Raw genomic sequence first — 144179 nt, forward strand, 5'->3', positions numbered from 1 at the left:
TGATCTCCACACGTGATAGCTCGTTTCTGAGAACACTTTTTTAAAATAATTGTCGTATCACAAGTTTATTATTTTTCTTGGAAACTTGGTCACATATGATGACATAATGCGAAGGTTTTCCATTTTTTTTGAATTTTTTATGCCCGTTTTAAAATGCGGTCAAAACGGCGGGAATGACCGTTCCTAGCTAGTGGTTGAATCTTGGAATTTTTTTTGGTGTTTCTCTGATAAAATAGATACTTATGTACCTAGAAATGATTTTGGAAAAAATAAAGAGCAAACTAGAAGGCAGCTACAGTTCAAATTTGACCCGCTTCCAGCTGAACCGACGAAAATTTGTCTTTTTCACGAGAGGTGGATCAAAACTTTTTACACCCAACCATTTGGTCAATTGTGCATGAAATATGGCCTAGTATTTTAGAAAAATGATTCGGTCCAATTTTGCAACAAATATATTATAGGTTCTTCACAAAAAAACCTCCTTTTGGGCACTCGAAAAACGGAAAATGGTTTTTTCGTCCAAAGAAAATGAAAACTCCCTTTGTCAATATTGTTTGCCATTCCAAGATGCAAACTTGTGCGAAATATGGAATCATTTGAACAAATATTTGATAGGACTTTCACAAAAATACTCATTTTGAGCACTGAAAAATGGAATGAATTTTTTTATCTTGAATCGATCACGACCAATTTATATTGGTCATAAGGTCATCAAATGGTTTGCTGCGTTCTGATTGGACCATGAGCATATCACGCGGATCACGCATCAACCACCGTCGGATGCTTCCGGATCCAACGGCCCAAACCCACCCGAGCCGAAACCCTAGGTCTGTCCTCATGGACATTTTCCACCCACCCCCCCGCCTCCATTCTTTCTTTCTTTCTCTCCCTCCTCCCTCAGATCCTCTCCCCTCTCCCCCGTGCAGCGAACCCTAGCCCCTCTCTCCCCCGCACACCACTCCTCCTCCCTTCCAGATCACAGCCGCCACCTCCTCCTTTCTAGATCGCCACCGCCACCGTCCTTCCCTCTCCGCCTCGCCTCTGTCTCCCACCGTCTCCCCTCTCCCTCCCTCAGATCCGCCGCCGTCCGCCTCCGCGTGGCCTCCACCTCCACCTCCAGCCCCACCGCACACCACTCCTCTCTCTCCCCCGATTCCTTTCCAATCCCGCTGGCTGGAGATCCACTCGAGCTCCCCTGTGATTCATCTCCAATCCTGCCGTCGTCCCCGGCTCCTCACCACAAGCTCCAGCAAGCCCACCCTTCCCGCGCCCCTCAGCAGCGGGCGCTGCGCCCTGCGGCTCACGAGGCGACGAGCTCCGCAGCGCCTCCGACGACCGCCATGAGCCGCCACGCCCTCCTCCACTCGCTCTCCTCCATGAGCCGTCGCCCCCATCGATTCCGTCCAACACCGCCGTCCCCCTCCACTCGCTCTCCTCCATGAGCCGGATCCCCACCTCCTCCGGCTCCCCTTCCACTCACTCTCCCGGATTCCGCACACCCACAGCCGCCGCCCTTTCCCTCCCTTAGATCTCGATCTGATCCAGATCGATGCCACCACAGCTTCCCGTCGCCAGCCACGCCCGGATGGGGACTGGCGCTGCTGGCCGTGGCGGCGGCGCTCGTGGCGGCGCTCCTCTACACCGCGCCCTTCTCCAAGGTGAGCGGTGCCTCACGCCCCTCGAATCTGCATGCGGCGGTATGGTGGCGGAGGCTGACGGGTGTTCGTTGTTTTTGCGCGCGTGCAGGGCCTCGGCGGGGAAGGGTGCAGATCCGCCGCGTTGCTTCCGGATCTGCGCCCTCGTCACGTGCGCTCGACACCATGGAACTCGTCAACAAGGTCTTCTATCGCCCTCCTCTCTTCTCCTTTTGATTCGATCTGGATGTTGCTCACACATGCCCGATTTGTTTTTCTTCCTCACGCAGGTCGTCGTCAAGCCCTCGATCTGGCTGCGACCTCCAGCGCACTCGCGCGGCTGATGGGCATAGGTCCATGCACGCTGGTGATGGCGGCTCACCAAGGTTGCTGTTGTCACCTGGACGCACGAGGCACCCGACGACCTCCTCCATCGCCAACCACCAGCACCCGTCTGGAGGATTTGCGTTCTATCCCCTCCCCCACATGAACGACCTCCTGCCTACAACCATCGCACGCACGGGAGAGCTCAGCTCGCCTTCATGGGCGCCCTCTTGCTGGCCACCGATAAGTTGATCTGTTGCCTTCTGTTTAAGACTTTGCATTTCGGTAATTTGGTTTGGTCGCTGGGAATGGTAGTATGCTGTGGTGAATCAGATGGGGTTCCTGGCGATACTCTTGCTAGTTGACTAGTTAGTACTGATAGCTAGGTGTTCTAGTTAATCATGTATTTATTTGTCTCTTAGAGGTGTCTGTACCCTGCCCGATAGCTTATTCTCAATAACTGGAACCAAATCTATGTGTTTTCGCTAACCGGCTTCGGTTATTGCCTTCACATATTGTTTTGAATTTCAAAATGAATACACTCAAAGTGTTGCGACTGGTGCCTCTGTTGAAGATTTGAATCCTGTTTTGTGATAGGATTACTCAACCTGCACCTGTTTTGTCAAAGAATTACTTAATCTTGCACAGGACAGTGCCAATTTTTTTCATTTCCACCATTTGCAATAAATGTTGCACCTCCTGGCACTGCCATGTGCCATCATCTCGCTGTTCGTTTGTCCACTCTAGTTGAAGGGAGATGCATATCTGCTTAGCAGACAAGGTGACATACTGACATGGCATTGATCTTACCCTCCCATCAGATCAATGAACTAAGAACCTGGACTCTTGGGAGCCACTGTTTGAACATGATAGGCTATAGCGGAATAAATTGCAATATTATGTATTCTTGCATTTCATACTTATTATGAACTGTTATGATAGGGCATGAAGATAGCATGTGCTGTTAGTATGATAGACTCTCAGTCTGATAGCATGGATCTGTTGCTCTATTTTATTGTGCTGAACTTTGTTGTTACCTGGATGTTGCAGTCCTTGACTGTTCTCATGATGTTGTACAGGAGGCCCTTGTGGTCACCGCTCGAGGGGCTGGAGCTTGGCGGCAGCCTGGCGGATGACGGGGGCCTGGACAGTGGCTATTTCTGCAGCAGGATGATAGCTTAAATTTTGTGATAATTTTGGAATAGCTTCAGCACCTACAGTTAATTTTGCACATAAAGCTTGAGTAATTTTGCACATGAAGCTTCAGTATTTTAGCACATGAAGCTTCTGCTACTGTTATTCTTGTCATGAATCTTCCACCATTTTTCAGTAGCTTAAATTTGACTTGGTGTAGTAATCTTGGTGCTTAGTGCTGCTTGTATCTCATGCTAATTGTTGCATGAGTAGTTTCAGTAGTTTTATAACAGCAGCAGTAGCACAAATTTAACTGGACTGTGATTATAACAGCAACAGTAGTTTCAGTAGCTTATTTATTTAGTGACTGCAGACTGTGATTATACAGTAGAAGTAGTTAGTATCGCTGTAGACTGCATATTATACAGTAGAAGTAGTTAGCCAACTTCTAGGGGCTGTCTGTTCACCTGTTAGTATCTCTGTAGACTATACATGCTTCAAATGGGGATGGCTTTTATGCTCCCTTGAATGCATTTTGATCTTAGTAGTACTTACCACACAGTAACAAAATAAGCAACAGCCTGAGCTTTCAGGTTCAGGGTTTCTCTTGACACATACTAGCAAGCATGAACATGAAGCTACGATCTTGACACAGTACCCTATGTAGAACTGGATCTTAAACTGTTTGTTGAACCAGAAATATCATTAATCAATAAAACTCTTTATTATAGTATAAAAATTTTTGAACCTCCATACAGTTTACTGAATTCCTAGTGGTAGTTCCAGAATCTGATCTGAAACTGATCTAAAACATTTTGAACTGGATCTCAAACTGTCAGTTTACTGAATTCCTAGTGGTAGTTCCAGAATCTGATCTGAAATTGTTAGTGTTGTTGACCAGAACTATGCGTTTACAATAAAACTTTTTTGAACATCATAATATATTTATATAATATGTCTGTTCATAATATATTGGCTCTAGTGTTTTAATTCTTCTCTTCTGATTCATGTAACAGGGCGACGACCGAAGGCATGATGATAGTTCTATTGCTGTTCTAGTGTAGCGAAGGTGGCCCAGTTGACTATGGTTGCCTAGTGAGTCGTGCATAGGATTTCATCTGACTAACCTTGATGTAAACTGCTCCTATTGTGGAGCTTGTTATCTGATTGTAAACTTGATGCTGATCACATTTGTATGTGTGTTATATGATGTAGCACTTTGATGGTTGATAATATTTGAAGTATTTCGTGTGTTTTCTGTGTGCCAAATTAAATACCAGGTATTTATTTGCGTGAAATAAAAAAAATGAAGAATATTTCCCTGATGGCTAGGACCCAGTACTAGAACCTGACAATGGGGACCCACCTGACTAGTGAACCCAATTTATAAAACAAGAAAAAAATGAAACTGTTGAGACAAAAAGGGCATGGGCCAAAAATAAAAAGGCTGCAATGTTGGGCTTGGTCCATGAAGCTGACAAAAAAATCACATGAAAAAAATATAGAAAGGCCGAATTCTTGGGCTAGGCCCATGTAGAAAACCGAATTGGACCGGGTTGAATCTTGTGCCACATCAGCTTGCCACGCTGGATGCCTACGTGGCCTGGGGAGGTTGCTAGTGACCAAAACGCCACAGTGGACTTATTTTGGTCATAAACGTTTGCGACCATTCTAGAAGAAAGGTCGCTATAGTTAGTTTACGACGCCCAGCTTTTGACCTTATGTTTTTGGTCACAAAAAGGTCATAAATGGAAATTTGTGACCATTCAGTGACCAATAGTGGTGGTCATAAGTTGACATATTTCTTGTAGTGGCCGCCGTCCTTGGCTGCGGCTCTGACTTGGCCGACACTAGCCTCAAGCGGCGGCGAGGGATCGAAGACGTATGAGGCCCGACGGCGGCGCTCGCGTTCGCCCTCGAGTCACCGGTGCAGGGCAACGCGAGGGTACCGCTTCGTGTTCCAAAAAAATAAAAAAAATGAAGTGCTGGCAGGAGAGGTCTTCAGAGCAACACTGGGGTGGAGAGCGAACCATAGGATTACGACCGACAGAAGATCTCTTGGCGCTTGATGTCCCGAAAACAATTTTTTTGGTGCTTCTAGTTTAACCGAAAACCGTGGTTCTCGAGACTTTTTTTGAAACTATGATGATTTTTATAGCAAATTCGGAAACTATACACCCTAATGCAGAAAAATCAAAAGTATCACCCTGTCGGCCTCATGTTGGCCGAAGAGAGACTTTTCGGCCAACCGTTGGCCAAAAAGGACTTTTCGGCCAACAGTTGGCCAAAGAGTCCCTCTTCGGCCAACACCTGCTATACTGTTTTAGAAGATTCATATCAATTAGGATTTCTAGTATTTTAATTTGATTCTTTTTGCATTAGATTAGAAATTTTATGAAGTTTCTGTAGATATCAAGTTTGACTAGATTTGAAAGTTTGAATTTGAATTTTCATGAATTTGCTCAAATCACTAGATTGGCTATAATTTGAGCTAGGAGTATTTTTTCAAATGATTCTTTTTGCTATTGGTTCTTTGTGACTTTGTTTATCAGTAGTAATTAATTGGCGAATTTTATAATTATTTAAAATTAGGTTTTTATGAAAACAGTTCTGTTTTAGTGTTTTATAGGTTTTATGCCATTTCTTTTAATTTTAATTGCTTTAAATTGTTTTCTTTAGTTTTTTTGACATATTCTTTTTGTTTCTATTTAGTTATCAGTAGCTATTTTATTTGTACTATTTTTTGTATTTTATTTCTTTTATCCTACTAGAAAACTTGTTTTGAGCTTCATCGGAGTTTATATTTAAAAGTTCCTTATAAATCCTGTACAACCATTGCCGTTTTATACATGAAAAAAAAACTTTTCCGCAATCTTTTTCCCTCCATTTTCTTTCCCGCCATCTTCTTTGCCACCATTTTCTCCCGCCATTTTCTTTCCCGCCATTCTCTCCCGCCACACTAAGGAGTGCTGCATCGACGGAGGATGACTATGATGCCTTCATGTGGAGTGTGAAACACTGTGTGAGAGAAGTCATAAGTGTGAAACACTCTCCAATGATGATGACGAAGCTGCAAACACTTATGACTTCTTTCAGACAGTGTTTCACACTCTACCAGCAGCACCGACGCAGGAGACACAGACCGTGTTAGACGATGTTATCTACGGTCATGGACAACATGAGGCTCGTTTTATAAGTTTAGAAGTGAAGATGGCGAGAAAGAAGATGGCGGGAGAGAATGGCGGGAAAGAAAATAGTGGGAAAGAAAATGGCGGGAGAGAATGGCAGGAAATAAAATGGCGGGAGAAAATAGAGGGAGAGAATGGCGGCAAATAAAATGATGAAAAAGAAAATGGCAGGAGAAAATGGAGGCAAAGAATGGCGGCAAAGAATGGCGGGAGAAAATGACAGCAAAGAAAATAGCGGGAGAAAATGGAGGGAAAGAACGACGAGAAAGAAAATGGAGGATAAAAGAAATAAAATATAAAAATACTACAAATAAAATATCTACTAATAACTTAACAGAAACTAAAATAATATGTCACAAAAATAAATAAAACAATTTAAAGCAATTAAAATTAAATGAATAGCACAAAACCTATAAAACACTAAAACAGAACTGTTTTCATGAAAAACTAATTTTAAATAATCCTAAAATTCACCAATTAATTACTACTGATAAAAAAAGTCACAAAGAACCAGTAGCAAAAAGAACCATCTAAAAAGAATACTCCTAGCTTAAATTATAGGCAATCTAGTGATTTGAGCAAATTCATAAAAATTCAAATTCAAACTTTCAAATCTAGTCAAACTTGATATCTACAAAAAACTTCATAAAATTTCTAATCTAATGCAAAAAGAATCAAATTAAAATACCAAAAATCCTAATTGATATGAATTTTCTAAAACTGTAGAGCCGGTGTTGGCCGAAGAGGGACTCTTTGGCCAACTGTTGGCCGAAAAGTTCTTTTTGGCCAACGGTTGGCCGAAAAGTCCCTCTTCGGCCAACAGGAGGCCGACAGGGTGATGCTTTTTGATTTTTCTGTATTAGGGTATATAGTTTCCGAATTTGCTATAAAAATCATCATAGTCTCAAAAAAAATCAGTTCTTGATGGCTGGTGCTTTTGGAGACCTTGGTTTGTGGGAGTCCTAGGGGATATGTGTTGCATTTTAGACTCTCTTTCGCTAAGGGGTGGCTGGCATTAGGCTAGCTTGCCTTATCTCGCGGCCTGATGGGGGCAAATGAGCTTAACTCATTCTGCAATCCATCTATCCGTGCATCATGCTTGCTTTGGCTGCCGCCAAGCAGCCTGCTTTAGTCGCAGTTCATTTTATATTTGTAAGAAGACACGAGGTTTTTGATAATGGAAATCGAATTGAGTGCTCTCTTTTTCAAAAAAACGTTTCGTAGAGTATTACCAGTCAACCAAATTGCCCACAAAATTTGCACCAGCACCTTGACCCAGCCGTTCATGCGGCGTATGTACTCTTCAAAGCTTTTCTCCTGTTTCCCATTCCCTCTCTGATGAGCTTTTATAGGCGATGAGTCGGAGAGTATCGTACAAGTATGCAAAGACGGCTGTTGAGATGATGATCACGGCGATGTCCCACTTCCGAAGCGAAGTGCTCTTGTGGTTGGATGGATAATATAATGAAAATCTTTTTTCCAAGCAAGTTGTGGTGGGTTTTTGATGAGGTGGGAAACTGGGCATGTGTGCATATTGGGATAAATACAATTACGTATCCTCGGCAACCCCTAGACCGGTACCTGCTTCCTTCTTTATTTTCCTTGCTTCCAGAAATACCTACCTTCAAAAGCAAAACCTACTTCCTTTACCAACACGGGCACGGCTTCCGAAACCCCCTCACCTCGGCCCGGGATAGCGATAGACGTACGAATTCAATCAATGGCGATAATGTCATCCCCTTTCCTTAGATATAAAAGAATCATTCTGAGTGAGTCCATAAGAAGTGACCCGCTTTTTCATCGGTTCCGGGGGAAGACCAAAGATCTTGCGCGACCGGTCCGCCAGAAAAACTAAAAAGAGAATGAGAGGTATGCACTGTGAAGGAAGTGAGATCAACTAATAACAACAGAAAACTTTTCTCTATGCATCTTGAGGTGGGCCTTTGATGATGTGATATATGCGGTGAGGTGACATGTGTGCATGTTAAGATGAATAAAAGTAGCAGGGGTCAACAGTTTTTTGGATAGAAACCAACAACTTAGTTATATAGGATTAGGAGGGGGGGCATTGGCCCCCTTACCCTCATGAACTATTTCCTCTGTTCCCCTGTTTTCCAGGGCGGGGCCCCATGGTTCTCAATCAATTCATGCCACATCATCTCGTGAATTGCATTACGTGGCCGTTGGGAGGACGTCGGTCACCATCCGCTGAGCACTCCGATCCGATGTATCACCTTCTACACCTCCGTAAAAATTGTGCTTGTACTCTTCGTTGTCGCCCCTGTTCAGATGAAAAGGCCGTCGTCCCGTTCGGGATGAAGGTCGTGTGCTTCACACAACAATATACAATCGTGTGGCTACAATCAGTACTATTCTAAATAAGTATCACCATTTGAGGAAGGAATTTTCAATCACGCTCATTCTCTGGATGGATGGTTATTGAATTATGACATTCACAGCAGTCCCATGTAAGTTTTGAAACCATGGTGCCTGGCTTTGCAAGCATATCGGTGTATATATACTTTAAATTCAATAAGATTTTCTTTTGATCCTCTGTCGGCCCGTTGAAGGTGGTCAGGTGTGCAAACAAACAACATAAGCGATTTTGGAAAAACAGGAAAGAAAACCCAATAATTCAAAACGCAAGTCATTCGTGGTTGTTTCATTGGAGCGAAAATTCAAATATCCATCTATTATAAAAGAACAGTAAGCAGTGAAGAAGAAACATGCATGCGGTCTTCTTGAAACCACTTGTAGGTGGATTCATGCTCCAGATGTTGTCGCTTCTCCGTGAATCACATGTCCACCATTCTCCGTGAACAGAAATATTAAACTAACATGGTTATTATAAAGTAACAAAGATTAGTGCGGTCTTTGCTTCACAGACTATCACGGGCATGCAAACGCCATCTACTTACATCCGTAAGTTCAACCAACCTAAAAGTGCCGCAATGCGATTGAAAGGCCCTACAAAACAGTGGCGTACCTAACGGGTGTGCCATGGCACACCCAGAATTTTGGGACTATTCTTTTTACCATATAATGATTAGATGATTTTTAAGGCCAAGCCAAGCCAATTGAATATACCTTATTTTTTAAAAAAGTGTGCACACCCTCCATTTTATTTTTACGTCTTGCCACTACTACAAAAGGACCATCCCCACAACAACATCTGAGATGCAACGAGTGGATCATCTGATCATCACATAAGTGGCAGTGGATCTTTACAGCAGTAAAAGTAGACGCCTTTGGCCAGAATTAAGTGAAACTTTTTTTCCAAGTGAAGAACAATAATCTGTGAAAAGTAAAATGAGTGAGCTGTAACTTCAGTTTGGACAGACACGAGGCCAAGATGGAAAAAGTAGAAATCAAATGTGTGGAAGACTAATTAAGTTTTTTTTTTGAAGGGTGGAAGACTAATTAAGTTGGATGCACAATAAGCTTCATCAGGTGGAAGAAATCAAAAACCAGCATGCCACTTTGGAAACTTTTCTTTTTATAAGAGTATAATTGAGGCTTTCAGTCTGGCCCAGTGGACTGGTACTTACCCATTTGGAACAGCTCAAAGCCCAGGCCCAGGATGTCTTCTTCCTCCTCCTGGCAACGATGAGCTCGCTCAACTGAAAAAAAGGCAACGATGAGCTCGCAACTGGTAATGGCGGCTCCTCGCCATGTGTTCGAGAGCAGGAAGGGCAGGGCAGGGTACTTGAGGCCGAAGCACGGGGGTGACCATGGCCTTCGCTGGCCCTCCCTTGGCTCCGCCACTGAGCCGCATACCTCCTCCTCCGGCCAGCAGCTGCTCCCCGCGCGCGCCCCTCGCTCTCTACACACGGTAACCTCCTCACCACCGTCTCCTCGGCGGCTCGCCTTCCTTGCACCGCAGTGATTTTGTTTTGGTGCCTTTTCCATGGGCTCTTTGGAAGCAGCGGCGCCCTTTCGGCGCATGCCCACAACCTGTTCGCGGAATTGCTCGTGCCAGTCCATGCGCTGGTGTGCGCTCCTTAACTGTGCACTGTATATGAGCTGAAGATGACTCTCGTTAAAAAGAAATCGTGCCAAATCTATGTGCTAGACTTCCTTAGATGGCTGTACCGAAGATGATTTCTACTTTAGTCATGATTAGAACATCAAACATCGTCGAGCGCTGACATGCAAATTGAAGCGTTTGTTCATCTCTACTTCTATTCTATGTGCCAACTCCAATGCTTGCTTAGTACAGTATTATATATAGCAGGAATCACCCAGGCGACATGTCATATATAGCACAGTGCGCCTCTTCTCGGAGCAAGCCAAGAACATCAGAAGGTGAAGCTACAGTTGCTGCACCTTCAGCAGCTGTCCAGGGTTGTTCTGCTCCTCTGGTTCAGGCACTGGTGGGATCAACTGCAGCTCAAGGCGTTTCCTGCTTTCACTTCCCTGGACACAACCGAGGGAAAGCTGCTCTCCGTCCTCCTTGTCGAAACCTTATTGGCAAATCCCACGAGAGAGGTCTCCAAAGGTGTGACCCTGTCTGCTCTGCTAGAGTGTTAATCAGGCATAGCTCCTCAGCGCGCTAAACACATACTGTATTAAAACAACAAATTCAATACATTACATTACGCAAACAAAAAATATATTAGGAAAACCATATAGAAGCCGCAGGCATTAAGATAACTCTACTAATCAAACAATATGATCACCAAAAGGATGCATTCCATTCAGGACAGCAACAAGATTATCTATCGACCAAAGTTCAAAAATAAAATCTATAGACCAGATTTGCACAGATGTCCCTTCATTTATCCATCCACGCACGTGCTAGATTGGTGCCAGAATGTAATTTTTGTGCATTCTGCAAGAAGAAAAGATATGTACAGAGAAAAACATGGGAAGGAGCTCATAGCATCATTCAGAGAAAGCATCACAACCGACCAGGCACCTATCGATAAAGCTACAAGGAATCGGCAGCCCAGGTCGGCTTCAGCTTCACCAAACCCGTAGGAGCTGAAGTGCTTCACCCTGAACTTCCACTCGCCCTTGGCGCCGTCAAACTCCACTCTCTGCTCTTCAGCCTTCTTCACCGGCATCTCCTTGAACTTGTCCAACCTCGGACCCTGCGTGTACTGGTCGCCCCTCTTCCTATTCATGCACTTAGCTTTGTTCAGGCCCTCCATCAAGCGTCCTATTCGACAAATCAGCATACAAAATTATTAGGTAGCTCATACCATCGCACCCAGCTGCCAACAGGGGGTCGCCGCATTTCTCCGATGAAACATATACTCCATTGCACGACTCACTGATTCAACCAACCCATCGACTCGACGAGGAGGATTTCTCACCTGTACTTCAGAATCCGTCTCACTTCTTAGTTCAGAAGTTCCATCCCCGCGCGCACTGTACTCTGTTGGAAATTTCTCGCTCACTCACTTCAAGCACTGTATATAGCACTCCTAAGTTCAATCCTTCATACAGATCCTTGCACTGAGTTGCCGGCTTGCAGCATCGCTATCTATGTGGAATCTAGTAAGAAATATGGCTAGAATCAACAAATGTACCAATCAGAAAGAGACCCCAAAGCATGTGGTTCTGATTACTTCCTCCTGATCAATTCCTTCCACTTGATCAATGAGAGGTGCGGCACAAAGAAGATGTTTAATTTCCACGGGTTTCATGCTCTTACTGGGTGTTTTCTCAGTCTCAACCTGGACGGCGGTGATCCATAGCTGATTCTTGGGGGGTCTATATTGAATGGCACGCCTGTATATACAAGAACATTAGAGGTGATGACATCTTTCATAAACTGATCACCATGCATAATTGAGAGAGAGAGGGAGAGAGATTCACCTTGCACCACCCAAAACAATATGGTACCAGAGTCGACCTCTTTGCCAGCATAATCCAAACACATTCTTTCGCTCTCCCACTGTTTACTCTCCCATGAGAATGGCAAAAAGATTGGGTCTTTGAGGTACACAATATGATTTTCAGAGAGTAGTTCATAAGCAGCAAGCCCACGATTTGAGCATGTGTAGATAAAACCATCCACAAATACACATGCGCCGTTTAAAAGGCGGTTTCTAAGCATAGCCCTTGGCAGGTATTCTCCCCATATAGTCCAAGGCATGACAACATGCCACTTCTTGGCACCGACGTCAAACCGAAGACAAGAACATGTGATAGTATCACAGACTATAAAGGAATCATCACCCAGTACAACATATCCCGAGAGCTTGACCTTCCTGTCAAGAACATTAGACTGGTCTGTGTGGCAGCGCACCCATGAGGTGGATCCAGGAGGAGAAACATGGTGGGCCTTAGAGTAAACTTGGAGAGTCTCAGTAAGAGCAAAAGTCGCTCGACCAACTTGGATAACCATAACAAAAGGATCGTCAACAGAAACAGGCCGGCGTGCAAGGATATCCATAGCGTGACATGTGGTGTCAAGATTAATCACATCCATGCCATCTTTTAGGAATGAGACAGCACATAGTTTTGAGCTACTCCGAAAAAATGCCTGTGCCCATGATCATCTCCATGTACAATGTAATGTGGTTTGAGAGGAGGTGCGCTTTCGAATTCTAACCCTGGAATCTCATCCAGACTGGTTTTATAGATAAATGATTGTGAACCACCTTGGCAGATAATAAACAAGTGATCCTTGTCAATATGGATACGTGGTGGCTTCACGTACCTAGGAGGACTTGGTGGGAGAAAATGCCTGGATGAAAGAAGCAAAATATGTCATGCACTAATTAAGAAGCTTGGAAGGCACAAAGAAACTTGGAACCAAAGTAATGTCTAGACCTGCAAGGATCATCAAGCACTTGCTCTTCATGGAGTTGAGGCAGCAGCACCTTGTCATCCATATACTCTCTAAGTGGTTGATTAGTAGATAAATTAAAAGATTAATTTGTAAGCAAGATGACCAAAATGAACACATGGATTAGTGGAGAGAAAAACTTACTGCACAAAGCATAATTGAAATTCATGGATGTGTTTCATGGGCAACATGTCGAGCTGGCGGAAGGTGGAGTGCAGGACCTTGACATCCCAGGGCAGGGGAGCAATGTGGAAGGTGGTGACAAAGGCATGTAGGTGGTCACACCCGCATGAGAGATCGAGGCTGATCCAGACAGAGCACATGAGCCCCGAGCCCAGATGGGCGAGGAAGCCATCTCCTTGCATTACAATGAAAGGACAAACGGAGTCAATCCTCGCAGGCAGATGCAGCTTGAGCCTTCGCTCTTCATCTGCCGGTGCGAGCTTGTATTCGTAGACCACGTTGTTCCACAGCATGTAGATGGCATTGCTTTCTTGCGTACAGGCCGCGGCCATTGATAGGGAGGTAGCACTCGTCTGAGGTGCGGATTACCTTGGTCCACAGCCGGAGTCTGGGGCCGAGCAATCGAAGGTGAAGAAGAGGCTATTCTGGAGGGAGATGAGAATCATGGTGCCCCCATCCCGGCCGTGGCCGGGGAGCACCGCGTAGCCCTGGAGGAAGCTGCCACCCCAGATGGGGAAGGAGAGGTCGAATTTGCAATGGTGGATGAAGGGGCTGCCGACCTGCTCCCAGCGTCCTCCGGCTACGCCCTCTTCCTCCTCGTGGATGACGAGGCGTTGCACCACCAGGTGGAAACTGGAGACGGAGCAGCGGCCCGCGGACACGGCCCATATGTGGCCGTCCGCGGAGACGGCATGCAGCGGCCATGCGTGCTCCAGGCCAGCGGAGGGAGGGGCGCTTCGGCCCGCAGCTCCTCCTCGTCGGCTTCCAGCTGCAGCTGCAGGGCGTGGGTTGGCTCGTTCTCCTCCTGCTGCACGACGCAGAGGGAGCGGCCGTCTGGAGCCAGGGCGGCGTCGGCCCTCAAGCTGCTGCACCCGTGCGAGCTTTTGAGGTCGTGAAAGATCTCCAGCACCTCGTTGCTCCGGCCGGAGATCCGCCCCGATCTCGCCACGCGGAGACGGTGGAAGCGTAGGGCGCCCCTCATGACGCCGACGAGCAGCGACCAGGCGGGGCCCTCGTCGGCATTCAAGGGAATGTCGACGAAATCCTTGCCGGGGAAGACCTGAGGGAGCGGGGCCGCCCTCTTCGGGTTAGGGTTAGCCTCCGCTGCCGCCATCTTCGGGTTAGGGTTAGGGGTTTGGGGACAAGTCTGGGTGACTAATTAAATTGGCGGGATGCTTGTTTTTTTGTTGTTGAGGACTTGATGCTTCGTGCTGGGCTGGCCCAACTTTATCTATTTGATTTTCTTATTAAATAAATATTTAAAAGTGTTCATCTAAAAAATATATTTAAAAGTGTTCAGATGTTGTAATAAATCTGTTTACATAATTTTATAAAAGTGTTAAACTATTTAAGTTTTTACCGATCCTAAAGAAAAAAAAGGTTTTCTATACAATTCTAAAAAACCATGAAACTTAAAAAATGTTCAATTAATTAATTTTGTAAGGTGTTCACGCTTTAAAAAAAGTGTTTGTGCATTTTTTAAAAGCATACATTTTTCTCATGACAATAAAACATGTCACATATTTCACAAAAAAATGTTTGAATAATTCGAAAAAAATAAGTTCCTGACATTAAATTTTCAAAATATTGTTCGTGGAATCAAAAGATTATTCACGTATTTTTTTAAAAAACATCAAACTTAGAAATTAGGGTCAAAATTTAAGTGATCAAAAGATGATTGGAGCATAAAGCTAATAGTCTTGTAAACTTAGAAATTAGGGTCAACATTTAAGAGATCAAAAGATGATTGGAGCGTAAAGCTAATAGTCTTATAAACTTAGAAATTAGGGTCAAGATTTAAGTGCTCAAAAGACCTGAAGGATCGGGGTCGAGCAGCCCCCCTCCTCTTTGCTCTTCTTGGGCGCCGACATCTTTGGGTTACGGTTAGCCTTCGCGGCCGCCATCTCCCACTCCGACTCGCTCTCCGCCGTCGTCACCTTTGGGTTAGGGATTTGCGGGTAACTAAATCGGCAGGGTGTTTATTTTACCTGCGATTGCAATTATAAGTAAGCTACTTAGCCTGCCTTGTCTTAATTTTCGGATCCACCTGATATGAACTTGGTTTGTAGTATTCTACATATACATAGCAGTAGTATTTTATAGATGATGAAAATGGTTTTTTCAATCCTACTCCAATATACTCCCTTTGTAAATAAATAGAAGACGTTTTAGGTCACTAAAGTAGTGTGAGAGTCTAGCTTAATAGGAATGATAGGCTACTCATATCAACAAGGAATTCCTTCTTTTGCGGGAGCCCATTTGAAAAACTTCAATGTTAAGCGTGCTTGGCTTGGAGCAATTCTAGGATGGCTGACCGACCGAAAAAATTTGTCCCGGGTGCACACGAGTGAGGACAAAGTGTGTAGGAAAGACTAGTGTTGGTCTGTGGGGCCAGTCTAGATCCCTCAAGGCGTTACTGCCGGGAACCGGTGGGAAGGTTCCTGTGGGCCGACAAGCACATCGATTCCTTTGAGTGGGCGTGTATGTGAGAGCCTAGCTTAATAGGAACGACAGCCTACTCATATCAACAAAGAATTCCTTTTTTCCCGGGAGCCCGTTTAAAAAGAACTTCAAAATTAAGTGTGTTTAGGTTAGAGCAATTCTAGTATGAGTGACCAAACAAAAAGCTGGTCCCAGATGCACACAACTGAAGAGAAAGTATGTAGGAAAGACTAGTGTTGATCTATGGGGTCAGTCTAGATCCCTACAGACGTAATGACCAGGAACCGGTGGCTGTGGCCGGGGCGTTACAAGTAGTGACATAATAAAACATCTTACATTATTTGTTTACAGAGGTAGTAGCTCGCTAAACTGTAAATTTTACTCCTATTACTTAGTACTAATTATTTGTTTGAAAGTATGGATTAAATTTGCAGTTCTAATTTTAAAATTTGAGGGGAAAGATGAATCCCAAATGTTTTGGAAATATCAAGTGGAAATGAATGCATGACATGACTGGCTGGTTGAGTAGCAAAATTGCAGGAGTAGTAGTATCTGTCCCTCTCTGCCACTGCAAGCTTAATGCCCACAGTAATTCTGATAGTACAATTTAGTTATTACTAGTGGAGGAACAGCAGCAGCCAAGGCAAAGGATCACCCTACACTGGCAAGAATGCATGACTCACTCTTTGTGCAGTACTCCCTCCATTCACTATTATTATAAGATGTTTTTACTCATTTCAGTCCGCGTGTAGTTTATATTAAAATATCTAAAACATTTTAGTGAACGGAGGGAGTACAAGAGTAGGAGTTGTAGTAGTATATGTCTCTGCTAGCTTAATAATTCTGTTGGGACAGAGCTCTATTACTCCACTTGATTAGAGGAGGAATAGCAGCAGGGGAAGAAGCGGAGCCAAGGCAGAGGATCCGGCGGTGACTCGCCTGGTTTGGGCGGCGGAGGCGTTGCAGGAGAGGGTGTCCGGGTCGCTGAAGCAGCCGTGTGTCTGCGCGATACCCCTGCCGGCGTCCTCCAGCAGGAAGCTGGAGTTGGGGCTGCCGCTGGTGAGGAGGAGGCACCAGAATCCTCCGTCCACGCCGGCGCCCACCAGCGTGGCAGCGTCTGGTCCTTGCCGCGGAACACCGTGGCGTTGGTTATCTCGAAGTCGTAAACGCCCGCGTGCAAGCCGCATCCGAGGATGCGGCCTGAGATGGCGCCGACGGTGGGGAGCTCGACCCCGCAGTTGGCGGCGTAGACCTCGGTGATGTCGGTCTCCGGCGGACGGCAGGGCGGGGCGAGCGTGCCGCCGTCAGCGCACCCGCTCTTGTCGCTGCATCGGGAGATGTACTGCAGCGCCATGCAGCCGAGGCCCTTGCTGTGGCGGAGGGTGGGCAGCTTGGCCGATGCCCGGTCGCCGTTCACCATCGCCACCAGGTCGTTCGCCGGGTTCCCTCCTCGTCGTCCTCCTCCTTGTGTACGTAAGAAGAAGAAGAAAACGAGAACATAAAAAATAATTGAGATGTATGTACGCATACAGATACAGGAATCTACAGTAAGTCGGAAGAAGAAGAAGATGCAGAACATGATAGAATAAATTACCGTGGTGGATGGTGGGTGCAGCCAGAGGCAGCATCCCAATCGTGCAAACGCAAACCATGGCGAGGTTGAAGATCCCCCACCACATATTCACTGACTCAATCAGTTGGATTTGTACAAGAAAGAAGAAGAAGAAGAAGAAGAAGAAGAAGAAGAAGAAGAAGAAGAAGAAGAAGAAGAAGGAGGAGGAGTCGATAGATAGATCACAAGAAAGAAAAAAGATGAAAAGCGAGCGAGGAGAGGACGGACACGGAAACAAGAAAGGGAAGAATGGATGGGGAAAGTGGAGGCCCAGCTGCTGGTCTTTTGTTCCAGCTGAGCGAGAACGCAACGCACCCGCAACGCAGTAGGCTGTGCACTCCTCCTACCTCCTTTTCTCACTCACATTGCTAATCAAATGCATTTTTTTACGGGTTGCTAATCAAGTGCATTATCTTGTTTTTTTTAGTAATTTGATTTTTGGGCATTCATGTCATTTGCTATTCATTTTTATTGTAACTGTTTGTGTATCATAGAAATTCATATTATATCAAATGAAATAATTGTTGTTTAGTTGTTATTTTTATGTGCGGAAAAATTAATGAGAAGTAGTATGGGTGCACCCGCTAAAATATCTCATTGATAATTGTTGAGTTGGCCGAGGCAAAACCCCGTACAAGTTTTTCTAGGCAATGAGGTGTGGTGGGCCGTGATGATGACATATTTCAGAATGATGTAGGGGGGCGCTCTCAAAAGGAGGGTAGCATCGGAGGGTAGCCGTTCTTCATGGTATAGTTTTTCTTTTCTTTGAACGGTCACCGGGGCGAGAGGATATGTACGTACCTAAATATATTACTCAAAAAGCTGCCAAAGCTAAGAGTCATCTTTTAAGCTTTGGCTGATCCAGTTTATAAAGGAAACCCGATCAAAAATCTAAACAAATTGATCCCGTTTATGAGAAAAACCGGGCCAAAAATCGTACAGGTAACAAGGTTACAGGAGATGATTCATGGTACAGTTTAGTTATTACTTGTGGAGGAACAACAACGGGAGGAGCAGCAGCCAAGGCAAAGGATCACACTACACTCGCAAGAATGCATGACTCACTAGTTGTTGGGTGGGCGGAGCTGGTGAAAGAGAGGGCGTCGTCTGGTTTGGTGGCAACTTTGATGGAATCACAAATGCTTGAGAAAATGATCACACTACACCGGCAAGAATTACAAGAATAGGAGTCCTAGTCGAAACTATCATTGTCAGTTTACAAGCACAGACTGTCAGTTTACCCCGCACATTTTGCTTATCTTTTCAGTTAGTTTACTTGCCTTGTTTATTACTTGTATATTTTGCCAAATTGTAGTGATAGTCAGGTATGCGTAACTTTGGTAAGTCTTACTTACCAAAGTACATGAACCTATTTGCTTCGGTTTTGGTCTAGGGACTATGAAAGCCTTACTTTCAACATAAGGTCATCTGTGCAAGTTTTATACATTTTTTTGAACTTCAAGTTATATATTTCTGAAGATTCCTAGGTTAGTTTGATTATTCATCACCAATTGTACTGGTGCTTAAGCAGCAGTGATAGTAAGTTATGCTTATAAGTTGGTACCATTTTGTGTTGTTTCATTAGCTTATGGACAAGAATGCCACTTTTTTTTGTCGTTTTTGAATTACTGGTACATATGAATCGATGTAACATTTGATTTGGTATGCAAAACCATATTTATGCTGTGGACCCTGAATCGCTCCCGGAAGGAGTACAACTAACACACATCAACCTAAATGACCAGAGCTGTGCTGGTCTCCCCAAGATGAAGCTTATGTCTCTCCAGTACCATCCGGAGTCCTCCCCCAGGCCCCATGACTCAGACTTCGGTATGTATAACTTCTTGGCTACTGCATGCACGCAAAACAGTTTTTCGGAAGAAAATTATTAGTTCCATTATTAATCCGGTTGTGGATATGACTTCACTGTTTTAACTCTTTTGGCGTTGCAGCGTTTGGTGAATTTGTGGAGCTGATGAAGAACAATAGATTGTGAGCGGAAGGAAGGTTGGGATGCTTGGTGAGCATCATGAGTTGCAAAACTTGTACTCGGTTGGGTTTGTTGTTGGACCGACGCATCGAGCTCCAAGGAGTTTGTATTTTTCTTGTTGATTTCTCTTATCAGCTGATCAAAACCTGTAAAGTAACTAGTGGTATTGTACTATTTATTGGAGTTTAAAGAATAAAATCCTTTGAGCTGTTGTATTCTGTTGCCCTAGCCTGCAAGCTCTCAGATGTCTTGACGTCCGTATGAAATCCGCCTCATTTGCTTTGCAGTATATAGAAAAAAAGAAAAAACCAGGACTCATTTCCAATTTAGCTCCTGAGTTGACAATACATACATTTCTCTTAGTCTCAAGTCTAGTCAGAAAGGGGTGCTGTTGCGAAACCGAAGAAATATAGGAGGTGATGTGGCGAGAGTATTCATTTTACAGGTTCAACGCCAACACGACATGTGAATATCGATCGGATTTTTAACTCGGCGCATTTTACTGACTTTTGGAACAAATTATCCAACTCCTTAACTAAGAATTTAACTTTGATGTCCCGAAGACATTGAGGCTAAGGAGGTGTTTGTTTCGGAAAAATAATAATCCTCATAACCTGTTTACAGTGTAAACCCAAAATGTTACGCGTGTTTGGTGTGTGTAGGCCGTAATGGGCTGCTTTCGTGAAGGTGTGTGTAGGCCGTAATGGGCTGCCTCCGTGAACGGTTCCAGCCCAGCTTTCGATCGATACCATCCACACACACACACCTCCCTGGGTAAAGGTTGTGTTACCGCATGCACCTCCTTCTCCCAGATCTCCTACTCCTCTACCAGTGTTGGCGCCACCTCAATCCCCTTCAAGCCCTCTGAGCCACCTCTCTGACCCCCTCCGAGCCACCTCCTCCCATCTCTGATGGTCGACCAGTAACCGAACCCGTGCCTTCTCCTAGTCGAGACCCCTTTCACGCCGCCCTAGCTCGCCCTCATCGCCGGCTGGACCGTTCGCTGCAAGGTTGAGGCTCCCTCCCTCATCCATCCTCCTTCTTCTGTCATTAGTCCTCCGTCCTCCTCCCTTGTCTACTCTCCTTCCCGTCCTTTGTGTGCTCTCCTTCCTTTGCAGCCACCGTCCGCGACGACCTTGGAGCAGACACCGTAACTCTGATTACTTTACGGGCATCAACCAAACATAACAGAGATTTATCTATTATGTTTCGTTACCAGCGTGATCTAATTCCCTCACTGTTTACATTACTACCCTCTAATCGAAACACTTCCTGAATAGCTTGCCAAGAATGAGATTTCCAAGAAGAATGAGGTTCGATTGAGTATGTGCACGAAGACTTCAATGTTGGCTTTCAATTGTATCCCCTTAGTAGTACGGTTTGCCACGTGACCAAATGGGTCTGTTAAACAAAAGTCTACACCACGGCTTCATATTCCTCAACAGGTATTCTGGATTCTTTAATTATTTCACACAAATTTTAGGGGTAATAATTCTTCGGTTAAACCAGAGGGACTTCCACCTGTGTATACTCACAAACACATAAGCCATTTTAACTGTTTTTATATTAATCGTCCAAAACATCAAAGGGGCAGTAGATACACTTCCACCTGTGTACACTCACAAACACATTAGCCCTTTAACTCTTTTTATTATTGATCGTCCAAAACATTAAAGGGGCACTAGATACACTTACATAACCCTTGACAAATGAACAATAACATATTCCCTTCGTTTCAAAATATCTGAAGTTCTAGGTTTGACCTAAGTCGAACTTCTTTAAGTTCGATTAGGTTTATAGAAAAGTGTATTAAAATCTATTACACCAAATTAGTTTTATTAGATTCGTCGCAAACTCACAATGTATATATATACTTGATGATGTGGGTATTAGTAAAACTTTCTATAAACTTATTAAACTTGTTGAAGTTTGACTTTGAACAAACTTTGAACTTCAAATGTTTTGAAAAGAAAGAAGTGCCCTACATAATAAGGGAATAAGGATTTTTTTCTTTCAAAAATTAGAATAACCCCATGCCTTTGCATCGATCGATACAACCAATTGCGGTACTCCAGGTAATTGACTCGGATAATTCTTACGTTGGAGAAACAACGGTAGCAGTTCTTTGTCGGAAGGCAACGATTGCACACACGGTCATGAATTCTTACGAGATTTTTAATTAATAAGATCAATAGAATATTCAGTATTCTGGGGTCTACAATATGTGCCGATCGGGTGGTGCCACAATATGCTACTCCCACCGTCTCATAATGTAAGACGCTTTCTAAAAACGTCTTATATTCTGGGACGGAGGGAGTTCAGTTGATATAAAACCAGCTATAGCTGACAGTACATCACATTTGCATGGTTCTATTAGCTGACAACATGCTTCATTTGAACAACCAAATGTTGATGCCAGGGTGGAGCTTGAATCAGATAATTCACTAAGTTCCAAGGAAACACATTTAATAGGGTGTGAGTGGGACAATGATTACATGAGCACAAAATGTTCCCCTATGGAACCAGTTACCGGTGGCATCTATCCCTTGTGGATCATGAGAAATGAGGCGCCGATTCAAGTGGTTTACTAGAAGTAACAAATGACAGTAAGACCAGAGTAAGATAGTGCCATCGATGTTTGTTTTTCATGCTCGCTATATAATGGTTAAATTCTCTTTAAGAAAAAGATGATACATTACTATATATTAAGGGGGGAAATTATATTTTTCAATCCTTGACTTTTTCAAAATATACAAATGGTCCCTTAACTTCAAAACAAGCAAATCTTAGTCCCTAATTGAAACCAGACAAGTTTAGTCCCTCCTGCTTCTTCGGGTGGTTTCCTACCGACATGGAGTCATATGCTCAAATGTTTTAGGTGCTTGTAAATTTTCGTCGAAAAATATCATCCAACGAGCTCTACACGTGAGAAACAAAAATCAATGCTCAATACTTTGAGCAGTGAAATCTTTTTATTGTGTATAGCTCCTCCTCAAACATTTTTTCAGCATGAAATTTGGCAAGCACCTACAAAGTTTGAGCATATTTGATGTCACAAAATTTCAGATTTAGTTTTCTATTTTTTTGAATTTAGGGTTCATTCAGGGAGAACTGGGAATCGAACTCACAACGACCACGTGATTGAACACTAGCTAACCACTGCACCACCGCCAGTTACTTGTTAGCTTTAGTAAAACAGCACCTCTTTGACCTTTCCTTCAGTATAAACATTAAACATATACTATTATATACCCACTATAAATTATACTATTTGAATAAAGAAAACATAAACGTGAAAACGCATTCACATAAACCATGAATTCAAAACAAAAGCTCGCAATACAAAAAGATTGTGAATTTGAAAAAACTTCATCGAATTTTAAAAAAAGTTCATCAAATTTAAAAAAAAGTTCATCAAATTTCAAAAAAACTTCATCGAATATGAAAAACAAGTTCACCGTATTTGAAAAAAAGTGAATTTGAATTTTTTTTCACCGAAATTGAATATAGTCATCAAAATTGAGAAAAGTTCATCGAATTTGAGAAAAGTTCACTGTATTTGAAAAAAGTTCACCGAAATGGAAAAAAGTGCATCGAAATTGAGAAAAGTTCATCGAATTTCAGAAAAAGTTCATCCAATTTGAAAAAAACTTCACGAATTTATAAAAAACTTCGTAAATTTAGAAAAAGGTTCACGAAATTTATAAAATGGTGCATTAAAGAAAACAAAAAAGAATGATAAAAAAGAAAAAAGTATAAACCGAACAGAAAAGGGAATATAAGAAGAGAAACGAACTTTTAGTGCAGCAGTGTGGTGATGGCGAGGTGGTTAGTGCGTAGCGGTTGGATCAGAGAGGTTGAGGGGCCGAACCCTGCTGCGCGAGCACTTTTTGGCGTTTTCGAAAAAAAGAGGAAAATACTCGAATGGGCGGGCCCAGTGCGGGGCGCTGTAGGCGCCAGTTTGCAAAATACACGTTAATGGGCGCCTGCAGGGCCAAATAGGGTTTGCCGGTTTAGGGACACCCGAGAGCAGACATGGCCACCTGGGCAATACCTAACGTTTCGGCCCATTAGCTCACGTACCCGACACATCATGGGCCCGCCGACACATCGTTAAACAGGGCATACCTCACGCGGCACGCTCGAGGCCGTGTCAGGGCCGTATGGTCAGGCCCGCGTGCCGGCACAACGCGACACATTTCTTTCTAGAATTATTTTTTTATATTTTTTGAGAAGAACACTAGAATTAATTTTATATAGGCCAAGACAGCCGAAATGGGCCCCAAATCGTGTGCTCCATAAAGGATAAATGGGCCATAGGCCCACCGCCTTTAACTAATGTGCTGGGCCTGGACCAGGACGAAATCACTAATTGAGAAGTACTCCTGGAAAAGATGACTCCCAACTTCCTAGCTGTGAGTTTTTTCTTTTTTCGTAGATCCGTTTATACAAAATGTTTTATCTCTTAAACCGTGCGTCAAAATCTCGAACCATTTTTATCGTTGGATTTCTCGCGTCGAGATCTTCGAAACTAGATCTCAGGTTGATAGATTTTGATGAAAAAAATTAATGAAAAGAACGAACGAAAAACCAAAACGGGAGCATGTTTTTCCCCCTTTCCGGAAGTCATTTTCGTGAGGCACGTCGAAACTAAAACCGTGCCTTTCACGGAAGGAAAATCTCATGAAAGGAAAAAAAGAGAAAATATGTTTTTTTTCTAGTTTTCGGGAGGCACAACCATGTCTCTCGCAGAAGCAAAATCACGCCTCTCACAAAAAAATACGTTTTTTTTTGTTTTGAAGAGGCACAACCGTGCATCTCGCGAAAGCAAAACCGTGCCTCTGACAAAGAAAAAAAAATAAAAAACATATTTTTTCGTTTCCGAGAGACACAGCCATGCCTCTCGCGGAAGCAAAACCGTGCCTCTAACAAAAAAAGAGAGAAAACATGTTTTTTCGTTTTCGAGATAGACGACCGTGCCTCTCACGAAAGCAAAATCGTACCTCTCTCGAAAGCAAAACCATGCCATCACGAAAAAAAGCGTTTTTCACGCATTTTTTCAATAAAAAGTTAAGAAAGACTGGTGAAAAACAAAAAGTCGAAAACCCTGAAAAACAAAACATTTAAAAAACCAAAAACGCGTGCGAACAAATAAATAAATAAATAAAATCCGAAGAAAAACGCCCAGAACGCGATATACGACGACGGTTGAGAGCGCGAGTGGTCTGAGGCTGCATGCGTGTCGGAGGACCTGGAGCTGCTGCATGCGTGTCGGCACGGCACGGCCCGTCCCGTTTATAAACGGGCTGCCGTGGGCCATGGCAGGCACGCTTAATAGGGGCCTCGCTGTGCCGGCCCATTTGGTCAACTCTCTCTCCAAGCCCTAAGGCTCCACGCTCCCTCTCCCCGCCGCCTCCGCACCGTGCCTTCGCAGCCGCCGCCGCAGCTATGGGTGAGCCCCTCCGTCTACCAGCTCCTCTTCCTCCCGCAACCTGGTCCGTTTGCCTTGTCGCACGTATTATTGCGCGCTCGTTTTGATGGATTCGTGGTGGCAGGCGCGTACAAGTTGGTGTCGGAGCTATGCAGGAGGAAGCAGTCGGACGTGATGAGGTTCGTGCAGCGCAGGGCTCTCGGCTCCCAGGCCAAGCAGGTTCGCTTTCCCTCTTACTCCAGATCCGATCCTCTCTTGTGTTCCTTGTGCGATGCCATGGCTGGGTGCATCTATGTCTGTGATTGCTGGCCTAGGCCGACTAGTTTTCTTTGTCTGTATTTCTGGTTGTTCCTTGTGCGGGGAAAATGCGTCTTTTCTGCCCCGTCGATGCTAGGTTTAGTTTTAGTTGATGCAAGTTAATTTCTATGCCATTTTTCTGCAATAAACTACAGTTGGTCTTTTGGAACAGATCTGAGCTTACGCCAGTCATGATGCCACGAACAAATGTTTATAAAATACACGCGCGAGGAGACACTATCTGGGTGTCTCTTGGGTTATCTACCAATTTTACAAGCTTTAACCGCTTGTGTTCATTGCCCCGTTGTTTCTGACTAGTAATTTGGACCATCCCATTCAGTTTATACTATCTGAAACTTATGTACTGTGGACATAGTTAATTGCATCATTCATGTCTAAATTCTTGCCTTGTTTCATTCTTGAATGCCTGTTTCTGTTTCTATGCGAGCCTTGCACACTGAAGCATTTTCATTGGACATATACACAGCTAGTTCCTTGGGTTCATACATTAGATTGAGGGTTCGATTGGTAGTATTAGATGCTACCATTTGGTAAAATGTTATTGTCCATTAAGCATTGGTGCATAGCTGGCGCCAGAGGTGGGTCACCGCAGTGCCAGGGACGAAGGGAAGGGCTGGCGCCGGAGGGGACTGCAGCCGCAGTCATTAGAGGTCAGATTGGATCTGACCGCGGTGAGCATGACCGGAGACAACGGAAGGGGAGCCGGAGAAGAGGAAGTATCAACATCGGAGGAAAAACGGAACGGGAGGGTCTTGGCCTGCAGGGCTCCGCCATCTTCGTTTTGCCTTGGCGCCGCCGTCCTCTTTCTCATGGTGGAGGGACGATGGGACGAAAGAGAGGCTGGAAATGATTAATGAATTAAACAGAGAGACCCAAAAGGATTCAATGAAACCAATAGGGTATTAATTTCATAGTTCAGGAAGTATTGTTAGAAGCTAAATCAAGCAGAGTAGACCCGTTTTCTTCTAGATCAAATTTGACATTAGCAAATGAACGAATAAATTCATTTAGATTGACTGCCATTGCTCTGCCCCAAACAAAACAAAACAATGTAGGTCGCGATCAGATCTCTAGCAAAGCAAACCTCTCGGAGAATTAGGGCAATTCTAATGAGGGAGCCTAGCCTAGGTGTTGAACTGGTTTCCATTGTAAGCTAGCCCTACTCATATGGAAATCAGAATGGCGATGAATCCAATCTAATACGTACTGCAGTTCAGTTCTTCAGTGTAGCATCTGATTCGAGATGGCTAATAGCGGAGTAGTATCTTGATGCGGAATTAAAGAGTTAATTCGAGGTAAAAGCACGTACCGTGGAGTTGGTGTTGTTGGATCCAGGCCGGCTGCCGTTGCTGAAAAGTGAGAGGCCGCCGCTGTCGCAGCAACCGTAGGAGGTGCTGGCCGTCGGAGGAGCGGGAGGCCAGCGGCGGGGTTGCCGCATCCAACACTGTCCAAGAAGCGCGAGACCGCTGCATCAGGTGGAGACGCCGATTGTCGGAGTGCGAGGCTGGCGGCGTACCGGAGCATAGCCATCGCCAAAGATCAGCTCTCCTGAACCCTACAGTCACTTGGATGGAGAGAGATCGGCCGATTCGGGCTTGGGTGTGCTACATGTTTTGTGCTTCTTAGTGGTGGGCTTATTGACTTGCTCCTGTTAGGTCTTTGCCACAGAGTAGAAAAAGCCTGAGACGGTGAAGGATGGGTCTGGGACGACGACGGCGACGATGTGGTCGTGTCGGAGACAAACTGCGAGGAACTCAATAGGGTCCGCCGAAGAGAGAACACGGTCACCGTGCTTTGAAGTGGAATGTGTGCTCTCTCCGGTGTGCTCTCTCTGGCGGACCCTATCGAGTTCCTCGTGGTCTGTCTCCGTCACGACCACATCGTCGCCGTCGTCGTCCCAGACCCATCCTTTATCGTCCCATGCCTCTTCTACTCTGTGGCAAAGGCCTAACATGAGCAAGTCAATAAGCCCACCACTAAGAAGCTCAAAACATGTAGCACACCCAAGCTTGAATCGGCCGATCTCTCTTCATCCAAAGAAAGTGATAGTACGGTTCGGGAGAGCTGCTCTTTAGCGATGGCGATGCTCCGGTACGCCGCCGGCCTGGCGCTCCGCCGGTCGTCGTCTCCACCTGATGCCGCGGTCTCGCGCTTCTTGGACAGTGCTGGATGCGGCAACCCCGTCGCTGGCCTCCCGCTCCTCCGACGGCCAGCACCTCCTGCTGCTGCGACAACGGCGGTCTCACTTTTTTAGCAACAGCAGCCGGCCCGGATCCAACAACACCAACTCCACGGTACGTGTTTTTACCTCGAATGGACTCTTTAATTCCGGATATTACTCAGCTAATAGCCAAACTCGAATCAGATGTTGCACGGAAGAACTGAACTGCAGTACGTATTAGATTGGATTCATCGCCATTCGGATTTCCATATGAGTAGGGCTAGCTTACAAGGAAAACCAGTTCAGAACCTAGGCTAGGCTCCCTCATTAGAATTGCCCTAATTCTCATGGAGGTTTGCTTTGCTAGATATCTGATCGTGACCTAAATTGTTTTGTTTGGGGCAGAGCAATGGCAGTCAATGTAAAGGAATTTATTCGTTTCTTTGCTAATGTCAATTTTGATCTAGAAGAAAACGGCTCTACTCTGCTTGATTTAGCTCTAATCTACTTTGCTAATGTCAATTTCCTCACCTATGAAATTAATACCCTATTGGTTTCTATTGAATCCTTTTGGTTCTCTCTGTTTAATTCGTTAATCATTTCCAGTCTCTCTTTCGTCCCTCCACCACGAGAAAGAGGACGGCGGCACCTAGGCAGACGGCGGAGCCCCGCAGGTCGAGACCCTCCCGTTCCATTTTTCCTCCGCCGCTGATCCTTCCTCTTCTCCGGCGTCCCTTCCCGTTGTCTCCGGCCATGCTCGCCGCGGTTAGATCCAATCTGACCTCTAAGGGCTGCGGTCCCCTCCGGCGCCAGCCCTTCCCTTCGTCCCTGGCACTGCGGTGACCCACCACCATAGCCCGTCTCCTCCCTCGGGCCACGGCTCCCCTTCTTCTTGGTCCTCCTCGGCTCCCGTTCTTCCTGCATTAACACGACTCCCTTCTTCCTCCACCATTCTAGAATATTTGATTGATTTTTTTGTTTCTATATAATCATCCAATTGTAATCACACATCATACAACTTTTGTTTTGATGGATATACTAATGTTGCTCTGCAATTCCATAGTTTGACATCCATATTGAAACCTCGGTATAATTTCGTGAGCCAATTCAGTTAACATCCAACCAACTGAATTTGTATTCATGTTCATTATGGTTCCCTAGCTGAAATGGAATTGAAACTAATACAATACAGAGGTCCCCAATACAGACATCCAAACACAAAGTTAGGGTAATATGATGGAGATGTTCTGTACTATGTGATAGGCCTATAGTGCAATCTTCATGCAATCCACTAATTAGCTCGGTCCGGAATTTCTCTTTTTTATTACTCCTACATTGATTGTATGTAAACTTTCTCTGCAACAAAATGTTGTATCTTGTATGTTAAAACGAGTTCTGAAAAATAGGTAAAGCAATACTAGAAATGTGTGTACAAAATTTTCCAGATTTTTTCATGACTTTTGTTAGTTCACTGCACGTCTATTCATATATCTTGTCGAAGGAGATGATATTAGAAGAAGGCTACAGATCTAGACATTTGCTACCCCTTTTGTTGCAATTTATAATGTCAAGTTTGTTAATTGTTGTAGCTTGGCAAGCCTATTAAGGAGACCAAGGAAGATGTGTACCCGAGGACCCACAAGTCACCTGCCAAGATACGCATAATTATGAAATCTTTCAATAACCAGAAGAACAATCTGAAGGAGCTTGCGCCGTACATGCATAAGGTTGGGTTGCCTGAATCGCGGTCCTTATACACCGTGCTGCGATCACCTCATATTGATAAGAAATCCAGGGAGCAATTCTCAACGCATGTGAAGAAAGTGTTTGTGGAGAAAACAGCGGAGACACATGAACTGGCCAAGAAGTTCTTCTGGTTGAAACGGCTTCGTATATTGGGGGCTCAGTATGAAGTCGTTATTAATTTCAAGACACGCTTGGGTAAAAAGTTTGGCTGCAGCAAAGGTGGTGGCCTGCTTTGACATCCAAAACAGGGTTCAGGCATAGAATAAAAAGGAGGTAATAACAATATAACAACAAAATGCTTCTTTTGGGCAACTGAATTCTCCCCTTATTTAAAAATAAACCATACTGGGTTGGTCGCTGATGGATTAATTGGTGTTTGCTTCCTGGCTGCTTTCTTGTCTTGTAGGTACTACTTTCTTGTCTTGTACTAGAGCTGCATCAGGCCACACACAAGCTATCCATCCAACTTGTGTGGATCTTAATTTCTGGCATTGGTTTGATCTAGCATATAAGTACTATATATTCTATGTAACTAAGGATGCATGTGACCTATCTGAGGCTGTTGCTTTTTTGGTAACCATCCATGTATTTCGAAAGAAGATGGTGATAATAGACGATGTCTGTCTGTCTTCTTTTTTTGCGATATACTAGTGCCATCTATCTGCCGGAGCCTGAATATATGGCAGCCAGCATGAATATTTGATGTGCAAGTAACCGAATCTGATTATGTTATGTGGGTGACAATCGATTCACTTACTATTGAGATTATGGTGTGATGTGCTTCATTATAACCGATATAAAACTATCTATAGAGTATCTAATGTACCTCGTCAGCTGGTGATTATGCTTATACCTGATTAGGGGCCGATTAACACACGTACTGAGAGCTGTAGAGCTGGAGTCAGGGTCGTGCGCTCGTACAGAACAAATGTTCCTGGGCAGTGGCAGAAATATTGTACAAGAAACTACAACTTGTTGCGAACAATAAGTGTAGCTCGAAATCCACACTCCATCGCGACAATTACAAACACGGCAAAACAAAACAAAAAAGAAGTTTCTGGACAGGGTGACTCGCTTTTCTTTCTTGATCAACAAGCATTCTTTTTTTTAAAGTACGCCTAGGCGTACCATATTTTTATAAAAGGCAAAAATATTGTACAAGAAACTACAACTTGTTGCGAACAACAAGTGTAGCTCGAAATCCAAACTCCATCGCGACAATTACAAACACGGCAAAACAAAACAAAACAAAAAGTTTCTGGACAGTGTGACTCGCGTTTCTTTCTTGATCAACAAGCATTCTTCTTTTTTTTTAAGAGTATGCCTAGGCGTACCATATTTTTATAAAAGGCAGAAATATTGTACAAGAAACTACAACTTGTTGCGAACAACAAGTGTAGCTCGAAATCCACACTCCATCGCGACAATTACAAACACAACACAAAATGCCTGTCCTAGACCAATCATCTAGCCGCGTCACAACAAATGCCGGCCTCCTCGAAGCAACAACTCTAACCGGAAACTCCTTGCCAACGCACTACCCACCCTTGATGCCTAAGAGGAGACGGCGAGTGGATAGCAGGACTCGGTCGGACCCGTGAAAGCCATCGTCTTGGATACGCCGGCGGCTGCGTGATAGCTCCCATGAAGACCAGCTCGAACAGCGGCAAGCATCGGAGAACCACAAACAACACCCAAGCCAAGTCTTTACCTGTGATGCTCTCAACAGAGGAACAACGCCACACCGCCGCCATCGCCGGTCCTGCAACGACGATCCCGTGCAGGTTTAATCTTCAGGCTGAGCTTAGGAGGGATAAAAATGGCATACTTATACATACCACAACACAAGATCTCTCTGAACCAACATGTGACGCTAGATAATAAATCTCTTCGCCGCAGTCCAAGACTTCTTCCACAGACTCCTGCCATTATCAAGAAAGGGAAATCTGGTGTTCAACACTTTTTATGTTTTGTAGATATCAGTCGTATTCTAGTTTGCAGTGACCTATTAAAAAGTACCCTCCACAAGTCATTATCTTCTTCTATTGGCCAAGGCAATAATTATACTTTAGCAGTGAAGCAACAAGGATAGCACCCAAAACATCAAAACAAATTAATAACTACCCAAGTGCGCTCTACTGAGGGAACATGAAAGATACTCCCTCCGTCCCATAATATAAGAACGTTTCTGACACTAGTGTAGTGCCAAAAACGTTCTTATATTATGGGACAGAGGGAGTATATATTACAAGGCAACCAACCATAACTATTCTGCCATGCCCATTTTCTTCTTAATATTTGGTGCCCGTATCCTATTGATGTAAACTGCTCTCATTTAAACATAGTCAGAGAGCTGATGACATACAAATAAAGATTACAGAGTTAATGCAAAACTACCATATCAACAGAAGTCATGCTTATAAGGAACAGTAATGTCAAAGCATGTTGCTTTCTAGCTTGCCACTCGGACCGTGGTTGCATCAACTCCAAGAGGAAATGAGTAAAATTTGGAAACTGCCTGAAGACAAATCAATCATGCCCTTCTCCCCGGATTGGCTTTTGCAAAGCTTGAGTATTTTCCATGGTGACATGAGGGAAAAACTTATGCTAGTTCTTTAGAGGGCTTGGCACCTGAGAGATGAAGCTACTATACGAGATTCTGTGATTTTCTTGAGGAATTATTGGGAGTGCCTATCCAGCCCAAATCCGGTTGTCAACGATGTGAAGGGGAAGCAAAAGTTGCATGGAGGTAATTTGCAGTCTTCTAGCCTGCCTCCCCATGCTGAGGTGCTTGGCTGGACTAAGCCGCCCGCAGATCACATAAAGATCAATGTCGACGCTTCTTTCATTGCTGACACGGGTTTGGCTGCACTGGGAGCGGTTGGCAGGGACTGTTTTGGTGACATTGTCTTCTCAGCTGGTTGCCGTTTTCATGGGTGCTCGGATGCAGAGGAAGCCGAAGTCCAGGCCCTTTCTTTCGGCCTTAACCAGGCTCGTAAACTGAATTTGAACAAAGTGCAGATGGAGACGGATTGCAACGCTGTTGTGACCGCTGTGAATGATAGTAATGTTAGCAGGGCCAGCTGGTGGGCTTGTTATGAGAATTCTAAGGATATGATCAAGGAGTTTGGAGCGTGTTCTGTTTCCAAAGTCCATAGGGAGAGCAATGTGGCCGCGCATGAGCTTGCTGCCTATGCTAGAGTGAATGGGGATTTCTTTCTATTAGCTGATGTGCCACAAGCTTCGAAAGATGTAATTGCTTCTGATTGTATTCCAGACTTATTGATATGAATGAAGCTCTCCCTTTCCTCAAAAAAAAAAAAAACTCCATGAGCTTCCTTTTGCTTTCCGTGTAATATTGGGAAATTAAAAGGTAAGGATGATTGGATTAACAAATGTAAGATGCTGCTATAGATACTATTCAGAAAAAAACATCTTGTGTTTAACCTTGTCAAGTTGTAGACTGCACGGACAGAAGGCTCGGTTCATTTCGTCCAGGCTCTTTTAACTCCTTGTGGCCGACTGCCCTTGCCTATTTCAATTGAAACACCATCACCACATTTTACAACAACAACGACATTGTCGTCCAAGGGTCCATATCTTCATCCTGTCCTTCCATATTGATGATCTCATCATAAGCGACCTATGAGGTGTTGACGGCCCTAGATGTAGTGGCGGCTTGCGAATGTATTGTAAAAGTAAAGGAACATTTTCCTTGAAGAGAAAAGAGCCAAGACACATTTGAGTTGAATATTCAAGAGAAAATAGTACTACCTCTGTTCCTAAATATAAGACGTAGTATATTATACCCAAACAACTCTTAAGCAACGCTATACAAATGTATTCTAAAAGTTGTATCCATTAATCTTGTACTTGATCAGGCCTACGAGTTGTCACTTCACAACTAAAATAGATGTGTCGTTGTAGAGTTGATCCATTCAAATATCTGTAGAATTAGATGTACGGCCAAAAGGGAATCCATACATTAGACAATTCTAATTCAGAACACTCACAAGCACCATGTACAATGCCCCATCCAAGATGACTTTGCTGAACTCGGTAAACAAATTATTAAAATTATAAACAAGTTAACAAATTAGATAACCAAAAGGTCTGGAAGAGGTTTGCCTCATTTCCCCTCCCTCCCTACTGACTACATCCAATTTCACTCATCACAAAGTTGTCATCCTTACATTTTGGCAAGCCAATGAGTTGTGGTGTAATTCAAGTCTCCTATGTTGATATGGAATAGAAGAACTTGAATCAAAGAGCAGTATAACAATGTAGTTCTTTCACCATTGTACAAGAAAAGTATAGTTGTTTCACAAATCCAAGCATATTGTCTTTTTATGTGCAAGGAAGTTAAACAATTTACAGTCGGTAAGCGAATCTGCGGATCAAATGGGTAAATGGTTTGGGATCTTGCAAGAAGAAAAAACTACAATAGTAAAACTTACAGACACAACTGCGGATCTTCTCTTACTATTCTCCTTATATACAACAATAATTCATAACAAAACACACTCTCGAATATTTTAGAGATCTCCTAAAGATAAACATATGTTCTTCAGTGCTAAAGCCACTTTTGCTTAGCCTAATACATAGTACAGTGACATTCTAAGAACCATAAAACCAAGCAACAACAGGAAATGCACTGTATGACTTTGTTGCCACACTTGTGTGTTTCAACAACAGACCATACTTTGTCCAGTACAACCATTAGCAAATAACAAGAAATGGGCATTATGAGTAGCGTGCAGAATGGCATGAAAAGGTAAGGAGGATAAAGAAAACCAGACAACAAAGTGGAAGATTCATCATAATTTAGTAGGCAAAGACAATAGCAGGTGACGCACCTGATTAGGACATAGGTAGAAAAATAACAATACTTGGTTGATAGCAAAATCATTGTAGTTTTTAGCTCTTGGATTGCTCCTGCGGATTATATCAAATTCAAGAGCAGTATCGTGGAAGAACATACCCAACATCTGGTAATTTCAGGCAACTGAGAAGGGAAAATGATTCATGAGAAGTAGAGCATCAGTTGCATCCAAGAAAGGAAGGGCAATTTCACATGAATGTGAGCAAGTACAAAGAGGAACATCTTGATCGAAGGTTGAACCATAAAGAGTGACCTGATTTGAAGTTGGAACTGCTCAATCATCTCAATTGATGTACACCTTCCTAACGTGCTTCGATTCTTGGAAGAACGTGCATACTATTCTGACCCTGAATATGACAGTCATACAAACTTCTGCAGCCTCTTTGAGGCCATTAACACTGCTCTGACCATCAACCTTGAAAGTCTCAGTTATTAAGAGATATTTTCTCCTGTAAAGACAAGCAGCATCAATCAGTACCGGCAAACAAAATGGCACAAAGCAGCAAGGAATTGGGGCGCTCTCCTCTATCATTTTTTTCATCCCCAAAAATCTGCACATATTATCAATCTAAGGAGCATTGCCACATGTAAGTACCTGTAAAGAGCAAGTCAAGGGACCATTTACAATGTAAAAATCATCAAATCTATCATGTACATGCCCAGCTGATTAGTAATGTCAGGATTTTTCTTGAAAATCCAAGAAAAGGTTACAACTAATCCTATATACTGTCAGAACCTTTCTGCATTGACAATTTACATAGCCTCATTATCTTTCAATGAAGCCATGAAGAGCATGCCGACAATTAGTGCTGAGCTTATCTTTAAGACAATATGAACTTAAAATACATAGTGAATCTCAATCCAAAAAGCATGGCAACCTATACATGGTGGATTTTTTATGTTGTACGTACATCTAGATAAACAACACTACCATTTTTTTATCTATATATAGCAAGAAACATTCCTCCCTCGAGACTAAAAACTAAATGAATGGAAACATTCCTCCCTATGCAGGTTATTTACCGTTGTACGTACTGGCTTTGTATGTGGTCTACGCTACAGCGAACGGAGTATCAATCGTTGTTCAAGACGGTGTGTATGCGGTTGGAGCGGGTGGTCAGGGACATTTTTACCCAACATGGGTGGCAACATAATCTCTGAATCGGTCCACCTCCTCCATTGACATTGGCATAGTTTTGGACTCATGGCTTTACTGTTGCCAACTTGTCATTCTTTTTATATATACACTTTGCTAGACTCTTCGTTAAGTCTGTGTGCATCTTAGCTATACAGAGACAGGGTGTCATTCCTTATGCTTTGTATCCACTTGATGCTACATTATGAGTTAATAAAAATGCCCTTTATCGAAAATGAATGGGAAGAGACTAACTCATGACTACTCCCTCCGTCCCAAAATTCTTGTCTTAGATTTATCTAGATACGGACATCCGTATCTAGATAAATCTAAGACAAGAATTTTGAACTGAAGGTGTAATCAGCAAATCTATCATGTACTTGTCCAGCTTTGCACTTATAGGAATAACAATACATTTAGTACACAGAGCACTGCCCGGGCCTATAGAACCTTCATTCTAGTCTCTCATACTATTTACTCCCTCCGTTCTAAATTATTTGACCTATATTTATCTAGACACGGATCTATCTAGACACTAAACAAATATAGATACATCCGTATTTAGACAAATTCAAGTCAACTAATTTGGAACGGAGGGAGTACTAATCAAAACAGCCACTTCCCGAGTTGATTGTTTGCATCATTTAACCTGTTAAGTGCAAAGATCTAAAGTAGCAGATAATGGGTCAGAGTTGGAAGAAAGAAAAGAAAATGACAGCAGAAGATCACATGGTACACATAGAAACACATCATCTCCTACCATGTGTGTGGTTCCTGACATATGAGATGTTCTTCTTGAACTGGTCGTAGCATACACGTTGGGGTTGGTCTCCAACAGAGCACGTGGACTGACAAAGTTGATCCTAACTGAACAAAGGGCATATAGAATCTATTTTAAATTATCTCTAGGTCTACTCTTTCCATTGACTTGTCAGTGGAATTTACAATAGTACATGCAGCTATATGAACAAAATCCAGGTTCAGATCTCAAGAGATAACATTAGGAATTTGGAAATAGACAAACTTAACTTAATTTCTGGTTCATAAATCAACACACGAATTCGAAGAGGAACAGGGAGATGGTGAAGCCGGCGTACGTCAGAGGAGACGACATGGACCTTGACGATGAATCTCGTGACGGCGACGGCCATGGGAAGCCGAAGGAAGGTCATGTTGATCTTCCAGATGGGCACCCATCGCAGGGTCCTGTACTCCACCATCTGCGGTTGTCGCAAGAACTGGCAGCGCGCCCCGCCGCGAGCGATCGTGCGCCCACACCAGCTAGCCCCGCAACATGCCGACCACCTTCACCGTCCCTACGACTCGTCCCACGATGATGCGTCAGATCAGAGGAGGCCGCCGGCGAGGGACGGGACGGCGGCGGCGGCGGCGGCGGCTGCATGTGTGCGTGTGTTTTTTGCCCTAGCAACCGATCCCCCCTTCCGATTTTTCTGCCCCAACCAGCCTACTGGAGCACATGAACCGGAAAAGCCAGTCCACCCTCCCGTTCCTCTTCCCCTCTCCTACGCCCCCTGCACACGCACAACCTGCTAGGGCAAAAAACACACGCACACATGCAGCCACAGACGCTGTTCTACCGGTGGCTAGAGCTTGGAACTGAATCTACAGGCATATGCACCGGCCAGCAGAGAGAAGACATGTACTGCATGAAAACATGGACAAAGATTCACACAAATGGAGATGCCATATCGACACCATCGATCGACGTACAAAACCATCACCGCAACTAGCAGTCACAACCCCCACTCATGGCACATAGTACAAATCAGGTCCCAATTATTTCGCCACCAGCAGTACGAACTCATCTAATAGTACATCTCCGTGCCGCGGCGCGGCGCACGCTGGTCACGGGGCTTAACGAACCATAACACACGAAGGAAGATCGTTTTGATGAAAAACAATAAGACACGTATCAAGACGCCGGCGTACTCGGTCATACACCGACGCGGCGTCATCGGCGGGGCAGCGGTCGACGACGGCCTCGAGCTTGTAGGGCGCGGCGTCGGTGGCGAGCCACTGCTCGACGGTGAAGAGCTGCTGGGCGCGGCCGCGGTGCGGGCCGGTGACGGTGACGGTGACCTCGACGTAGTTGCAGTACCAGCCGTGGTGCGGGCCGGTGCCGTCGGAGGACACCCTCATGCGGCAGGGCGCGCTGGCCATGCACGGCCCGCGCCCGCTGAAAATGTCGAGGTTGCCGCGCTCGAAGTAGGAGTGGCCCTGCCACATGAGCCCGCCCCACGACGGCAGGTCCGAGATGGCCACGCCGTCGGCGTTGCCTGCGGTGTAGAGCTCCAGGGTGATGTTGGCGTCCGTCCCGGCCTTCCAGATCGACCCCGTCCGCACGTACACCGTGTACACGCACTCCTGCCTGTCGCCGCCAACCACGCCGCCGCCATTTGTCAGCTGCGGATCGGTCGAAGCCGGCAAGGTAAACGCGATGAGTACACGAGAAGAGCAATAATCATGTCATGTGGAGAGGAGAGGGAGGGTGGTCAGTCACCTTGATCTGGGTCGGGAGGTCGCGGCCATGCGCCAGCGCGGTGGTGGAGACGGCGACGGCGAAGGCGAGGAGGAGGGCGGCCAGCCGAGCGATGGTTGACGGGCGGATCGGAGTTTGATCGTTCGTGTGGGGATGTGTGAGATTGCTGGGGATGTGTGGGAATTTGAAAAATGTATGCTAATTTGAAAAAATGCTTATAATTTCTGAAGATTTTGTTTGAGATTCACGGAAAATGTTTGAAAATTTAAAAAATGGTCCCATTTTCAAATTTTGTTCATAAATTTAAAAAATTCTTTTTTTAAAAATAATTTAAACAATGTTCGCATTTAGAGTATTTGTTCCCTTTCTCACAAATTGTTCATAGATCTAAAAAAATTATCACGTTTTCCCTTTCTCAAAAATTGTTTGCCTCTTACAAATTTTGTTCATTTTTACAATTTTTTTCCCTTTTTCAACATTTTTTTTATAAATTGTTATAAAGTAATTTTAAAATTTGTTCGCTTTGTTTTAGAAAATGTTTGGTAAATCAAAAAAATGTTCGCGTCGTTTCAGAAAATGCCTGATAAATCAAGAAATGTTCTCCTTTCTAAATTTTGTTACAAACTAAAAATATTTGTTTTCAAAAGAGTTCCCATTTTCAAACATTTGTTCACAAATTCCAAAAAAATGTTTACATATTTAATTTTTTTTCACAAATAAAAAATGTTTGGGAATTTCATAAAAAAATGTTCCTGTTTCCAAATTTTGTTCACAAATTCAAAAATGTTCTGGAATTTCAAAAATAATTCCCATTTTGAAAATTTGTTCGCAAATTCAAAAACATATTTTCGTTTTCAAAATTTGTTCACATGTTACAAAAATGTTCATTTTTCAAAATTTGTTGATAAATTCAAATGTGTTCGCACATTTAATTTTTATTCGCAAATTTTAAATATTTGGAATTTAAAAAAATGTTCTTGTTTTCCAAATTTGTTCACATATACTAAAAGAGCTACAGTTTTAAATATTTAGTCACAAATTTAAAAAATGTTTATGTTTTAGAAATTAGTTCACAAATTCAAATTATGCTCGAGTTTTTTGAAAATAGTTTAGTTTTGAAAAAATGTATCACCTTTTTGAAAATATGCTCATGTTTTGGAAAAGATGTTTTGCGTTTACGAAAAGTACTTCATAATTTAGAAAATATTCTCGTATTCAATTTTTTGTTCCTACTTGGTTTTAGTTTCTATTCAGTTCCGAAATAATGTTTTCTTTTCAAAAAGTTTTTCCTTTTTACTTTTGAAATTTTAATAGAAGTTTTAATATGTAATTGTATGCAATAAACTTCAGTTACTACAGTGGCTATGGACTCGTACAGGTTCTTCAATGCTGGCGCTGCGGATTTGTTAGAGTAGTTCGCGTGTCGCTATGGCGAGCGTGCGGAGCGCATCTGGAGCAGTTTGCGTGTTCGATTCCTGGTTAGTGCTCTTTTTATTTTTGCAATTTTTCATTCTCCGGAGGAGAGCTAGTGGGCCGGCCCAGGTGAGTCGTCTCCCATGTGGAACTCCGACTCCTTGCCGCAATAAGCGCTGCATAGGAGGTTCCTCTCAAACCCGCCTCATACGTCAAGGTGGACTGCCTGGTCACGTTTTTTTAACCCAGACAAATGCTTCAAACGGGCCTCAAATTATTGGGGAACGTAGTAATTTCAAAAAAAATTCTACGCACACGCAAGATCATGGTGATGCATAGCAACGAGAGGGGAGAGTGTTGTCTACGTACCCTCGTAGACCGAAGCGGAAGCGTTGACGCAATGTAGAGGAAGTAGTCGTACGTCTTCCTGGTCCAACCGATTTAAGCACCGTTACTCCGGCACCTCCGAGTTCTTGACACACGTACAGCTCGGTGACGCTCCCCGGACTCCGATCCAGCAAAGCTTCGGGGAGGAGTTTCGTCAGCACGACGGCGTGGTGACGATCTTGATGTTTAACCGTCGCAGGGCTTCGCCTAAGCACTGCTAAAATATGATCGAGGTGTAATATCGTGGAGGGGGGCACCGTACACGGCTAAGGAACAATCACGAAGATCAACTTGTCTGTCTTAGGGTGCCTCCTTGCCCCCGTATATAAAGGAGCCAAGGGGAGGGGGCGGCCGGCCAAAGAGGGGCGCGCCAGGGGGAGTCCTACTCCCACCGGGAGTAGGACTCCCTTCTTTCCTAGTTGGAGAAGGAGAAGGGGGGAAAGAGGAGGAAGAGAGGAAGGAAGGGGGGGGGGGGGGGCGCCGCCCCCTTCCCTTGTCCTATTCGGACTAGGAAGGGGAGGGGCGCGCGGCCACCTCCTGCCTCCTTCTCTCTTCTCCCTTAAGGCCCATGTAGGCCCAATAACCCCCGGGGGGTTCCGGTAACCCCCCGGTACTCCGGTAAAATGCCGATTTCACCCGGAACGATTCCGATGTCCAAATATAGGCTTCCAATATATCGATCTTTATGTCTCGACCATTTCGAGACTCTTCGTCATGTCCGTGATCACATCCGGGACTCCGAACAACCTTCGGTACATCAAAATACATAAACTCATAATGAAACTTTCATCATAACTTTAAGCGTGCGGACCCTATGGTTCGAGAACAATGTAGACATGACCGAGACACGTCTCCGGTCAATAACCAATAGCGGGACCTGGATGCCCATATTGGCTCCTACATATTCTACGAAGATCTTTATTGGTCAAACCGCATAACTACATACGTTGTTCCCTTTGTCATCGGTATGTTACTTGCCCGAGATTCGACCGTCGGTATCCAATACCTAGTTCAATCTCGTTACCGGCAAGTCTCTCTACTCGTTCCGTAATACATCATCTCACAACTAACACATTAGTTGCAATGCTTGCAAGGCTTATGTGATGTGTATTACCGAGAGGGCCCAGAGATACCTCTCCGTCAAACGGAGTGACAAATCCTAATCTCGAAATACGCCAACCCAACATGTACCTTTGGAGACACCTATAGAGCTCCTTTATAATTATCCAGTTACGTTGTGACGTTTGGTAGCACACAAAATGTTCCTCCTGTAAACAGGAGTTGCATAATCTCATAGTCATAGGAACATGTATAAGTCATGAAGAAAGCAATAGCAACATACTAAACGATCGGGTGCTAAGCTAATGGAATGGGTCATGTCAATCAGATCATTCAACTAATGATGTGATCCCGTTAATCAAATAACAACTCTTTGTCTATGGTTAGGAAACACAACCATCTTTGATTAACGAGCTAGTCAAGTAGAGGCATACTAGTGACATTTTGTTTGTCTATGTATTCACACATGTATTATGTTTCCGGTTAATACAATTCTAGCATGAATAATAAACATTTATCATGATATAAGGAAATAAATAATAACTTTATTATTGCCTCTAGGGCATATTTCCTTCAGTCTCCCACTTGCACTAGAGTCAACAATCTAGATTACACAGTAATGATTCTAACACCCATGGAGGCTTGGTGCTGATCATGTTTTGCTCGTGGAAGAGGCTTAGTCAACGGGTCTGCTACATTCAGCTCCGTATGTATCTTGCAAATCTCTATGTCTCCCACCTGGACTAGATCCCGGATAGAATTGAAGCGTCTCTTGATGTGTTTGGTTCTCTTGTGAAATCTGGATTCCTTTGCCAAGGCAATTGCACCAGTATTATCACAAAAGATTTTCATTGGACCCGATGCACTAGGTATGACACCTAGATCGGATATGAACTCCTTCATCCAGACTCCTTCGTTTGCTGCTTCCGAAGCAGCTATGTACTCCGCTTCACATGTAGATCCCGCCACGACGCTTTGTTTAGAACTGCACCAACTAACAGCTCCACCGTTTAATGAAAACACGTATCTGGTTTGCGATTTAGAATCGTCCGGATCAGTGTCAAAGCTTGCATCAACGTAATCGTTTACGATGAGCTCTTTGTCACCTCCATATACGAGAAACATATCCTTAGTCCTTGTCAGGTACTTTAGGATGTTCTTGACCGTTGTCCAGTGATCCACTCCTGGATTACTTTGGTACCTCCCTGCTAAACTTATAGCAAGGCACACATCAGGTCTGGTACACAGCATTGCATACATGATAGAGCCTATGGCTGAAGCATAGGGAACATCTTTCATTTTCTCTCTATCTTCTGTAGTGGTCGGGCATTGAGTCTGACTCAATTTCACACCTTGTAACACAGGCAAGAACCCTTTCTTTGCTTGATCTATTTTGAACTTCTTCAAAATCTTGTCAAGGTATGTGCTTTGTGAAAGTCCAATTAAGCGTCTTGATCTATCTCTATAGATCTTTATGCCTAATATGTAAGCAGCTTCACCGAGGTCTTTCATTGAAAAACTCTTATTCAAGTATCCTTTTATGCTATCCAGAAATTCTATATCATTTCCAATCAGTAATATATCATCCACATATAATATCAGAAATGTTACAGAGCTCCCACTCACTTTCTTGTAAATACAGGCTTCTCCGAAAGTCTGTATAAAACCAAATGCTTTGATCACACTATCAAAGCGTTTATTCCAACTCCGAGAGGCTTGCACCAGTCCATAAATGGATCGCTGGAGCTTGTGTTGGAAATATGCCCTAGAGGCAATAATAAATTGATTAGTATTATATTTCCTTGTTCATGATAATCGTTTATTATCCATGCTAGAATTGTATTGATAGGAAACTTAGATACATGTGTGGATACATAGACAACACTATGTCCCTAGTAAGCCTCTAGTTGACTAGCTCGTTGATCAATAGATGATTACGGTTTCCTGACCATTGACATTGGATGTCGTTGATAACGGGATCACATCATTAGGAGAATGATGTGATGGACAAGACCCAATCCTAAGCCTAGCACAAGATCCTGTAGTTCGTATGCTAAAGCTTTTCTAATGTCAAGTATCATTTCCTTAGACCATGAGATTGTGCAACTCCCGGATACCGTAGGAGTGCTTTGCGTGTGCCAAACGTCACAACGTAACTGGGTGGCTATAAAGGTACACTACAGGTATCTCCGAAAGTGTCTGTTGGGTTGGCACAAATCGAGACTGGGATTTGTCACTCCGTGTAAACGGAGAGGTATCTCTGGGCCCACTCGGTAGGACATCATCATAATGTGCACAATGTGATCAAGGAGTTGATCACGGGATGATGTGTTACGGAACGAGTAAAGAGACTTGCCGGTAACGAGATTGAACAAGGTATCGGGATACCGACGATCGAATCTCGGGCAACTATCGTACCGATAGACAAAGGGAATTGTATACGGGATTGATTAAGTCCTTGACATCGTGGTTCATCCGATGAGATCATCGTGGAGCATGTGGGAGCCAACATGGATATCCAGATCCCGCTGTTGGTTATTGACCGGAGAATGTCTCGGTCATGTCTGCATGGTTCCCGAACCTGTAGGGTCTACACACTTAAGGTTCGATGACGCTAGGGTTATAAAGGAAGTTTGTATGTGGTTACCGAATGTTGTTCGGAGTCTCGGATGAGATCCCGGACGTCACGAGGAGTTCCGGAATGGTCCGGAGGTAAAGATTTATATATGGGAAGTCCTGTTTTGGTTGCCGGAAAAGTTTTGGGGTTTATCGGTAACGTACCGGGACCACTGGGAGGGTCCCGGGGGTCCACCAAGTGGGGCCACAAGCCCCGGAGGGCTGCATGGGCCAAGTGTGGGAGGGGACCAGCCCCAGGTGGGCTGGTGCGCCCCCCCCACAAGGGCCCAAGGCACAAGGGAGAGGAGAAGGGGGCAAACCCTAGGGCAGATGGGCCCTAAGGCCCACCCTGGTGCGCCTTCCCCTCTCCCCTCCCCTTGGCCGCCCCTAGATGGGATCTAGGGGGCTGCCGCCACCCCTAGGGAGGGAACCCTAGGTGGGGGCGCAGCCCCTCCCCTTCCCCTATATATACTTGAGGTTTGGGTTGCCCAACACACATGAGTTCCTCTCCTTCTTGGCGCAGCCCTACCCCTCTCCCTCCTCGTCTCTTGCGGTGTTTGGCGAAGCCCTGCTGGAGTACCACGCTCCTCCACCACCACCACGCCGTTGTGCTGCTGCTGGATGGAGCCTTCCTCAACCTTTCCCTCTCTCCTTGCTGGATCAAGGCATGGGAGACGTCACCGGGCTGTATGTGTGTTGAACACGGAGGTGCCGTCCGTTCGGCACTAGGATCTCCAGTGATTTGGATCACGACGAGTACGACTCCTTCAACCCCGTTCTCTTGAACGCTTCCGCTTAGCGATCTACAAGGGTATGTAGATGCACTCTCCTTCCCCTCGTTGCTAGTTTCTCCATAGATAGATCTTGGTGACACGTAGGAAAATTTTGAATTTCTGCTACGTTCCCCAACAGCTTGCACACTTTGTTAGCTCCCTTTGGATCGACAAAACCTTCCGGTTGCATCATATACAACTCTTCTTCCAGAAATCCATTCAGGAATGCAGTTTTGACATCCATCTGCCAAATTTCATAATCATAAAATGCGGCAATTGCTAAGATGATTCGGACAGACTTAAGCATCGCTACGGGTGAGAAGGTCTCATCGTAGTCAACCCCTTGAACTTGTCAAAAACCTTTTGCAACAAGTCGAGCTTTGTAGACAGTAATATTACCGTCAGCGTCAGTCTTCTTCTTGAAGATCCATTTATTCTCAATTGCTTGCCGATCATCGGGCAAGTCAACCAAAGTCCATACTTTGTTCTCATACATGGATCCCATCTCAGATTTCATGGTTTCAAGCCATTTTGCGAAATCTGGGCTCACCATCGCTTCTTCATAGTTCGTAGGTTCATCATGATCTAGCAGCATGATTTCCAGAACAGGATTACCGTATCACTCTGGCGCGGTTCTCACTCTGGTTGATCTACGAGGTTCAGTAGTATCTTGTCCAGAAGTTTCATGACCATTATCATTAGCTTCCTCACTAATTGGTGTAGGTGTCACAGAAACAGTTTTCTGTGATGTACTACTTTCCAATAAGGGAGCAGGTACAGTTACCTCATCAAGTTCTACTTTCCTCCCACTCACATCTTTCGAGAGAAACTCCTTCTCCAGAAAGTTTCTGAATTTAGCAACAAAAGTCTTGCCTCCGGATCTGTGATAGAAGGTGTATCCAATAGTTTCCTTTGGATATCCTATGAAGACACATTTCTCTGATTTGGGTTCGGGCTTATCAGGTTGAAGCTTTTTCACATAAGCATCGCAACCCCAAACTTTCAGAAACGACAACTTTGGTTTCTTGCCAAACCATAGTTCATAAGGCGTCGTCTCAACGGATTTCGATCGTGCCCTATTCAACGTGAATGCGGCCGTCTCTAAAGCATAACCCCAAAACGATAGCGATAAATCAGTAAGAGGCATCATAGATCGCACCATATCTAGTAAAGTATGATTACGATGTTCGGACACACCATTACGCTGTGGTGTTCCGGGTGGTGTGAGTTGCGAAACTATTCCGCATTGCTTCAAATATACACCAAACTCGTAACTCAAATATTCTCCTCCACGATCAGATCGTAGAAACTTTATTTTCTTGTTACGATGATTTTCAACTTCACTCTGAAATTCTTTGAACTTTTCAAATATTTCAGACTTATGTTTCATTAAGTAGATATACCCATATCTGCTTAAGTCATCTGTGAAGGTGAGAAAATAACGATATCCGCCACGAGCCTCAATATTCATCGGACCACATACATCTGTATGTATGATTTCCAACAAATCTGTTGCTCTCTCCATAGTACCGGAGAACGGTGTTTTAGTCATCTTGCCCATGAGGCACGGTTCGCAAGTACCAAGTGATTCATAATCAAGTGGTTCCAAAAGTCCATCAGTATGGAGTTTCTTCATGCGCTTTACACCGATATGACCTAAACGGCAGTGCCACAAATAAGTTGCACCATCATTATCAACTCTGCATCTTTTGGCTTCAACATTATGAATATGTGTATCACTACTATCGAGATTCAATAAGAATAGACCACTCTTCAAGGGTGCATGACCATAAAAGATATTACTCATATAAATAGAACAACCATTATTCTCTTATTTAAATGAATAACTGTCTCGCATTAAACAAGATCCAGATATAATGTTCATGCTCAACGCTGGCGCCAAATAACAATTATTTAGGTCTAATACTAATCCCGAGGGTAGATGTAGAGGTAGCGTGCCGACCGATATCACATCGACTTTGGAACCGTTTCCCACGCGCATCGTCACCTCGTCCTTAGCCAATCTTCGCTTAATCCGTAGTCCTTGTTTCGAGTTGCAAATATTAGAAACAGAACCAGTATCAAATACCCAGGTGCTACTGCGAGCATTAGTAAGATACACATCAATAACATGTATATCACATATACCTTTGTTCACCTTGCCATTCTTCTTATCCGCCAAATACTTGGGGCAGTTCCGCTTTCAGTGACCAGTCTGCTTGCAGTAGAAGCACTCAGTTTCAGGCTTAGGTCCAGACTTGGGTTTCTTCTCTTGAGCAGCAACTTGCTTGCCGTTCTTCTTGAAGTTCCCCTTCTTCTTCCCTTTGCCCTTTTTCTTGAAACTAGTGGTCTTATTGACCATCAACACTTGATGCTCCTTTTTGATTTCTACCTCCGCAGCTTTCAGCATTGCGAAGAGCTCGGGAATAGTCTTATTCATCCCTTGCATATTATAGTTCATCACAAAGCTCTTGTAGCTTGGTGGCAGTGATTGCAGAATTCTGTCAATGACGCAATCATCTGGAAGATTAACTCCCATCTGAATCAAGTGATTATTATACCCAGACATTTTGAGTATATGCTCACTGACAGAACTGTTCTCCTCCATCTTGCAGCTATAGAACTTATTAGAGACTTCATATCTCTCAATCCGGGCATTTGCTTGAAATATTAACTTCAACTCCTGGAACATCTCATATGCTCCATGACGTTCAAGACGTCGTTGAAGTCCCGATTCTAAGCCGTAAAGCATGGCACACAGAACTATCGAGTAGTCATCAGCTTTGCTTTGCCAGACGTTCATAACATCTGGTGTTGCTCCAGCAGCAGGCCTGGCACCCAGCGGTGCTTCCAGGACGTAATTCTTCTGTGCAGCAATGAGGATAATCCTCAAGTTACGGACCCAGTCCGTGTAATTGCTACCATCATCTTTCAACTTTGCTTTCTCAAGGAACGCATTAAAATTCAACGGAACAAACAGCACGGGCCATCTATCTACAATCAAACATACATAAGCAAGATACTATCAGGTACTAAGTTCATGATAAATTTAAATTCAATTAATCAAATTACTTAAAGAACTCCCACTTAGATAGACATCCCTCTAATCCTCTAAGTGATCACGTGATCCAAATCAACTTAAACCATGTCCGATCATCACGTGAGATGGAGTAGTTTCATTGGTGAACATCACCATGTTGATCATATCTACTATATGATTCACGCTCGACCTTTCGGTCTCCGTGTTCCGAGGCCATATCTGCATATGCTTGGCTTGTCAAGTATAACCTGAGTATTCCGCGTGTGCAACTGTTTTGCACCCGTTGTATTTGAACGTAGAGCCTATCACACCCGATCATCACGTGGTGTCTCAGCATGAAGAACTTTCGCAACGGTGCATACTCAGGGAGAACACTTCTTGATAATTTTAGTGAGAGATCATCTTATAATGCTACCGTCAATCAAAGCAAGATAAGATGCATAAAAGATAAACATCACATGCAATCAATATAAGTGATATGATATGGCCATCATCATCTTGTGTCTGTGATCTCCATCTCCGAAGCACCGTCATGATCACCATCGTCACCGGCGCGACACCTTGATCTCCATTGTAGCATCGTTGTCGTCTCGCCAATCTTATGCTTCCACGACTATCGCTACCGCTTAGTGATAAAGTAAAGCATTACAGCGCGATTGCATTGCATACAATAAAGCGACAACCATATGGCTCCTGCCAGTTGCCGATAACTTGGTTACAAAACATGATCATCTCATACAATAAAATTCAGCATCATGTCTTGACCATATCACATCACAACATGCCCTGCAAAAACAAGTTAGACGTCCTCTACTTTGTTGTTGCAAGTTTTACGTGGCTGCTACGGGCTTAAGCAAGAACCAATCTTACCTACGCATCAAAAACCACAACGATAGTTTGTCAAGTTGGTGCTATTTTAACCTTCGCAAGGACCGGGCGTAGCCACACTCAGTTCAACTAAAGTTGGAGAAACTGTCACCTGCAAGCCACCTATGTGCAAAGCACGTCGGGAGAACCGGTCTCGCGTAAGCGTACGCGTAATGTCGGTCCGGGCCGCTTCGTCCAACAATACCGCCGAACCAAAGTATGACATGCTGGTAAGCAGTATGACTTATATCGCCCACAACTCACTTGTGTTCTACTCGTGCATATAACATCAACACATAAAACCTAGGCTCGGATGCCACTGTTGGGGAACGTAGTAATTTCAAAAAATTTCCTACGCACACGCAAGATCATGGTGGTGCATAGCAACGAGTGGGGAGAGTGTTCTCTACGTACCCTCGTAGACCGAAGCGGAAGCGTTGACGCAACATAGAGGAAGTAGTCGTACATCTTCCTGGTCCAACCGATCCAAGCACCGTTACTCCGGCACCTCCGAGTTCTTGACACACGTACAGCTCGATGACGCTCCCCGGACTCCGATCCAGCAAAGCTTCAGGGAGGAGTTTCGTTGGCACGACGGCGTGGTGACGATCTTGATGTTTAACCGTCGTAGGGCTTCGCCTAAGCACCGCTACAATATGATCAAGGTGTAATATCATGGAGGGGGGCACCGTACACGGCTAAGGAACGATCACGAAGATCAACTTGTCTGTCTTAGGGTGCCCCCTTGCCCCCGTATATAAAGGAGCCAAGGGGAGGGGGTGGCCGGCCAAGGAGGGGCGCGCCAGGGGGAGTCCTACTCCCACCGGGAGTAGGACTCCCTTCTTTCCTAGTTGGAGAAGGAGAAGGGGGGAAAGAGGAGGAAGAGAGGAAGGAAAGGGGGGGGGTGGCGCCGCCCCCTTCCCTTGTACTATTCGGACTAGGAAGGGGAGGGGCGCGCGGCCACCTCCTGCCTCCTTCTCTTTTCTCCCTCAAGGCCCATGTAGGCCCAATAACCCCCCGGGGGGTTCCGGTAACCCCCCGGTACTCCGGTAAAATGCCGATTTCACCCGGAACGATTCCGATGTCCAAATATAGGCTTCCAATATATCGATCTTTATGTCTCGACCATTTCGAGACTCCTCGTCATGTCCGTGATCACATCCGGGACTCCGAACAACCTTCGGTACATCAAAATACATAAACTCATAATGAAACTGTCATCGTAACTTTAAGCATGCGGACCCTACGGTTCGAGAACAATGTAGACATGACCGAGACACGTCTCCGGTCAATAACCAATAGCGGGACCTGGATGCCCATATTGGCTCCTACATATTCTATGAAGATCTTTATCGGTCAGACCGCATAACTACATACGTTGTTCCCTTTGTCATCGGTATGTTACTTGCCCGAGATTCGATCGTCGGTATCCAATACCTAGTTCAATCTCGTTACCGGCAAGTCCCTTTACTCGTTCCGTAATACATCATCGCACAACTAACACATTAGTTGCAATGCTTGCAAGGCTTATGTGATGTGTATTACCGAGAGGGCCCAGAGATACCTCTCCGTCAAACGGAGTGACAAATCCTAATCTCGAAATACGCCAACCCAACATGTACCTTTGGAGACACCTGTAGAGCTCCTTTATAATCACCCAGTTATGTTGTGATGTTTGGTAGCACACAAAGTGTTCCTCCGGTAAACGGGAGTTGCATAATCTCAAAGTCATAGGAACATGTATAAGTCATGAAGAAAGCAATAGCAACATACTAAACGATCGGGTGCTAAGCTAATGGAATGGGTCATGTCAATCAGATCATTCAACTAATGATGTGATCCCGTTAATCAAATAACAACTCTTTGTCTATGGTTAGGAAACACAACCATCTTTGATTAACGAGCTAGTCAAGTAGAGACATACTAGTGGGATTTTGTTTGTCTATGTATTCACACATGTATTAGGTTTCCGGTTAATACAATTCTAGCATGAATAATAAACATTTATCATGATATAAGGAAATAAATAATAACTTTATTATTGCCTCTAGGGCATATTTCCTTCACAAATATCCGGACTGACCGGTATCCCTCATATCCAGCCCAAATATGGGGGTGGCCAGGGCGCATCTGCCTGATAATCTCGGCCCACCATGAACCCCACGGATGTCCCACAAAAAACCCCATCGGCCTCGTCGGTCTGAAACCTTAGCTCACTCACTCTCCTCTCTCGCTTCGTTCTTTCCTCTCCCCTCACCGATTCTAATCGAATCCGACGCAATATCGAGCTCCAACAGCTGCTCCGACGACGAGGTGGATTCGGAGTATGAGCTTGCCCTCCGCATCACCTTGGAGCGGTCCAAGGTGGAGACGGGGGTAGCTCTGGATCTGCAGCCTTGCCGCAGTTGCAGCTTCCCCGTCGGCGCTATCTCGGACGCCGGCGCTGTCCCCCCGGGTCCATGGGCAGCTCCGCCAGGCGGCCAGCGCAATCCGCGCCTTCCCTACACCGTCCCCTCGCCCCGCCGGCTACTGCTCCCCCTCGTGGGCAGTGGTGGGTGCTTATGCCTGCCCCGCCGGCTCGGACGCGCACGCCGGAGTCGAAGGCGCGCGCCGCCCGCCGCAAGAGGCAGCGGACAAGGGAGGGGCAGACTGTGGAGAGCTTTGTCCGCCGCCGACGTGGGTTACCAACGGACCCCAACGAGGACGAGCGGCTCCTCGCGTGGGTCTAATGCTGGTTGCTTACGACGGCGGAGACGGACGCTCGGCGGCTCCGCCGGAAGAACGCGAAGGCTCTTCGGCTTGCCATCAAGCATTCCGAGCGGGAGCCGTTGGAGAAGGCGAGGGAGGCGGCTCGGCTGGCCAAGCTCAGGCGCCAGCAGGACCGGGCCGTCCAGCGCCTCAAGGGCCTCATCATCGTTGATTTCCCCTCCATTGTGGCAACCCGGCTCAGAGCGACCGGTTTACCTTGCATTGCCAACCCATAGATCAAGTCTTCTGGCAACACACAACAACTTGGTACAGAAATATGCCGCTTTATTGAGACATAGGTTCGATAGTACATCAGATAGCGAGGCCAAGCGACACACACGATGCTGCTGCACATATGTACATTATTTAGTGAACATAAACGAAGGCCTCAGCATCACGACAAAGCTACACGGCATCGGAAAGACGATGTAGAAGGACTCCATCTCACAGGGACATTGATGTGGACACGGCCTAGACTGCGATGCAACGATGCAACTCCAACTCCGGTACGGCTTCTCCTGAAACTGGCATGACAAGCTAGGTGAGTACTTTGAATGTACTCGCAAACTCACACAAATAAAGCAACAATGGCAAACAATAACATAATATTTAAGCAGGTTAAATGCAAGAACTTAGCATGCTACTCATGAAGTGGCAATGCTCACAACAGGGTCTCTCAGATCCGCTTACCATCTCAGTTACTTCGTAACCACAATCATCATCTTACCACGGTGATCACTTCCGGATCACAAAAGAAACCGTCTTAACGGTCTCAACAACTTTTCTCATATCACGTGCCACAAGTATAGCTTTATTGTGCAGGTTTAATATTTCTGTTGATCCACGGTGTGACCTAATATGAACTGTGTCCATGACCGAGGACGCGGCTATCGATAGATTTAAACACGCTCTGCAGAGATTAGCATACTGTACCCACACCACAGAACCCATGGCCTTGAACTTTCATTCGGGTGGACTAATGGTGTTCCAACAGAACCAATCTATTGCCATAACACTCTCCCGGTCACTCCGACCAACTCCCCTTTGAGCTAAGTCATGGGTGGCCCCGATGCCATTCCGGACATCCAACGGCCATCGTCGTGGCAAAACAAACAGTCCCAAACAAGGACATGGTACCAAAACAACTATGGGCATACAAGGCTATGCCTGCCTACCGGGCCAAGGTAGCGCAAGCGCGTAACCTTCCCTAGTATGAAGAAAAATAAGGAGATGCGCACAGGCATCTAGTAGGTCGGAAGAAGAAGATGCACATGATGGAATTAAGTACCGTGGTGGATGGTGGGTGCAGCGAGAGGCAGCACAGCATACATATCGTGCAGACGCAAACCATGGCGATCCCCCGCCACATTCTCACTTGCTCAGCTGGATCTGAACAAGAAGAAAGGAAGTCGATAGATAGATCACAGGAAAGAATAAAGGATGAAAAGCGAGCGAGCAGAGGACGGACACGGAAACAAGAAGAAGAAGAAGAAATTAAGAGAGAGATTCCGTGGATGGGTAAAGTGAAGGCGAAGCGAAGCTGCTGCTCTTTTTCGATGGAAAGAAATAAAGTCACAGGGCAACGCAGAGCAGTAGGGGCTGTGCACGGAAAGGCAAATGAATTACTCCTCGACACGCGAGCTACTACCACTACTGTAGGGAAAGTGAAAACCAACACAACACGTGCTGTCACTCACGCTTACACTCGCAGTGCTACCTCCTTTTCCCTGCAGTATTTAGAGCATATACCGCTGGGCTTAACAAATTCGACCCCTCAAATACCATGGACTCGCCTGGTCGCATCCGGAGACAGTGATCGATCACCTCTCAAAAAAGTATTTCACATCCGGATATCTCAAATCCGTATTATTACATGTAACGTGAAACCTAATCTAAGCGGAGCTCGTCCGGTTCTACTCACCACTCGCCCGGCTCCGCCCTGGCCATGTCCAGCGGCCGCCTGCGCTCTTCAGAGTGTTGGTCCGACCGTCGGCAAGGTAGGGTAGGGCATGAGACACGAGCTAGCTCACGGGACTCAAGGCCCCACCGTCTCCCATGCCCTATTATTTCTCGTCGGAGACCAGAGCCCGAACGGTGCCGGTGGACGCCAGATCAATGACAGATCCGTCCGGGGACGAGCCGTCGACGTCCACCATGATGCGGTTGCGGCGCCCGGACTGATGCGCCATACGGGGCGCCGAATGTGACTCCGCTTCGCAGACGTCCGCCACCGCGAGGGCTGTCGCCACCTCCCGCAGCCGGTGCCTTGCATGGCGGGCACGCCGTGCCATGGCCTCGTGGGACGATGGTGCATCCCCAATATGGGCGCGCCACCGAAAGGGTTGCGCGTCCACCAGTGCGTTCGGACGCCAGACGGACCGCGAGGCCTCCGGCGAGGTAGCTACGGCCGGCCTAGCGCCGGATCCATGCGCCATTTGGGTGGACACAATGGATTCCCAACGGATGGATCCAAGCGCAGCTGTGCACGGGGCTCCTCCCGGGCACAGAGAGCAAGCTTTGTAGTTCAAACTCCTCCTATCCGTGCTCATCCCACGCACGTACACATTTTTCATTCCGCAATTGTAAGAGTTCTTGAACTAGTGGCCTTAGATATGCATCAATGTCGTTGCCGGGTTACTTAGGGCCTTGGATGAGCACTGGCATCGTAATGAACTTTCGCCTCATGCACAACCAAGGAGGAAGGTTATACATATATAGAGTCATAGGCCAGGTGCTATGATTGCTGCTCTGTTCCCCAAAAGGATTAATGCCATCTACGCTTAGACCAAACCATATGTTCCTTGCGTCATCTGCAAAGTCCCACCACTTTCTCTTAATTTTTCTCCACTGCGACCCGTCAGTGGGTACTCTCAACTTCCCGTCTTTTTTACGGTCTTCTCTGTGCCATCGCATCAACTCGACATGCTCTTTGTTTTGAAACAAATGTTTTAAACATGGTATTATAGGAGCATACCACATCACCTTGGCAAGAATCTTCTTCCTGGGGCGTTCGCCCTCAACATCACCTGGGTCATCGCGGCTGATCTTATAGCGCAATGCACCGCATACCGGGCATGCATTCAAATCCTCGTACTCACCGTGGTAGAGGATGCAGTCATTAGGGTATGCATGTATCTTCTGCACCTCTAATCCTAGAAGGCAGACAGTCTTCTTTGCTTCGTACGTACTATCGGGTAATTCATTGTCCTTTGGAAGAATCTTCTTTAACATTATCAGTAACTTTTCAAATTTCTTGTCAGATACATTATTCTCTGTCTTTCATTGCAGCAATTCCAGTGTGGTGTCCAGCTTTTTCTTATCATCTTCGCAATTTGGGTACAACAATTTCTTGTGATCCTCTAACATGCGCTGCAACTTCAGCCTCTCCTTTTCATTTGTGCAGTTTCTCTTTGCATCGTCAATGGCTCGACCAAGATCATCAGCGGGCTCATGTGATACCTCTTCTTCAGCTTCTTCTCGCATTGCCGGCTCGGCTTCTTCCCCCATTCTTGTACCATCGTATTCAGAGAACCCATGGCCAGGATAGTTGTCGTCATCCTATTCTTCTTCATTCTCTTCCATTAGGACCCCTCTTTCTCCGTGCTTGGTCAAACAGTTATAGCCGGACATGAAACCGAACTCAAACATGTGGACGTGAATGGTTCTTGAGTTAGAGTAATTTCGATCATTCTTACAGTCAGCACATGGACAACACATAAAACCATCCGCCTGCTTGTTTGCCTCAGCCGCAAGCAGAAAAATATGCACGCCCTTAATGAACTGGGGAGAGCATCGATCATCGTACATCCATTTCCGGCTCATCTTCATTACACAACACCAAAAAGACCAAATTAATATAAGTTCATACATAAAGTTCATGCACACTTATTTTCATAAAACAACATACAAACTCTCTAGCTAAAGCATTTAAATGCAACAACAAATGCGATCAAGATTGCAACTAAGGTAGCAATTGATCCAACAACATAACGATACCTGTTGGGGAACGTAGTAATTTCAAAAAATTTCCTACGTACATGCAAGATCATGGTGATGCATAGCAACGAGAGGGAAGAGTGTTGTCTACATACCCTCGTAGACCGTTCGCGGAAGCGTTATATCAACGCGGTTGATGTAGTCATACGTCTTCACGTCCGACCGATCCAAGTACCGAAAGCACGGCACCTCCGAGTTCTGCACACGTTCGGCTCGGTGACGTCCTCGCCTTCTCGATCTAGCAAGAGGGGCGAAGTAGTAGATGAGTTCCGGCAGCACGACGGCGTGATGACGGTGTTGGTGAAGAACAATCTCCGCAGGGCTTCACCTAAGCACTACGAAAACTATGACAGAGGATAAACTAGAGGAGACAGGGTTGCCGGCACACGGCTTGGTGTTTCTTGATGTGTCTTTGGTGCTAGCCCTGCCCCTCTATTTATATCTTGAGCCCCGGGGTCGAAACTTGGAGTAAAAGCCTCCACAAAGTCGGTTTCACCCGAAAGGCAAGAGTCCTTCTCGGACTCCACGGCCAGACGCCAGGGATCCCGGCGTCTGGACCCAGACGCCAGGGACCCTGGCGTCTGGCCCCTGGACTCCGCAAAACTTCCTTTTGCGCTTTCCAAAAACCTTGTGGGCTTTCCCTTTTGGCCCAAATAAAGTGTTCTCGTACCCAAACATTTCGGGAAACATCCGGAACCCCTTCCGGTGATTTCCGGAACCCTTCCGGTGACCAAACACTATTATCATATATATCAAACTTTATCTCCGGACCATTCCGGATTTCCTCGTCATGTCCGTGATCTCATCTCGGACTCCGAACAACATTCGGTCACCAACATACATAACTCACATAGTACTATATCGTCAACGAACGTTAAGCGTGCGGACCCTACGGGTTCGAGAACTATGTAGACATGACCGACACACCTCTCTGGTCAATAACCAATAGCGGGACCTGGATGCCCATATTGGCTCCTACATATTCTACGAAGATCTTTATCGGTCAGACCGCATAACAACATACGTTGTTCCCTTTGTCATCGGTATGTTACTTGCCCGAGATTCGATCGTCGGTATCCAATACCTAGTTCAATCTCGTTACTGGCAAGTCTCTTTACTCGTTCCGTAATACATCATCTCGCAACTAACTCATTAGTTGTAATGCTTGCAAGGCTTATGTGATGTGCATTACCGAGAGGGCCCAGAGATACCTCTCCGACAATCGGAGTGACAAATCCTAATCTTGAAATACGCCGACCCAACATCTACCTTTGGAGACACCTGTAATGCTCCTTTATAATCACCCAGTTACGTTGTGATGTTTGGTAGCACCCAAAGTGTTCCTCCGGCAAACGGGAGTTGCATAATCTCATAGTCATAGGAACATGTATAAGTCATGAAGAAAGCAATAGCAACATACTAAACGATCGGGTGCTAAGCTAATGGAATGGGTCATGTCAATTAGATCATTCAACTAATGATGTGATCCCGTTAATCAAATAACAACTCTTTGTCCATGGTTAGGAAACATAACCATCTTTGATTAACGAGCTAGTCAAGTAGAGGCATACTAGTGACACTCTGTTTGTTTATGTATTCACACATGTATTATGTTTTCGGTTAATACAATTCTAGCATGAATAATAAACATTTATCATGATATAAGGAAATAAAGAATAACTTTATTATTGCCTCTAGGGCATATTTCCTTCAATACCAAGTCTCACTATCAATGACATATTTTCTTATCTTCAAGTGCATTGCATCCATCTTGACCTTGTGACCATCGACGACATCGGCAACATACAACTTCAGTTTCAACTTCTCTTCTTCAATTCTTTCCAACTTTTCTTTTAAATACTCGTTTTCTTGTTCAACTAAATTTAACCTCTCGACACGAGGGTCGGCTGGAATTTCCGGTTCACATACCTCCTAGATAAAAACATCTATGTCACGTTGGTCGGCATAATTGTCATAAACACGAAATGCAACAAATAGTTATAAAAGAGAATATATACCACATCTGAATCATAAACCGGGCGAGGGCCGACGGGGTACGGATATCAAAACCATGCCACTATGTATAACAAACAACGTACGTGTAAGAAAATTATACAAGTAACTATATATCTAAATCACACAAACATGATTTTTTTATTTAAAAAAAGAACAAGAGGCTCACCAAGGTGGTGCCGGCGACGGGATGATGCGGGCGATCGACGGTGGTTAGAACGGGGACGGGAAGACACTAAGTAAACCACACCTACATATGCAAACTAAGAGTTAATTTGAGCTCAAATTACATATAAATCAAATAAACTACCACATATAATTACTCCCAAAGTAAAGCCCACAAATCACTATAATTATAGAGCATTGCAAGAGCTAATCTAGCAATGTGAGATAATAGGACAAAGTTGCTAACCTTTGTGATCACTTGGATGGATGAGGGGCCTTAAAATCTTGATAAATTTTGGGCAAAATAAAGGATGAGCTCGAGCTTTGGGGAAGAACAGAGAGGAGAGGAAAGGGGAAGAACAGAGAGCTTGATCGCTGGGTGAACGAATGGTTTATATAGGAAAATATTTAGTACCGATTCATGCCACGAATTGGGACTAAAAGGACTGGTGGGCCCCAGCCTGACACCAGCCTGCCACCACCTCTTTAGTCCCAGTTCGTGACACGAACCGGTACTACAGGTTCAACACGAACCGGGACTAATGATGCCTGCCCGCCTAACCGTTGGAACCGGCACTAATGGTCACATTAGTGCCGGTCCGTTTATAAATCGGGACTAATGTATCTTAAGTAAAGTAGTCCCGAGATTCCTAACGATTGGAGAAGAAGGAAGGGTATTCCGCCCGCAAGAGATCTTCATGCTCCCAAGTGGATTCCTTCTGGGTGTGGTGGCCCCACTCTACTTTGAAGAACTTCAAAGAGCGACGATGAGTTTTTCTTTCAGCTTCATCAAGGATGCAGACTGGATGTTCTCGATATGACATTTCAAGCTAGACCGATCGATTGGACGTTGCATAACAATTATCTGTTGGCGTATGGCAATCTTCATAGACGGACCGAGATCAGGTGACTTGCCTCTTGCAAGTCACGCTATAACTGGTGCCCCTATATCAGCCACCCATGATATCCAACGGACATGATTGAGCAAACGAAATATATCTCCTGGACTTAAGAGTTGGTTACGCAGTGGTGGCTGGTTCTCACTTGCAATCCTGGAACATGGATGGGTCAACGTTGTACAGGGACTTGTTGCTGCCACAGCCGGCCGCACCGGCGGCAAAAAAGGATTCCGCACCGTTGTCGCGGCCGCCACGGGGAGCACGATGGCCGTCACTATGGGCACAAGCGCCGACCTCGCCGCTCTGTAGCTGCTACTCCAAGCAAGGATCCACGATAAAACTCACGCCTCATTGTGCAAATCCGCAAAGTTCTCTTATTTTCTGATAAACAAAGTCGTAAACTTCTCGTTTTGTGTCGTGTGCTTGAAAACGGCTATGTCCCAGACTGTTTGTTTGGTTTTAACTCAATCCTGTCCATTGGATCTCATTTGAATGGCTGATATGAGGATGCCAGTTACAGTGTGACTTGCAAGAGGCAAGTCACGTGATCTCGGTCCTCCATAGACGTGCATACAAGTATAGTATAGCAAGCAAACGCACATGTATGCATGACCTAAGGCCTAAGTGCACGTTCCATTTTTTTTCTCTCTCGGTATATATTCAGAAGGGTTCATGTTAATAAAGCACTCCTTGATTTTTAGATAAGAATTATGTAAATGAGCATCCATCATTAGTCCATCCATCATTAGTGCTTCTATGCAACACTTCTTCGCGTTGTCATGTCTCATATCAAGATGTTTTCTTATGTATAGCATGCATGTACCGGAAATTCACTTTGGCATATGGGATCTTGTAATTTTGTTTTCTCCAATGAGATTAATGAAATACTCGTTTCCCATATCCTTTTCTTTGTGTACTACGGTACACTGGCACGTCCGCATTTTTCTTTTCTTCTTTTCACAGCATATGAGAGAAATACACTCCCCTTTCTTTCTCCCGGTGGCTTAGGTATTTTTTCGTGTCAAACAATTGGGTGACGTGTTGCTGAGATGGTTGTCGATGCAAGGTTTGCCCCACCTTAATTTTTTTTCATCCTCTGTCATTGTTTTGGGCCTTAGCGTTCTTATGCCTTGCTCAGAGGTCCTTGAGGTTTGAGTGCGTATGTGTTCGTCTAAACCTGCTGAGATGGTTGTCAATGCAAGGTTTGCCCCACCTTAATTTTTTTTCATCCCCTGTCATTGTTTTTGGGCCTTAGCGTTCTTATGCCTTGCTCAGAGGTCCTTGAGGTTTGAGTGCGTATGTGTTCGTCTAAACCTTACCCAAATTCTAGTTTCCTTTCTTTGTCTTTTTTCTTTATGTAATTTGGTTTCGCCCGATTTTCTTTAATTAATTCGGCGGTTCTCCTCTCTTTGTATGAAATGGCAGAGCTCATGCCTGCCTCAGCAAGTTGCTCAAGAAAGGAAAAAAAACATATGTGCTGTGGCATAGCTGGCCAAACGGGCCGGCCTGGCCCGGCCCGGCCCGCTAAGGCTTGATTATTATACGAGCCGTACCGTGCTGGCCCACGTGCTGCAGCCTGCAACCCAGGCACGACCTAACTTCTAATTGGGCCGGCCCACCGGCACGCCAGGCCCACTAGTTTGCCTGCTATTTGGCGCACTGGGCGTTTTTAGCCTATTTTTATCTATTGGGCCATATAGAGTTATATATATAACTACTATATAGTGTACCAATATCAAAGCATACGAGCCGTTTGATAATTCCAATCGGACGGCTTGCATTCAACGGGTTGAAATCTTCCACATCATGGCAGTTTATTTACCATTGGATTCGCGGTGGGAGTTAGTGATGCACTGTCCCGCTGTGTCAGGTGGCAGGCTTTGAGAAGAAAAATATTTGTAAGAAACTACTCAGAGAATCGGGAGCCTTCTACAGGGAGAGCCTCGATAAGAAATTGCCGTGCTTCCTTTGAGTGAAAGAGAAATGTTGTATCTACAAAGAAATAATGCACGTAGGCATGAAAGAAAGTGTACCACCAATTTAACAAGTCTGGATGCATGTTCTATAAAAGGAGAAAACAATCTTGATGCATAGGTCGTTCCAAGCTTAAAATACGAGATAATGAAATATCGTGCATGCAGGAAATGAATAAGAACCTTTCAAAAAAGGAAAATAAAGAAGAAACTATATTTTGAACAAATTTCTATTCTCTACAATTCCAGAACTTCTTATTTCTTAATGAGCCCACTTACACACACAATGAGGCCCTAAAAAGGTACACATCTACCTAATTTTGCATATATTGGATCTATCTGATATCTAGATTTTGTTACTACCCCCAGATGTCACATCTATTTTTGATGGCATAGTTTTACGTTATAAGTTAAATTGAAATTATGAAAATATTCACTACTAGGTTTTTTAATGCAATCTTGTCCATCCAAGTTGGTACTACATGTGAAGCATGTGTCATTTGCTAGTATATATATAAAAAGATAATCGGTCGTGCCATGTCGGCCCGCGTGCTCAGCCTAGCAGCCCAAGCATGGCCCAGGGCGTGCCGGGCCAGGCCCATTTAGCCCGTGCCATGCTTGGCCCATTGGCTGATCGTGCCTGGCGTGCTCGCGGGCCGGCCTAGTTGGCCCGAGCCATTTGGCCAGGTTGTGGAGTGGAGTCTGTGATATAGGTGGCCAAACGGGCCGGGATAGCTGGGCCGGCCCGGTAGCACGACCGGCACGACACGGGCCTGGCACGGCATGACACGTGCTAAACGGGCCAGGCCCGGCACGCGGCACGCCAAGGGCCGTGCCTGGGCCTGAAGGCCGAGCACGCGGGCCGGCACGGCACGGCCTGATTATCTTTTTTGTATTTTTGTATGTATCTTAATGTGACCCGATAGGTAAAAAAAGGCTAAAAAACGCTCAGTGCGTAAAATAGAAGGCAGATTAGCGGGTCTAACATGCCGGTGGGCTGGACCGATTAACATATGGACCGTGTCTGGGTTGCAGGCTGCAGCACGCGGGCCAGCACGGCACGGCCCGTATAATAATCGTGCCTCGGTGGGCCAGGCCGTGCCAGGCACAATTAGGATGGGCCGTGCCGTGCCGGGCCGGGCTGGCCCGTTTGGTCAGCTATAGTCTGTGAGCCGGTATTGTGGCCGAGTGGGGACCATCTGTAAGGGCAGAAAACCCTGAATTCATGTGTCAGTTTCTCTTTTGGCTCTGCACTTTCTTCTACCTCTCCCCTCTCCCCTCCCCTACAAGCTCTCCTCTCCTCTCCCCTCCCCCAGATCCCTCTCCGTCTCTCTCTTTGGATTGGATAGAAGAGAGATTGGGTCGTGACACTCCACCTCCATCGATCCCTCGAGACCATGGATCCCAACTGGCGGCCCACCCAAGGGTCTGGCCCCGCCGCTGCCGCCGCTGACCCGCCCCCCGCCGGAGGCGACTGGCGCGCCCAGCTCCAGCCCGAGGCGCGCGGCAGGATCGTCGATAAGATGTACGTGTGTATGCAGGGACTCACTCTAATTCATTGATTGATTTGATCTGATTTCCCCTTCCTCTGCTCTTTCGGTTTCCCGCAAAGAAAAAAAGAGGACTCTTTTTCATCGATCCATCTGACGAGAGCCGCTTTGATCTAAACTTCCAGTTTCGTGTGTACTGATTCGTAGCGGCACCAGCAGATTCGTCCGTCGTCGATCTAGCTCCCAGTTTCTGTTTGATTCCTATACATATGGTCAAAATACTGCTTAATCGCTCCATTAACTATGAGCAGTTTTAACTTTTAACACAATTTTTCCATGGCACCGCGTTTGATCACCTAGGGTAAACCATTCTATTCGTACTATTTATTCACATTTTGCATTGTGCGTGTAGACTGGAGACTCTGAAGAATCGTCTGCCAGTATCTGTGTCTGTGGCGCCAGAGGCACTGAACGAACTTCAAAAAATCGCTGCGTGGTTCGAACAAAAGGTCTATACCGAAGCAACCAGTCAGGTAATTTAACATATCCTCGACCGTGCGAAACTGCTAATCACACAAGAACTGTTGGTTGTGAGCCACTATCAGTAATTTGGTATAGAACTTCACATCGTTTTCTTTTTGCATTACTCAGTATGATTATTTACGGAAGATTTCTCTGAAGTTGCTCTCCATGGAGACGCAGAGACAGCAGGCTGCTGGAAATGCTCAGCTGATTCCAAATCAAAACAACCCTGGTAACATACCATATACACTAAACTGTGCTGCACAATTTATCATCTTCGCTTGGATGTCAATATATTTTATTGCATCAGGTGCTCAGATTATGTGCTTTATTGCATCAAGTGCTGAGATTATGTGCTTTATTGCATTAAATCACCATCCACAGCTTTTTCATCTAGCTTGTGTCATGTGTACGTAGTTATTGAACTTGGAACGACACAGTAAGTGCCTCAGTTCAACCTATTGGCTCAATAAAATATTATAGCATGTTTTTTCTGTTAGTATGGTAGAAACAATGTTAAGTACGAAAATAACAAATGAACAGACTAGTTAGTTATTCAACTGGGTAATCCGCCTTCCTACCTTAAAATGGTCCGATTCCTCACACATACAGAATATTTTGTTGACCCCTGGTACAGCGCCGGATTGGGTTGTTCAACTGGGTTTTCACCGGTTCACAGCAGCGATCTTCAGCTCTTTGTAGAATTATGTTTATTCCCGCCCTGCTACCTTTATAAGGTAGATCAGTTGGTTAGCTGTCAGCTGTATTTACGTTGACTCTCATATTAATAAAAGGATATGCAAACACTTGTTTGCATGCTCTCTAAAACAAATCAGGTTGCCAGTCCTTTAATTGCTCTGGTACATTTATTTTTCTCATTGAAAATGCAGAAAGCCTTCATTTGATCTGTAATATGCTGCTTTCAACACTTTGTGTGCCTGTTACAGTTCCACAGGAAGTATTTGTTCACAAGATACTTTATTAACACACATATGGTACCTTTTCTGCAACAGCCCCTGGACTCCATCCACAAGGCAGTAATGAAGCACAAACATCAGCAGTTCCCTTGATGTCTCAGCAACAGGCCCGGCAGCCAAATGCTTCTACATCTGTACAAGCTTATTCACTCACTAATATCAGACAGAACTTGCCAGGTGTTAATCAAACATCAACGATGCAGACTGCGTCTGTCATTCCACAAAACACAATGAATAATGGCTTGGCGCAAGGCACTTCACAAGATGTTTATGATGCACAAAGGCAAATGGCAGGCAGGCAGCAACAGCAACAATCTCAGCAATTAATTTATCACCAGCATCAACAGCCTTCTCTGCAGAGTCAGCAGCCCAATATTCCTTTACAACAGCAGCAACAACAGTTGATGGGACAACAGCCAAATTTACAACAAAATCAGCTAATGGGTCAACAGAATGGTGCTGTGATGATGCAGCAGCAACAGAGGCTAGCAGTTCAGTCAAATAATCTTTTGAATGTGCAGCAAACACATCAGATGTTGAGCCAGCAGTATTTGCCTTTGTATCAGCCACAACAATTGGGCTCTCAGGCAAACATGTCGAGTCTACAGCAGCATCAACAAAATCAACAGCAGCAGCAACTTTTTGGAACTGTGCCTAATGTGTCAAACATGCAGTGGATGCATATGCAACAAACAAAAGCTCAGCAACCACAGCAACAACATGCTCAGCAGCCATCAATGGGTTTGATGCAACCTCAGTTTCAACACAATCAACTTCAACAATTGCAACATCTTATGCCACAGTTCCAGTCTCAGCCTAACCAACTACAAGAGCAATTAAGGATGCAGCAGCAATCCTCCATGCAGCAAAGACTTCAAACTTCAGGAGCCATGCTCTTGCAACAAAATAACATGGATCAGCAAAACCAGTTTATTCAGGCACAGAGGGGCCTTCAAGAAGTTTCCTCTAGTAGTAAGTTTTCACTTTTCACATATACTTTTTTTGTAGATCCATCATATGCTCTTATGGTTCTCATCTTCTTTTTCTCCATGTTCTTATATCAATCTTCCTGTTGTCACCTTACATTCCTTGTGCGGTTTAAACTAGCTTAACAATCTGGCCTCTCATTATTTTTGCCTTACTTACATAGAAAAGTTAAGTGAAAAATGTGTGTTGTTCATCAGGACCCCCACACCCTTACTTATCGTGCTAACAATTACGTTGGACTATAATACAAGGTTCGTATGAGACTACAACTGGAATTTTTGGATCCCAACTCTTATTGAACCCTTAGGGCACTCCCGGTGCATTGTATCTTGTGTTGTATCATATGCATTAAATATGTGTAGATATAACTCTTCCAATGGCTTATATCTTAGTGTTATATCTAATGGAGCTGCCATTTAATATGTTTTGTGGGAGGAAAAAAATATTATTGGTTACCTGATAAGAGTTGTATTTTCATAAGATACAACAATATCTCTCTTTTTCCTCACTAACTAGGCTACTTCAACAGTATTTGGACTTCCGCACAGATGGCATGTTTTAGATACAACCGGCATTATTGCACTGGGTTTGCCCTAAGTACGACTCAAAACAGTTTATGAAATTAATGTGATGCTACATGAACTAGCTTGAATGTTCTTTGAAACTTCTTTGAAGATGATAACCAGATTCATAATTCAGATGCAATTATATGATTTTTGACAAGTGAAATGCGCCACAGGTCCTAGAACTATCGAGTGGTGTGAAGTTAGTCCTAAAGCTTCAAAACTGCATTTCAATCTTTTTTTGCCTGAACTACGGTGGATAGATGGACAGCTTGAAGACGGGATTATATTGCGATGTTTAGTGATCCAGTACTCTGTAATCATATGTTGACTAAACTGACCCTATTGATCTTCAGTGACTTCTGTTCAGCACATTGGTTTTTCTTATTTGTTGGAATTTTTCTGGAAAAATGCTACTGTGCGATAATCATATTGACTAAGCTGACCATATTGATCTTCTGTGATTGTTTGATTTGGTTCACAAGTTCTCCAATTGCCCCTGCATTCCATCCTACGATGTTTTTTTTCTTTTTCTTTTTGAAAAGGAGGTTAAACCCCCAGCCTCTGCATCAATGCCTACAATGTACTTGTAGCTTGTTATTTGTTGGCTTTGTTCATTTTATCCTGATACTCTTTGCCAATCTTGCTTTTTATGCAGCATCTGCGGACTCTACTGCTCAAACAGGCTATGCAAGTACAGGTGATTGGCAAGAGGAGATACATCAAATGGTAAGACATGATACTGATATCATCCTTTTTGGCACTCCCTTTCTTGGTACTTCCTAAAATTCGTAGACAGTGGCCCCTAGAACAAAGATGTTGAGATTGCCCTGATCTTGATTGTTAGAAGATGAAACTACACACCATGTTGGATGTTGGGGCCTTTTACTTTTGCACTTCATGTTGTCTATCTCTTTTTCTTTTGGTCCGTGTTCCAAGAAATTCCTCTTTTGGAATTTCATACAGCAAGTGTGTAGATGCACTACATTCTGGCATTCCACTTGTAAGATATATATTATATGTATACGGAATTCTGTTTGAATGTGGAGTATGGAGCATACAACCATACAGTGTATCTAGATGTAGTAAAGTCTCAAGGCAGATAGCAATCTTTATTAAAGCTATTTTATTTATTGGGCATCATAGTTTCTTATTTTCTTCTAGATTTATGTGCTGCTAAAAGCTACTTGAAATATCTTGCCAATGCCATATTTTCTGACTTAATGACAAACCATGGTCTATTAGCTGTTCTGTTTTCATCTCTATATTGCTTCTGCACCAAATTAATGTGTATGTGGTCTTTGTTGTCGACAGATTAAGAGGTTAAAGGACCAATACTTTGCAGAACTCAGTGAATTATTCAATAAGATGTGTGTGAAACTACAGCATGTTGACAGCATTATTCCACCTCAAATATCATCTGAGCAGTATGATAGAATGAAGAGCTTTAAAACAATGTTGGAGCGCATATTACAAATGCTGCAAATTGGTAAAAGTAGTGTCCAACCTGCTGTGAGGGACAAAGTTCCTCGATATGAGAAACATATTATCAGTATCTTGAACTCACAAAGGAAGCCAGTGCAGCCACAAATACAACAACAATTCCAGCCACCTCCAGGTCAAGCTCCTAATTCTAGCATTTCACAGCAGCTACAACCTTCCCAAAATTTGCAGTAGCATGATAGTCATACTAATACTCAAAGTTTGTTAAGTATGAGCACCAGATTACAGTTCTCTAGTGTAGCTGGTATCCAGCATGTACCTGTGCCTTGAACAATCCTTCTGTAGTTTAAACTAGCTTATCACACTACTGCAGCAATGCCTACCAGTGGTGGTTGCAATAAGGCTACCAGTGGTGGGTAGGGCACCTCGCCACGGTATCCTGACACTGGTAATATGTTACCTGTGGCAGGCGTCATTTCACCCATGGTTGGCAACCTATTACCAGTGAGGGCTGGCCTATTCACCCTTGTATGTGGCACATTAGTGGCGGCACGTTCTCCCACCCGCCACCGGTAACCTCCCCCTAGGTGAAAAATGAACGCTGCCACGGCAACGTAAATCACTACCATGTCAGATTTTTTTGCTGTCGTGGCAGCGTTTTTGCACACATTACATTATATATGCATCGCATTACATAGATAAATTGATTTATCACATTATACATGCATCCAACTACCTAGGAACTATACTAGAACTAATTAGAAGTAGGAACTAGGAACTACATCTTGTAACTATATTGGGAGCTATATACTAGAACTAATCAGAATTGCATAACTAAGAACTATATCTTTTAACTATACTAGAACTAATTAATGAGTTGAATTTAAGATTTGCGTCATGAGAATCAAATCCCTAGGCCTCAAGATTGAATTTCTGATCAACAGGGAGAAGAGGGAGAGAGCTTACTGTGGTGGCTGAGGCTGAGGCACCCGATGACCGAGTTGGGCAGGACCGGGCGGCAGTGAGGGTGGTCCGGGCACGCGTGACTGGCGAGGGTGGCAACCGTGCAAGCAAGGCGAGGGCGATGGGCAGCTAGGGATTTGGGCAAAGGAAGAAGGGGAATTTGGCCAGGTCCCTGTGTGGCCTAGGGTTAAATGGAATGAACTTACCGGAGGTGTTGTGGGGGTTGATTTAATCATAAAGTAATTAAGTGGAATGAACTTACCGGTGGTTGACGGGTCTAACAGTTTGGGTAATAGTAGTTCGGGTAATAGTAGACAGGACCAGCCAATGGTTGTTTTCTAAGGCCCACAACGGATATTGTTTTTGCAATTTCCCATACAATATCATAAAACCATAAAACGCTAAAACCCAAAATACCCTAAACCTCTAAAAATGACAATAAATACCTAAAAATGTACCAGTGGTGGGTGGCAAGAGAGCCTGCAATTGATTTGTAAAGTATCAGTGGCGGTCGTCATATTTTAACCGCCACAGGTAGTTTGAGCTCAGATATTAGCCCATGGCTAATTTGGGCCAATCTGGGTGGGTCGGTAGCATAGACTGCCACTCGTAACTCAATTACTAGTGGTGGGCGGGCCAACACACTCTCGACTGGTAAGTTTGTCCCACGGCTAATCTGGGACCATAATACCAGTGGCGGGTGCGAAGTGATGCAATTAAGCAGTATTGTCGATCTGGCCTCTCATTATTTTGGACATGGCTAGCCAGCGCCCATGTGTTCATTGGGGCTGACGAGCAGTTGCCCATATACGGAAAGTCGGTCTGTCACTTTCCCAAAAAAGCAAAACTAGTGTCCCCCACCACGTGATTCCAAAGCTAGCCGAATCCAGAAGGGAAAGTACTCTACGTCTTCACCTTACAAGGAAATCAACTACGATCCTATCCCACATGTATTTATTTGGGTTTCAAAAATTTTAAAAATCTATAATTTTTGATTCACACGTCGGAACTCAGATCTGTTTTCACCGCTGGGTTTCTTGCGACGAGTTCTTCAAAACTAGATCCCATATGGGTAGGTTTGGACAAACTTTTTTCGTGGGTAACTTTGGGTGGTATTGAGGCAACTTTAGTGCTATAGGAAGCAACTTCTTTTTTCCCAGTATGATTGCCTAACAACAAAAAATCCTATGGAGGCAACTTTAATGCTATAGAAAAGTAATTTCTTCTTAGTTTGTCTAGCATGACTGCCTACAATAGAAAGTCCTTATATTGTTAGCTACCATTACTATCAAGTGAACTAGATTCACCATCAAGCTGCCTACCATAACTAGCAATAGAAGACAACAGAGCATCAACTGTAGACGACTTCGGAATATTATAGGCAATTTAGAAACAACGACATATGAGCAAGAACCGCAGGCAACTTAAAAGCACTAGTGAGCGAGTTAGGTGAATGTCGGGCAAAATTAACTAGAACACAAAATTTGGTGAAGTTGGCTATTTTTAGCACTAAAGTTGCCTCTAGTAGAACAAAAAATGGTCAGGAAGGTTATGTGATGTTATCTACCTCTCGAAGTTGTTCACTATTAGTAGTGAGTGGTCTATTGTTGCCGATCATAACTAGCAATGGCAGACAATAGAGCATCGACGACAGGCGACTTCATTGTATTATAGGCAATTTAGAAATAACGACATATGAGCATGAATGGTAGGCAACTTAGAAGTAGCGGTGAGCAAGTTAGGAGAATGTTACACAAAATTAACTAGGAGATCAAATGTAGTGAAGTTGCCTACTTTGGTGAACTAACTAAAGTTGCCTCTAGTAGAAGGAAAGTTGCTTATGAAGGTGATGTGGTGTTACCTACCTCTTTTTTGAAAGTTGTTCGTTATTACTAGCTAGTCGCTTATAGTTACTAATTAGTTGCTTTAATAGAGTGGTTTCTTCTGTTTAGCACTACAATTGCCTCATCTAACATCAAAGTTGCTTTTGAAAAAAAAATCGAAACATATCCGTATGGGTTCACGTTTTGAAGAGCTAGTCGTGACCTGGCTAGCCAGTGCCCACACTCTTAGTAGCGTTGGCGGGCACACAATCCCCCACAAGGCTCTCATACAATCCGTCCCCACTTAGTTTCCAAATTTAGAATCATTATAGGCAACTTAGATCCCACATTTTTTTCTGATGTTGTAGCCAACTTATATCCCTTGATGGACAACTTCCATAGTATTGTAGGAAATTGAGGATCACCCCTAGGGAACTTCGTAGCGACGTAGGCAACTAGGTTTTTGAGGTCGACAACTTAGGAGCAATCTTAGGCAACTTTCCACTCTATGGTAAGCAACTTCCATAGTATGGTAGGCAACCAAACTATCAACAACTTAGTTTTTGATATATGCAATGTAGCAACCATGTTAACCACTTATAACACTACTGCACACAACTAATTAGAAGGCTACTAGGTGAATTCACTAATACACACAGTGCAATTAAGTTGCTTCTTTGTAGCGCCAAAGTTGCCCAATGTAGCATCAAAGTTGCTCTAAAAAAAGTTCGTCAAAATATACCCATATGGGATCTAGTTTTGAAAAACTCGTCGCGAGAAACCCAACGGTGAATATGAATCTGAATACCGATACTCTAATCAAAAGCTATGACTTATTAAATTTTATAAAACCCAAATAAATGCACGTACTTTTCCTTTCTTGATTGATGTGTGCAAAATAGGGAGCGTTAGAAGGGATGAGGACCAGATACTTTCCCTTTTTGTAGTGTAATGATGACATGGGATGCCAATTACCCTTTATAGCAGGTCTGCTCGGATGCACCCCGTGCCGTGTGAGTTTTTTGTCGTGTACTGCGTGCGCTCAGGAAGCCCAATTAATGCAGCTGCACTAAGAAGCATTTGGGCATTATTTTTACCTTACACAGAAAAGTTTAGGGGAAAATGTGTGTTGTCCATTAGGACCCCAACGCCCTTACTTATCGTGCTAACAGTTACGTTGGACTATAATACAAGGTCCTTATTAGACTACAACCTGGAATTTTGGATCCCAACTCTTATTAAACCCTTAGGGCACTCCGGGAGCATTGTATCTTGTGTTTTATCATATGCACTAAATACGTGTTTAGATACAACTCTTCCAGTGGCTAATATCTTATTGTTGTATCGAAATGAGCTGCCATTTAATATGTTCTGTAAGGGAAAAAGACTAATTATCTTGGGTTACCTGATAATGGTTGTATCTTGGTAATATACATTCTCTCTCCTTTTCCTCACTAACTAGGCTTCAGCAATGGTATTTGGACTTTTGCTTAGGTGGGATGTTTTAGATACAACTGGCATCATTACACTGGGTTTTCCCTAAGTACGACTCAAATAGTTTACATGAACTAGCTTGAAAATATTTGAAACTTTTTTGGAGATGACAACCAGATTCATTTCAGATGCAATTATATGTTTTCTGACAAGTGAAATGCACCATAGGTCCTAGAACTATCGAGGGGGTGGCAAGTTAGTCCTAAAGCATTAAAACTGCATTTCACACTTTTTTTTACCTGAATTACGATGGATAGAGAACAGCTCGAAGATTGAATTATATATTGTGATGTTTAGTGATCAAGTACTGTGTAATAATCATTTTGACTAAACTGACCCTATTGATCTCTGACTTTTGTTCACCACAATGGGTTTTCTTATTTGTTGGAATTTTTTCTGGAAAAATGCTACTGTGCAATAATCATGATGACTAAGCTGTCCATATTCATCTTCTGTCATTGTTTTATTTGGTTCACAAGTTTTCCAATTGCCCCTGCTTGTAGCTTGTTATTTGTTGGTTGTTCATTGTATCCTGATACTCTGTTATGGCCGGCCGGCTTAGGCCCGCAAGTTATCTTAGTTTTTATTTTCAGATTAGGCAAGTTATCTTAGGCAAGTTATCTTAGGTTGATTCTTCTACAAGTTATCTAGGATATAAATATAGGTTGTAAGACTCTTTTTGAAGGCAAGCAATAAGAAGAATATTATCTCCTATTGCCCGGCTCCCTGAGGAGCCGGAACCCTAGCCGCCAACAGCCCTAGCCGCCGCCCTTCTCCTAGCCGCGACGGCGCCCTGCCGCCGGCGCGCCCGATCCTCGCCACGTCTCCCTCCATCCTTCCCTTACCACCTACGCCCTAGACCTGGTAGAGTACTTGATCCTACCAATTTGGTATCAGGTAACCGGGTTTCGACCATGTCTCCGCCAATTCCACCGCCACCACCACCGCTGCCCGCCAACTCCTCCACCACCGCCGCCTCTGCACCGGGCGTCACGGCCTCGCTCTCGGCGGGCATCACTGCGTCGCTCTCAGCGCCGGTCCTAACGGCACCCGGCACCACGCCGGGCCAAGGGCAGCCACAGGCCCCCGTCCAACACTCGCCGCCGCCATCACCTCCCCCGCAGCCGCAACAGTTCACGCCGGAGGCCATGGCGGGCGTCCTCAACGACCTCGTCACCGCGGTTCAAGGGATCCGCCTCTACCTGGCAGGTCCGTACGGGCCGCCCCCACCACTCCATCCAGCCATGGCCGCGGGTCAGCAGGCGCTTCAGTGGTACTCGTCACCGGGGGCCATCACCGGACTCCATCCAGCCATGGCTGCGGGTCAGCAGGCGCTTCCGTGGTACTCGGCACCGGGGGCCGTCACCGGAGGCTACCCGGCGCTCCCCGCCCCAGTGGCCGCACCGCCGCCTTGGGCGCAGTGGCCGCCGCAGATCGCGCCGGCAGCCCTGCCACTTCTCGCCACCACGGGGCCGCAGTGGCCCACCTGGACCGCGCCGGCCGCGCCGTCCTCCGTCGCGCCCTACCTTCCAGCGGCCTCGGAGCAGGGTCCTCCACCGGCCCCGCCCAGCCCTAACCTGGGCACCGGCGCCTCGGAGCAGGGCCAGACCCAGCAGCTTCTTCCGGCGTCACCGCCGGCCCCCACGCCGCAGGCGCCGGTGCAGCTCCACCAGGCGCCGCCGCCATCGACAGTACCACCACCCGCGCCTAGGGCTACGGGTCGGCCCCTGCACCAGGTGCAGTTTCCACCGTCACCATCGCCGATCCCCGCTTGGGCGACCGGCTCGTCTTCGGGGCCGGTCTACTCCACGGCGCCGGAACACCGGACGCCCTCCCTGCGGTTTGATCACCCCTCCAGCTCGGCGAACTACGCCCCGGCGCTTCCCGACCCAGCATACGCGCCGGCGGCAACTACGGCCGCCCCCGGGCACGGCGGGCCGACACCCCCTCGCTTCGCCAAACTGGACTTCGCCACCTACGAGGGCACGGAGGACCCCCTCAACTGGCTCAACCAGTGCGAGCAGTTCTTTCGAGGGCAGCGGACGCTCGCTTCGGATCGCACCTGGCTCGCGTCCTATCATCTTCGAGGCGCATCGTAGACCTGGTACTACCCCTCGAGCAGGACGAGGGCGGCATGCCACCATGGGAGCGCTTCCGGGAGCTCTGTCTCCTCCGGTTCGGGCCTCCTATCTGCGGGAGCCGACTAGCGGCCCTCGGCCGCTTACCTTTCACATCCACGGTGCAGGACTACGCCGACCGCTTCCAGGCCCTGGCGTGCCACGCGCCGGGCGTCTCCGCCACTCAGCGCGCCGAGTTATTTGTGGGCGGTCTACCGGACCATATCCGCATGGACGTGGAGCTTCGGGGACCCCAGGATCTCCAGTCGGCCATGTATTACGCCCGCGCGTTCGAGTGCCGCGCGGTGGCCATCCAGCAGGAATCACCGTCCCAGACTACTGGGTCGCTACCCGGACCGGATTCCGCGCAGGGTCGGCCTGTGCAGGCTTCTGCGGCACCCCTCGCCGCGACCGCGGGGCGCCCGTTCCGCCGGCTCACCCCAGCTGAGATACTCGAGCGTCGCCGCCAAGGGTTGTGCTTGAACTGCGACAAACCCTACAAGCCCGGCCACGCCTGCCCGCGACTCTTCTACCTGGAGGTGGCAGACTACATTCCGGAGGACGTCGTCGCCGCTGACCTGGCCGCCCCAGATGTCGAGAAGGTGTTTGACGCTGGTTGATTACCTCGAAGAGTTCAAGCAAGCGCTTCCCCACCTTGCAGCTCGAGGACGAGCTGTTTGTGCAGGCGGGGAGAAGTGTTATGGCCGGCCGGCTTAGGCCCGCAAGTTATCTTAGTCTTTATTTTCAGATTAGGCAAGTTATCTTAGGCAAGTTATCTTAGGTTGATTCTTCTACAAGTTATCTAGGATATAAATATAGGTTGTAAGACTCTTTTTGAAGGCAAGCAATAAGAAGAATATTATCTCCTATTGCCCGGCTCCCTGAGGAGCCGGAACCCTAGCCGCCAACAGCCCTAGCCGCCGCCCTTCTCCTAGCCGCGACGGTGCCCTGCCGCCGGCGCGCCCGATCCTCGCCACGTCTCCCTCCATCCTTCCCTTACCGCCTACGCCCTAGACCTGGTAGAGTACTTGATCCTACCATACTCATTGACAACCTTCTTCTCCATGCGACATCTGTGGATTCTACTGCTCAAACAGGCCATGCAGGTGCAGGTGATTGGCAAGAGGAGATCTATCAAATGGTAAGACATGATACTGATGTCATCCTTTTTGACACTACCTTCCTTGGAACTTCCTAAAATTCGTAGACGGTGGCCCCTAGAACTAAGAGGTTGAGATTGCCCTGATCTAGATTGTTAGAATATGAAACAAGACACCATGTTGGATGTTGGGGCCTTTTACTTTTGCACTTCATGTTGCCCATCTCTTTTTCTTTTGGTATGTGTTCTAGAAATTCCTCTTTTGGAATTTCATACAGCAAGTGTGTAGATAGATGCACTACATTCTGGCAGTCTTTATAAGATATATATTACATGTATGCGGAATTCTGTATGAATGTGGAGTATGGAGCATACAACCATACAATGTATCTGGATGTTGTAAAGTCTCAAGGCAGTTAGCAATCTTTATTAAAGATTTTTTTTATGGGCATCATAGTTTCTTATTTTCTTCTAGATTTATATGCTGCTAAAAGCTACCCCCTCTGTAAACTAATATAAGAGCATTTATATCACTAAAATAGTGAGATCTAAATGAAACGCTCTTATATTAGTTTACAGAGGGAGTACTTGAAATATCTTGCGAATGCCATATTTTCTGACTTAATGACAAACCATGGTCTATTAGCTGTTCTGTTTTCATCTCTATATTGCTTCTGCACCAAATTAATGTGTATGTGGTCTTTGTTGTCGACAGATTAAGAGGTTAAAGGACCAATACTTTGCAGAACTCAGTGAATTATTCAATAAGATGTGTGTGAAACTACAGCATGTTGACAGCATTATTCCACCTCAAATATCATCTGAGCAGTATGATAAAATGAAGAGCTTTAAAATAATGTTGGAGCGCATATTACAAATGCTGCAAATTGGCAAAAGTAGTGTCCAACCTTCTATGAGGGACAACGTTCCTCGATATGAGAAACAGATTATCAGTATCTTGAATTCACAAAGGAAGCCAGTGCAGCCACAAATACAACAACAGTTCCAACCACCTGCAGGTCAAGCTCCTAATTCTAGCATTTCGCAGCAGCTACAACCTTCCCTAAATTTGCAGAAGCATGATAATCGTACTAATGCTCAAGCAAGTTTGTTAAGTATGAGCACCGGATGACAGTCCTCTAGTGCAGCTGGTATCCAACATGTACCTGTGCCTCGAACAATCCTTGTGTGTAGTTTAAACTAGCTTATCGCACTACTGCAGGAATGCCTACCAGTGGCGGCTGCAATAAGGCTACTAGTGATGGGCAGGGCACCCTGCCACGGTAACCTGACACTTGGTAATATGTTACTAGTGATGGGTGCCATTTCTCACCCGTGGCTGGTAACCTATTATCAGGGGCGGGCTGGCCTACTCACCCGCAATTGTTACGCGGCACCATACCTGGCCATGGGATACCCGGCCCGGCCAGCCCAACCTGACCCGGCCACAAAAGCCCGACCCAGTCTGGTCTTGCCCATGGGCCAGGCCTGTGCCTGAAATCTAAGCCAATGGCCGGGCCGGGCTTGGGATTGGCATATTTGCATTTTAGGGAAGAGGCTCGACCTGAGGCCTGACGGGCTTTTCCTCGGATGGGCCGGGCTTGGGCCTGAAATCTAGGCCCGATGGCCGGGCCAGGCCTGGGCCAAGGTTTTCTGCTTCGGGTTTTGTTAGGCCCGCCCTGGCCCGACGGATGGCCAGGTATACGCGGCACACTACTGATATCATCCTTTTTGCACTCCCTTTGTTGGAACTTCCTAAAATTTGTAAACAGTGCCCCTAGAACAAAGATGTTGAGATTGCCCTGATCTAGATTGTTAGAAGATGAAACAACATGCCATGTTGGATGTTGGGTCTTTTACTTTTGCACTTGATGTTGCCCATCTCTTTCTTTTTGGTATGTGTTCCAACAAATTCCTCTTCTGGAATGTAGATGCACTACATTCTGGCATTCTTCTTATAAGATATATATTATATGTATACGGAATTCTGTATGAATGCGGAGTATGTAGCATACAACCATACAGAGTATCTAGATGTAGTATAAAGCCTCAAGGCAGTTTAGCAATATTTATTAAAGCGATTTTATTTTAAGGATATTATAGTTTCTTATTTTGTTTTATATTTGTATGATTCTAAAAGCTACTTCAAATATCTTGCGGGTGCCATATTTGATTCTACTAGCTGTTGTATTTTCATCTCTATCTAGCTATGCACCAAATTTATGTGCATGTGGTCTCTTGTTGTTTCACAGATTAAGAGCCTGAAGGATCAATACTTTGCAGAACTCAGTGAACTGTTCAATAAATTATCTGTGAAGCTACAGCATGTTGACAACATAATACCACCTCAAAATCCTTCTGAAAAGTATGACAGAATGAAGAGCTTTAAAATAATGTTGGACTGTATATTACAAATGCTGCTAATTAGAAAGAGTACTATCCAACCTGCTATGTGGGACAAAGTTCCTCAATACGAGAAACAAATTATCAGCATCTTGAGTTCACAAAGGAAGTAGTGCAGAAAAAAAAGGAAGCTAGTGCAGTCACAAATACAGCAACAGTTCCAGCCACCTTCAGGACAAGCTCCTAATTCTAGCATTTTGCAGCAACAACAGCCTTCCCAAAATTTGCAGCAGCATGATACTCATACTAATACTCAAGCAAGTTTGTCAAGTATGAGCACCCAATTACAGTCCTCTAGTGCAGATGGCATCCAGCATGTACCTGCGCCTCCAACAAGTAACTTCGGTGGCCCCATGCAGCCAAACGATGCAAACATATAGCATCAGGTTGGTTCTAATTTGTAGGCAATTTCAATTCTTTGCAGCATGGTTCGTTGAGTGGTGCATTACGATAGGGAAGCACTGGGTCGATGCAGGGAACAATGAATACATAACTGCAGACAAGTAGTGGCATGTTATATCACAACCCAATGGGTACGCCAACCTAGTGGTAACTCCGTGTAAGCAAATGCAAGTTCATTACAGCAGCTGAAGCAGCAACAGCAGGATCATCATATGATGCAGTGTCAGCAAATAAAGCGTCAGATGTTTCAACAGTATCAGCAAAAGCAACAAATGCTTCAACAGCAGCTCCCAATACAGCAACAATTATAGAAACAACAAGTACAGATGCAGCTTCCACAGTTTCATGCTGGAGATGATGTTAATGAGTTAAAGGTTAGGCAAGGAACTGCAATGAAACCTGGAGTTTATCAACAACACTTTGGCCAATGCAGTAATTATTATCATCATCAGAGTTGAAACAGAGTGGTGTTTTCCCAATTTTGTCACCACAAAACTTCCAAGCATCATCCCCACAAATTTCGCAGCATTCTCCTCATGTAGATCAGCACAATCCGTTGCCATCTCAAGTAAAGACTGGGACACCATTGCATTCAGCTAACTCACCATTTCTTCCATCGCCATCCCAATCTGTCGCCCTCTCTCCCATGCAAGTGGATTCAGACAAACCACACTCCAATATACCATCACTTACTAATACTGGGCATGCTGGACATCAGAAAACATCGCTAGCGCCCCAGACACAAAACCCCATTAAGGTATTAAGATACTCTGTACATGCTTACCAACCTGTTAGTAATATACATTAGATTAGTGTGTTATTCCATCTCGGTATAACATTACTTGTAAATTAGCTTCGACAACTTTTTGATTTTTCAGTCTGAACAAAAGTTTGGTACCCAACCCAGGACAGTGTGCTTTAATACTTTTTGATTTTTCAGTCCAAGCATGTGCAATTTGAATTGCAAAACCCATGGAGGTTTTAAGATACATGACTGCGAACCTAACTAATATTTACACTAGCTTAAATATGTTATTCCATCTTGGCATAACTAAACATGTAAATTGCCTTTGAGAAGTTTTTCATTTTAATCGTCTAAATGGGTTTTTTGTGCTTTTTAATGTGGTGAGTCAATATTAAATTAGGATGCTACCTCCCCCAAGGATTTACTTGTTGTATGAGTGCCTACACGTGAATCTTGCAGGACTAGTGATGGGTCTGCAAGTGCCTCACTCTTATTGTCCTTTTCCCCTATTCTTGTTAGATGTGGTGCTGTTAGTAGAGTTGATACCAAATTATATACGACCTTACTTGTTTTTTCAGATCAACCTCCTTGGAAGCAAAAGTTGTGGTTGATTCAGGCAGACTTCTGCCACTGCAACAACCATGCACAAATGGTTCTGCCGGTGGATGCACTTTCGGCTGTTCCAAGTGCTACTACTATACGATGCAAAAACAATTCTTTAACTGCATGGCGCACGCACACTCATGAGTATCCTTGGATCCTGATGTAACTATCAAGTCCCTCGCCTTGTGATATCCTTCTGGTCGCTCCTTGAACCAAAATCGCTGCAATGAGAAACCAACCAGGCCAATCCTTTTCTGCCTTAACATATATGGTATGCGCTGTACTCTAGTGTTTTTTGTTCAGTTTGTATCATACCCTGGCAGAACGATTGGAAGTGCTTAGTTACAAGTTTCTTCTGTTGGTCCCTTTGGCAGAAATTATTGAGTGTTTGCTTTGCAAAGATAAAGATGCTGCTCGTCCGGCTTGCTTGAATTCTTTTTTGCTTGCTGTTGGAGCATGGGCACAGTTGGAACAGGGTGGAGGCAACTCGGCACCAGATCATGGATGTGGAGGGAGGCGGTGATTGACAGTTGCAAAAGGTGGGGAGGGTGGACGCTGGCGGCGCGGATGGAGGATCAAGGCTATCACCAGGAACTACCAATTACAGACTGGTGCCAGGCCTTGAAGCACACAGCATGCTTTCTAAAGGGGGCACCCTAGGAATCAGACTCCTACCAAACCGGTCGCTAGCGATTTGGTGCATTCTAGTCGTCTGATCTTTTGGCTAGATTCCTTTGTTAAATACCTGATTTGTTGATAACTTGCGTCCGTGAAATCTGCTGCTTCCTGATCGTTGTCTCCACAATCTGCGATCTGTTTCCTAAAACTGCTTCCTAGAATGGCTTCAAATTCCATTCTATGATCCTGAAAAATATGGTTATTTCTCACAAGTAAATCCTGTTATTAATTACGAAATTGATAAGATATGTTTCCTTACTCATGGTATAACATGGTTTTAATAAACTTTTAATACCACAGAAGCATTCTTCCGCACTATCGGAAGCATCTTTTTCTTGTGATTTATACTTGCTTCTGTCTACCAATGAATTGGCTTCCATGATGAAATAAACTTGCTATAATTGCATATGAATCTGTACTTAAGTGGTGATTTGTTTTACTAAAAAAACATTGAAATTGTGTTTCTGTCAACTGGAAAATTGCTTCTAAACAAATAAGACGTTCCACAGGAAGAATCATTATAATGAGTACAATTGCTTCAAACACATCAGCGATGTATGTGTTTCCAGGAAATAAAAGTGTGCTCAGTTTGTTTCCATGGATGAAAGATTTTGCTTCCATAGTTTCATGAGAAACAAGCATCCATGACAAACAATTTACACCCAATCATTTCTTACAAACTGGATGTTGCTTCTACTAGTTTCCCTACTTGCTTATGTATGGGATGTGACAATGTGGCCCTCAAGCTGGCTGTTGGCGTAGTAACTCAAGGCAGGCATTATCTTGGCGCCGATGTGACACACTAGGAGCTGCATATTAGTTTTCTTCCGCCGGCTTGAAGAAATAACTAGTCAATGCGGTGGTGATTCAAACAGTGCTTACAACAATGTCCAAATCACCTGAAGCAAAACGTCATTCCAACTGAAGCAACAAAAGGTTTGAATGGAAGCATATAAGCAAGGTATGTTTGGTGAACTAGTGTGGAAAAACATATGTATAATCGAACCACATAATTTAGCATTTCAAATCAATAATAAGTAAGATGGAAGCATACATATACAATTATGTACTCCAGCAAATGGATTGGCAAACGTGTCATTGTAATTGTCTTAAGCATTAAAGCATAGGGTTACAACCGAGGATAGAGAGACCGCCTGAGAAGATATATGCAATGAAATATAAATAGATATGGATTAACTATAGAATATATATGCATTATCACTAGAAAGAAAAAGCTAATTACAACCTGAAGTGGCAATGCAAGGAAATGCAATTATACAAGTGATGAGAAATATAATGAAGCATGTCTGTTTAATAAAAATAAAATAAAAATCTACAAACAATGGAAACACATATACTAAATCAAGAAGCATGATTGCAGTTCTATCTATACATAAAAAAACATGAATGCTCCGAAGCAATGGACTTTACATCTGTACATCTACGAAACATGGCAAGAGAGTGAAGCTCCATTGCATGGAAGAAGTATCTGTATGTAAGACACCTAGGAAGTATAGATGTAATGAAAAAATAATATGTACAGCGAGCAAGCATGGCAATAGATTGAAATCCAATCGTACATGCCAAGGATGGTAGATACAGCAGTACATAGGAAGCTACCTAGAAGCATGGAAGTAGATTGAAATTCTGCTGTACGTAGGAAGCATGAATGCATGAAGCAAAAAAGATTGCTATCACTATATAAACAAGGCGTACTGGAAGCACAAAAACATGAAGATGCAAAATAGCTTGCCACTGATATCGAGTGCAGAATTTATATTCTACAAACGTATCTCATCTAATCTAATTGGAGGTTTTGTGAGCTTACACCAACTAGAATTCTTCAAATACATGAATGATAACAGATTCACACAGATCCCACCGCTGGTGAATCTCCCAGCCACATCCTTTACGAAGACCTACACGGATGCCTAGATCGGCGACGACGCTGCAGCTAGGTAGGGATGTGATCAAATACATACTGTATCAGCTAGAAAATCCTTATTTTCGGGGTGGCAAAGTTGGGCAGTGATCCTGGAAATCTCCTCTGGAACTAAAAGGGATGTGATCAAATACATATCAGCTAGAACATCCTTATTTTCCGGGTGGCAAAGTTGGGCAGTGATCCTGGCAATCTCCTCTGGAACTGAAACAAGGAGCTCCCTGCGCATTGAGGCAGCAAAAGCAGTGATGGGCATTTGGTTCACCTTTGGTGTTACAATCCCTTGCGACACACCATTTTATGGTAAGTTTGCTCTCATCTAATGACGAGGCCACCATAGTCGCGTTGTCATGGCCATCTTCGTAGGTGCTCTTGGGGTCGGAGCGACCTGTTGCATATGACATTATATGGTTGTCAGTGCACAGTAGGCAAGTATCTTATGTACATACAGAAACAATAGTTTTGAAAGATAGTGGGCAGGCTGCAAGGATATAAGCAATATGATAGTGAAGATGTGCTTACATTGCCCAACCATGACAAGGCACCCGACAAAACAGCAACCACATAGACTACGCTGCTCCTCTTCATATTTTCAATGAACTGTATACGAGATATGAGATAGTTAGAAGCAATCAGAGGCAATAACCACAATCCCCTCTCACCTCGGTATATATAGAGGGTAGGGCTGAAGTCGAGCCGAGTTCAGTCCGAGCCACGCTCTGGCTCGCTCTGTATGGGTGTCTTTGCTCGGTCCAGCCCAACCACCAGAAAACAATGCATCCCTTTACAGTGAGTAAACAGTAGCTTTTTTTGTGTGTCTTTTGTTGTTTTGATTGCAAATTAAGACTATATATTGAATATTTAGCAGTATATTAATTGCTAAAGAAATAGCAGATCAAGCACCATATATTGCTAATAATGATCAAAGTGTTGAAAACTAAGCATATACATCTTGATGTTGTCAAGTACTCCCTCCGTTCCAAAATATAAAGTTAGTAAAAAGTTGGGTCATCTATTTTGGAACGGAGGGAGTACATGATTTGGTGCTCTTCACCTCTGTGTTACAACCAATTAAAAATTGACAAGTCTATACTTCGGACTTCTGCAGACGCAAAAACATGTTGCAGTCACTGCAGTCTAGAGGCTAGAGACTAGCACAGTTTAGCATTTCATTCTTGAGCAGATAAAGCTAGCAGCAAGAACGAAACTACCAGATGCCAGGTGATGTATCATCAACCCAGTCAAGTTACAACCAGGCTTCCTATGTTAAAATGAGAAGCAAATATTCTCAAGCACATGTACAGAAGTACTCCCTCCGTCCCATAATGTAAGACATTTTTTAAAACTACACTAATGTCAAAAAAACGTCTTACATTATGAGACAAAGGGAGTAAGAATCAAAAGCTTCACTACTTGACACCATGTACATCTCCTACCCAAGCTGCACAAGCCTCTGCTCTGTGGCGGCTCTACTCTTGATCCGAGAAAAAAAGTGGGGGCACAGACGAACCTGAGGGGGCCGTTGGCGTCGTTATCGTGGGAGGGAAGGAAACTTCTTGAGTAGCTGTCGCTCGAATCAGCGAGGGGTTCGGGGCGCTTCCGCTTCCCTGAGATGTAGGGAAGTGGGCACTCGTTCTCGGGGAGCTGCTGGGACGTCTTCTCCCCTAATTGACCAGCGATTCCATAAGTTGAAAGGAGCATTGTTACATTCCATATATGTACAACAAAGAACGGCAGAACAACTATGCAATTTGAGATCGCAAAATTATAACTTTGTACTAAACAAAAGTCACTTATTTTGGGATGGAGGGAGTATGCATTATGTGAGGGAGGCAACTAGATGGCGCGCGGGCGCCATCCCAATTTCCTGGCTCGTGGCAAAAACATACCCAAAATGGAAAGGGGTCGGTCCATCATGTGATTCCCACCCCTGCACGTGTCCATACCCACACCATGCCCCCAGCTGATCCCCATCACGCACAGGCAAAAGCAAAACAGGGGACAAAATGCCACCACACAAGAAAGGGTGGAACAAACAGGAAAAAGAGGCGGCCATGGCGTCCTGAAGGTTAAGAGAAACAAAAACATAGAAGTCTTCACAACAAGTTATGCAAGCACAGGCGCAAACACAGAAATCTAGGTGTGTTTATTTTGTCACAACCCTGATCTGTAGCAACACTCGTAGTATTCTGATCTGTTTGGCAGAAGACACAGGAATCTCAAAAAATATCCTCCTACCTCTCCCCTTGATTTGATTCTTCAAAGATTCTGGGTACAAGGTCTTTAGAAACTTGAAGCCAGAATTGTCGATTCGTTTTGCCTGTGAGCGATCCTGACCTGCATATATGCATAGGAAATGTTAGGTTGGCTTGTGCACAACTGAATTGTAATAAGTTGCTTCACATATAGTTGGTTTATAAGTAAAAATATTGTTGGTTGCTTGCCTTTCACGACAAAATGACCTATATGTTCCCCAGATAGTACTATGCCAGTTTGTTTGTGTGAGAACTTTTTAGAATGCACCATTTTTGTGTGGAAAAAGCAACTTTACTCTAAAATCCAGATTTATAAATGGATCATCTTAACATGAAATGCAAATTAACATGCTTGTGGCCTAGGCAATGTACTATACCATCTAGGCAAGCTAAATTAGATTGTTCCAGCTACTACATTACTGGAAAGAAAACTGATATGCCCCAGTAGTAAAAATTACCAATTCAGACAAGGATCCTCTTTGTGCTATTGTGGAACATGGAAAACTTGCTACAAAAATCTGGTGCAAGACACAGCTACTGCATCTTAAATAAGACAATGGATAAGCTACATTATTGCTGGACTGTGGAGAAGAAACTTTACTATGCTAAGTAAGGAACAAAGAAAAGCAGAAAATATCAACGAAATGACTTGAGGAGTTGAGTAAAAATGCCATATCTATCTATCTATCCATCTGCGTAGCAACAATCACAGATGAAAAGTAAGAGCGTTCTCTCAGAAAAATGCCTCATGTTGTCCCAAAGGTTTAATGGAATGTATTGTATCAGGCATCTGATCAGTGTTTTGTTTTTGCGGGTTAGGCATCTGATCAGTGTTGACCAACAAAGACCCAAAAACACAAAGTGAGCAACGACGCAGGCTCTTGCACGGACATACAGAGGATAAACGAAACCCTTGCTTCATTAACACTAAAAAGGTGGGAGAACTAGATGTATCAAATGGCCTGGAAAATCTACTGAGCACAAGTAGATTGCTTCTCTCTATCTGTTATATCTCTATCTCTTCTACCTCCATCTCTATCTACCTATCTACTTGCTTCATTGGCACACACAAAAATACAACAATGGCAGATCGCCATGAAGAGATAGACATAAGAAACTTGCTTCGCTGGCACAAACAAAGTGAGAGAGGACTTGCTTTATCAATTTGCCTGAGGAAAGCTACTTATATACCACAAGTAAATTGCATGTTTCGATGAAAACAAAATGCTACAACCAGTCTCACTAGAAAGCACAAAAAACATGCCCCCTCGCGCTAAGAGAGCAGTTTTTTGTAGGTCGAGCTACATGGCACCCACTACCTTAACCATTCAAATGTTTGCTCAGGTGCATCTGGATATGTGCACAGATTCACAAATAAGCTGCTGCACCAGGCGGTCACCGCTTAATAGTCTGACGCCTACCAGGGTACAGTACACGCCATGATATACCATGTGCTGCTGCATGCATTTGTCCACAAGCAACGCACAGCATCCCAAGCTTTTGTCTTGCAGCATCTGTCTTGTGCTACAGTGAAAGAGAGGGACAGGGATGACATGCATTTAAATATTTGCCAATAGTGATGAGTGATAATCTGACGTTTTATCTAGAGCTTGTTTTTTTATTGACGTTTTAACATATTTTGTGTGTGTGAAATATCTGACATTTTATCCAACAATGATTCAGTCATGTACTTAAAATACAACGAAGATAATCTTGCTTCGTCCTATGATCGCTGTACTATACGTGGATGCTTTGTTTTATCGCAGATGGATGTGGGGGCGGCTGATAAGACGCAACAGAGATAAATGTGACAGGCGTCAGCGGTGGGAGGACCCACAAGGACTAGCATACAGGGCTATTCCTTCTTTGGATTACTGTTACCTAGACAGGACAGCGCCTGCAAAGGATGTTGCATGAAACAGCTACGCGCACATGTTGCTCTTTTCCTGCACCAATCACGAAGCAAGCCAACGGTCCAGATAAGAGGGACCGTGTAGCTTGCGCTAGGAAGGAACTTTGCGCTCGCGCTAATCCTCACCTGTCTTCTGGAGGTGTTTGTGAGCATGCCCCTTGACGGTAAAAACATTGGCTAAAAAAACATTCCCCAAAAATCTACGTACTGTAATTCGTAAGAATGAACAAGGGGTGCTCCACTCCCTCCTCAGCAAGAATCGTAAGAAAACGAGCGCTTCTAATCGATGAACGGGTGCTCTGCTCACGGCCACCCTTCTAAATCGGCCAAGAGAGTGGCTCTGGTCCTTGCGCAGCTACTGAATGGGGGTAAACTGCCGAATCAACGCGAGAAAATCGTCTGGCCCCTTTCGAATCTGGCCCCGTGGAGCGCGCGCATACCTGAGGTTTGGTCATCGGCGGCAGGCAGGCTGGGTCGATGCTGCGCTCCTCCTTTCGCCGGCGCCCCCCGTTCCGCGGGCTCCATCCAATCCAGTTGCCCCTCCCCTCAAACGTCTAGCGCCGCCGCGACCGCCCTGCTTCGCTTCTCTCCCCTCTCCATCTTCCCCTGCCTTGAGTGACCCAAGCAGCGCCACCGAGGCCACGCCCGCCTTCTGATTTATGTGCTCGTCTTCCTTTCTCTGCCTCCACACGAGCTCCGCTGGAAAACCCTAGCAATGGGGAATTTCGTGCTCACTTATTAGAGCATCTCCAATCTTCAATACATGATGTACTAGTATTCATTAAGGATGGTGATTTTTTTAAAGATCCGCCGCCTCAACCGTTAGATCCAGCAGAATCCAACGATACCCATTCATCGCAATAAAGACGATGTTTCAAAACCTTTTGCAAGAAAGCTCATATTGCACAGGTTTCGGCCCCAAACGCATAAAAATTTAAAGTTTATTTTCCCGCTACCAAAAAACACCACAGTTCGGCGACCATCATGCCACAGGTCGGCGATCATTATAGCCAAAATCCTGCAATCAAAATGGTAGGAACTATAGACATGAAGCTCATCAAACAGCAGGCTCCTCTGCCACAGGGCTGGCCGAGGTCGGCATCGACGAGGGCACAACTTCAACAGTGCTCGGGCTCGGGGTCGGCATGGACGTAACTTCAGTGCTCGGGCTCGGAATCGGCGTGGGCACAACTTCAATGCTTGGGGTCAGCGTGGGCGTAGGAGAGGTGGTCGTCGCCGGTCCCTACATCTGGTTCAAGATGAGGCCTCACTCCGCTAGGTACCACGCCTTCACCTGCTCGTCCATCGTCGACGTGTCTCCCCCCATCAAGAACGCCAGGTTGGTGTTCCTCTTCTTCGCGGCGACGTTGGTCCTGAGAAGGTTGAGCTTGGCGTCCTGTTTTGTCATCAACGCCGACCACCTCACATCGGATTTCTCCTTCCTCTTGGCGGCGTTGTTCTTGCCATCGGCGATGCATTGCTCGATCGACGATTGCAGTCGTTCAGCACCGGGTGCCGCGTCCCTCGCTACCTTGGCTCCTTTGTTGCCATCAGGGCGCCCTTCTGCCATCGCTGAGGCAGGCGCGTCCGGGTTGTAGGCGTCCTTCGCCTTGGCGAGAGCGAGACGGACCTTCGTCCATTTCTCGCACGACTCGATCCTGGTGAACACATGAAGGAACTTGAACTCTTGGTTGTTGTTGTCCTAGCGAAACATGTTGAACATCCGAACCATCTGCACAACCGAGGAAAAAGTGTCAGTGAAGTACACATCAACGGGCTGGGCCGGTGAACGATGGCCATACCTGACCCTCGACTTTGGTGCCGCTTTCCGGGCGAGCCGCGGGCTCCTCTTGAATCACATGCCACTGGTTGCAGGCCGTCTGGATGGTCGCCCAGTGATTCGGCATGGCCTTCGCGCCGCTGTCCATGTGGATGTTGGCGAAGTCGGGGTCGACCAACTTGCGGTTGTCGAACGCCATCTTAATCTTTCTCCAGTACGTGTCGGCATTCTGATTGGAGCCAGTGATCGGGTCGATGCTGAGGGTCTTCCATGCTTCGGCGAGGGACTCCCTTCCTTGGACTTCCACTTGACGCGAGGCTCGCCTGGCCTGGTGGTGGCCGCCTGCATTTTCTTTCTCCCTTTGGGCGCCGGCTCCACCTTCGTCGGTTCTTCCTCCTCCACCTCCTCCTCGGCATCGTCGAGCTCGTCTTCCATGTCGACAGCAGCGTCCAGAGTTTCATCTTGCATGCAGAAACCAAGGCATGAAGGGGCAGCGATGGAGCCGCTCGTGATGATCTCGTCCATGTCGGCGTCGGTGCCGCTGAACGGTGTCACCGAGATATGTGTGAAGGGTAGGGCGCCACGACGCAGAGGCAGCGCAGGCGAACCTGAGTAGGTCGGCGGCGAGTAGTTGTACTGGGTGTTCAGGCCGGCGGCGAACGCGGGGGAGGGAGTGTTGGGGAACGTAGTAATTTCAAAAAATTTCCTACGCACACGCAAGATCATGGTGATGCATAGCAACGAGAGGGGAGAGTGTTGTCTACGTATCCTCGTAGACCGAAGCGGAAGCGTTGACGCAACGTAGAGGAAGTAGTCGTACGTCTTCCCGGTCCAACCGATCCAAGCACCGTTACTCCGGCACCTCCGAGTTCTTGGCACACGTTCAGCTAGATGACGCTCCCCAGGCTCCGATCCAGCAAAGCTTCGGGGAGGAGTTCCGTCAGCATGACGGCGTGGTGAAAATCTTGATGTTCAACCGTCGCAGGGCTTCGCCTAAGCACCACTACAATATGATCGAGGTGAAATATGGTGAAGGGGGGCACCACACACGGCTAGGGAACGATCACGAAGTTCAACTTGTGTGTTCTAGGGTGCCCCCTGCCCCCGTATATAAAGGAGCCAAGAGGAGGGGGCGGCCGGCCAAGGAGGGCGTGCCAAGGGGGAGTCCTACTCCCACCGGCAGTAGGACTCCCTTCTTTCCTAGTTGGAGAAGGAGAAGTGGGAAAGAGGAGGAAGAGGGAAAGGAAAGGAGGGGCGCCCCCCTCTCCTTGTCCTATTCGGACTAGGGAGGGGAGGGGCGCGCGAACACCTCTTGCCTCCTTTCCTCTTCTCCCTTAGGGCCCATGTAGGCCCAATAACCCCCCGGGGGGGGGGGGGGGGTTTCGGTAACCCCCCGATACTCCGGTAAAATCCCGATTTCACCCGGAACGATTCCGATATCCAAATATAGGCTTCCAATATATCGATCTTTATGTCTCGACCATTTCGAGACTCCTCGTCATGTCCATGATCACATCCGGGACTCCGAACAACCTTCGGTACATCAAAATACATAAACTCATAATGAAACTGTCATCGTAACGTTAAGCGTGCGGACCCTACAGTTCGAGAACAATGTAGACATGACCGAGACACGTCTCCGATCAATAACCAATAGTGGAACCTGGATGCTCATATTGTTTCCTACATATTCTACGAAGATCTTTATCGGTCAGACCGCATAACAACATATGTTGTTCCCTTTGTCATCGGTATGTTACTTGCCCGAGATTCGATCGTCGGTATCTCAATACCTAGTTCAATCTCGTTACCGGCAAGTCTCTTTACTCGTTCCGTAATACATCATCTCACAACTAACTCATTAGTTGCAATGCTTGCAAGGTTTATGTGATGTGCATTACCGAGAGGGCCCAGAGATACCTCTCCGACAATCGGAGTGACAAATCCTAATCTCGAAATACGCCAACCCAACATGTACCTTTGGAGACACCTGTAGAGCACCTTTATAATCACCCAGTTACGTTGTGACGTTTGGTAGCACACAAAGTGTTCCTCCGGCAAACGGGAGTTGCATAATCTCATAGTCATAGGAACATGTATAAGTCATGAAGAAAGCAATAGCAACATACTAAACGATCGGGTGCTAAGCTAATGGAATGGGTCATGTCAATCAAATCATTCACCTAATGATGTGATCCCGTTAATCAAATAACAACTCTTTGTCCATGGTTAGGAAACATAACCATCTTTGATTAACGAGCTAGTCAAGTAGAGGCATACTAGTGACACTCTGTTTGTCCATGTATTCACACATGTATTATGTTTCCGGTTAATATAATTCTAGCATGAATAATAAACATTTATCATGATATAAGGAAATAAACAATAACTTTATTATTGCCTCTAGGGCATATTTCCTTCAGTCTCCCACTTGCACTAGAGTCAATAATCTAGATTACACAGTAATGATTCTAACACCCATGGAGCCTTGGTGCTGATCATGTTTTGCTCGTGGAAGAGGTTTAGTCAACGGGTCTGCTACATTCAGATCCATATGTATCTTGCAAATCTCCATGTCTCCCACCTGTACTAGATCCCGGATGGAATTGAAGCGTCTCTTGATGTGCTTGGTTCTCTTGTGAAATCTAGATTCCTTTGCCAAGGCAATTGCACCAGTATTGTCACAAAAGATTTTCATTGGACCCGATGCACTAGGTATGACACCTAGATCGGATATGAACTCCTTCATCCAGACTCCTTCATTTGCTGCTTCCGAAGCAGCTATGTATTCCGCTTCACACGTAGATCCCGCCACGACGCTTTGTTTAGAACTGCACCAACCGACATCTCCACCGTTTAATGTAAACACGTATCTGGTTTGCGATTTAGAATCGTCCGGATCAGTGTCAAAGCTTGCATCAATGTAACCATTTACGATGAGCTCTTTGTCACCTCCATAAACGAGAAACATATCCTTAGTCCTTTTCAGGTATTTCAGGATGTTCTTGACCGCTGTCCAGTGATCCACTCTTGGATTACTTTGGTACCTCCCTGCTAGACTTATAGCAAGGCACACATCAGGTCTGATACACAGCATTGCATACATGATAGAGCCTATGGCTGAAGCATAGGGAACATCTTTCATTTTCTCTCTATCTTCTGTAGTGGTCAGGCATTGAGTCTTACTCAACTTCACACCTTGTAACACAGGCAAGAACCCTTTCTTTGCTTGATCCATTTTGAACTTCTTCAAAACTTTGTCAAGGTATGTGCTTTGTGAAAGTCCAATTAAGCGTCTTGATCTATCTCTATAGATCTTAATGCCTAATATGTAAGCAACTTCACCGAGGTCTTTCATTGAAAAACTCTTATTCAAGTATCCCTTTATGCTATCCAGAAATTCTATATCATTTCCAATTAGTAATATGTCATCCACATATAATATCAGAAATGCTACAGAGCTCCCACTCACTTTCTTGTAAGTACAGGCTTCTCCAAAAGTCTGTATAAAACCAAATGCTTTGATCACACTATCAAAGCGTTTATTCCAACTCCGAGAGGCTTGCACCAGTCCATAAATGGATCGCTGGAGCTTGCACACTTTGTTAGCTCCCTTTGGATCGACAAAACCTTCTGGTTGCATCATATACAACTCTTCTTCCAGAAATCCATTCAGGAATGCAGTTTTGACATCCATTTGCCAAATTTCATAATCATAAAATGCGGCAATTGCTAACATGATTCGGACAGACTTAAGCATTGCTACGGGTGAGAAGGTCTCATCGTAGTCAATCCCTTGAACTTGTCAAAAACCTTTTGCAACAAGTCGAGCTTTGTAGACGGTAACATTACCGTCAGCGTCAGTCTTCTTCTTGAAGATCCATTTATTCTCAATTGCTTGCCGATCATCGGGCAAGTCAACCAAAGTCCACACTTTGTTCTCATACATGGATCCCATCTCAGATTTCATGGCTAAAAGCCATTTCGCGGAATCTGGACTCACCATCGCTTATTCATAGTTCATAGGTTCATCATGATCTAGTAGCATGACTTCCAGAACAGGATTATCGTACCACTCTGGTGTGGATCTTACTCTGTTTTATCTACGAGGTTCAGTAGCAACTTGATCTGAAGTTCTATGATCATCATCATTAACTTCCTCACTAATTGGTTTAGGTGTCACATAAACCGGTTTCTGTGATGTACTACTTTCCAGTAAGGGAGCAGATACAGTTGCCTCATCGAGTTCTACTTTCCTCCCACTCACTTCTTTCGAGAGAAAATCCTTTTCTAGAAAGGATCCATTTTTAGCAACGAATGGCTTGCCTTCGGATCTGTGATAGAAGGTGTACCCAACAGTCTCCTTTGGGTATCCTATGAAGACACATTTTTTTGATTTGGGTTCGAGCTTATCAGGTTGAAGCTTTTTCACATAAGCATCACAGCCCCAAACTTTAAGAAACGACAACTTTGGTTTCTTGCCAAACCATAGTTCATAAGGCGTCGTCTCAACGGATTTTGATGGTGCCCTATTTAACGTGAATGCGGTCGTCTCTAAAGCATAACCCCAAAAATGATAGCGGTAAATCTGTAAGAGACATCATAGATCGCACCATATCAAGTAAAGTATGATTACGACGTTCAGACACACCATTACGTTGTGGTGTTCCGGGTGGCGTGAGCTGCGAAACTATTCTGCATTGTTTCAAATGTAGAGCAAACTCGTAACTCAAATATTCTCCTCCATGATCAGATCGTAGAAACTTTATTTTCTTGTTACGATGATTTTCAACTTCACTCTGAAATTCTTTGAACTTTTCAAATGTTTTAGACTTATGCTTCATTAAGTAGATATACCCATATCTGCTTAAATCATCTGTGAAGGTGAGAAAATAACGATATCCGCCACGAGCCTCAACATTCATCGGACCACATACATCTGTATGTATGATTTCCAACAAATCTGTTGCTCTCTCCATAGTACCGGAGAACGGCGTTTTAGTCATCTTGCCCATGAGGTACGGTTCGCAAGTACCAAGTGATTCATAATCAAGTGGTTCCAAAAGTCCATCAGTATGGAGTTTCTTCATGCGCTTTACACCGATATGACCTAAACTGCAGTGCCACAAATAAGTTGCACTATCATTATCAACTCTGCATCTTTTGGCTTCAACATTATGAATATGTGTATCACTACTATCGAGATTCATCAAAAATAGACCACTCTTCAAGGGTGCATGACCATAAAAGATATTACTCATATAAATAGAACAACCATTATTCTCTGATTTAAATGAATAACCGTCTCGCATCAAACAAGATCCAGATATAATGTTCATGCTCAATGCTGGCACCAAATAACAATTATTTAGGTCTAATACTAATCCCGAAGGTAGATGTAGAGGTAGCGTGCCGACCGCGATCACATCGACTTTGGAACCATTTCCCACGCGCATCGTCACCTTGTCCTTTGCCAGTGTTCGCTTAATCCGTAGTCCCTGTTTCGAGTTGCAAATATTAGCAACAGAACCAGTATCAAATACCCAGGTGCTACTGCGAGCTCTAGTAAGGTACACATCAATAACATGTATATCACATATACCTTTGTTCACCTTGTCATCCTTCTTATCCGCCAAATACTTGGGGTAGTTCCGCTTCTAGTGACCAGTCTGCTTGCGGTAGAAGCATTCAGTTTCAGGCTTAGGTCCAGACTTGGGTTTCTTCACCTGAGCAGCAACTTGCTTGCTGTTCTTCTTGAAGTTCCCCTTCTTTTTCCCTTTGCCCTTTTTCTTGAAACTAGTGGTCTTGTTGACCATCAACACTTAATGCTCCTTCTTGATTTCTACCTCCGCAGCCTTTAGCATTGCGAAGAGCTCGGGAATTGTCTTAAACACCCCTTGCATTGAAGGAAATATGCCCTAGAGGCAATAATAAAGTTATTATTTATTTCCTTATAATCATGATAAAGGTTTATTATTCGTGCTAGAATTGTATTAACCGGAAACATAATACATGTGTGAATACATAGACAAACAAAGTGTCACTAGTATGCCTCTACTTGACTAGCTCGTTAATCAAAGATGGTTATGTTTCCTAACCATGAACAATGAGTTGTTATTTGATTAACGGGATCACATCATTAAGAGAATGATCTGATTGATATGACCCATTCCATTAGCTTAGCACCCGATCATTTAGTATGTTGCTATTGCTTTCTTCATGACTTATACATGTTCCTATAACTATGAGATTATGCAACTCCCGTTTGCCGGAGGAACACTTTGGGTGCTACCAAACGTCACAACGTAACTGAGTGATTATAAAGGAGCATTACAGGTGTCTCCAAAGGTAGATGTTGGGTTGGCGTATTTCGAGATTAGGATTTGTCACTCCGATTGTCGGAGAGGTATCTCTGGGCCCTCTCGGTGATGCACATCACATAAGCCTTGCAAGCATTGCAACTAATGAGTTAGTTGCGAGATGATGTATTACGGAACGAGTAAAGAGACTTGCCGGCAATGAGATTGAACTAGGTATGGGATACCGATGATCGAATCTCGGGCAAGTAACATACCGATGACAAAGGGAACAACGTATGTTGTTATGCGGTCTGACCGATAAAGATCTTCGTAGAATATGTAGGAGCCAATATGGGCATCCAGGTCCCGCTATTGGTTATTGACCGGAGATGTGTCTCGGTCATGTCTACATTGTTCTCGAACCCGTAGGGTCCGCACGCTTAAGGTTACGATGACAGTTATATTATGAGTTTATGCATTTTGATGTACCGAAGGTTGTTCGGAGTCCCGGATGTGATCACCGACATGACGAGGAGTCTCGAAATGGTCGAGACATAAAGATTGATATATTGGAAGCCTTGGACATCGGAAGTGTTCCGGGTGAAATCGGGATTTTACCGGTGTACCGGGAGGTTACCGGAACCCCCCCCCCCCCCCCCCCGGGAGCTATATGGGCCATAGTGGGCCTTAGTGGAAAAGAGAAGGGGCTGCCCAAGATGGGCTGCGCGCCCCCCACCCTCCCCTAGTCCTATTAGGACTAGGATAGGTGGCCGGCCCCCCCTCTCTCGTTTCCCCCTCCGCGAATCCTATTCCAACTAGGATTGGGGGGGGGAATCCTACTCCTAGAGGGAGTAGGACTCTCCTGGCGTGCCAAGCTTGGCCGGCCAGCCTCCCCCTCTAGTCATTTATATACTGAGGCAGAGGCACCCCAGAAAGACACAAGTTGATCCACGTGATCTATTCCTTAGCCGTGTGCGGTGCCCCCAGCCACCATAGTCCTCGATAATACTGTACCGTAGTTTAGGCGAAGCCCTGCTGCTGTAGTACATCAAGATTGTCACCACGCCGTCGTGCTGACGGAACTCTTCCCCGACACTTTGCTGGATCGGAGTTCGGGGATCGTCATCGAGCTGAACGTGTGCTCGAACTCGGAGGTGCCGTAGTTTCGGTGCTTGATCGGTTGGATCGGGAAGACGTACAACTACTTCCTCTATGTTGCGTCATCGCTTCCGCAGTCGGTCTGCGTGGGTACGTAGACAACACTCTCCCCTCTCGTTGCTATGCATCACATGATCTTGCGTGTGCGTAGGAATTTTTTTGAAATTACTACGAAACCCAACAGTGGCATCCGAGCCTAGGTTTTATATGTTGATGTTATATGCACGAGTAGAACACAAGTGAGTTGTGGGCGATATAAGTCATACTGCCTACCAGCATGTCATACTTTGGTTCGGCGGCATTGTTGGACGAGACGACCCGGACCAACATTACGCGTACGCTTACGCGAGACCGGTTCCCCCGACGTGCTTTGCACATAGGTGGCTTGCGGGCAACTGTCTCTCCAACTTTAGTTGAACCAAGTCGGGCTACGCCCGGTCCTTGCGAAGGTTAAAACGGAGTCTATTTGACAAACTATCGTTGTGGTTTTGATGCGTAGGTGAGATTGGTTCTTGCTTAAGCCCGTAGCAGCCACGTAAAACTTGCAACAACAAAGTAGAAGACGTCTAACTTGTTTTTGCAGGGCATGTTGTGATGTGATATGGTCAAGACATGATGCTGAATTTTATTGTATGAGATGATCATGTTTTGTAACCGAGTTATCGGCAACTGGCAGGAGCCTTATGGTTGTCGTTTTATTGTATGCAATGAAATCATGATGTAATGCTTTACTAAGCGGTAGTGATAGTCGTGGAAGCATAAGCTTGGCGAGACGACAACGATGCTACGATGGAGATCAAGGTGTCACGCCGGTGACGATGGTGATCACGACGATGCTTCGGAGATGGAGATCACAAGCACGAGATGATGATGGCCATATCATATCACTTATATTGATTGCATGTGATGTTTATCCTTTTATGCATCTTATCTTGCTTTGATTGACGGTAGCATTATAAGATGGTCTCTCACTAAATTATCAAAAAGTGTTCTCCCTGAGTATGCACCGTTGCGAAAGTTCTTCGTGCTGAGACACCACGTGATGATCGGGTGTGATAGGTTCTACGTTCAAATACAACGGGTGCAAAACAGTTGCACACGCGGAATACTCAGGTTATACTTGACGAGCCAAGCATATACAGATATGGCCTCGGAACACGGAGACCGAAAGGTCGAGCGTGAATCATATAGTAGATATGATCAACATAACGATGTTCACCATTGAAAACTACTCCATCTCACGTGATGATCGGTTATGGTTTAGTTGATTTGGATCACGTAATCACTAAGAAGATTAGAGGGATGTCTATCTAAGTGGGAGTTCTTTAATTAACTTGATTAACTGAACTTAAATTTATCATGAAACTTAGTACCTGATTAGTATCTTGCTTGTTTATGTTTGATTGTAGATAGATGGCTCGTGCTGTTGTTCCGTTGAATTTTAATGCGTTCCTTGAGAAAGCAAAGTTGAAAGATGATGGTAGCAATTACACGGACTGGGTCCGTAACTTGAGGATTATCCTCATTGCTGCACAGAAGAATTACGTCCTGGAAGCACCGCTGGGTGCCAGGCCTGCTGCAGGAGCAACGCCGGATGTTATGAACGTCTGGCAGAGCAAAGCTGATGACTACTCGATAGTTCAGTGTGCCATGCTTTACGGCTTAGAATCGGGACTTCAACGACGTTTTGAACGTCATGGAGCATATGAGATGTTCCAGGAGTTGAAGTTAATATTTCAAGAAAATGCTCGGATTGAGAGATATGAAGTCTCCAATAAGTTCTATAGCTGCAAGATGGAGGAGAACAGTTCTGTTAGTGAGCATATACTCAAAATGTCTGGGTATAATAATCACTTGATTCAATTGGGAGTTAATCTTCCAGATGATTGCGTCATTGACAGAATTCTTCAATCACTGCCACCAAGCTACAAGAGCTTTGTGATGAACTATAATATGCAAGGGATGAACAAGACTATTCCCGAGCTCTTCGCAATGCTGAAAGCTGCGGAGGTAGAAATCAAGAAGGAGCATCAAGTGTTGATGGTGAACAAGACCACTAGTTTCAAGAAAAAGGGCAAAGGGAAGAAGAAGGGGAACTTCAAAAAGAACGGTAAGCAAGTTGCTACTCAAGAGAAGAAACCCAAACCTGGACCTAAGTCTGAAACTGAGTGCTTCTATTGCAAGCAGACTGGTCACTGGAAGCGGAACTGCCCCAAGTATTTGGCGGATAAGAAGGATGGCAATGTGAACAAAGGTATATGTGATATACATGTTATTGATGTGTACCTTATCAATGCTTGCAGTAGCACCTCGGTATTTGATACTGGTTCTGTTGCTAATATTTGCAACTCGAAACAGGGACTACGGATTAAGCAAAGATTGGCTAAGGACGAGGTGACGATGCGCGTGGGAAACGGTTCCAAAGTCGATGTGATCGCGGTCGGCACGCTACCTCTACATCTACCTTCGGGATTAGTATTAGACCTAAATAATTGTTAGGTGCCAGCGTTGAGCATGAACATTATATCTGGATCTTGTTTGATGCGAGACGGTTATTCATTTAAATTAGAGAATAATGGTTGTTCTATTTATATGAGTAATATCTTTTATGGTTATGCACCCTTGAAGAGTGGTCTATTCTTATTGAATCTCGATAGTAGTAATACACATATTCATAATGTTGAAGCCAAAAGATGCAGAGTTGATAATGATAGTGTAACTTATTTGTGGCACTGCCGTTTAGGTCATATCGGTGTAAAGTGCATGAAGAAACTCCATACCGATGGACTTTTGGAACCACTTGATTATGAATCACTTGGTACTTGCGAACCGTGCCTCATGGGCAAGATGACCAAAACACCGTTCTCCGGTACTATGGAGAGAGCAACAGATTTGTTGGAAATCATACATACAGATGTATGTGGTCCGATGAATATTGAGGCTTGTGGCGGATATCGTTATTTTCTCACCTTCACAGATGATTTAAGCAGATATGAGTATATCTACTTAATGAAACATAAATCTGAAACATTTGAAAAGTTCAAGGAATTTCGGAGTGAAGTTGAAAATCATCGTAACAAGAAAATAAAGTTTCTACGATCTGATCGTGGAGGAGGATATTTGAGTTACGAGTTTGGTGTACATTTGAAAAATTGTGGAATAGTTTCGCAACTCACGCCGCCCGGAACACCTTAGCGTAATGGTGTGTCCGAACGTCGTAATTGTACTTTACTGGATATGGTGCAATCTATGATGTCTCTTACTGATTTACCGCTATCGTTTTGGGGATACGCTCTAGAGACGGCCGCATTCACGTTAAATAGGGCACCATCAAAATTCGTTGAGACGACGCCTTATGAACTGTGGTTTGGCAAGAAACCAAAGTTGTCGTTTCTAAAAGTTTGGGGCTGCGATGCTTATGTGAAAAAGCTTCAACCTGATAAGCTCGAACCCAAATCGGAGAAATGTGTCTTCATAGGATATCCAAAGGAAACTATTGGATACACCTTCTATCACAGATCCGAAGGCAAGACTTTTGTTGCTAAATTCGGAAACTTTCTAGAGAAGGAGTTTCTCTCGAAAGAAGTGAGTGGGAGGAAAGTATAACTTGACGAGGTAACTGTACCTGCTCCCTTACTGGAAAGTAGTACATCACAGAAAACTGTTCCAGTGACACCTACACCAGTTAGTGAGGAAGCTAATGATAATGATCATGAAACTTCAGATCAAGATACTACTGAACCTCGTAGATCAACCAGAGTGAGATCCGTGCCAGAGTGGTACGGTAATCCTGTTCTGGAAGTCATGCTACTAGATCATGATGAACCTACGAACTATGAAGAAGCAATGGTGAGCCCAGATTCCGCAAAGTGGCTTGAAGCCATGAAATCTGAGATGGGATCCATGTATGAGAACAAAGTATGGACTTTGGTTGACTTGCCCAATGATCGACAAGCAATTGAGAATAAATGGATCTTCAAGAAGAAGACTGACACTGACGGTAATATTACTGTCTACAAAGCTCGACTTGTCACGAAAGGTTTTCGGCAAGTGCAAGGGATTGACTACGATGAGACCTTCTCACCCGTAGCGATGCTTAAGTCCGTCTGAATCATGTTAGCAATTGTCGCATTTTATGATTATGAAATTTGGCAAATGGATGTCAAAACTGCATTCCTGAATGGATTTCTGGAAGAATAGTTTTATATGATGCAACCAGAAGGTTTTGTCGATCCAAAAGGAGCTAACAAAGTGTGCAAGCTCCAGCGATCCATTTATGGACTGGTGCAAGCCTCTCGAAGTTGGAATAAACGCTTTGATAGTGTGATCAAAGCATTTGGTATTATACAGACTTTCGGAGAAGCCTGTATTTACAAGAAAGTGAGTGGGAGCTCTGTAGCATTTCTGATATTATATGTGGATGACATATTACTAATTGGAAATGATATAGAATTTCTGGGTAGCATAAAGGGATACTTGAATAAGAGTTTTTCAATGAAAGACCTCGGTGAAGCTGCTTACATATTAGGCATAAAGATCTATAGAGATAGATCAAAACGCTTAATTGGACTTTCACAAACAACATACCTTGACAAAATTTTGAAGAAGTTCAAAATGGATCAAGCAAAGAAAGGATTCTTGTCTGTGTTACAAGGTGTGAAATTGAGTAAGACTCAATGCCCGACCAGTGCAGAAGATAGAGAGAATATGAAAGATGTTCCCTATGCATCAGCCATAGGATCTATCATGTATGCAATGCTGTGTACCAGACCTGATGTGTGCCTTGCTATAAGTCTAGCAGGGAGGTACCAAAGTAATCCAGGAGTGGATCACTGGACAGCGGTCAAGAACATCCTAAAATACCTGAAAAGGACTAAGGATATGCTTCTCATATATGGAGGTGACAAAGAGCTCGTCGTAATGGTTACGTTGATGCAAGCTTTGACACTGATCCGGACGATTCTAAATCGCAAACCGGATACGTGTTTATATTAAACGGTGGAGCTGTCAGTTGGTGCAGTTCTAAACAAAGCGTCGTAGCGGGATCTACATGTGAAGCGGAGTACATAGCTGCTTCGGAAGTAGCAAATGAAGGAGTCTGGATGAAGGAGTTCATATCCGATCTAGGTGTCATACCTAGTGCATCGGGTCCAATGAAAATCCTTTGTGACAATACTGGTGCAATTGCCTTGGCAAAGGAATCCAGATTTCACAAGAGAACCAAGCACATCAAGAGATGCTTCAATTCCATCTGGGATCTAGTCCAGGTGGGAGACATAGAGATTTGCAAGATACATACGGATCTGAATATTGCAGACCCGTTGACTAAGCCTCTACCACGAGCAAAACATGATCAGCACCAAGGCTCCATGGGTGTTAGAATCATTACGGTGTAATCTAGATTATTAACTCTAGTGCAAGTGGGAGACTGAAGGAAATATGCCCTAGAGGCAATAATAAAGTTATTATTTATTTCCTTATAATCATGATAAAGGTTTATTATTCATGCTAGAATTGTATTAACCGGAAACATAATACATGTGTGAATACATAGACAAACAAAGTGTCACTAGTATGCCTCTACTTGACTAGCTCGTTAATCAAAGATGGTTATGTTTCCTAACCATGAACAATGAGTTGTTATTTGATTAACGGGATCACATCATTAAGAGAATGATCTGATTGACATGACCCATTCTATTATCTTAGCACCCGTCGTTTAGTATGTTGCTATTGCTTTCTTCATGACTTATACATGTTCCTATAACTATGAGATTATGCAACTCCCGTTTGCCGAAGGAACACTTTGGGTGCTACCAAACGTCACAACATAACTGGGTGATTATAAAGGAGCATTACAGGTGTCTCCAAAGGTAGATGTTGGGTTGGCGTATTTCGAGATTAGGATTTGTCACTCCGATTGTCGGAGAGGTATCTCTGGGCCCTCTCGGTAATGCATATCACATAAGCCTTGCAAGCATTGCAACTAATGAGTTAGTTGCGAGATGATGTATTGCGGAACGAGTAAAGAGACTTGCCGGCAACGAGATTGAACTAGGTATGGGATACCGACGATCGAATCTCGGGCAAGTAACATACCGATGACAAAGGGAACAACGTATGTTGTTATGCGGTCTGACCGATAAAGGTCTTCGTAGAATATGTAGGAGCCAATATGGGCATCCAGGTCCCACTATTAGTTATTGACCGGAGACGTGTCTCGGTCATGTCTACATTGTTCTCGAACCCGTAGGGTCCGCATGCTTAAGGTTATGATGACAGTTATATTATGAGTTTATGCATTTTGATGTACCGAAGGTTGTTCGGAGTTCCGGATTTGATCACGGACATGACGAGGAGTCTCGAAATGGCCGAGACGTAAAGATTGATATATTGGAAGCCTATGTTTGGACATCGGAAGTGTTCCGGGTGAAATCGGGATTTTACCGGAGTACCGGGAGGTTACCGGACCCCCCCCCCCCGGGAGCTATATGGGCCATAGTGGGCTTAGTGGAAAAGAGAAGGGGCTGCCCAAGATGGTCTGCGCGCCCCCCACCCTCCCCTAGTCCTATTAGGACTAGGAGAGGTGGCCGGCTCCCCCTCTCTCTTTTCCCCCTCCGCGAATCCTATTCCAACTAGGATTGGGGGGGGGGATCCTACTCCCAGAGGGAGTAGGACTCTCCTGGCGCGCCAAGCTTGGCCGGCCAGCCTCCCCCCTCTAGTCCTTTATATACTGAGGCAGAGGCACCCCAGAAACACACAATTTGATCCACGTGATCTATTCCTTAGCCGTGTGCGGTGCCCCCAGCCACCATAGTCCTCGATAATACTGTAGCGGAGTTTAGGCGAAGCCCTGCTGCTGTAGTACATCAAGATCGTCACCACGCTGTCATGCTGACGGAACTCTTCCCCGACACTTTGCTGGATCGGAGTCCGGGGATCATCATCGAGCTGAACGTGTGCTCGAACTCAGAGGTGCCGTAGTTTCGGTGCTTGATCGGTTGGATCGGGAAGACGTACGACTACTTCCTCTATGTTACGTCATCGCTTCCGCAGTCGGTCTGCGTGGGTACGTAGACAACACTCTCCCCTCTCGTTTCTATGCATCACATGATCTTGCGTGTGCGTAGGAATTTTTTTGAAATTACTAGGAAACCGAACATGCATATTATAGTTCATCACGAAGCTCTTGTAGCTTGGTGGAAGTGATTGGAGAATTCTGTCAATGATGCTATCATCCGGAAGATTAATTCCCAGTTGAATCAAGTGATTACAATACCCAGACATCTTGAGTATATGCTCACTGACAGAACTATTCTCCTCCATCTTGCAGCTATAGAATTTATTGGAGACTTCATATCTCTCAATCCGGGCATTCTGCTAGAATATTAACTTCAACTCCTGGAACATCTCATATGCCCCATGACGTTCAAAACGTCGTTGAAGTCCCGGTTCTAAGCCATAAAGCATGGCACATTGAACTATCGAGTAGTCATCAGTTTTGCTCTGCCAGACGTTCTTAACGTCGTCAGTTGCATCAGCAGCAGGCCTGGCACCCAGCGGTGCTTCCAGGAGGTAACTCTTCTGTGCAGCAATGAGGATAATCCTCAAGTTATGGACCCAGTCCGTGTAATTGCTACCATCATCTTTCAACTTTGCTTTCTCAAGGAATGCATTAAAATTCAACGGAACAACAACACGGGCCATCTATCTACAATCAACATAAACAAGCAAGATACTATCAAGGACTAAGTTCATGATAAATTTAAGTTCAATTAATCATATTACTTAAGAACTCCCACTTAGATAGACATCCCTCTAATCATCTAAGTGATCACGTGATCCAAATCAACTAAACCATAACCGATCATCACGTGAAATGAAGTAGTTTTCAATGGTGAACATCGCTATGTTGATCATATCTACTATATGATTCACGCTCGACCTTTCGGCCTCAGTGTTCCGAGGCCATATCTGCATATGCTAGGCTCGTCAAGTTTAACCTGAGTATTCTGCGTGTGCAAAACTGGCTTGCACCCGTTGTAGATGGACGTAGAGCTTATCACACCCGATCATCACGTGGTGTCTGGGCACGACAAACTTTGGCAACGGTGCATACTCAGGGAGAACACTTTTTATCTTGAAATTTAGTGAGAGATCATCTTATAATGCTACCGTCAATCAAAGCAAGATAAGATGCATAAAAGATAAACATCACATGCAATCAATATAAGTGATATGATATGGCCATCATCATCTTGTGCTTGTGATCTCCATCTCCGAAGCACCGTCATGATCACCATCGTCACCGGCGCGACACCTTGATCTCCATCGTAGCATCATTGTCGTCTCGCCAATCTTATGCTTCTACGACTATCGCTACCGCTTAGTGATAAAGTAAAGCATTACAGGGCGATTGCATTGCATACAATAAAGCGACAACCATATGGCTCCTGCCAGTTGCCGATAACTTGGTTACAAAACATGATCATCTCATACAATAAAATTTAGCATCATGCGTTGACCATATCACATCACAACATGCCCTGCAAAAACAAGTTAGACATCCTCTACTTTGTTTGTTGCAAGTTTTACGTGGCTGCTACGGGCTTAAGCAAGAACCAATCTTACCTACGTATCAAAAACCACAACGATAATTTGTCAAGTTGGTGCTGTTTTAACCTTCGCAAGGACTGGGCGTAGCCACACTCGGTTCAACTAAAGTTGGAGAAACTGACACCCGCCAGCCACCTGTGTGCAAAGCACGGCGGTAGAACCAATCTCGCGTAAGCGTACGCGTAATGTTGGTCCGGACCGCTTCATCCAACAATACCGCCGAACCAAAGTATGACATGCTGGTAAGCAGTATGACTTATATCGCCCACAACTCACTTGTGTGCTACTCGTGCATATAACATCAAACCATAAAACCTAGGCTCGGATGCCACTGTTGGGGAACGTAGTAATTTCAAAAAATTTCCTACGCACACGCAAGATCATGGTGATGCATAGCAACGAGAGGGGAGAGTGTTGTCTATGTACCCTCGTAGACCGAAGCGGAAGCATTGACGCAACGTAGAGGAAGTAGTCGTACGTCTTCCCGGTCCAACCGATCCAAGCACCGTTACTCCGGCACCTCCGAGTTCTTGGCACACATTCAGCTCGATGACGCTCCCCGGGCTCCGATCCAGCAAAGCTTCGGGGAGGAGTTCCGTCAGCACGACGGCGTGGTGACGATCTTGATGTTCAACCATCGCAGGGCTTCGCCTAAGCACCGCTACAATATGACCGAGGTGGAATATGGTGGACGGGGGCACCGCACACGGCTAAGGAACGATCACGAAGTTCAACTTGTGTGTTCTAGGGTGCCCCCCTGCCCCCATATATAAAGGAGCCAAGGGGAGGGGGCGGCCAGCAAAGGAGGACGCGCCAAGGGGGAGTCCTACTCCCACCGGGAGTAGGACTCCCTTCTTTCCTAGTTGGAGAAGGAGAAGTGGGAAAGAGGAGGAAGAGGGAAAGGAAGGGGGGGGGGGGCGCCGCCCCCCTCTCCTTGTCCTATTCGGACTAGGGAGGGGAGGGGCGCGCGGCCACCTCTTGCCTCCTTTCTTCTTCTCCCTTAGGGCCCATGTAGGCCCAATAACCCCTAGGGGGGTTCCGGTAACCCCCCGGTACTCCGGTAAAATCCCGATTTCACCCGGAACGATTCCGATATCCAAATATAGGCTTCCAATATATTGATCTTTATGTCTCGACCATTTTGAGACTCCTCATCATGTCCATGATCACATCCGGGACTCCGAACAACCTTAGGTACATGAAAATACATAAACTCATAATGAAACTGTCATCGTAACGTTAAGCGTGCGGACCCTACGGTTCGAGAACAATGTAGACATGACCGAGACACGTCTCCGGTCAATAACCAATAGTGGAACCTGGATGCTCATATTGGTTCCTACATATTATACGAAGATCTTTATCGGTCAGACCGCATAACAACATACGTTCTTCCCTTTGTCATCGGTATGTTACTTGCCCGAGATTCGATCGTCGGTATCTCAATACCTAGTTCAATCTCGTTACCGGCAAGTCTCTTTACTCATTCCATAATACATCATCTCACAACTAACTCATTAGTTGCAATGCTTGCAAGGCTTATGTGATGTGCATTACCGAGAGGGCCCAAAGATACCTCTCCGACAATCGGATTGACAAATCCTAATCTCGAAATACGCCAACCCACATGTACCTTTGGAGACACCTGTAGAGCACCTTTATAATCACCCAGTTACGTTGTGACGTTTGGTAGCACACAAAGTGTTCCTCCGGCAAACGGGAGTTGCATAATCTCATAGTCATAGGAACATGTATAAGTCATGAAGAAAGCAATAGCAACATACTAAACGATCGGGTGCTAAGCTAATGGAATGGGTCATGTCAATCAGATCATTCACCTAATGATGTGATCCCGTTAATCAAATAACAACTCTTTGTCCATGGTTAGGAAACATAACCATCTTTGATTAACGAGCTAGTCAAGTAGAGGCATACTAGTCACACTCTGTTTGTCTATGTATTCACACATGTATTATGTTTCCGGTTAATACAATTCTAGCATGATTTATCATGATATAAGGAAATAAATAATAACTTTATTATTGGCTCTAGGGCATATTTTCTTCAGGGAGTGCGTGGGTCGTGACTGAAGCCGGACGGGGACGCACGCGGCGCCGGGCCATGCGGGAAGGTGATGTTGGAGTTGAAGCCACCATGCGCGTTGCCGTCGGCGTAGCCAGGCGAGGGCGTGTACCCCCACAGCGTCGGCGAGAAGCCGGCCGGTGACGCGGTGCTTTGCTGGCTTCCCCACGCGGCTTGCGGGCACTGGGCGGCCTGTTGAGGCGGAAGGTTCGCCATCCCCGCGCGAGACACCTCCTCCTGCTCGGACACCGCCGCCGCCACGTCCCTGGCCTTCTTCATGATGAGCCTGTTCCGCTGATCGGCGGTGGCCGCCGCCCGACGATCAACGTCGGCCTTCCACTGGGCGTTCGACACCCCGAGGGGCCTTGCCTTCGGCTCCCTCGGCTTCCTCTGCTTTGGCTTGATGGCGCCAGCGGTGGCTAGGCAAGGGGCTGCATATTTCTTCGACAGGATGGCGGGCGGATTTGGGAAGAGAATGGTGGGAGCGGCGGGGAAGAAAGGGGGAAAGGGAGGGAAAGGGGGAAGAAAACAGCGGGAGATCGGTCGGTGTCGCCGACGGTGTGGGCCCACACGCCTTTTCTTTCAGCCGGCGCCCCCCGGTGCGCTGGGTTCGGCTTGGGTTCGCTGGTTGTAAGTTTGGCCCAATCCGGTGATAAACGAGGATCTGGGGGCATGGCTGGGACGCTTTTTCAATGCCGACGCTAAAAAAGCCGCCCTGGGGGCTATTGGGGGGGGGGAGTGGAGATGCTCTTAGACCGAAAGTGAAAGCGTTAAGTTACGTTGTGACTTTTGATAGCACACTAAGTGTTCCTTCGGTGTTCGGGAGTTGCATAATCTCATACTCATAGGAACATGTATAAGTTATGGAGAAAGCAATAGCAAGAAACTAAACGATCATAGTGCTAAGCTAACGGATGGGTCATGTCAATCACATCATTCTCTAATGATGTGATCCCGTTTATCAAATGACAACTCATGTCTATGGTTAGGAAACTTAACCATCTTTGATTAACGAGCTAGTCAAGTAGATGCATACTAGTGACACTCTGTTTGTCTATGTATTCACACATGTACTAAGTTTCCAATTAATACAATTCTAGCATCAATAATAAACATTTATTATGATATAAGGAAATATAAATAACAACTTTATTATTGCCTCTAGGGCATATTTCCTTCACTTAAGAGTACACTCCATGTGCATGGAATGGTAGAAGACGCCTTCTCCCACTTCCTGTCCCACTTACAATCACATTCCCCTCTCGGGAGAACACAAAACCAATCACCACCGCTCCTCGACCTCCATGCGTTCGTAGCTCAAACGAAGGATGGATTGTCATCCATGTCTGAGCGCGGCAACATAGACACGGGGCTTGGCAAGGGCGGCGCCGAGCGCCACTGGAAGGTGCTGCGCGACAACTTCCAATGCATTGCTCGGTGATCCAATGGTTCGCTTGGAGCGGTGGCCTGAAGCACATCTCCATCCTCATCTACTTGGAGAACCGCAACATGCTAAAGATCTTCCTCGAGAAAGTCATCCGCGACACCATCACCTACCCCTATCACGCCCACCGCAAGACCGTCACTGCCATGGACGTCGTCTACGCCCTTAAGCGCGAGGCCCCACCCTCTACGACTTCGTCAAATTGGATTATGATGTTTTTGCGCACCTGTGCGCATCACTCTAGTTGTTGAGAAACCATAGAAGAAACTAGAAGCACATGCATACCTTGCCATGCCATTCCTCTTTTGGTCATTCATTCCGCAATATATGTTCTTCCCCTATTCTGTCATAGTTTTATGAGTCGGTTATTGTTTCTCAAGTTTCCATGCCCCTTTCTCCCGGGATTTTGGCAGAAGTTGCCATGACGGATCTAAAAGAGACTGACATTCAGGGGAATTGTTGTTCAGCGTTGGCTGTCTCACGGCGACAAAAGAAAGATGTCTATCAATTGATACTTAGTATTCCCTCCGTCCCATAATATAAGAGAGTTTTTGACACTACACTATTATTAAAAACGCTTTTATATTATGGGACGAAGGGAGTAGTAACGAAGCAAGACCAACCATCCATTTCTGTAACAAAATTGCCGAGAGTATACTAATAAGGAAAGAAATTGTAATGATATTATCAAAATAAATTATATCAATCCAAGTCATTTTTAGAGGCAAGATTATGCCCACCAGAAAGTACAAAATACAAACAAAATGCAAAAGGAGAAGAGCTGTGATAATTTTTCCATGTGATAAAACTAACCAAAAAAGCAGTGGAAACACGAACTATACTCTAAAACATTGGCGAGCAATTCAAATGTCGTGTACACTAGTGATCCATTGTGTAAGCTACACATTATAGATGTTTTGCACACTTACTCATCCGTAATATCTCATTTGGCTATAGTTAATTACCATTGATTTGCATTTTTCATTGGAAAAAATGAATCCCACACAACTTTTGGTAAATTCGCCTGTTCGAACAACTATCAGGGTTAAAAATTAATTTTAATAAAAGTGAGCTGTTTTGCTTTGGACGCGCCAGAGAAGAACAAGAAACCTACAAGCAGCTATTTGGCTGTGAAATTGGCACACTACCCTTCACGTACCTAGGGATTCCGATTCATCACCGTAAGCTCACAAATAAAGAATGAAAATGTATCGAGGATCGGTTTGAAAAGAGGCTAAGTTGCTGGAAGGCCAAACTTTTGTCTTATGGAGAAAGATTGGTGCTTATTAATTCTGTACTCACAAGTATGCCCATGTTCCTCCTCTCTTTCTTTGAAGTCCCGGTTGGGGTACGGAAAAGATTGGACTTTTATCGATCTAGATTCTTCTGGCAAATTGATGAGAACAAAAATAAGTATCGTTTGGCAAAGTGGGATGTAATTTGTAGACCAAAGGACCAGGGAGGATTGGGAATTGAAAACTTAGAGGTGAAAAATAGGTGCTTACTAAGCAAATGGCTGTACCGATTATGCACAGAAAGTGATGGAGTTTGGGCTCAGTTATTGCGTAACAAATATCTCTATGCCAAAACACTAGCCCAGGTTACGGCAAAAGCGACTGATTCACCATTCTAGAAAGGGATTATGAGGACGAAAGTGGCGTTCTTTAACAGGGTTAAATTTATCATCGGGAATGGACGGGATACTCGATTTTGGGAGGATACTTGGTTAGGAGATTCGCCCCTGGCCTTACAGTATCCTTCCCTTTACAACATTGCGCAACGGAAAGAGGTTTCCGTTGCTACAGTGCTGGATACTATCCCGCTTAACATACAGTTAAGACGGTCTGTTATTGGCGACCGTTGGACTAGGTGGATACATCTTGTGTAGGTTAATGGAGGTTAACCTTTCGGATGTACCAGACACTTTGCAATGGAAGCTTTCCAGCTCAGGGGTCTTCTCGGTTAAATCCATGTACATGGATTTGATTAATACCGGGACCATCCCAAGGACGGTTCATATTTGGAAAGTTAAGGTGGCCTTGAAGATAAAAGTCTTTATGTGGTTTGTGCATAAGGGTGTCATTCTTACTAAAGATAATTTTTTTAAGCGTAAGTGGGAAGGAAGTAAAAGATGCTACTTTTGTGATCAGGATGAAACAATATGACGTCTATTTATCAAATGTCCACTTGCTAAACTGCTTTGGAGAACTATCCATGTTACATTCAACATCACTCCACCTCGCACGATATCACATTTGTTTGATAACGGGTTGACTGGAGTGGAGCCAAAGTCCGCGACACATATCCGAGTGGGAGCATGCGCATTACTTTGGTCTCTATGGAATTCTCGCAATGACGTTACATTTAACAGACAAACCATTACCAACTTTTTGCAGGTCATCTTCAGAGCGTCTACTTGGATCCGTACGTGGTCATTACTCAGTCGTGCGGACCATAGAGAGCATATGGATATTGGGTGCAGCCGATGGGAGATGGTTGCACGGGATACTTACAACCGGTTTGGATGACAGTCCAATAATAGGATAGACGTTTAGTCTCCTAGTCTTTCTGGCGCCGGTTGTGATGTTCATTTTTGGCCGCTTGTGGCTTTTCCTGGCTTAGTACGACCTTTGTTTATTTTTAAGACCTCCATTTGGAACATTTGAGATACTTTTTAATAAATGGCTGTGTGTATTAAGAGATGCAGAGGCTGGGGGTATACCTCCTTTTCGAAAAAAACAACTTTTGGTAAATATTTTGGAATTTGTCAAGTGGACTCATCATGGGTAAAATGGGGGTCGAGAGATGCTCTAAATTTCGTCTCCTTTAGGGCCCGCTTGGATTAGCGTTTTCGCTTGTATCCGGCTGGTTTAGAATACAGACCTGGACTGGTCGTTTTGTTTCCAAGCAGAAAATTAGCTGTGACCGGTATTTTACATGTGTAAAATAAATACAGGTGTAAAAGTTTACACCCATTCCAAGCGGAGCCTTAGTCTTATTTCACGATAATTCTGCACCAATGAAATATACAATGTCGATCGACTTTTTATTTCCATCCAACTAATTTTGTCCCTAGAAATAGGTTGCTGCGTCGGAAAAAGTTTGTGGAATAATATGTTTTTCATAGAAGAATACTCTGTTGGTAAAAGCGACCGTGACACACTTTGTACCATTCCTACATTGTCCGTGCATGAAGTAGAAATACACTAGCGCAGAAAAGGAAACACGCAAACACCATGCCCACGTCCCAAATATATCGAGCTGGTGCCACACCACTGACCCAGCCCGCCAATCCACCGATCCGAGGTCACCGCCACGTCATCGATCCCTGGCATCTATCCCCCAGACCGCGATCTTAACCGCACACTCCATCTACATCGAATGGTAGGAAAGCATCTGCTCCCACTTCTTGTCCCCCTTTTAATAACCTCCCCCTTTCGGCAAAACACAACACCAATCACCACCGCTCCTCGACCTTCATTCGCTCCCAGCTCAAACCAAGGAGAGATTGTCAACCATGTCTGGGCTGGCAAGGGCGGCCCCAAGCGCCAATGAAAGGTGCTATTTGACAAGATCCAGGGCATCACTAAGCCGACGATCCAGAGGATTGCTGAGAGGGGTGGCCTGAAGCATATCTCCGTCCTCATCTACTTGGAGAACCACGGCGTGCTCAAGATCTTCCTCGAGAAAGTCATATGGACGCCATCAACTACATTGATCACCCCGCCGCAAGACCGTCACCGCAGTGGAAGTCGTCTACACCCTTAAGCTCCAGGGCCACACCCTCTACGGCTTCGGCGACTAGGATTCCGATGTGTATGTGCCTTGCCGCGCCATTCCTCTGTTGGTCGTTTATTCGGCAGTAGGTTCTTTTTCACCTATTCTGTCGTAGTTTCATGTGAGTCGGTTGTTGTTTCCCATGTTTCCATGCCCCCTTTCTCCCAGGATTTGGCCAGAAGTAGTCGTGCTAGATCCAAAGGAGACTAACATACAGGGAATTGTTGTTGAGCATTGGCTGTCTCACAGCGACAGAAGAAAGATGCCTATCGGTCTATACTTAACAGTAATGAAGCTAGAACAACCATCCATTTCCATGAGAAAATTGCCAAGAGTATACCAACAAGCAAAGAATGTGGAATGTTATTATAAGAATAAATTACATCAATCGAAGTAATCTGCAGATGTAAGATTATGCTCACCAGAAAGTACAAAATACAAATAAAGTGCAAAAGGAGAAGAATTGTGATAATTTTTCCATGTGATAAAACTAACCACAAAAATCAATGGAAACATGAACAATACTCTGAAACATTGGTGATGAATTAGAATATCGTGTACACTAGTGACCCATTGTGTAGGCTACACATTATATATGTTTTGCACACTTCCTCATCTGTAATATCTGATTTGTGTGTATTTAATCACCATTTGTTTGCATTTTTCTGGAAAAGAATGAATCCCACACAAATTTTGGTAAAAAAATTGGAATTTTTCAAGTGGTTTCATCATGGGCAAACAAATGGGGGTTGAGAGATGCTCTAAGTTTCATCTCCTTTAGTCTTGATTTCATGATAATTTTTATTTCCATCCAACTTATTTTGTCCCTAGAAATAGGTTATTGACTCAGAAAAAAAAGTTTGAGGAATAATCTGTTTTTCAAAGAAGTATACTCTTTTGGTAAAAGTGACCTGACACACTTGTACCATTCCTACATTGTCCGTGCATGAAGGAGCAATATACAAGGGCAGAAAAGGAAACACACAAACACCATGCCCATGACCAAAAAATATCGAGCTGATGCCACACCTCTGACCCAGCCTGCTAATCCACCAGTCCGAGGTCGCCGCACGTCATCGATCTATGGCATCTCTCCCTCGGATTGTGATCTTAACAGCACAGTCCATGTGCATTGAATGGTACGAAAGCGGCTCCTCCCACTTCTTGTCCCACTTGCAATCACCTTCCCCCTTTCGGCAAAACACAACACCAATCACCACCGCTCCTCGACCTCCATTCGCTTATAGCTCAAACAAGGGAGGGATTGTCACCATATCTGGGCGTGGCAAGGGAGGCAAGGGGATTGGCAAGGGCGGTATAAAGCGCCACTAGAAGGTGCCGCGCGACAACACCCAGGGCATCACTCGGCGATCTAGAGGTTCGCTCAGAGCGGCGGCTTGAAGCATATATATATCTACGTTCTCATCTACTTGGAGAACCACGGCGTGCTCACGATCTTCCTCGAGAAAGTCAGACGCGAAACCATCACCTACACCGATCATGCCCGCTCCAAGACCGACACCGCCATGGAAGTCCTCTACACCCTTAAGCATCGGGGCCGCACCCTCTACGACTTCGCTGACTAGGGTTCTTATGTGTTTGTGCGCCTGTGCACATCACTCTGGTTGTTGAGAAACCTTAGATGAAACTAGAAGCACACATGCGCCTTGGCGCGCCATTCCTCTGTTGGCCGTTTATTCGGCAGTAGGTTCTTCACCTATTCTGTCGTAGTTTTATGTGAGCTGGTTGTTGTTTCCCCTGTTTCCATGCCCCTTTATCCTGAGATTTTGGCAGAAGTAGTCATGCTGGATCTAAAGGAGACTAACATAAATGGGAATTGCGGTTGAGCATTGGCTGTCTCATGGCGTCAGAAGAAATATGCCTATTGGTCGATGCTTAATAGCAATGAAGCTTGAACAACTATCCATTTCTGTGAGAAAATTTCAAGGAGTATACCAATAAGCAAAGAAATTGGAATGTTATTATCAGAATAAATTACATCAATTCAAGTTATGTGTAGAGGTAAGATTATGCCCACCAGAAAGTACAAAATACGAATAAAGTGCAAAAGGAGAAGAGCTGTGATCATTTTTCCGTGTGATAAAACTAACCACAAAAAGCAATGGAAACACGAACAATACTCTAAAACATTGGTGAGCAATTCGAGTGTCGTGTACACTAGTGATCCATTGTGTAGGCTACACATTATAGATGTTTTGATCACTTACTCATATGTAATATCTGATTTGGCTGTATTTAATCACCATTGGTTTGCATTTTTCATGGAAAAAATGAATTCATCAGAAATTTTGATAAAAAATTGGAATTTGTCAAGTGGTTTCATCATTGGCAAACAAATGGGGTTGAGTTATACTCTAAGTTTCATCTCCTTTAGTTTTGATTTCAAGATAATTCTGCACCAAATGAAATATACAATGTCGGCGACTTTTTATTTCCATCCAACTTATTATGTCCCTAGAAATAGGTTGCTGCGTCGGAATTTTTTTTGTTGAATAATCTATTTTTCATAGAAGTATACTCCTTTGGTAAAAGCAACCGTGACACACTTGTACCATTCCTACATTATTCGGGCATGAAGGAGCAATACACAAGCGCAGAAAAGAAGACACACAAACACCGTGCCTGCAAGCAAAATATATCGAGCTGGAGCTACACCTCTGACCCAGCCCGCCAATCCACCGGTCCGAGGTCGTCGCCATGTCGTCGATCTGTGGCATCTCTCCCTTGGATCATGATCTTAACATCACACTCCATCCGCATCCAATGGTAGAAGCACGCTTCCTCCCGCCTCTTGACCTACTTACAATCACCTTCCACTCTCTGGAGAACGCAAAACCAATCACCACCGCTCCTCGACCTCCATTCGGTCGCAGCTCAAATGAAGGAGAGATTGTCAGCCATGTCTGAGCGCGGCAACGGAGGCACGGGGCTTGGCAAGGGAGGCGCCAAGCACCATTGGAAGGTGCTGCGCGACAACTTCACGTGCATCACTCGGCGATCCAAAGGTTTGCTTGGAGCGTCGGCCTGAAGCATATCTCCATCCTCATCTACTTGGAGAACCTCAGCATGCTAATTCAATAATTTGAAAAATATTCATAATTTCAAATATGTTCACGAGTTCTAAAAAATGTTCATGATTTCAAAAATTGTTCATGATCTCACGAAATTAAGAGTGGCCACTATGTGGTCATGACCATTGGAGATTATGATTTTTTTTCCGTTGCAACGCACGGCCCTTTTTGCTTGTAAAATAATTAAATATGTCCGGGAACTACTACAAATATTAGTCCGTATTAACAAGTAAAACATTTTTGTGTACTTTTAAATTGTTCATAATTTTCAAAAGGATAATTTACTTCAAAATTCATGCAATCGCCATGTTTCGCCGAAAACCCAATTCCCGTACGTCACATGCACGCGCATCTCCTAACACGGGCGGTGTTAGAGCTCTTCATGACTTGGTGGTCACCAATTGGTAACGAAAATCCACCTTCATTCCTCATTTAATTTCTTGGCATGTACTCCCTCCGTTCACAAATAAATATAAGATGCATTGTATATTTTAATATAGATTACATATGGACTGAAATGAAATAAGTGCACCAACACAATAGAGCGTGTCTATACACATCTGATTCAAAGAATTAAAACATCTTTATATTTATGAACGGACCCTGCCTCTGCATCAGGCGATGCACACAACCACTCATTAAACAGAGAAAAAGTGTCAAAGTACAAAAAAGTACATCATGGTAATGCAGAATATATCAAAACCCAGAAGCCTGTGCTCATAGACACGATGGAAATCCACCAATGAAGAAGAAACAAAATAAAAATTAGGCGAGGTACTCCGTACGCTGTTACCAAGTCTTGGTTAAGAAAAGGTCCTGCATGACGCCGATCGCTCTCATGACACCCACAAACTTGTCGCGCGTGGCCCGTTCGTCCTCGGTCCTCTCGGGGATTGGCTTCGGGCAGTCGTCCCCGCATGTCGGCTTGAACTCCGAGCTGAAGGACAGCACCCCCGCCTCGTCGCCAGGCTTAACCGCCTCCACTGGGATCCCCTCAAATGCCTTGGCCACCCTATGAAGGTCTTCGATGCAGTTTGCGAGGCATTTGGCGGGGTGCGGGTCCGTGGTGAGCCTGGCATTGGCGAAGCCGTTGGCCATCTTGGCGAGCTTTGCCGCGACTTGCAGGGACATTAGGGGGACACTGTTCACCTCCGGTGAGCCGGCGGCCATGTTGGCGAGCAGGACGTGTTTGCAAGAGTCTGGCTGTATTGTCTTGGCGCATGTAGCTTGGATGGCCTCGATGGTGGGGGCCGACTGAACAGCCGGGGCGATGGCGAGGCCGAAAGCACCGAGCAGTGCCAGGGCTAGTGCCGGAGCCGGCATGGAAGGCATTGCGATGGGCATGGTGTGAGATGTTTGATGAGCGAGCTAGTCAGGTCTCGGGTGCTTCCTTATATAACCTGCATGCGTGTGTGCATGAGTCTAGTCTTTATTTATTTTTAGTAGAGAAGCAGGGAACTAGAGAGAGAGAGAGAGAGAGAGAGAGAGAGAGAGAGAGAGCTAATTAACTGGTGGTCACGAATCAACTTGGTCTTCCTATCCACACATGTTTCACTGGTTTGCCCTGGGTTCCGCCGTACCTCTAGTATTTTTCAGGGGATGGACAATCACAAGGGGCAAAGAAACACATATTTACTCTTGTAGTCATGTCATGTGTGTGCCGACCGTATGAAAATTTTCTGAAACGATCAAACTCAGCGTGCAGTCGCCAGATATCAATTTTTTTTTGAAACAGAGACAAAATATTTGCCTAATCAGTTAATTAAGCATAAAAAATTGCCCAGTTAATCAATAAAAAATCATGGAAAAACCGACACAAACCCATCACATGTGAACTACCCACAAAACATGCAACTCCATAAACGCATGATCAGTCCAACAATCAAACCCAACACGCAATGACCACCAACCCTCACACCAGTGGCGGAGCTACAACAGCAAACCTGGGTGGGCCATTACAAAGAAAGCTAACTATTTTTGCTAGCATGGCCCAATTTACCCATCAATCTTCATTAAACTTGCTAGAGGATGTGCAGACTATAGCCTACTTTGCTAACACATAGATCCGCCAGTGCTCCACACTGCTAGTACATCGCAAAGAAAACATGCAAGAAGATGCGGCACGATCAGCCATATATCAAATTTGTTGGGCAAGCTCCCAGTGTGATGTACGTTGGGAAAACATGCAAGAGGATGCGGCCAAATGGACTGGTAAACCATCCCGTGCCCGTGGCCTACACTTTTTAAACCTGCGGTCTCTTTCGACTTGTCTAACTAAAGCTGGTCCAGTCACGAGCCTTAGCCCTAACCATAGCCACAAGTACATCTCATCCATTTAAGGCCTCTGGCTGCACCAATGGCATCCAAGCTGCAGATTTCTTTTCACCACCGTCTCTCTTGTCAGCTGTCAGCAAACACCAATCAATTAATTTCTCTATATTCTTGTTCCCTCAAGGCTCAAGCTCTTTAAATAGCTCCCTACAATCTCCTCTTAAACCATCTCCACACACTCAGGCCACACTATTGGAGAACACACAGGGACAACACACCATAAGTGCAGCGCAATGGCGGCCACCACCATGTCTCTTTCCTCTTGGTCCTTCGCCGGCAAGGCCGTCAAGAACTTGCCCTCGTCGGCTTTCATTGGTGAGGCACGTGTGAACATGCGCAAGACCGCCGCGAAAGCCAAACAAGTTTCATCTAGAAGCCCGTGGTACGGCTCTGACCGTGTGCTCTACCTCGGCCCGCTTTCCGGCGAGCCCCCCAGCTACTTGACTGGTGAGTTCCCCGGTGACTATGGGTGGGACACCGCCGGTCTCTCGGCTGACCCTGAGACCTTCGCCAAGAACCGGGAGCTTGAGGTGATCCACTGCCGATGGGCCATGCTCGGTGCGCTTGGTTGTGTCTTTCCTGAGTTGCTTGCCCGCAATGGTGTGAAGTTTGGCGAGGCCGTCTGGTTCAAGGCTGGCTCTCAGATCTTCAGCGAGGGTGGCCTCGACTACCTTGGCAACCCCAGCCTCGTCCACGCTCAGAGCATCCTCGCCATCTGGGCTTGTCAAGTTGTGCTCATGGGTGCCGTTGAGGGGTACCGCATTGCTGGTGGTCCGCTCGGCGAGATAGTCGACCCACTCTACCCTGGTGGCAGCTTTGACCCGCTTGGCCTGGCCGACGACCCCGAGGCATTTGCGGAGCTCAAGGTTAAGGAGATCAAGAATGGCCGCCTCGCCATGTTCTCCATGTTTGGCTTCTTTGTGCAGGCCATTGTCACCGGCAAGGGCCCATTGGAGAACCTTGCCGACCACATTGCTGACCCTGTCAACAACAACGCGTGGGCATTCGCCACCAACTTCGCGCCGGGGAAGTAAGACATGAATGATGGTTGGGAGTTGTATGTGAGTGTCAGTTGAATTGTAACACCAACATGTAAAATATGAGAATTGTGTGCAAAGACATTGTTTGATTGGTCCACTCCGGAAGTGCCCCTGCTCCCCGTCTTGTTTTCATAAATCACTAAGCACTCATTGGTAGTTATTCCTAACAGAATATCCATAACTTGTGATGACACATACAATTAGCGTTGGGGAGCCCCTCTACTTGCCTGCTTGCTGACATTGTCGAGTGTCAAGTGGATTGTTTGTGGTGATGTGATTGCTCTTCTCCTCTGGTGGTGTCTTCTTCGGGTGTGGTTCCATGCTGCCGGAGTTTTCCTTCTGCGATTACGGTGGTTGGTGAGCACAGTGAAGCGATCTGGGTGTAGACACGGCTCCTTGTCGTCCTTCGGCTTCGCCAGCGGTGCCGCTATTGTGTTGTAGACTCGGATGTGTGTGACTCTTTGTCCAGATGTGGACTTGGTCGCTCATTGCTCTTCGGCTACACCAATAGCCTTGAGGCATCATAGATGGTCTCGTTTTCTTTTGCACCGGTGGATGGTCTCGGTTGAGTTGGACCTCTTTGTCTGCAGTGGTGGTGTTCTCATGCAGCCTTCCGTTCGCGAGGACGATGGAAGACGAGGGCATTCCGGTCCTTTTCTTTTCTTTTTCCCTTCTATTGTGTCAGGTGTAATCTATTTCCTCTCATCGCTGTACTCCTCTGTGATTTCCCGGCTTTGCCGGTGCCTTCTTAATGAATGAAAAGTAGCGCTGGTACGTTTCATAAAAAAAACAATTAGCTATATGGATCCAATTCACCTGCAAAAAAAAGAAGTTATACGGATCCAATTAGCCCAGTTTAAACCTCTAATTTTGTGTCTAACGATCATTCAACACGCTCTCTGTCAGCCTCAGAATCAACCCCAAGCTTTCCATTCTAATCCTCATACACCCTTTCATTTCTGCTTGGCCCAACTCTTCTCATACATCCTTCTGAAAAAAATAAAAAAAATCTCCCATACATTGACTAAAAAGTTACTTTATCTATAGCTTCCAATTTGTTTGATTTGATTTCCTCGGCTATGATTCTCTCTCGTATTATTTCATACCGGTAACTGTAGGCAGGGAAGAAATCCAAAGAGTCCCATTTTTTTCTCAAATATTGATAACATTGATTTGGCACATCAACTTGAACCACAAACCTTCAAATCCAAAATTATATCATGAATGGGAGGAATGCTTGTTAGTTGGACTATATGGAATGAGATGAACGCGAGGATTTTCTGCAACAAGTTCAAGCCACCCAACCTCCTATTTATCAACATAAAGAGCGAGGCTCAACTTTGGGTCACCGCCGGGGCAAAAAATGTGGGTCTTTTGATGCCGGGAGAGTAATGATCATGATGTAATATTTTTTAATTTCTTTACAATGTGCTGCAAACTCTTGTCCGTTTTCTTCTTAATTAATGGATGAGGCAAAGCTTTTGCCTCCGTTTAAAAAAAATTATATCATGAATGCTGACTGAACTGGACCTCTGGCTACTGTTCATATAAAATTCACCATTTTCATTCCTCGTACATAGATCTGGAAAAAAGTTTATATTTTGTGATAGTTGCAATGTGGTACGATTTCCCTGACGATTCTAATATGTGTTCAGTTCGTGGAGTGATGCAGTCTGAAAGGCCACCTCAATATTTTCCATGTAGCCAGAGTAGCGGACACCAATCAGTTTTCTACTGTGAATTATAGAGGTGCACAGCAACATATTCCGAGCTAACACAGGTAAGAACAAAAGGCTTAGGCCAAGAACAGAGGAATAACTTTTACAGGATACTAGCACATATGCCCGTACGTTGCAATGGGAGAGAGATTTTATGTGTCCATATAAACGTTCATCAACGCGGCACGCCAGAATCCGAAAGGTGCCACCCAACGGCGACATAGAAACGCACGCCAAGGTCAAAATGTATATCAGCAAAAACTACACAATTAATGATTTTGCTTTTCTCTTAATTATTTAGATTATCAGGTAAATGACGACCTCAGAAGCGCCTTCGCTTTCTTGATTGTCTGTGTTTTTGACACTGATTGTTTTATTACGTATTTATATGAACCGAATTAATAGCACCTAGAGAGAATTTATTTTGTATTAACTTTAATGGACGTGCAAGCATATATGTTTTCATCGTGTGTGTCCTAATCTATGTATATATGTTAGTCTAGCATTGTCTAATTCTTAGGGCATCTCCAACGCTAACCTGTATATATGTGCGGCAAATGTCCGTTTTCCTATCCAGACAGAGATCTGGACACAGATACGGAAGCATGTAATCCAACGCTAGTCGCAAACGTAAGCTCTGTTTCTCATACATTTAATCAAACACCTGTTGTGCAGCGTGCGGCGGAGGCCGGCAAGCTCGGGCCCAGTCACACACGCGCGGCCATGGAGGCAAGCGAGCTCGGGCGCACGACCACGACGACAGGGGTGGCAGGTGCGGCCACGATGTAGGCAGGCGAGCTCGGGCGCATGACCATGACGGCAGGGGCATTGGGCGTGGCCGCAACGGAGGCAGGCGAGCTTGGGAAGCGGCGACACACGTGCGGCCATGAACAGGGGCATCGGGCGCGGCCACGAGCCCGCCGCGACGACAGGCACATCCTCATGGGCGCGCGGGCACGGGCACCCGGCCACGGGCGACGACCGGGGCGGCTCGCGAGCTCGGGCACACGGCCATGGGCGACGCGACGGCCACCGGCGACGACCGGCGCGACTCGTGAGCTGGGGCGCGCGGTCATGGGGACGTGGATACGTGGTGATTTGTCGTTGGTCAGCGGATGTACAAAGCTCCCCTATTTTTGTTTCAAAAATACCAGAATTCGTACATTCGGAACGCTCCGCGGATGGTCCCCATTGGATGGCAAAACTGGTCCGGACACCACGGCCCGGGCTTATACGGGAGAAACGCGGGTCCGTTTTGAAGATGCCCTTATCCATCTATGTATGATGTTTGTTGCCTTTTAGTTTTTCCATTATGAGTTTTTTTCCGAGCATATAGTAAAATTAAACCTTTTTTAGGTGAGTCAAATTGAACCTTAAAAAACAAAAGATAGTTCAAAGAACAGACATGCACATATATGTGGACGTCCTCGTGATGGACTCGGACATTTCATAGGTCAACATGCCGCCGAGTTAGTATGTATGTATGTGTGAGCCTTCCTCCTCAGTGATGTTTTTCGATTGATGATGCATATATGCTGCAGGTCTCGTCTTTTTTTCTGCTTTGGCTTGTTTGATTCATGCAATTTGAGAACGTATTTAAGTTGCTAAGATATGATCTAAAAGACCAGGGTGGGACTATTGATTAAAAAAGGAGTACAAAATTTTATCACATGGAGCCCATAACAGAAACTTAAATTCTGGCCCATGTGACCTACGAAGCTCCAGACCATGTACGACATGGACGACGGCATACGAAACTTCACGGTTGATGTGAACGGAAATTAGGAAGGTAAGAAGCAATATCCCTTTTAGTACCACCTTGAATATGTTTTAAATTTAAATTAAAAGCGTAAAATCATGAGAAAAAGTGTATTATGACGGTGAATTCGACAAAGTCAATCCGTGCTTTATTATTAGGGAAAGATATAGAAATGAAGGTTTCTATCTACTACACTCCTACTCCCTACAATCCTAAATGCAGGCAATTTTGGACATTGGCATGCATGGTCCTTAATGTGACACTTTGACAATCAGATGTTTTAGTCGTGGTTCTTCGTGTGGAGTATTATAGTAGTCATGATAGTTTAGTTGTATCAATTTCATGTTAATTCTGTTAGAACCGTAGTCAATGTGAAAATATATGACTTGCTTAAATTCTGAAGTTACTTACTTTTGGGTTATAAGAGTGTTAGGATCCAGCTAGTAGATTCTAGCTACAACTCATGAATTACAGGTGGATCTCAAGGAAGAAGAAGGGATCAGGGAGCAGAGGAGGAAGAACTACTACAGAGAAGTCGCCAGCCAAGCCGAGGCCGAAGCCTTTCCATCCAAGCCCCCCTCCGTGGGCAGCACTGCTTGTATTTGCAGCACTTGCCTCGTGTAGTTGTGGAGCAGGCCAGGGTCCACAAGTGGCGGCCCATGGACCTGCCCAGCCATGGAAGATAGGGTCGCTGATAATCCATCCCCCATAAAATGCGGCTTGCCCTCAAGCCAAAACCACGCCAACCTATGCTAAAAAAAAACCACGCCAACCTGCCGGGATCCCATGGTACTTGCAATACCTTCAACGAAGTCGATGTAATCATCATCGTGGGCTGACGGGTACCCAGTTGACAAGGGCGTGGAGGTACCGATCTTGGTTAGCACGGACTTGGTCAGAGTAGAACGCGTTGTCGTAGTAGTGATCACAACAGTATGTTGGCGCCTTAGAAGACTGCCCTCCTTCAGTTTCAGCTTGTTTGGAAAAAACCAGAAGAAGTGTTCCTTGCCAGGATCGAATGACAATTGCAAATTCTGCACTCCACTAGTTCGAGTTGTGGAAACTGCGAGAACGTCTTACCCTACCGAGGGCGACAGTTTCGTGTTAAAATAGCCACGAGCTGATCCCTGGGATATGCGTACATGATGGTTGAGATTGCAGGCTTGAGATACAAGAAAGAGAGGTTCGGTTACAAGGATAAGATCAACTCAAACAACTCAAACAACCTATCTATATCTAGCGCAAAGAACCCCATGCAGGACTTGTGCTCCAAGCTGACGCATATAATGTTTAACACCCTCCCTTAATCACAACTGGGACATGTTGAGATTACGCTTGAATTCTTCAAAAGTATTTGTGGGCAATGCTTTTGTAAACCCATCTGCAACTTGATCTTTAGAGTGGATGAACCAAATATCCAGTTGCTTGTTAGCAACTCTTTCTCTGGCAAAGTGAAAATCAATTTCAACGTGCTTTGTTCTAGCATGAAAAACTGGGTTAGCTGACAAATATGTAGCATCAAGATTGTCACACCACAGACATGGAGCTTGAGTGCATTTAATACCAAGTTCCTTTAGTAAGGACTGAACCCAAATGATTTCTGCAGTTGCATTTGCACACCACGAAACAGTAGCTTGTTTCTTTGCACACCACAAAATAAGATTTGGTCCATAGAACACTGCAAAATCACCTGTTGAGCGTCTATCATCTAAGCATCCTGCCCAATCAGAATCAGTGAATGCACTAACAAGTTTAGAGGATGACTTGCTAAAAGTGAGACCAGTGTTCAAAGTATTTTTGACATATCTGACAATTCGTTTAGCAGCATTCCAATGAGCTGTGGTGGGTGTATGAAGAAACTGACATACTTTATTAACAGCAAAGATAGTATCATGTCTTGTAAGGGTCAAGTACTGAAGGTCACCTACCAAACTTCTATAGTTGGTGCTATCCTCTTGATTCAAGGGATCCCCTTTAGCGAGAGGCAGTTTGTCAGAACTGGACAATGGAGTTGGTGATGGTTTACATCCCTACAATCTAGCTCACTTCACAAGATCAGTTGCATATTTTTCATGAGTAAGATGAAGATCATCACCAAGTTTCTTTACCTCAATACCCAAGAAGTAGTGTAGATCTCCTAGATCTTTGAGAGCAAACTCAACACTCAGATCTTTCAACAATCCCGCCACTGCCTCATTAGATGAACTGATTACAATAATATCATCAACATAGATGAGTAAGAACATGGATGTATTCAACTTGTTGCAAATAAATAATGAGGTGTCAGCCTTGGAGGGAGTAAACCCAAGTGCTTGCAGTTTGTGACTGAGATGTGAGTACCAAGCTCTGGGGGCCTGTTTTAACCCATATATATTGCTTTATCAAGTTTGCAGACATGAGAGGGTAACCTTTTGTCCTCAAACCCAAGAGGTTGCTTCATGTAAACATCCTCTTCCAGAACGCCATGGAGGAACTCATTCTGTACATCTAGCTGGCGGAGACTCCATCCCCTGGACATAGCAATAGACAAAACAAGACGAATCATGGCAGCTTTTACTATTGGACTAAATGTATCCTCATAGTCTAGGCCATAACGTTGCTTGAATCCTTTTGCAACGAGTCTGGCTTTGTAATGATCTATAGTTCCATCAGATTTTTGTTTTATCCTGAAGACCCACTTGCAATGAATTAAATTTTTACCTTGCTTTGGGGGAACTAGATGCCATGTTTTGTTTTTTTGAAGAGCCATGAATTCTTCATCCATGGCCTTTTTCCATGTTGCATTCCCTAGTGCTTCTTGGAGTGTAGTAGGTTCACCTGTAGAGCATGCCGAGCCAAAATTTGTGATGGTTTTATAATTGATAGGTTTGATTACACATTGTTGAAGTCGTGTTCGTCACGGCATAGGTGACACAGCAGCAACATCTGGCGCATAGGATCCAGATTCTCCCCCTACAGCGCTAGATCCCGAGGTGGATTGAGCCACGGGAGATGTCGGCGCGCTGGGGTTCTCTGCGGCGGAGAGGGGGCGCAAGGGTGAAGAAGTCGGCGCAGAAGATCAAGGATCGGGTCCTGCCGACGTGACATCATGCCGCAATGATGAGCCAGGGGCCCCAGACCCCGCAGCCGGGTCAGAGCCGGTCGGGCGCCGCGCCTGAGGCCGAGTGTAGCACCTGCTCGCGTCGGTTGGCCACCGAGTCAGAGGTGGACACATGCCGGACGAGGACTCGCCAAGCGCATGCGGCCCCGTTGGGCGGATCACGGGCGACCGCGCGTCCGCACCTGAGGGGCTGGAGCTGTCGCTGTCACGAGCCGCAGGTTCTGACGCGCTGAGACGCACCGGCAGCTCGAATCCCCCAGCAGATTCGCTGCCAGGGTGCTGCATCATCGATCCTGAGGGGGATTTGCTCCCCAGGAGTGGACACATAAAATGTGCCTCATGTTATGCACCGTTTGGCGCATTTTCTTCAGCGTTTTCTTCAGAATTTTCACCTGAATCACCAGAGAGCTCATGCACACGGTTATGAGGGTTAGTCAACAGTGGCTCATTGCAATTATTTACCCCACAATCACCATTGGTAAGATGCGAGGGTAGAAGAAGGATTTCTTGACGAAGAAGTGCTCCGACATTTGGGTGGAGATCACGAAAAGGAAAATGAGTTTCATCGAAGACTACGTCATGAGATATGCAGACTTGACCGGTGAAAACATCAAGACATTTTACTCCTTTGTGTTGAGCACTATACGCAATGAAAACACATTGTTTTGACCTGAACATGAGCTTACGGTTGTTGTAGGGTCGTAAGTTGGGCCAACACGCGCAACCAAAGGCACGAAGGGAGTTGTACTTCGGTTTGGTGTGAAAGAGTTTTTCAAGGGGAGTTTCATAGTTAAGAACTCAACTAGGTAACATGTTTATGAGATGCACGGCAGTAAGAAAGGGCTCATCCCAGAATTTAAGAGGCATAGATGCATGTGCAAGAAGGGCAAGCCCAACTTCAACAATGTGACGGTGCTTGCGTTCAGCCGACCCATTTTGTTGGTGGGCGTGTGGGCAAGAGACTTGGTGAGACACGAGAAGTTTTTGTAAGGAGTTTAATTTTTCGTACTACCCTCCCCAGTATGATTGAACTGCAATTATTTTACTATCAAACTTGCGTTCAATTAGTGCTTGGAAGTTTTGAAAAACTTGAAACAATCGGATCTTTTCTTAAGAAGATAGATCCACGAATATTTGCTATATTCATCAATGAAACTGATGTAGTAAGTATGCCTACCAACAGAGGAAGGGGCCGGACCGCACACATCAGAAAAGATAAGTTGCAATGGTTCGGTAGAAATACCTGTAGAAATTGGATAAGGTAATTGATGGCTTTTAGCCTTTTGACATGAATCACAAATTGTTTCATTGTCACGCTCTTCATATGAGAGCTTATTTTTTTCGAAGTCATTTCTCAACTAAAGAAAAAGATGCATGCCCTAAACGATCATGCCACCGGGATGATGAAAGCTTGATAGCACCACAAGCTTGTTTATTTTGCCTCCTAAGTTCAGGAATCAACGGATAGAGCCCTCGAACACATCTACCTCGATACAGGATTTTCCTCGTGACCTGATCCTTGATGAAAAAGAAGAACGTGTGAAATTCAATAAAGACATGATTATCAAGGGCTATACGATGAACAGAAAGTAGATTCATGGAGGCTTTAGGGACATGCAAGATTTTTCGAAGATGAATTTTTCGGTGAGGGGTTTTAATAATCGAATGACCAACGTGACGGATCCCCATACCTTCTCCGTTTGCAGCATGAATTTGGTCGGACCCGCGGTACTTCTCCCTCATGGTGGTTGCTACACAAATGTTGCATCGTGCCATGTCCTCCTCTCCTCGAGCTTCTCCCAGACCAGCCTTAGTGGTCAGATAACCGAGAAGCTCAACCGCAAAAACTATGTGCTCTGGCGGACGCAGATCACGCCACAGCTCCGAGGTGCGGGGTTCTTCAGCTATGTCGATGGAACCACGAAGGAGCCCGCATAGACTGTCACCACCAAGGCAGCAGACGGGAAGGAAGAGACATTGCCGAACCCCCTACATCCCATCTGGGTCAGGGAGGATCAGCAAGTATCGGGCTATCTGCTGAATAACTTGTCGAAGGAATTGCTTCTGCAGGTCACCTCCATTGTCCATGCGCATGATCTCTGGATAGCGCTGGCCAGCATGTTCTCCTTGACATCTCTGTCCCGCATCAACAACATACGCATAGCCCTAGCTAATGCGCAGAAGGGACAACAATCTGTGGTGATGTACTTCACGCAGATGCGTTCGCTGGCGGACGAGCTCGCAGCGGCAGGAAAGACGCTGGACGACGACCAGCTGATCTCGCACATCCTTGCTGGCCTCGACATTGAGTATCAGCCGCTGGTATCGGCGCTCGCACCATCCCCGTCATGCTCGATGAGCTTTTTGCTCAGATGAGCAACTTTGACCAGAGGATGGCGCTCTACTAGGGCACCGGCACCGGCTTCAAGTCTTCTGCAAACGGCGTGTCACGTGGTCGCGGTGGTGGTGGATCCTCTCGCTACCGTGACCACAAAGCATTTTCCATGAGTACACAACAATTTGCTTCCAGATGATGTCCTATAAGGGCTGCGTGATGCCAGCTGACGAAACTGAGCTCCAGAACACTCAAGTACAATGGTAATATGAGGAACAATTGCCTAGACTTGTTGGCACTAACTGAGTATTCTAAATCTATTGGTCAAGCTATTTCCAATTGGAATTTTTCAGAATAGTGTAAAGGTGCAGCAAGTAAGTTCTCACAGGTGTACTTTATGTCTTCCAACAAGTAATTCAAACTGGCATCCACAGGTGATGCATCAAGTATCTTCAGTCTCAACTGCATGTGTATCAACCACTGTTCCAAATTTTGAATTGCAGGTACCTCACAAAATAGAGACCTCATCTCAATCGGAGCTTTGAGTGATGACCATGGCTCCTCTGAATAAGAGATAGTAAACTGAATATACATCAACAAGTCCTTGAAATTCGTGCAAATGATGCACTCCCAATTAAGTGCATGGTGTTCCTCTGTTAATGTAAGAACCTCCTGGAGCTTGCTTTGTTCTGAATCAAGGAATGGAGCCTCTCAAGGAGTCCAAGGATGCACATAATTTGCAACTAGAGATCGGGCAAGTTGTTTGCCACTAGTAGAATATTGTATGTGAAAAGACCATGCAATTTTCCACTGGATGGCCTCAAAACAACACTGCATATCCCGTCCATTCTTCAACAACATAGAACTCACACATGGCATTGGATAATTCCAAGAGTTCATACCTTCTGAAAATAAGTCCGCAGTCTGAATTTTTGTGAAATCAGGTCATATTATCAAAACACTCGTTGTACATTGATTAATCCAAGTTTTCAGTTCGAAAGGCACCATCTCGTAATTTCGTCAGTTACTACTCCAGTGCAAGAAGACTTATCATTGGCTGACTCCCAAAACCAGCAAGACATTTTCTTTCCAAGCCAAATAAGTGACCATGCAATCTTCCAGTGGATAAGCTCAAAACCACACCGAATACTATGTACACTGTAGCAGGAGAGAAACCACGTTTGCAAGAAAACGCCATCCAACAATTCCAGCTCAAGAGAACTCCCAACATAAAATATATTGTACCTCTTCAGCACTAGTCGGTCAATCCCTGGTACTGAATCTCTCTAGAATCGTAGTCCAGTGCAATAACTGCCATGTGGTTTGGCTGGTAATATGTGACAACAAAGCATTCCAACTAGTCGAAGTATCGAAGAACCTCTACTTGACTGCAATGCTTCTCCAAAATCTGAACAAGCACATGATGTTTCCACAGAGCTATCATCCAGAACAAGAGACACGGAGGAGAACCACAAAGCAATAATCCACAGTTATAGTTCGGAATCACATGATGGAGCGTCCCCAATAGTGCAAAATATGAATTCTTGCTGTAAATATCATAGAGGAATTGACCAAGCAATTTCCCACCGAAACGACTTACCATCATTTTGGTTGTCCAAGTACGGCACTACACTTCTGGTACCCCCAATTATTAATGAGAAACCTTCTTCACGAATATCCCGTAGCATGTAACATAATCCAGCCAACAAATATCCAATTGATGGACAAAACTAAAACATTGGTACTCCATATTCAGATTGCACAACCAAGTGAATATGCTGGAACACAAGACTATGTATACTTGAAAGTGGTGGCCAAGATTGCAACTGAATTGTGTCCTTTGGCAAAAGCAACATGTCGGTCACATGTATTTCAACTTCAGAGAACCATCCATTGTCACTAAGCTGCTACATAAGTGGCCAAAAACTGCAGGATACTCTCAAGTGCATAACAGAGTTAAAAAAATCACAGAGAACAAGCCCAATAAGGAGTACCAGTAGATTTTCAACAATTATAATGGAGTGGTCCTGCTCACAAGGATCTGCAGAAGAAACTAAGCCTTCCATTAATTCGGCATTTGATTCTTCCATTGAAGCACAACCATATGCCCAGGCTCATATTTCCAATACTTCCAGGACTCATCAGCAGAAAGTAACTCAAAACTAAAGTTTCCAAACTCCACATGCAAATAATGGTAACCAGATGAACTAGATGTACTCAAGGTAATTCTGGTAGCATGATAATTGAGATTTCCATATGGCTGGCTCAGGAATAGCTTCTCAAATATACCTTGAGGTGGTAGTGGCCAAGGTGGTTCCCAATGAACTGGAGAGCACTGGTTTGTCGACGACACATGGGACGATACGCTGTCATCACTTTCAGAACACGCAATCAAACCGGTTGTGAGCAAACCATGGAAGGATTGACCATGAGCTTGCCCACAGAGGTCGCGATCTCAGAGAAGACATCAAGGGCCATCAGGAACTGGTCCACCATGAGCAAGGGCACCTCAGCGACCTGGACATGCCAAGTGTCGGGGTCGAGACCCATAGTCGAACAGGTGCTGTGCGCCAGTGAGGAGCAGCCACCAGTAGTGAGCCTAGGAACGATGTCGGCGGTGGTCATCGATGAAGGTACTGCCGTAGACGAAGTGAGCGCTGGCTCCTCAGACGTGTCGCCGCTTGGGCACCCCGTCGAACAGGTAGTGGGCGGAGCACCATGCTCGACCTGGGATACGATATGAAGTTCGCCGCTGGTGGCGGGCGCCTTGTCGGCATCTTGCCGCTCGGCTGCGTCCAGAGAGTCAGCCCACTCTGCGTATGGGGTATCATCGAAGAAGTACGCCGGGGCCACCTCATCGTCATCCGCCATGGTGATGGTGGTGTAGATCGGTGGTACGATCGAGGTCGATGGAGAGGATGCATCACCTCCACGGCATACATCCCTCCCACGACTCGCTCAAAGGTGCACAACATGTCGCCATCGCCGGACCGACAGAATAGCTGGCGATGTACCTCGACGGTCACTTGCTGTAGGATGTTGCCGATTCGGTGGTACGATTAGGATGTTGCTCACTTGCTGTAGACGAGTTTGTGGCTTGGCATTGTGTTGAACAGTTTGAAGGAGGTAGTTGATAAGAAATTTGGGGCTAGAATCTGTAGCTCTGAATACCAAATGTTAGGCTCCAGGTAGTAGATTCACTCAATCATCTTAGAAGTATAATTGGGTTTAAATTAAAGATAAGGGGATAGAGATAGAATATGCTTAAACCACGTGTAACTTGTACTTCAAACCTCCATCCCTCATGTACTTTTAAATATATACCCCATATAAGGGTCATATCAACAATAACACAATATTAGTCATCCTACAATTTTCATATGGTATCAGAGCGGTTAGTCTCACGACGCAGATCCTAGGACTTTCCACCACTTCCGCAGCGCGCCGCCTCCGAGGAGATTAATCTCCTCTCCCCGGGGGCGTGGCACCCGATCATGTCAAAGATGAGATCGGTTCCATAGATTAGATCGATCCATAGGTTAGATTACACAAATTTTGAATTTTCAGTAGATTAGTTTCCTTTAGCCACAAATAAACCCGCAGCCAGATCAAATCCGGTGGAAAAAAAGACATGCAGATCAGAACATCGACGGTAGCTTCGCCCAAGTGCGTGTAAGTGCAACCGACAGGCGCCATCCATGCATGCAAGTAGCGGCTCCGCCTTTCCATGCGCCTCCCAGCCGTGCGTATGATTGCATCAACACGAGTTGGGTCATATGGACTCGATCGACTCCAGCCTCTACCGAGCGACTTCCTCAATGTGCATCAAAACCAAGTTGGTGTACACTAGTCGAAGATCTCAAATGGCAGCCACGAGCGATTCTGCATCCAGATCTCAAAGACCGATGCATCCATGGGGACCTGACCTGCAGGTCAACGGATCACACAACATGTCCCGATCACTAGAGGGCATACGTACACAGATCTCCCGACGGCCGACATCAACTCGTATCTTCGTCTACCCGTCTACGGCAGACTCAACGCGCGACCGCGTGTTCCAGCAGACGAGATGCAAGCCCAATGGCTGCACCACCCGGCCGTAGCTAGTGCACGCCTCGACCCCAAGCAACAGGGACTTCATGCAGCAGATGGATCTATACTACGAGAAAGCACGGGCCATGCGCACGACAGGCCATGCGCATGATATGTACATGCAAGTCCCAGGGCCATCCTGTATGTGCATGCATACTGTACGGGCGTGGCACGTATCACTAAAGAGCTCGGATGTGGCCTGGGAATGTCAGGTGTGCAGAAGACTATCAACAGCTAGGTAGTATGGATCAAGATGGAAGATAGTACGAAGCCAATCAATAACAGTCTTCACACAGTGAAGTCAATCAGATCATGCAAGCAGGCAATGACTTCATGAAGACAAACAGTAAGTACAGAGAGTTAAGAGATAGAACCGGTTGCCTGGTGAGGACAGATATTTGTTGGACCAGTTCCAGTTGCTGTGACAACTGTACGTCTGGTTAGGGAGGCTGAGATTCAACTCAGAAGACCACGTCTTCACCTTATTCCCCTTGAGCTAAGGGCACACAGTCCTCGCCCAATCACTCTGATAAGTCTTCATGGTAGACTTCCAAACCTTCACAGACTTCGTTCACCAGCGATCCACAATGACTCTTGGATGCTTAGAACGCGACGCCTAACCGGCTTGAGGATTCACAGTCCTCAAGTGTAACAAGTCTTCAGATCATGCAGACAGAAAGACTTCAGTGATGCCTAACACTCTTGGACTCTGGGTGTTTAGGGCTTTGTCCTCGCAAGGATTTATCTCTCAAAGGCTTCAGAGGTGGGTTGCTCTCAAACGACAAAAGCCGTGCACTAACTCTGAGCAGCCACCAATTTAGTAGGGGGTGGGCTATTTATAGTCAGGAGGCAACCCGACCTGATTTGTTCGAAATGACCCTGGGTCACTAAGGAACTGACACGTGTCCAACAGTCAGATTTCAAACACACGCATCAGCTTGACTTGGGCTACAAGTAAAGTTGACTTATCCAACTCTGAATAAGATTTGCTCTCATTGTCTTCGCTCGAAGACATAGGATTTGGTTGAGCATCACTTCAATCACTCTGACTTTGTTCAGTTGGACCCCACTTAATAGTACGGTGGTTCCTATGACTCAACAAAGAAGAAAAGGAAACTATGAAACAACTATGCCTTCGCACTCCATAGTCTTCATACAATGTCTTCTCATGTCATAGTCTTCAATGTGAATCTCTTCATAGACCACCATTGTCTTCAATTCCTTCACACATTTTTAGGGGTCATCTCAGGTAGGTAAACCGAATCAATGAGGGACTACTACCTATGTTACCCTGCAATTCTCACAAACACATTAGTCCCTCAACCAAGTTTGTCGTCAATACTCCAAAACCAACTAGGGGTGGCACTAGATGCACTCGCAATCTCCCCCTTTTGGTGATTGATGAAAAAATGGTTGAAGTTTTCAACGGGGATAAAAGTATGTGAAATTGTAGGGGTAAAGGCATTGTCTTCATAAGTAGCAAAAAGGCTCCCCCTGAAGATGTGCATATAAGTAGTTTGCTCTTGAATGCAAATGCACATGGCAGGTTTTAATTGTGGAGATCCTCTTCACTTTATGAAGACAATTCATTATGCAAATAAAGATATAACAAAGATAATGACATGCATAATGAGAAATGGACATCCGCGAAATGATTTTATGCGGAATTTATCATCGCATCACAAAGTGGCAGGCAAAGTGGCAGAGGAACATCAAGTTCTAAGTGTTACAACCCAAAGAAGCAAATGTATAAAAAACGAGAGTTGTAACCACTTAGCAAAAAAAGGTAGCAACCACCCATATGGACCCGCTTGAAGACTGTCAACTCATATGCTTCTCCCCCTTTTGTCAGTAAGGACCAAAAAGGTTTGAAGACATAGAGCGTCCACTCGTTCCCATCAGGAGTAGATGAAGGAGCAGGGTCGATGTTGACGTGCGGTGGTGCAGAGGGGCCCGATGCAGTGTCGAGACGTGGTGAAGCCATGGATGGTGAAGTGGCATTGTCTTCTTCTTCGACGACTCTCGCAACAACAGTTGTAGTCGAATATGAATACTCTGAATCTTCAATGGGTGGAGTTCGACGCCAGCTTGCATTGCGAGGAGGAGTGGAGTCAAATTTTAAACCCTCAGTGAAACCATCTTCACGAAGATCGTCTTCAGAGTAGAGAAGTGTGAGACTCTTCCAGGACCTCCTACAGGCTTCATGAGCAACAAATGTGTTCTTGGTGGCCAAGTTTATGATGTGATTGACGTCCACCAAGATGCTCTGCATCTGACACTTTAGCCAGTTGTGATGCCTATCTTGTTTCTAATGCAAGGCCACGAGAAGCTCTCGGTCATTGAGCACACGAGATCGCTTCCGAGGCCTTTGAGTAATGGTGCTTTCAGTGGCTTCAGTAGCTACATGACGAGGTGTACGTGTATTGCCAGTCAGAGGATAGACACGAGTAGCAGCAAGAACTCCTTCAATTTGTTGCGTGAAGCTTTGATGATCAACGTTATGAAGATAAAGGGGCTCCTTGGCAGGCTCAAGGTAGACGGCTTCGATAGACATATCAACCTCAGACAAGAAGATAAGATGGTTGCGTGCAGAGGGCTGATAGTTGACAAAAGAGTGAAGCCTGATTAAGCGCATCACCCATGGAGCATAAAACTTCAGGCCAAAGAGATCAATTCCTGATGCAGCAAGTTGTTTGATGAAGAAATCTAGAGCATTGAAGATGATGCCATTCAGAATATAGAACACCAATGTCTTCATCGCGCCTTCAAGCTTGGCTGCAGGGGAATGTCCTTTGACGGGCCATAGAGTTCGCCTAACAATTTGATAAATTGTCCATGGCAGACACTCAAGGTTGTCGACAAAGAATTCCTTAGGATATTCAGCGTCTTGTGGCAGTGGCTTCATCATGCTAAGCATCTGACTCATGTTTGGCTCAGGCTTCTGAAAGATGCTCTCCAAAGCATTCCTATGTAGTTGACAACTAGGTTCATAGTATTCACCTAGAGTGTCTAGGGGAGTAAGCTCGATGATATCTTGAGCTTTGGCTTCATGGTTCACATCACCTGTCATCCACTCAAGGACCCAAGTCTTCGGATCCCTGTTGTAGCCACGAATGTGAAGAGTAGCATAGAACTGCAGCAGAAGCTCTTTGTTCTAATGCTCTTTATCAGTGACAAACTGCAGAAGGCCAACATCTCTGAAACAGTCTAAGGCTTCTTCCAAATAGGGCAGTCCAGCAATGGCTTCACAATCCAGACGCATGTGAGGAAAGACCCGCTCTTGATTGTATAAGACACAAGAGTAATAACAGAAAGCTCCAGAAGCGATCAGATGAGATCTTGGGCTTCGAGTATGGGTTCTTGGCACTATCGAAGAATGTGTTGTGTGCCCTGAAGCTGTTGACACTGAACGAGCCTGGTGATGATGCAGCACCGGGAAACCTTGGCAGTCTAGGCTTTGGCTTTTGGACCTGAGGCCTATGCTCCACATGGTATTCATATTGTGGTCCGGAAGCAGTGGGAGGAACCATGATTGGCCATTTCACAATGACCAGCTGTCCATGATCGAAGGCCTGTTCAATTGTGTGAGGCCTAGGAGACGGAACAATGGCTTCAGCATCCACATGGGCTTCACGTTACACACTAGCTTCGGGTGCAACATTAGCTTCAGGCGCAACATTGTCTTCAGCCATGACAACGTCATTGGCTTCAATAGTGTTGGTTGTGGCTGCCTTAATGTTTCAAACTCCTCTTCAGTAGCAGGAGGGTCGGGCACTGACACGTTCTCCTCAAGAACAGCTTCTTGAGTGTCAGGGGGTGTGGCAACTCTCTCTTCTTCTTGTCTTGGTTCTTGATTTTCTTCGGCTGATGCAGTCGGAATGTCTTCAGCAGCTTTGGCTTCAGACTCAGAGACATTCATAGTAGGACTGGCTTTAGGAAATACTTCACGTGCGACTGAGCTTTGTTGCACTTCTCCTTCTAGAATGCTCGACATGGTGACCGGAGGCCTAGGGCCTTTGCGAAGCCTGCGGAATGCGGGCGACGCTTGTGGTGATGGAGTGGTCTGCACCATGTAGTCGTCATCAAGTACCGGAGTGGTGACTTGAGGGGTTGGAGTTCTGGGGGTTTCATCTTGAATGGGGGTGTCTTGTTGTGGGAGATCAGACCACGATGCATCCTGTGCAATTGGCGTCAAAGGAAGACCAATGCTGATGAGTTCACTGTTCGAAAGAACATGCGATGATACCGGTTGGCGCTCGATCTGAGGAAGGACTTCATCATCTTCTACATTGTCCTCACGACCAATGTCTTCAGTTGTGATGGGGTCAACAGCTGGTACTTCTTTGTCTTTAGGAGCCTCTGTGGTAGCAGGCTCGTGAACTATAAGTTGACGCTCTTGGTTGGAGGAGGCAGGTGATGTCTACTACACAACCTTCTTCTTGTAGATGTTGTTGGGCCTCCAAGTGCAGAGGTTTGTAGGACAGTAGAAAATTTACCTCAAGTGGATGACCTAAGGTTTATCAATCCGTAGGAGGCATAGGATGAAGATGGTCTCTCTCAAGCAACCCTGCAACCAAATAACAAAGAGTCTCTTGTGTCCCCAACACACCCAATACAATGGTAAATTGTATAGGTGCACTAGTTCGGCGAAGAGATGGTGATACAAGTGCAATATGGATAGTAGATAATAGTTTTTGTAATCTGGAAATATAAAAACAGCAACGTAACAAATGATAAAAGTGAGCATAAAACGTATTGCAATGATAGGAAACAAGGCCTAGGGTTCATACTTTCACTAGTGTAAGTTCCCTCAACAATGATAACATAATTGGATCACATAACTATCCCTCAACATGCAACAAAGAGTCACTCCAAAGTCACTAATAGCAGAGAACAAACAAAGAGATTATGGTAGGGTACGAAACCACCTCAAAGTTATTCTTTCCAATCAATCCGTTGGGCTATTCCTATAAGTGTCACAAACAGCCCTAGAGTTCGTACTAGAATAACACCTTAAGGCACAAATCAACCAAAACCCTAATGTCACCTAGATACTCCAATGTCACCTCAAGTATCCGTGGGTATGATTATACGATATGCATGACACAATCTCAGATTCATCTATTCAACCAACACATAGAACCTCAAAGAGTGCCCCAAAGTTTCTACCGGAGAATAACGACGAAAACGTGTGCCAACCCCTATGCATAGGTTCATGGGCGGAACCCACAAGTTTATCACCAAAACATACATCAAGTGAATCACGTGATATCCCATTGTCACCATAGATACGCACGGCAAGACATACATCAAGTGTTCTCAAATCTTTAAAGACTCAATCCGATAAGATAACTTCAAAGGGGAAACTCAATCCATTACAAGAGTGTGGAGGGGGGAAGAAACATCATAGGATCCAAATATAATACCAAAGCTCGTGATACATCAAGATCGTATCACCTCAAGAACACGAGAGAGAGAGAGAGATCAAACACATAGGTATTGGTACATACCCTCAGCCCCGAGGGAGAACTACCCCCTCCTCGTCATGGGGAGCACCGGGATGATGAAGATGGCCACCAGAGAAGGATTCCCCATCCGGGAGGGTGCCGGAACGGGTCTAGATTGGCTTTTGGTGGCTACGGAGGCTTCTGGCGGCAGAACTCCCGAACTATTGTGCTCCCCGATTGTTTTAGGGTATATGGATATATATAGGCGGAAGAAGTACGTCAGGGGAGCCACGAGGGGCCCACGAGGGTGGAGGGCGCGCCTAGGGGGGTGGGCGCGCCCCTCTGCCTCGTGGCTTCCTTGTTGCTTCCCTTACGTGGACTCCAAGTCTCCCGGGTTGCTTCTGGTCCAAAAATAAGTTCCGTGAAGTTTTAGGTCAATTGGACTCCGTTTGATTTTCCTTTTCTGCGATACTCTAAAACAAGGAAAAAACAGAAACTGGTACTAGGCTCTAGGTTAATAGGTTAGTCCCAAAAATAATATAAAAGTGTATAATAAAGCCCATAAACATCCAAAACACATAATATAATAGCATGGAACAATAAAAAATTATAGATACGTTGGAGATGTATCAGCATCCCCAAGCTTAATTCCTACTCGTCCTCGAGTAGGTAGATGATAAAAGCAAAATTTTTGATGTGGAATGCTACTTGGCATAATTTAAATGTAATACTTCTTAATTGTGGTATGAATATTCAGATCCGAAAGATTCAATATAAAAGTTCATATTGACATAAAAATAATAATACTTCAAGCATACTAACTAAGCAATCATGTCTTCTCAAAATAACATGGCCAAAGAAATTTCATCCCTACAAAATCATATAGTTTAGTCATGCTCCATTTTCGTCACACAAGAATGCTCTCATCATGCACAACCATGATGACAAGCCAAGCAATTGTTTCATACTTTAGTAATCTCAAACCTATAAACCTTCACGCAATACATGAGCGTGAGCCATGGATATAGCACTATGGGTGGAATAGAATATGATGATGGGGGTTATGTGGAGAAGACAAAAAAGGAGAAATTCTCACATCAACGAGGCTAATCAATGGGCTATGGAGATGCCCATCGATTGATGTTAATGTAAGGAGTAGGGATTGCCATGCAACAGATGCACTAGAGCTATAAATGTATGAAAGCTCAACAAAAGAAACTAAGTCGGTGTGCATGCAACTTGCTTGCTCACGAAGACCTAGGGCACTTGAGGGGGCCCATTGTTGGAATATACAAGCCAAGTTCTATAATGAAAATTCCCACTAGTATATGAAAGTGACAAAACAAGAGACTCTCTATCATAAAGATCATTGCGCTACTTTAAAGCACAAGTGTGGAAAAAGGATAGTAGCATTGTCCCTTTTTTTAATTTTTATTTGGCCTTTCCCTTTTTTATTTGGCCTTTCTTATTTTTTTGGGACAATGCTCTATTAATGATGATCATCACACTTCTATTTATTTACAAATCAAAGATTACAACTCGATACTAGAACAAAGTATGACTCTATATGAATGCCTCCGGCGGTGTACCGGGATTGCGATGAATCAAGAGTGGCATGTATGAAAAATTATGAACGGTGGCTTTTCCACAAATACGATGTCAACTACATGATCATGCAAGGCAATATGACAATGATGATGCGTGTCATAATAAACGGAATGGTGGAAAGTTGCATGGCAATATATCTCGGAATGGCTATGGAAATGCCATAATAGGTAGGTATGGTGGCTGTTTTGAGGAAGATATAAGGAGGTTTATGTGTGAAAGAGCATATCATTTCATGGGGTTTGGATGCACTGGCGAAGTTTGCACCAACTCTCAATGTGAGAAAGGGCAATGCACTATACCGAAGAGGCTAGCAATGATGGAAGAGTGAGAGTGCGTATAATCCATGGACTCAACATTAGTCATAAAGAACTCACATACTTATTGCAAAAATCTACAAGTCATCAAAAACCTCGGCACTACGCGCATGCTCCTAGGGGGATAGATTGGTAGGAAAAGACCATCGCTCGTCCCCGACTGCCACTCATAAGGAAGACAATCAAAAAACACCTCATGTTTAAAATTTGTTACACAACATTTACCATACGCGCATGCTACGGGACTTGCAAAATTCAACACAAGCACTTCTCAAATTCACAACTACTCAACTAGCATGACTTTGATATTATTACCTCCATATCTCAAAACGATCATCAAGCATCAAACGTCTCTTAGTATTCAAAACACTCCTAGGATTTTTTTACTAATCTTGAATACCTAGCATATTAGGATTATTTAAGCAAATTACAATGCTATTTAAGACTCTCAAAATAATATAAGTGAAGCATGAGAGATCAATAGTTTCTATAAAACAAATCCACCACCGTGCTCTAAAAAGATATAAGTGAAGCACTAGAGCAAATGACAAACTACTCCGAAAGATATAAGTGAAGATCAATGAGTAGTCGAATAATTATGCAACTATGTGAAGACTCTATAACATTTAATAATTTAAGATATTGGAATTTTATTCAAATAGCAAGCAAAATAAAATAAAATGACGCTCCAAGCAAAACACATATCATGTGGCGAATAAAAATATAGCTCCAAGTAAAGTTATCGATGAACGAAGACGAAAGAGCGGATGCCTTCCGGGGCATCCCCAAGCTTAGGCTTTTGGTTGTCCTTGAATATTACCTTGGGGTGCCTTGGGCATCCCCAATATTAGGCTCTTGCCACTCCTTATTCCATAGTCCATCGAATCTTTACCCAAAACTTGAAAACTTCACAACACAAAACTTAACAGAAAACTCGTGACCTCCGTTTGCAACAGAAAACAAAACACCACTTCAAGGTACTGTAATGAACTCCTTCTTTATTTATATTGGTGTTAAACCTACTGTATTCCATCTTCTCTATGGTTTATACCCTCCGATACTACTCATAGATTCATCAAAATAAGCAAACAACACATTGAAAACAGAATCTATCAAAAACAGAACAGTCTGTAGTAATCTGGATCAAATGTATACTTCTGGAACCCCAAAAATTCTAAAAGAAATTTCTGGACCTGAGGAATTTATCTATTAATCATCTACAAAAATAATTAACTAAATAGCACTCTCCAAATAAAAATTGCAGCAATTCTCGTGAGCGCTAAAGTTTCTGTTTTTACAGCATGATCATAAAGAATTCACCCAAGTCTTCCCAAAGGTTCTACTTGGCACAAACACTAATTAAAAGCATAAAACCACATCTAAACAGAGGCTAGGTGAATTATTTATTACTAAACAGGAACAAAAAGCAAGGAACAAAAATAAAGTTGGGTTGCCTCCCAACAAGCGCTATCGTTTAACGCCCCTAGCTAGGCATGATGATTTCAATGATGCTCACATAAAAGATAAGAATTGAAACATAAAGAGAGCATCATGAAGAATATGACTAGCAAATTTAAGTCTAACACACTTCCTATGCATAGGTATTTTGTGAGCAAGCAATTTATGTGAACAATAATCAACTAGCATAGGAAGGCAAAACAAGCATAACTTCCAAACTTTAAGCACATAGAGAGGAAACTTGATATTATTGCAATTCCTACAAGCATATATTCCTCCCTCATAAAAAAATTTCAGTAGCATCATGAATGAATTCAACAATATAACCAGCACCTAAAGCATTCTTTTCATGATCTAGAAGCATAGAATGTTTATTACTCTCCACATATGCAAAATTCTTCTTATGAATGATACTGGGAGCAAACTCAACAAAATAATTATCATGTGAGGCATAATCCAATTGAAAACTAAAATCATGATGAAAAGTTTCATGGATATCATTATTCTTTATAGCATACAAGTCATCACAATAATCATCATAGATAGCAACTTTGTTCTCATAATCAATTGGAACCTCTTCCGGAATAGTGGAATCATTACTAAATAAAGTCATGACCTCTCCAAATCCAATTTCATCAATATAATCATCATAAATAGGAGGCATGCTATCATCATAATAAATTTGCTCATCAAAGCTTGGGGGACAAAAAATATTATCTACATCAAACATAGCTTCCCCAAGCTTGAGGCTTTGCATATCATTAGCATCATGGATATTCAAGGAATTCATACTAATAACATTGAAATCATGCTCATCATTCAAATATTTAGTGCCAAACATTCTAATGCATTCTTCTTCTAACACTTTGGCATAATTTTCCTTTCCATCATACTCACGAAAGATATTAAAAAGATGAAGCGTATGAGGCAAACTTAATTCCATTTTTTGTAATTTTCTTTTATAAACTAAACTAGTGATAAAACAATAAATAAAAAGATTCGGTTGCAAGATCTAAAGATATACCTTCAAGCACACACCTCCCCGGCAATGGTGCCGGAAAAGAGCTTGATGTCTACTACACAACCTTCTTCTTGTAGACGTTGTTGGGCCTCCAAGTGCAGAGGTTTGTAGGACAGTAGCAAATTTACCTCATGTGGATGACCTAAGGTTTATCAATCCGTAGGAGGCGTAGGATGAAGATGGTCTCTCTCAAGCAACCTCGCGACCAAATAACAAAGAGTCTCTTGTGTCCCCAACACACCCAATACAATGGTAAATTGTATAGGTGCACTAGTTCGGCGAAGAGATGGTGATACAAGTGGTATATGGATGGTAGGTAAGGGTTTTTGTAATCTGAAAATATAAAAACAGCAAGGTAAGTAATGATAAAAGTGAGCATAAACGGTATTGCAATGCGTTGAAACAAGGCCTAGGGTTCATACTTTCACTAGTGCAAGTTCTCTCAACAATAATAACATAATTGGATCACATAACTATCCCTCAACATGCAACAAAGAGTCACTCCAAAGTCACTAATAGCGGAGAACAAACGAAGAGATTATGGTAGGGTACGAAACCACCTCAAAGTTATTCTTTCCAATCAATCCATTGGGCTATTCCTATAAGTGTCACAAACAGCCCTAGAGTTTGTACTAGAATAACACCTTAAGACACAAATCAACCAAAACCCTAATGTCACCTAGATACTCCAATGTCACCTCAAGTATCCGTGGGTATGATTATATGATATGCATCACACAATCTCAGGTTCATCTATTCAACCAACACATAGAACCTCAAAGAGTGCCCCAAAGTTTCTACCGGAGAATCACGACGAAAACGTGTGCCAACCCCTATGCATAGGTTCATGGGCGGTACCCGCAAGTTTATCACCAAAACATACATCAAGTGAATCACGTGATATCCCATTGTCACCATAGATACGCACGGCAAGACATACATCAAGTGTTCTCAAATCTTTAAAGACTCAATCCGATAAGATAACTTCAAAGGGGAAACTCAATCCATTACAAGAGAGTGGAGGGGGGAAGAAACATCATAGGATCCAAATATAATACCAAAGCTCGCGATACGTTAAGATCGTATCACCTCAAGAACACGAGAGAGAGAGAGATCAAACACATAGGTACTGGTACATACCCTCAGCCCCGAGGGAGAACTACTCCCTCCTCGTCATGGAGAGCATCGGGATGATGAAGATGGCCACCGGAGAAGGATTCCCCATCCGGGAGGGTGCTGGAATGGGTCTAGATTGGCTTTTGGTGGCTACAGAGGCTTCTGGCGGCGGAACTCCCGAACTATTGTGCTCCCCGATTGTTTTCGGGTATATGGATATATATAGGCGGAAGAAGTACGTCAGGGGAGCCACGAGGGGCCCACGAGGGTGGAGGGCATGCCTAGGGGGGTGGGCGCGCCCCCTGCCTCGTGGATTCCTTGTTGCTTCCCTTACGTGGACTCCAAGTCTCCCGGGTTGCTTCTGGTCCAAAAATAAGTTCCGTGAAGTTTCACGTCAATTGGACTCCGTTTGATTTTCCTTTTCTGCGATACTCTAAAACAAGGAAAAACAGAAAACTGGCACTGGGCTCTGGGTTAATTGGTTAGTCCCAAAAATAATATAGAAGTGTATAATAAAGCCCAGAAACATCCAAAACACATAATATAATAGCATGTAACAATAAAAAATTATAGATACGTTGGAGACGTATCAGCAGGACATGCAACGGAGATGGTCTCAACAACCAGTGGCTTTGTGGCAATAGCATGCTCTTTTCGCGAAGACTTTGTCTTCGGCTTCTTGGTTGATGGAGCACCATCAGAGGCATCCTTGTGGTTTCGCTTCCTGGCATCAGATTCAGCTGCCCTTGTTTTCTTCAGCTCTGAAGCTGCGGAGGGGACCTTAGGCTTCGAGCCTGTCATGCTGGCAGGGAAGACAATGCTAGGTGCATCCTGCCTTTGTGCTTCAGTGTATGCCATAGCAGACTTCTTCTTCTGTTTGGCAGCCATCCTTGGATCGATGCCAGGACGCCCCAGTGCCTTGCACTTCTCAGCCTCATTGTGCGCTTGAACACATTTCTCTGCGAAGTATTTCATCCGATCTCTTGAGCCTTTGGCTTCCTCGCGTTTCTGGTGAAACTACTCCTTGAGGTTGTGAAACATCTGCTTGAAGTTTTGAACATCAGCTATGCTGAGCTTTGCCATGTGCTTCTTGAACCGAGCCTTCTCAAAATCAATTTTGTTCTTCAGCTCGACGATCTTCTGAGCCAAGGCCAGCTCATTTGCAATGGCTCCATGGAAGGTGACGCTGATGTCCACTGGCAGCTGAAGATCATCAATGTTGATGCTCTGGTTGTTGAACCACTCATCAATGAAGCTGTTCTGAATTTCTACATCAAAGAGGGGCAAATCGTTGAAGATCTCTACCTCTTGCTTGCTCTTTATCAAAAGATCAAGAGCATCATCACCAAAGTCTTCGTCGCTTGACAGATCAATGGTTTCATCTTCGTTCCTCAGAATGGCAGCTGGAGTCAGTTCATGCCCAGAAGTCTTCATGGGCTTCTTCTTGGGCTTCTCCTTCTTCTTGGAGACGCGAGATCTTCCGACTGCACACTCGGTTCAGGAGGTGCAGTGGCCAATGGCTTCGCATGCAAAACTTGCGGTGCGGCAGAGGTCTTCGAAGCCTTCGAGTTCTTTGGCTTCTGCGACTTAGGTAGAGCTGGCGCTTCATCAGAATTTGCCTCGTCAGTTGTGTGATCCACCTTAGCCCCCTGTACAGCAATATGTGTGATGAGGCCTTCAAGGTTGTAGAAGGGGCCAATTTCATTGGGATTGGTATCATGTGTGCCATCAGCCCGTGGAGCAGATGAACCTGGGTTGAAGTCGAGGCCAAATTGCTTCTTGTTCTTCTTGGCAGACTCTTTGGCAAACTGAAAGTTGCACTTGAAGAGATTGTCTTCGCGACACCATAGCAAACTAGATGGGTCGGCATCTTCAGGCTATGGTCCTCAGACCATGCAAGGATAGAAGCCTTGGGCAATGGCTTCAGGCTTGGACTTGGGCTGCAGACCTCTGTATATGATATCTCCCCATGGTCACTTAATGGCATTCTTCTCAGCATACTCAGTGGTAACAAATCTGTATTTGAACCATTCCTCTGACGAATATCTTTGAATCCATTGAATTCGGGTCTTGCGCTCACCATAGGTTTCTTCCGGATCTGACTTGTACATTTCAAAGAGATCTGGTGGCAGATCCTTGGCTGTATCCCCATGGCGCTGCCCGCCGCCCTTTCTAGCTGATTTTTCAGTGGCCATAGTATAAAAGCTGAAAGGCTTCAACACTGTGAATGGCTTTTGATGACCCACAAGTATAGGGGATCTATCGTAGTCCTTTCGATAAGTAAGAGTGTCGAACCCAACGAGGAGCAGAAGGAAATGATAAGCGGTTTTCAGCAAGGTATTCTCTGCAAGCACTGGAATTATAGGTAATAGGTAGTTTTGTGATAAGATGATTTGTAACGAGCAACAAGTAACAAAAGTAAATAAAGTGTAGCAAGGTGGCCCAATCCTTTTTTTAGCAAAGGATGAGCCTGGACAAACTCTTATATAGAAGAAAGCACTCCCGAGGACACATGGGAATTATCTTCAAGCTAGTTTTCATCATGTTCATATGATTCGCGTTCGGTACTTTGATAATTTGATATGTGGGTGGACCGGTGCTTCGGTGCTGTCCTTACTTGGACAAGCATCCCACTTATGATTAACTCCTATTGCAAGCATCCGCAACTACAAAAGAAGTATTAAGGTAAACCTAACCATAGCATGAAACATATGGATCCAAATCAGCCCCTAACGAAGCAACGCATAAACTAGGGTTTAAGCTTCTGTCATTCTAGCAACCTAGCATCTACTTATTACATCCCAATGCCTTCCTCTAGGCCCAAATAATGGTGAAGTTTCATGTAGTCGGCGTTCACATAACACCACTAGAGGAGAGACAACATAAATCTCATCAAAATATCGAATGAATACCAAATTCACATGACTACTAATAGCAAGACTTCTCCCATGTCCTCAGGAACAAACATAACTACTCACAAAGCATATTCATGTTCATAATCAGAGGGGTATTAATATGCATAATGGATCTGAACATATAATCTTCCACCAAGTAAACCAACCAGCATCAAGTACAAGGAGTAATCTACACTACTAGCAACCTACAGGTACCAATCCCAGAGTTAGAGACAAGAATTGGATACAAGAGATGAACTAGGGTTTGAGAGGAGATGGTGTTGGTGAAGATGTTGATGGAGATTGGACCCCTCCCGATGAGAGGAGCTTTGGTGATGACGATGGCGATGAATTCCCCCTCCCGGAGGGAAGTGTCCCCGGCAGAACAGCTCCGCCAGAGCCCTAGATTGGTTCTGCCAAGGTTTCGCCTTGTGGCGGCGGAGTCTCGTCCCGAAAGCTTGCTTATGATTTTTCTTCGGACGAAAGAATTCATATAGCAGAAGATGGGCACCGGAGGGCCAACAGGGGGCCCACGAGGCAGGGAGCACGCCTAGGGGGTAGGTCGCGCCCCGCCCTCGTGGTTAGGGTGTGGGCCCCCTCTGGTATTTTCTTCGCTCAGTATTTTTTATTATTTCCAAAAATAACTTCCGTGGAGTTTTAGGACTTTTGGAGTTGTGCAGAATAGGTCTATAATATTTGCTCCTTTTCCAGCCCAAAATTCTAGTTGCCGGCATTCTCCCTCCTTATGTAAACCTTGTAAAATAAGAGAGAATAGGCATAAGTATTGTGACATAATGTGTAATAACAGCCAGCAATAAATATCAGTATAAAAGCATGATGCAAAATGGACGTATCAACTCCCCCAAGCTTAGACCTCGCTTGTCCTCAAGCAGAACCCGATAACGATAAATATGTCCACATGTTTAGAGGTAGAGGTGTCGATAAAATAAAATACGGACATGAGGGCATCATGATCTTTTTTTTAAAATAGCAACATATATGGATAATGTCATATGATCTCTTATGCTCAAGTAATAATCTATTCACAATGCAAAGTATGAATCAGAAACTTTATTGAGATCTAACAAACTATAATCTCAGTCATTGAAGCAATTGCAATTTATTATAACATCGGAAAGAGTCTATGTCAGAGCTTTTCAGCAAGCCCACATACTCAACTATCATGTAGTCTTTCACAATTTCTAACACTCACACAATACTTGTGGTTACGGAGTTTTAATCGGACACAAAGAAAGATATGGGCTTATAGTTTCGCCTCCCAACCTTTTACCTCTAGGGTAATGTCAAAAATAATAGCTCATGCTAACTTACATCCAATTATATATATATATATATATATATATATATATATATATATATATATATATATATATTCCAACACACTGAGCTTGCCAAAGGATAAAATGTAAAAAGGAAAGGTGAAGATCACCATGACTTTTGCATAAGGTAGGAGATAAAAGTAAAAGATAGGCCCTTCGTAGAGGGAAGCAGAGGTTGTCATGCACTTTCAGGGTTGGATGCACAAAATCTTAATGCGAAAGAGCGTCACTTTATATTGCCACTTGTGATATAGACCTTTATTATGCAGTCCATCGCTTTTATTTCTTCCACATCACAAGATCGTATAAAGCTTATTTCCTCCACACCAATCAATCATACATATTTAGAGAGCAATTTTTATTGCTTGCACCGATGACAACTTACTTGAAGGATCTTACTCAATCCATAGATAGATATGGTGGACTCTCATGGCAAAACTGGGTTTAAGGGTATTTGGAAGCACAAGTAGTATCTCTACTTGGTGCAAAGAATTTGGCTAGCATGAGGGGAA

General features: G+C 44.8%; 6 protein-coding genes, 1 long non-coding RNA gene, 1 other non-coding gene and 3 pseudogenes across 10 annotated transcripts; 6 read left to right on the plus strand and 5 right to left on the minus strand.

Moving 5' to 3' along the window:
* Window positions 1-10999: 10999 nt before the first annotated feature.
* LOC123181725 (uncharacterized) lies at window positions 11000-14470 on the minus strand (annotated as a pseudogene).
* A 953-nt stretch (window positions 14471-15423) lies between these two features.
* Window positions 15424-17719, minus strand: LOC123181734 (uncharacterized; annotated as a pseudogene).
* A 6918-nt stretch (window positions 17720-24637) lies between these two features.
* On the plus strand, window positions 24638-29730 carry LOC123068648 (ribosomal protein S10, mitochondrial). 2 transcript variants are annotated; one of them, XM_044491263.1, is made up of 4 exons: window positions 24638-24758; window positions 24862-24956; window positions 28806-29241; window positions 29353-29730. In XM_044491263.1, exons 1-3 carry the CDS (start codon window positions 24755-24757, stop codon window positions 29196-29198), a joined length of 492 nt encoding a protein of 163 aa, XP_044347198.1. In that variant the 5' UTR covers window positions 24638-24754; the 3' UTR covers window positions 29199-29241; window positions 29353-29730. The 2 variants fall into 2 exon arrangements, with proteins under 2 accessions (XP_044347198.1, XP_044347193.1); XM_044491258.1 differs by having other exon boundaries at window positions 28806-29235; window positions 29369-29730.
* Window positions 29731-34127: 4397 nt separating this feature from the next.
* Window positions 34128-52329, minus strand: LOC123052722 (PLAT domain-containing protein 1-like). The gene is made up of 5 exons (XM_044476075.1): window positions 52304-52329; window positions 37501-37645; window positions 36930-37403; window positions 34602-34663; window positions 34128-34293 (listed from the first exon to the last, which is right to left on the minus strand). Exons 1-5 carry the CDS (start codon window positions 52327-52329, stop codon window positions 34128-34130), a joined length of 873 nt encoding a protein of 290 aa, XP_044332010.1.
* An 8324-nt stretch (window positions 52330-60653) lies between these two features.
* LOC123068657 (mediator of RNA polymerase II transcription subunit 15a) lies at window positions 60654-66654 on the plus strand. Of its 2 annotated transcripts, XM_044491276.1 has the most exons (8): window positions 60654-60953; window positions 61331-61451; window positions 61570-61672; window positions 62454-63389; window positions 64626-64696; window positions 65282-65585; window positions 65880-65982; window positions 66355-66654. In XM_044491276.1, exons 1-8 carry the CDS (start codon window positions 60826-60828, stop codon window positions 66386-66388), a joined length of 1800 nt encoding a protein of 599 aa, XP_044347211.1. In that variant the 5' UTR covers window positions 60654-60825; the 3' UTR covers window positions 66389-66654. The 2 variants fall into 2 exon arrangements, with proteins under 2 accessions (XP_044347211.1, XP_044347204.1); XM_044491269.1 differs by lacking the exon at window positions 65880-65982.
* A 5248-nt stretch (window positions 66655-71902) lies between these two features.
* LOC123068668 (uncharacterized) lies at window positions 71903-77849 on the plus strand. The gene is made up of 5 exons (XR_006431947.1): window positions 71903-72948; window positions 73622-73925; window positions 75159-76468; window positions 77035-77330; window positions 77434-77849. It is a non-coding gene; the product is annotated as an uncharacterized lncRNA (long non-coding RNA).
* Window positions 77850-79472: 1623 nt separating this feature from the next.
* Window positions 79473-84574, minus strand: LOC123181740 (uncharacterized). The gene is made up of 5 exons (XM_044594072.1): window positions 84287-84574; window positions 81918-82016; window positions 81190-81343; window positions 80202-80279; window positions 79473-80067 (listed from the first exon to the last, which is right to left on the minus strand). Exons 1-4 carry the CDS (start codon window positions 84369-84371, stop codon window positions 80264-80266), a joined length of 354 nt encoding a protein of 117 aa, XP_044450007.1. The 5' UTR covers window positions 84372-84574; the 3' UTR covers window positions 79473-80067; window positions 80202-80263.
* A 20549-nt stretch (window positions 84575-105123) lies between these two features.
* On the plus strand, window positions 105124-107683 carry LOC123052796 (histone H4-like; annotated as a pseudogene).
* A 4975-nt stretch (window positions 107684-112658) lies between these two features.
* LOC123181749 (uncharacterized) lies at window positions 112659-113484 on the minus strand. The gene has a single exon (XM_044594082.1). It carries the CDS (start codon window positions 113436-113438, stop codon window positions 112884-112886), a length of 555 nt encoding a protein of 184 aa, XP_044450017.1. The 5' UTR covers window positions 113439-113484; the 3' UTR covers window positions 112659-112883.
* Window positions 113485-114571: 1087 nt separating this feature from the next.
* On the plus strand, window positions 114572-115562 carry LOC123068673 (chlorophyll a-b binding protein, chloroplastic-like). The gene has a single exon (XM_044491289.1). The coding sequence runs from the start codon at window positions 114659-114661 to the stop codon at window positions 115457-115459; it is 801 nt and encodes a 266-aa protein (XP_044347224.1). The 5' UTR covers window positions 114572-114658; the 3' UTR covers window positions 115460-115562.
* Window positions 115563-124298: 8736 nt separating this feature from the next.
* LOC123072774 (small nucleolar RNA Z247) lies at window positions 124299-124430 on the plus strand. The gene has a single exon (XR_006435388.1). It is a non-coding gene; the product is annotated as a small nucleolar RNA Z247 (small nucleolar RNA).
* Window positions 124431-144179: the final 19749 nt, after the last annotated feature.

The sequence above is a fragment of the Triticum aestivum genome, chromosome 1A (assembly GCF_018294505.1).
Source record: "Triticum aestivum cultivar Chinese Spring chromosome 1A, IWGSC CS RefSeq v2.1, whole genome shotgun sequence".
In the NCBI taxonomy this organism is placed as follows: Eukaryota; Viridiplantae; Streptophyta; class Magnoliopsida; order Poales; family Poaceae; genus Triticum; species Triticum aestivum.

What these genes read in the sequence shown, in the direction of transcription:
- LOC123181740 (XM_044594072.1), bottom strand. Translation starts at nt 84,371, where the DNA reads ATGGAGCCCGCGGAACGGGGGGCGCCGGCGAAAGGAGGAGCGCAGCAT. An exon ending in CGCCGATGACCAAACCTCAG is followed by an intron (nt 82,017 to 84,286) that starts GTATGCGCGCGC and finishes GCATATATGCAG; the next exon opens with GTCAGGATCGCTCACAGGCA. An exon ending in GAATCAAATCAAGGGGAGAG is followed by an intron (nt 81,344 to 81,917) that starts GTAGGAGGATAT and finishes CTGGTCAATTAG; the next exon opens with GGGAGAAGACGTCCCAGCAG.
- LOC123181749 (XM_044594082.1), bottom strand. Translation starts at nt 113,438, where the DNA reads ATGCCCATCGCAATGCCTTCCATGCCGGCTCCGGCACTAGCCCTGGCA.
- LOC123068673 (XM_044491289.1), top strand. Translation starts at nt 114,659, where the DNA reads ATGGCGGCCACCACCATGTCTCTTTCCTCTTGGTCCTTCGCCGGCAAG.
- LOC123068657 (XM_044491269.1), top strand. Translation starts at nt 60,826, where the DNA reads ATGGATCCCAACTGGCGGCCCACCCAAGGGTCTGGCCCCGCCGCTGCC. An exon ending in TCAAGAAGTTTCCTCTAGTA is followed by an intron (nt 63,390 to 64,625) that starts GTAAGTTTTCAC and finishes CTTTTTATGCAG; the next exon opens with CATCTGCGGACTCTACTGCT. An exon ending in ACAATTCCAGCCACCTCCAG is followed by an intron (nt 65,586 to 66,354) that starts GTCAAGCTCCTA and finishes TCTGATCAACAG; the next exon opens with GGAGAAGAGGGAGAGAGCTT.
- LOC123052722 (XM_044476075.1), bottom strand. Translation starts at nt 52,329, where the DNA reads ATGGCCAGGGCGGAGCCGGGCGAGTG. An exon ending in ACCTCCCGACCCAGATCAAG is followed by an intron (nt 37,404 to 37,500) that starts GTGACTGACCAC and finishes ACCGATCCGCAG; the next exon opens with CTGACAAATGGCGGCGGCGT. An exon ending in TTGAAAGATAATGAGGCTAT is followed by an intron (nt 34,294 to 34,601) that starts GTAAATTGTCAA and finishes TTGTCTTTACAG; the next exon opens with GAGAAAATATCTCTTAATAA.
- LOC123068648 (XM_044491263.1), top strand. An exon ending in TCGGCTCCCAGGCCAAGCAG is followed by an intron (nt 24,957 to 28,805) that starts GTTCGCTTTCCC and finishes TAATTGTTGTAG; the next exon opens with CTTGGCAAGCCTATTAAGGA.